The 115,996-nt window shown below is 45.2% G+C and overlaps 2 protein-coding genes, 1 non-coding gene and 2 pseudogenes across 3 annotated transcripts; 2 read left to right on the forward strand and 3 right to left on the reverse strand.

Annotated features, from left to right (window-relative positions):
- Positions 1-7,250: 7,250 nt before the first annotated feature.
- On the reverse strand, positions 7,251-35,771 carry LOC148826656 (scavenger receptor cysteine-rich type 1 protein M130-like; annotated as a pseudogene).
- A 16,366-nt stretch (positions 35,772-52,137) lies between these two features.
- trnaa-cgc (transfer RNA alanine (anticodon CGC)) lies at positions 52,138-52,209 on the reverse strand. The gene has a single exon. It is a non-coding gene; the product is annotated as a tRNA-Ala (tRNA).
- Positions 52,210-59,046: 6,837 nt separating this feature from the next.
- On the reverse strand, positions 59,047-62,052 carry LOC148826658 (uncharacterized). The gene is made up of 9 exons (XM_088926365.1): positions 61,975-62,052; positions 61,726-61,860; positions 61,411-61,476; positions 60,873-60,964; positions 60,625-60,751; positions 60,406-60,526; positions 59,820-59,878; positions 59,598-59,712; positions 59,047-59,063 (listed from the first exon to the last, which is right to left on the reverse strand). The coding sequence occupies exons 1-9, from the start codon at positions 62,050-62,052 to the stop codon at positions 59,047-59,049; spliced, it is 810 nt and encodes a 269-aa protein (XP_088782491.1).
- A 19,376-nt stretch (positions 62,053-81,428) lies between these two features.
- LOC148826659 (zona pellucida sperm-binding protein 3-like) lies at positions 81,429-83,655 on the forward strand. Its single transcript, XM_088926273.1, has 8 exons — positions 81,429-81,986; positions 82,088-82,203; positions 82,269-82,375; positions 82,453-82,627; positions 82,705-82,822; positions 83,021-83,121; positions 83,199-83,272; positions 83,444-83,655. Exons 1-8 carry the CDS (start codon positions 81,429-81,431, stop codon positions 83,653-83,655), a joined length of 1,461 nt encoding a protein of 486 aa, XP_088782399.1.
- A 21,327-nt stretch (positions 83,656-104,982) lies between these two features.
- On the forward strand, positions 104,983-105,101 carry LOC148826660 (5S ribosomal RNA; annotated as a pseudogene).
- The last annotated feature ends 10,895 nt before the right edge of the window (positions 105,102-115,996 follow it).

The raw sequence follows: 115,996 nt of genomic DNA on the forward strand, positions 1-115,996 counted from the left end.
GGGGTATAGAGCGTGTAAAATTTACTAAATTTGACATTTCGAAAAGGCCTCACACAATCTTTTTTCCAACTACAACAAACTGCATCTGAAAGGGAAACAGGAAGCTTCGGGGTTTTCAGAGTGGTGTACAGATGTCGGGAAACAACAAAGATATATCAGCGAATATTATGAAAAAGAGGGTGTCTGGCTGGACCCCGGCAACATTAAAAAGAATCCGGCCAAAAGACAGCTTTCAAAAATTGCCTTGAACAGTTTGTGGGGCAAGTATGGGCAAAGAGACAATTTACCACAGACCACCATTGTGAGAAAGCCCGATGAATTATTCAGGTACTTATTTACGCCATATCATGAGGTGTCAGCCTGTGAGTTTATCGATGAAAACACAGCCTGTGTTACGTGGAAACACACTAAACACCACTATACAGGCCATTCAAACACTAACATTTTCATCGCTAGCTTTAAAACCGCCTATGCCCGCTTGGAGTTATACAATCTGCTAAATGCTTTGCAAGGCTGCTGTCTGTACCACGACACAGATTCCGTTATCTTTGTGAGCCGGGAGGGTGAGTGGAATCCGGGGCTGGGTGACTACTTGGGTGAGCTGACCAGCGAAATCGCTGCTGGACAACACATCACCGAGTTTGTATCAACAGGACCCAAGTCGTACGGGTACAAACTGTCTGGAGGGAAAGCCTGTTTAAAGGTAAAAGGCATTACGCTCAATGTGAACATCTGTGAAAAAGTTAACATTGAGAGTCTGCGGGACTTGGTTTTTGACTATGGCGTTAACCCTTATGCAGAGTGCCGGGAATTTAAACACATTTCTATTCAACAGCCGATGATCGTGCGTGTTAAAAAGGATTGGCGCATTGAGACCCGAACATTAAAGAAAACCCAGAAGGTGGTGTACGACAAGCGGGTGCTGCAAGAAAATTTGACATCGTTGCCCTACGGATATTAACACGATGGATGTCAGGTTAAAACACCCTTTTTCATGCATTTTGTCCGGACCCTCGAATTGCGGTAAAAGTTATTTTATAAAACAGCTCTTGGAGAACGGTGATACCGTTATGACTCGTAAACCCGAAAACATAGTCTGGTGTTACAGCTGCTGGCAACCTCTATACGACGAGTTGCTTGTGAAATTTCCATACATTCAGTTTATAGAAGGACTACCGACGTCGTTTTCCGACGACCAGCTACTGCCGCCGGGTAGAGTAAATTTGATTATAGTTGATGATTTGATGGAGTCTGCGTGTGAAAATAATGAGATAGAAAAAGCTTTTACCAAATACGTACACCACCGAAACCTCAGCATCATGTATATCGTCCAAAATGTGTTTTGTCAAGGCCGGAAAAGTAGAACCATCGCGTTAAATACAAAGTACATGGTGCTGTTTAAAAACCCTAGAGATAAACTACAGATTACAACCCTGTCCCGGCAGATGTACCCCGGTAAAGCCAAATTTTTTTTGGAAGCGTTCGATGATGCTACTAAAAAAACTTTCGGTTACTTGTTGGTGGATTTAAATGCAGACACACCAGATGACTATCGCTTGCGAACAGGTCTTTTCCCCCCAGATGTACCCACGGCTTATGTATTTAAAAAATCTAAAAGTCGGTGATCTCACAACCGCAGACTCAGTCGAATAACACGTTCGGGGCGTCGTCATGTCTTCACGCGTTCGGAGAAACCTGACTCTCTTAAATTTTCTGGTAAAAGCCGCCCCCAAGCAGCGGAAAGCTATTCTCTGCGGAGCTACAAATGATCTTGTACAGGCCATAGCTGAAATCGCCTTGAATACCTTGAAAGGGAACATACCGTTATCTGCTAAGCAGTTTGGGACCCTGAAGAGAAAGCGTAAGCTTATAAAGACTTTGAGTCGAAAGGGTCTTTCTCTTAAAAGAAAGAGACTCTTGGTGAACCAGTCTGGTGGTTTTATCGGGACCCTGTTGAGTATTGCAGTACCACTGATTACGGGGCTTCTACAACGTCAATAATGGAGCACGCTGAAAAAATGTACCTGGTACCTCAGAAACAGCTCGATCGACTCCGAGAGCGGTCTGGGTTCGAAAGCGATGTAAGAAAAATAACAGCCCGTCGGTTGGATGATGAAATGCGTGACATTCTGCAGAACGCGCATCTGGCCGAATATGAAAAAGTGAAATTGTGCAACCAGGTGTTACAAAGGTATTTGGCATTAGTACGCCAGGAGACTTCCGAAAAGGGGACTTTAACAGTTGTGCTACCGGAAAATGCACACACTGAACTATCACACACGTTAGCACAACCGCCGTCATCGAGCGTGGCTGACTTTGGTTATATTTTGGACAGCGTGTCTCAGCGGTTCCGGAGAAATGCTGAGATATTGTTAAAGACCATGGCCCGCAATGAACCATTAATAGCCTGGAATGAAAAAGGGGAATTTGTGTACAAGGGGGCACCCGTTGAGGGCTCTCACATGATTGATCTTGTCAGAGCTCTCACGCAGCAGCAAGCAGTTGCGGTCGGTAAGAAGCCAAAAGGCTGGGATGTGTTCATGGAGGCTATGGCAGAAATCAACGTGCCGGGCACCCTGCTAGCCAACGCTGGTAACCGAGAGCTACTTGAAAAACTCAAGGCTGCCCCGCCGGGGTGTGCAGCGTCGGTCAAAACTTTAAAACAACCGGTAGAGTTGTCGACGGTCGACCCGGTCTCTAAGATAACCGCTGAAAGGAGACGCTCGCTAATACCTAGACCCACATGGTTGTCTTTGTAACATTTTTTCTCTGGGTATGTGTGTTTGTGTTAAATGACTTGAAATGTATATTAAAAAGGTGCGCAATATGTTTAAAAATGGTTTGTCTGTAACATGTATTAAAAAAAGCTTGAGCGCTATAACAGCGAATGTATAATAAAAATATTGTGTTGATTTTCAATCATGTTTTGTGTTCTTTTTAAATAATAACCACACAGACGTCGAAATGGTTCGATTTCATTTTTATTTTAGACGATCGATTAACATTTATGACATGTTTTAAATTGTCGTAAACACCCGCATAATTGAACATTCGTATTTTCAAAGGGCTTGAAAGGGTACAGGGGTCTCCGTCTCACACGACGTCGGTTTTTCAGAAACATTTCCACCATGCGGTCATTCTGGATTGCATTCGTAGAATAAAGTTCTAAAATGTTTCTAAAAGATAAACCTTTACATCTATGGTATAGAAAAAAGACGCAATGTAGACCGCAGGTCACTGCAAAAGAATCTTGCAATTGTCTGTTGTTGTAAAATATGGAGTTAGCATTTCTGTTTAAGAAATCAATAATGTTCTTGGGAAAGAAAAAGGCTTCGGGTGAAAATCCGTAGGAGTCGAAAAATTCTGCGCCCTCGTCGTCGGGTAAGTAAATAGCCAGCCAGTGTTCACCGGGGCGGTCGTGTGGGTGAGTATTAACTATTAAACACAACGGTCGCCGCGCCAGTCTCTCGCGTGGTAGGGCATCACTGGGGAACACGCCTAGAAAACTGTCTCGGGTGTAGCGGTCTCGGGTTAGAATGTCTTCCAGCTGTTTGGTGTTCATCTTTATGTGCAGGTTGTGTGGCCACCCGTGCTTTTTAGCTGAAGTCGTAAATGACTTGAAGTCTCATATCCAGCTCTATCACGTTGTCGAACAACGCGTACACAACCATGTTAACTGTAGTGGGTAGCGGTAGCGCGAAGCGTATTTCAGCTCTCAGATTACCCGTTTTGATAAGTGAATAATGTCCTGTGCACTCGTCGTCGGGGCTGAGGTTGAAAGCGAACAATGTGTAACCGCGCGCGTACTCCTCGCGGTCCACCAGAAGTGGTTTGTCTTTCAGACGCTTCCCGGCTGTTTCCACCAGATTAAAATATTCATGGACGCAATGTCCATTTTGGAAGTCTGGTTGAAGCGGTTTAGTGGGGATTTGTTCACCGTCCGCGTAGAGAGCCAGAAAGTTAACGTTGTAGTGTTTAAAATTGAAGGGGTTTTGGGTAAAACTGCCGCTGAATGCCGCGTTGTCCACAAACCCCAAAATGACCACTTTGGGTAACTGTCCGAGAAAGAGGTTTTCTTGGTTACACACACGGCTTCCTGCAGGCAGGCTGAAGACTTTCATCTGTACGCGGTCTATGGGGTATTTAGCGTTGGCCGTCAGGAGTGCTTCGGCGTGTCCCAGTCTGACCCCTGGTGACACTCTGACTCTTTTCACAAACAAAGATGCAGAGAGTACGCTCAGTTTGTGTTCTCCGGCGTTGTTCATTAAGCAGAAAGCATCTCTGTTTCGCGTGAGTTTTATTTTCAGGTCTACGCCATTCAGTAGTAGTTTGTCCTGAAAAAACAGGTCGGCGTGAATGTGACCCAGAAGCTCCAGTTTTCGGCTTTGCGTCGTGTATGATGCTCTTTTTCGGAACCCCTGATTGGGACCATCCAAAATTGTGGACTCGTGTTCCCCGGCTGTGTCTTTGTAAAAGAGCCCTGTTGAATACTGCGTCTTCAGCGTCTCTTCACTGTAGTTCAGGACCGACTCTATAAAGGCTCTGTAAGGATAGCAGTTGTTGCTCTGGCTGATCAATCGGTCTCCTACTGTGATGTCAACCTGGCTGAAGATGGCTGCGATGGGGTAGTTCACCAGGCTCACACGGGCTGCCGCATCAATGTCCCGACCGTCTGGTTCCGTTATTTTACAGGTCAAATAGAGCAGGGTGTTGTTTAAATCTAAATAATCTTCTCCGTTGCCTGCGACGTAGAACTCCAGAGGTGCGTTTTCCGTTAGGGCCGTGAGGGGTGGAACTTCTATGTAAAAACTTTTCTCGACGCTTGTTTGGGTAGGTGCTAATTGAAATATGTCCAGCTCCGACTTGGCGCATTCTGCAGACCCGCCGTGAACAAAAGCCATGTTTAAAATATGTCTCGTTTCGTGTCTCGATGATTGCTGTGTGTCACGCTCTTCTTGGTCGACCTGAAGCTTTTATGAGTTGCCTGTCTGCGCTTTGCCGTTCTTTTATCAGGTTTCGGCGGCCCCCGACGGTACGATGATGACGTCTGTCTTTTTCTCTTGACACCCCTGCGGATGTATGCTAGACCCGAACCTTCCTGCTGATGTGCAGCCACCTTTGACATGACCGCGCTTGTAACGTTGCCGACCACGTCTTTGGCGATGTTTTTAGCTGCCGATGCCATGTGTGGCTTAGCTATTTCAAACCCGCGTTTCAGAAAAGGCACGGCTTTTCTAAATAGCGCTCTGAAAATACCCCCGATACCAGCGCCGTACTGAACCGGCAGCCCTGAAAATCCTGGTAACCCATAACCAGCCTGTTGTTTGTAGTAGTGCGTATACAAAGAAGGATCCCCGTAGCTCTTGATGACCGTCATCCTTTTAGATGTTTGTCGCTTTCACGGGTCTGAAATGCAGCTTGACGATGACCTTTCCAAAAGCAAATGACACGTGTTCGTTTTGATCCGTCTTTATTTCAATAGCGATGTTGTTAAAATGGTCGATGCTCACCGGCACGTAATGGGGTTTGTCGTACAATACTGTGACGAATTCACCATCCACGCCTCTGAAGGGCACACAACGCAAAAGCGGTGCGTAGACGTCGCCTATTAACTGGTGTTCTATGATATCGGTGTATCGGTGTATCGGTGTTAAATCCGCCAGTCATATCGACGGGGTGCGGTGATTTTACACCCGCGACACCCGAATTGAAACCCAACATCCGCGCTAGGCGATTACCCACCTGCATAACAAACCGTTTATCACTAACAATCCTTACCGACCGGCTAATGGGGTTGTATTTAAGACTTACAGCCGTTAACTTGGATTTTTCAGCAGCCCGTTTCATTTCATGCAAGAGCTGCTCGATGTTGCCGTAGTACCCTCTCGGTAAGGTACAGGTCCAGATAGTCTTGAGCTCCTCGCTGATGAACAGAAAAACTTCGTCTTCATCAAACGTGTTTAGCGTATGCGGATAGTGCAGCTCGACCAGGCCCACTTCCCAGCTCCCGTCCAGGTCAATCGCCTTTGCCAGATGCTCTGTGAAGCACGCGTTAGTGTTCTTTGGAAACATCTTTGAGGATGAATTACTAGCCAGCGTCACATAGAAGCCATTGGGGTTCATTTTTCACGACCTCTATATGTCTCTGACCTCAGAAGCCTTCACCCAACTATTGAATTTATCGCTCCAGCCGCGCCACTTTACCAAAAGCTGTTTGTTTTTGCCACGACCCCTGGCTGCTAAAATCTTTTGGATGCGGTAGACGTTCTCAACATCTGGGTTTATCTTCTGTAGCTCTTCTGCATAGAAGGAGCCCTTAATGTCGTCGCCTGCGTAGTCCTGCAGTTTGTAATAGGGTCTCAGAGCCGCGGACCGCTCTTTGACAATGAAAATTTCATCTGTGAAGGTCTGTTCATATCCCTTCTCAAACACACCCTTTATTTTGGACACCCGCACGCGATCACCCACATTAAATGAAAACTTTGACGGTTTTCTCTTAAAGTGCTCGTCATAGACCGTTCTCCACACCTCAAGGGCGTTGTCGGACGTAACAGAAGCCGGGGTTCGTTTAATAGTCGTGTGGTAACTATGGTTATAAGCGTAAATAAGATCTGAAAGGACGTCGATATAACGAAAGGTGTTTTTGTGTGTCAGGTACCTCCACATTTTTGTTTTAATAGTTCTGTTAAACCTCTCGACCACACTAGCCTTCACATCACTGGCCGTAACGAAATGTTCAATATTCTCACGTTTGAGAAAATTTTGGAAGGTCCTGTTAAGAAATTCTTTACCCTCGTCCGTTTGTAGCTTTTTAGGAGCACGCCCCTCTTGCAGTATATTTCGGAAGGCGCCTGTCACGGCCCCACCAGTCTTGGTTTTCAACGGCACGGCCCACGTGTATTTAGACAGTATGTCTATACACATTAAGATGTAACAGAAACCGTCGTTGAACTCGCGGTGTTCTCTCATGTCCACCAAGTCGGCCTGCCACTGCCAGTCCATTTCGGACACCAGCGTCCTGTTTCTCTTAAAACGTACGCGCGCCGGCTTGTGCAGCGTATAAGCAGCCTGGCCGGACAACCACTCGACCACCCGGCCGCGGCTGACGCCGCTCACACCCCGGGATCTCGCGGCCCGCACCAGACTCTCCGCGCCGCCGTAACTGCCCGATTTCCCAGGGTTATAATAGAGCGCACTCAACCCCGCGGCAGACATGGTCCCCTTCCAAACCAATACACACGTGCACACACCTAAAGCGTGGCATGCGCCGTCTGGTGGCTTTGGGACCCTGTGGCGTCGGGCCGACCGCCCGGGGGCGGGGAGTTCCGATCCACAACATTGGCTCCTGAGGGGGCGGGACAGCCAACCACCGCGGACGACCATTGGCCTGAAAAGGGGGCGTGGTACCTGTCAAAAGTTTGACGAAAGGTGTCGCTTTATACTACTTATGTCTATGTACATGGTTGGCCAATAAAATCGTGAACTAGGTCGTATGTATGTTTTATTTTGTCCCAGGTGTCCGGCCCATGGAATAGTGTGTGCCAGGTGCATTACCGATGGTCTACAACTAGTTGGTACCACAAGACACTTGTTCCCAGCTTTCCCATTATACAAAATGTCATTTTCAATAGAAAAAACATCTTTGTACTCATACTTGGTATCCGTTTTTTCTTTGTCAACCATGACCCTATCAAATAAAGGCTTTAACGATGGATCATTCCTTTGCAACCTAGCAATATCATCAGGGACCTTCCATTCATGTAGAACCAGTTCAGAATGATCAACTTTGGGTTCTGGTGTACCTATATATTTAGCCAAACGACGTTGTTGACGCGTTTTCCTAGGCCCTTTTGTCCCACCTTCACACAGACTATCGTCTAGGTCTGGCAAGGGTTGCAGACCAGCTTTTGCTTGGACCCTAGTGACCACTGGACATGATAGGTGTACATTAGCCATTATGGAAGCATTTACATTTTTCAGCAAATCAATCAAAAACGGTAAATCCCTTCCCAAAATAACATCTGCAGGTGAGTACTGAACGACTCCTACAATTAATCAATAAAATTGCCCCTCTACTTCTATAGTTATCTCTGTCATTGGGTATTTTCGTTTATCTCCATGTACAAACTGAACCATAATTTGCGTTTCATAGTCTATTCTACTAATCTGAGACTAATGAATGTTTCACTAGAGACACTGAACTGCCTGTATCCAGTAAAGCTTGCACAGATTGACCATTGAAAATTACTGGCCAACATGAACAGTTTTCTTTATCTCCATTTCTTTCCTTAAATATGTCCCCTTCTCTAGGTACATAACAAAACCCTGTCAATTTTGGTTTACGCACTGGACACACTGCGGCTTTATGTCCTGCCTGTTGACAATAAAAGCAAACCAGTTCTTTGACAAAAGTCCTCCTTATAGGTGCTTTATCCTCCACTTACGGTCTTTGCATATCTATTGCGTTACCTCTGAAGTCCTGACCAGTCCGGATACCTCTGGAAACTACCGATGGATACTTCCTTTGTTCCCCTTGACGAGCATGCACGTACTGTAGTGCCAATTTTGCCACCGTTAATCCATCTGGTGGGTCAAGTTCCTTTACCCAAGTCCTGGTTTCAGATGGAAGTACATTCAGTAGTTGCTCCAAAATGATAGTCTCTCCAATTTGTTCCTTGGTACTCTGTTCTGGACGAATCCATCTCTTATATAGTCCCTTTAGGCGGTTATATGTCTCCGTTGGTATCTCTCCTAGTGGAAGTCTCGGATCTCTGAAGCCCTGTCGGTAAGTCTCTGGAGAGATGTCGAACTTCACCAGTATCGCCTCCTTCAGGTCTCTGTAGGTGTTGGACCAGTCCTCGTCCATAGTACTATAGGCTTCCAAAGCTTTGCCTGTTAGTAATGGCACCAGTCTGACTGCCCATTCTTCCTCTGGCCATTCCCACATCCGGGCCATGCGCTCAAAGCGCAGCAGGTAATTTTCAATGTCCTCTCCCTGCTGATATGAGGGCATTTTGGGCTCCTTCCTCTGGAGGGGTTTGTTTGATAATGCCTGAGGAGCTGCCTTGGGGGCTTGTCGTACTGCTGGTGTAGGAAGAGCCAATCGTGGGCTTCCTGGTGGAGACGAGGCTTCTGTCAGTGCCGTTCGCAATTCAGGCGTACCCTGGTTTATGACATTCTGTGCCACATTCAGTTTCTTTAATTCTGTCAAAAGAATCTCCTCTCTTTTTTGTTGCATATTCAAAAACTCTTGAAGCAAAGCCACCACTGCCACTTCAGATCCTGTCCCTTGTGCAGTGTCCGTCTGCACAACTTGATGTGAAGACTTTCTAGGCTTGGTTCCCAAGTCTTCATATTCCTCCTCTTCCGTAGAAGTCACTGTGTTCCAGGGTTCTTCTGTCTTTGGGGTTGAGGATGAGGCATTTTTCTGCGAATGCAGGCCTCTCCTTCTCCTCACAGGATGCACTGTCTTACGGCTGGCCATCCCACTGCTGCCACCAAAATGTCACACAATGGCCTGAGCAAGGCCAGAGTAGGTCCATTTTATCTCAGACTGGCTCCGCTGCAAAAGCACCCAAGCAAACAAATGCAGTCTATTTACAGTTCCCCCAGTCCCCCACACCAGAAAACAAAACACCCAAAAAAAGAAACAAAACTAATTATTCAAATAAAGGTAAATCCTCCTTATCTACCTCTCTCTCTCAATCTCTCTCAATTCAATTCAATTCAAGGTGCTTTGTTAGCATGACCGATGGGTACAATCAGTGTTGCCAAAGCAAATAAAATAATGAAATTCACATGAAACAACACAAAAAATAAAAGTAAAATAAAATCAACAGACATATTACAGACATTTATAACAAAGACATATTATAAAATATTTACATTTCATGTAGACAGAAGGAGCATTATTGGGAGACAGACTCACTGTTCCCCTGGCTGTGACAGGAGATCACATACTGGGCTGCCAGTTCCACTGAGTTCCCTCCTTCCTCTCCCATTAGGATTGGGACCTGTTGTGATTCTGGCAGGTGTGGGACCTCTGGGATTAGATTTCTGAATTTAGGGAAGAATGTTTCTCTAATCCCAGAGTATCTGTCACAGTGCAGTGGGAAGTTTACCTCTGTCTCTATTTCTCCCCGCTGGCAGTGGGAGCACAGCCTGTCCTCTCTGGGCAGCCAGGTCTGCCTGTGTCGCCCAGTTTCTATGGCCAGGCTGTGGTCACTGAGCCTGTACTTCGTCAGGGTCTGTTTCTTTTTGGTGTTTCTTATCTTGGTCAGATATTCAGCTAGTGTGTATTGTCTGTTTAGGGTTCTGTAGAATTCCAGTTTATGTTGTGTTTGTGTGTGTGTGTCCCAGTGTGTGAGATATTGCTGTTTGATCTGTGCTGTGATGTGGTTGAGTCTGAGTTGTGGGCTAGCTGGCTCAGGGGGCTCTGTTTTAGGCTCAGCAGGGCTTTGTGGTGGTAGGAATTTTTGTTGCTGTTTTTTAAGTGTAGCCAATACTTTAATACTCTCTTCTGTAAGCTTATCAATAGTGGGTACTGGCCTAATTTGGCCCTGCACCCGTTGTTAGGTGTTTTTCTCTGCTCAAGGAGGATGTTTCTACATCAGAGAGTTTCTGTGGGGTGTTTGTCCCATTGAGTGTGTAGTGTTTCATAGCCGTTCAGGGACGCCAAATATGTAATCATAGTGGCTCTCTGAAGGCACCAGTTCTGTAGGGTTTGGGCATTTACTGAGACAATTATTAATTGTAGCAGTAAATCACAAAGTTGATTCTTTTGATGGCTTTAGAATCCAACCATGCGATATAACTCAAACAACGCACACACACAGGTACTAATACACGAGGATACATTTATTAATACATAGAATATGCATGTAAACCTAACAGATCTTATCGAGAGGGTTATCAGAATACAAAAGGTATATATTCAATCAGTTATGAAGTGTTACACATCAAGAGGACATACGTTCAGTATATCATTCATTAAGACCGTTTCGTAAAGTGAACTTGGTTACAACTTCTACATTAGATACTCAAAACAAGTACATAACTCTTAGGAATTAAATTGATATCAACTGGTTGGGATAACAATTGAATTCTCGAGCTGTAATGCATTGAAGTTGAATACTCATCCAATTTCTGGGGGTTCAGATCTCCTGCAGGCACAAACAATCAGCTGCAGGCTTGTTGCTATCCAATCCGCGCTCTCTGGCTCCGTGCCAGGCTGTGCTGTGCGGCTTGCGACGGTGCGCTGCTGATGCTCACTGACCGGCTAGTTAGTGTTGGCTTTAACTAGCAAAGTTTGTGCACAGGAGAAAAGATGACTGTGGATCCCAGCAAGTCAGGAAGAGGACCGGTTCGTTCCTGATGAAGAGCTAGTTCTGAATAGTGATTCAGCTGTCCACAGTTCTGACCTGTCCACGAGGCCTGCTGCTGGTTACTCTCTGGCAACCTCCACTCTAGACTCTTAGAACAAAGGAAAGTTCTGGCACTCGGACACACTGGCCGTTCCGTGGTTGTCCGGGCTGAGTCTCGGGATGGTCAGGAGGCGCGCTGCGAGAATGTCCTGCCCTTGGGAGCCTTCTGCTCCTGGGCCGTCCTGCCCTGGAATTCTCCTTTGAATTCCCTTTAGAACAGTCCACAGAATCCTCTCCAGAATCTTACTGAATCTCCCGAATCTGAATCTTGTTGAATCTCAATCTCCAGGCCTGTGTTGCCTGTTTTTACCTGGAGGAACTTCAGCTTGTTGATTGGCTGAAAGTTCCATGGGCATCAGAGTCCCACGTGGGTTACTCAGCCCTACCAGTCCCTGATTGGTTGATCAAGGTGAGATATGAGTCACTTAGTCCTGACACTTAGTAATGCAGTCCAGATGTCCATCCGGCACTCCCTAGACTGATAGGCGCCAGTGGATGACCATTGATCATGATAGCCAGACTTAGCTAAGTGCATCCCCCTTTGGGAGCTGTCCTAGGAAACCTTAAATCATCTTGCATGAATAGTTTCTCTGTGGCTGCACCACAGAGATGAACAGAGAAATGGGGCCTCATTTGGGAAGCTCAGAAACACTTAATTCTGCCTTATTATTAAGCCTCGCCGCTACAAGTGTAATCCTGGTCTGTGAGGGGACCCCACACTTCACTGCCATATAGGGCAATGGGTTGGATTACACTTTCAAATATTTGGAGCCAGATTCTTGTTGGTGGATTGATGTTGAAGAGCCTCCTTCTTATTTGTACCTGTTTCCCTGAGGTCTGGCTTTCTTCTGGAAAACCATAACTCTGGTCCAGATTGACTGTCATCACCCAGGTCTGACAGTACTGCTCCAGCAGTGCCAGGTTCTGCTGCAGCCCCTGTTCTGTGGGCGACAGCAGGACCAGGTCATCTGCATAGAGCAGAAACATGATTTCTGTGTCGTGTAGAGAGAGACTGTCTGAGCTGCAGACTGTTCCAACATTCCTGCTAATTTGTTGATATAGATATTGAACAGTGTTGGGCTCAAGCTGCAGCCCTGTCTCACCCCACGGCCTTGGGTGAAGAATTTGGTCCTTTTGTTTCCAATTTTCACTGCACATTTGCTCTCTGAATACATTGATTTAATTATGTCATACACTTTGCCCCCTATGCCACTTTGGAGTAGATTGTAAAACAATCTTTCATGCCAAATCGAGTCAAATGCTTTTTTGAAATCGACAAAGCAGGCAAAAACATTTCCTTTGTGTTTTTGGTGGACGTGTTTGTCTATCAATGTGTGTAGGGTGTAAATGTGATCAGATGTGCGGTGATCTGGTAAGAATCCAGTATGACTTTTACTCATGATATTGTGTTCGGTAAGGAAGGCCAATATTCGTGTATTTAGGATACTGCAGAATACCTTCCCCAGGTTACTGTTCACACAGATGCCCCGGTAGTTGTTGGGATCAAGTCTATCTCCACTCTTATAGATGGGCGTGATCAGTCCTTGGTTCCAGGCCTCAGGGAAACATCCGGCTGTCATGATGAGATTGAAGAGTTTGAGCAGGGCTTGTTGCAACTTTGGGCTGCTGTTTCTCAGCATCTCATTTATGACTCCTTCTTGGCCACAAGCTTTGCATGGTCTGAGGGCCTGGAGTTTGTACAGTAGCTCCTGCTCAGTGATTGGGGAATCTAAGGGGTTTTGGTTGTCTTTGATAGCCAATTCCAAAATTTCGAGTTTTTCATAAATGGTGTTTTGGTCTGATTGATTTGTATTTGGGAGCTTTTGATAGAGATGTTCAAAGTATGTTTGCCAGATTATTCCATTTTGGATGGCCAATTCTTCTGGTTTTGATTTATTTAAATTATTCCACTTTTCCCAGAAACAGTTCTGATTTAGTGACTCCTCAATTTCTGCAATTTGTTTGTTTATCCATATGTTTCTTTTCTTTTTCAGCGTGTGTTCATAAAGTTTTACCGTGTCACAGTAGCTGAGGCACAGATCTGTGTTGTGTGGTTTTCTGTGTTTTTCATTTGAGACTTTTCGTAGTGCATTTCTAATGTTTTTGCACTCCGTATCAAACCACTTTTCTTTTGCTTTTGTTTTTTGGTACTTTTTTGATTTAGTTGTTTTTAGCTTAGATTTTGATGCTAGTTTGTGGAATAGGTGATTTAGTTTTTGTGTGGCCAAGTTTATGCCTAATTTGTTGGTTTGATACAGAGTGTTTAGAAATGTGTCCAACAGTGTCTGAATTTCATCATCGCCCAGTGCAGTTTGGTATCTGTCTAGGGTGTCTGTGTCCCATCTGTATGCCTGGTTGAGGTCGTACAGCAGGCTGGGGTGTGTCATTGTGTCTCTGCGCTCGTGTGCTCTCTTCATGTTGAGTGTGATCTGGCTGTGGTCGGAGAGAGGAGTTTGTGGCCTGACAGTGAAGGCACTGATACAGGAGGGGTCCAGGTCGGTGATGGCGTAGTCCACCACACTGCTGCCCAGAGCTGAGCTGTAGGTGAACCTGCCTAGAGAGTCCCCTCTAGTCCTGCCATTGACGATGTACAGGCCCAGCCCTTGAAAGAGTTGGAGCAGCTCTCTCTCTCTCTCTCTGTTGATATAACACCACCTAACAACCACCAACCACTTAGCCTGAGGAGCCAGCTTAAATAGCATGTAAACCCTCCCCCTCTGGAACAAACCATTTCTAAAATTCAAAGTTGTTTTTCACATTTCCTTAAATAACCCTTGAGAAGTGGGGTTAGGTTTGGCCTTCTTAGGCCACCATAGGCTGACTCACCCTGGAAGTACCGACACGAAACAAACAGTGAGTAACATCCGTTATGAGAGCACTCTCCATTCAAACCACAATACTCACTCATACCTGTGTTTAAGAATTTGAATGTATATAAAATTAGGTATGTTTGTGTACGTGAATGTATATGAAATTAAGTAAGAGCAGTTTCTAGTCAAGCCCTGAGTGTGCATCCTCAGCAACGTATCTAGCAACAGCTCAATGGAAGGTGTATGAATGTTGTATTTTCCGTACTATCAGTACCTCGTGACAGGCTCCTCTGTCACAAGGTATCAAATTACAGCACGTAACAACTGAGTACTGTACCTGAGACAATATCATCGGCATTTCCAATAATGACCAACATCATCAACTTCAAGTAAAATAAGATTCACACATGGAGTTTTATCTTGGAATGGAGGGCGAGATAATTCATTTATGCTTCCGTTGCATCTTGAGCTAAACTATTTTAAAAATATGATGCAAATTTGTTCAAGGCACTTGTAATCACCTTAAAGAGAGTTTTCATGAAGACATACGTTGGCTAGCTCTCCACTGTTAATTGACAGGACTTTTGAAGAAACTGTTTTCATACAACCAACATACAAACTGCACATCTTAATAAACATGAATGGAAATCCATGTTGTGAATAACATAAACCTTCAATACACATGATTGAGTTCTTGAGGCTGGCACCTAAGACCACTCAGCCATCCTGACAAGCAGTGGAGGCTTGTGTGTTGAATGTCCCCTTTACTTTGTCGAAGGATTATTAACTACTACCGATAGTTCTTTTCTTCTTATTACAGAGATTTCTACATTGCAAGACAATTGATGAAATAGATAAAGTAAAGACTTGGTAAATGAAACAGGGACGGACGGGGTTGGAACCCCCGATCTTCGATTTACGAGACTGACACCTAACCGATTTATGACATTCACAATAGATTTAAGGAAAGCACAATTGCCGGGACAGGGACTTGAACCCTGGACCCTCAAATTAAAAGTCTGATGTTTTACCAACTGAGCCATTCAGGCTCTAGAAACAAACAGACCTTGTCAGGATCCTTGCAAGTCACATGTCTCTTCTTGTGCCGAAGCGCAGTCACTCCTGACCCATCTGGAATGACCACTGACAGACTTTATCCAGAAGCACCGGCACCACTCCCAGTAGAATGAGAGAGAAATACAGAACGACACGAGGAGTCAAGGGGTTGCAACTGTGCTGAAATTTAACCATTCACATTCCAGATCACGTACAAAGGTTATTTGCCTTCGCCAGACATCAAGTGTATTGATTCTGATTAGTCCTAATTTATATCAGCTGATCTCATATAACCAACCGATCTGGAAGAATGAACGTTCAAACTGCACAGCGGAACATGAAGAGAAATCCGTCTGCTGATTGTCACCAAAGAATGTCGTTACAAATTATCCGCCGAGATGTTTTACCTATTCGTCCACCTCTTTCCTTCCTACTTTGCAGTGAGCACAATTCTTTCAGTTTCTTCTCTTGTATTTTCCTGGCTATTTTACTGTCCCTTTCCCCCATGTGGAGATGGATCCACAACCGAAACCCTGTTTCACCCTGTGTTTGTGCAACGTCAGTCTGTGAAGGGAAAGCAAATTTTACAGCTCCAGTGGAGCAATCGGTCAGCGCGCGGTAATTCCGCGGTAAGGTCACTACTTAAATTCCCACCAGCTGTGGACCCCCTGCTGATCTGTACACAGATACTGTATATGTGTGAGGCCTACTGGGACTAAGGGAGCACGATGAAGACTTGAAACAGCTCTCGCATTAGATTCTGTGTTTTTGTTGTTCCTCAGATTTGTTTTTAATGTTCTTTTTTATTTTCTGTAGTCGTTAGACTACTGCTTTTCCTAGGTTCCTGGAAGACTTCTGGCTTTGTGGTTGTTGTGTTTTCGGGTTACAAGTATTTTTTTCTATTGATAGGACCCCACGCATTACTGTGGGACTACTTAACTTAAGTTATTACATTGTACCTGAAATTACCGCATAAACTGTTTTTCTTTTTTTTTAATAAAGGCACAAATTATTTTTTTTTCTTGCGGCTGATTGGTATCTACAAGGGGTCATTGCAACGATCTTGGCTGCTGAAATTTGCCAGCAGCGCTGTACTAAACCTGTTCTCAATTGCAACAAACCTAAAATAACATCTGCTGCCCATTAGATGTTACTGATGTAGGAGACTAACTTAAACCTCCTCTTCACAGGGTTTAAGTAGCTCAGTAGTGGAACAGGTGATCGCATTTGAACTGTTCTGAATGTAGTGGAAATAATATAGTCACAATAACGAACATATGCACCACTCCCTTGAAATATTTAGCTAAAATTGTTTTCTAGGCACCACAACTATTCACAATGAATTGTATCAATACATGTCTTTATTAATAAAAGTGTAATTTATTAATAATTCAGATTAATGTATATCTTTTTTTGTAGCTGTATTACCGGTAATGCATGTACAGCCCTTAATATGCAATAGTGGATTTTCAGGTATCCTGGGGAGGGAAGAAAATGGAAATGAAGGAAATACATATTTAAAGGGGGTGTAAGTCTTACATGTGTTTTGTCACATCTGGGTGTTAGCTGAATAGATTTTTGTATTACTTATTGTGATTTGATATATACTTGTATTTCTCAGGAGACAGCAGAAAAATTGGGGAATTTGCGCATACAGAAAATAACTTGAACTGAATAGGCAAATGTAAGGTTATGTTAAATTTTTAAAAAAAAAACTTTGTCACCTTTTTCAACGTGATTATTTAAGACAGTTGCTCGGAAAAGTATCTCTTCTCGTATCTATGGCTGTTGTCCTACAATAATGGTGGTGAAATAGGAGGAATGTGCAGAAAGAATCGGAGATGGAACAGAAGACTCACCCAGTCGATAGAAAGGTTGTGTAGGACCGCGCACACTACAGTGACAGCACTGAGAATCGTGAGCTTCATTACTACACCTACATCCTAACCATCCAGAAAATCCTCAATTACAACCTACAGTTAAATCTCTCTCTTTGTGAACCCAATTGCTACAAAATGAATGGGAGCCTATCTCCCTGTTCTAAAGATGCTCCCACTAGCCAGGAGAGGCACTTTTTAACCAAGGGATTCTCTAAACAAGAAATTAAAGTTTCTAAAAACAACAGAAGGGCAAGCTCTCTTTATGAGGGTCAAAGACTAAACTCCAATCTGGTCTTTCCAGTTGATCTGGACAAGCAGTAGAAGCAAGAAATAGCTCTGTCATTCCAGGACGGTTGACTGACAATCATTTACCCAGAACATAACTAAACTTTATGGTTGCTTTGATCACTGAATCTCACACCTCAACATTTAAGCAAACATCTCCTTGCTTTGCAGCCCCTAGTCATGTACTGGAACTGGAATTGGAATTGATGACATTACCCAGGTGTACCTAGATTTTTTAAAACACTTACATAGTCACAATAGTGCAGTGAATGGGGATTTTAATTTTCTGTAACAATCAGAAATTATAGCAGTATATTTTGAGAGTACTTGTAGACTTCTAGGAACTAATCAAACATAATAATCTATAGTTTCACACATGTATTATAACCAAACAATATACAATTTATTGATATAATTATAATTTGCATAACAAAAAATAAGCATAATAGAACATATCTGAGAAGTAATCTGCTTTGATATCAATGGCTATTAGTGGACTAACAGTTATAGTATACAGAATAGATGTTACAATATTGTAGTCAAAAGTGTTTAATAGGATTTTTTAAATTAAATTGTATCTTTTTGGAAGACTTGATGATTCAGTGTAGAATTCACTTATACTTATGGAGTATCAATGTTCTTAAACCACAGTGAGGAAGACCTAGTAATTTCTGAGTCTAGTAATTCTCTCTGCAGTCAGAGAACAGAATTCCTGGTCTTGGGAAATCTAAAGCTTTGCTCTGTCCAGACCTTACTCCCTCCTCATTGATCAGCTGCTGATCAGTTTAAATCAATTTGGCTATCTGATTGGCTAGGTGTGTCAGGGTTTCAATGACACTCTGATCTTTGTGATCTAACTTTGAACAATTCAGGTCTATCAGCCTTTATTGGCTGTTATTGATCCTTGTAGGACATGACAGAGTGAAGCTACCGCTACTGCAAAATGCCTGATTCCCCCCTGTCATGGATGACAGTGCAACAGAGATGGATTACTGGAGGTTATCTCTCTCATCCCTGAACTACCTAACCCACACTGAGCCCCCTGGCTGTAGCCCCTTTTACCTGAAGTGGGATCTCCCTCACCTTTGCCCACATCACTGTATCCAGAGGGTGTCTCATCAGAGAGGAGTCTCCCTGTGAACAGAAGAGCAGGTCAGTAATGTCTCTGTCATTCTGACACAAACTGGCCTCTTCATTTCCAGTTAGTGTTTATTTGCAGATATGAAATTAGGTTGAGATTTATTTCTGACAAAGGCTACTGTGGGCTGGTACAGGGGGTACTCCTTAGTCTTATTTAATTTAACTCACCTGACACAGCGTCTGGACTCTGGGGCACAGTGATGGCATCATTATAGTACTCAGGGGCCTCTTCTTTCACAGAGGACATCATCTCTCCTAAAGCACACAGAGCACAACTTCACTGTCACACATCAGAACACTGAGTTACCTAGAGCACAGGACTGCTGGAGCTCATCAGAACACACTGATTAACTCAACATCACACAGGAACTAAAACTCCAGGCTCTAAGTACAGGAGATCAGGGGGAACCTGATTTCCAGTCCTATTCACAACTGTGATAAATGTAAAACAATTCCTAGATTTTCAAATAAGATGTTGAAGGTCAACAGGGCAGAGAAAGTTTGGCTGTATTTGGACAGAGAGGGTGATGATGTGAACCCTATGAGATACTGAAGAGGAGCTGGACACTGGCAGCAGTGACCCAGACTGAGTGTGCAGGGCTGAGATCACAGAGAGAGAGTCAGATTCATGTAACTGGTGCAGAATAGTACAGACTCCGTATTCAGAGGCTGAGAGAGAAGAGTGAGAGGAGAGAGAGTAGAGAGATTCAGACTCAGTGGGACTGGTGCAGAGATTCCCCATGTGACTGGACTGAAATAACCCACCTGACAAGGCATCTGGACTCTGAGGTACAGTTACTGCATCATCATAGTACTCTGGGATCTCTTCTTTCACAGAGGCTATTGAGTCTCCTGAACCACACAGAGAGACAGAGAATGTACACTTCAGGACTCAGACTTAGTTTGACCATAGAGCTGCAAAGTAATTGTAAAGTGTGATCTTAAATGTTTTGTGGTGTATAGTTAAACAAAAACTCTAGGGTCGCTGATTAATCTGATCTGAAAGGCAGTTTTTACAGCATGCTCTTCCGCAGTCTCCTTTTCTATCAAAACCAATTAAAGAAGCACCCTGTTTACCACCCCAGTATTGACCAGATCTAGTTTTGCTCAGCATCTGTGATTTGCTGAGATAAGGCTAGTGTGAGGCAACACTGAAGAGCAGACTCCCCTCACCTGGTATTGGGTCTCCCTCACTGTCCTCCACATCATCATATCCAGAGGGCAGCTCGTCAGAGAGGAATCTCCCTGTGAACAGGAGGACAGATCAGTCGTACCCACAGTCAGACAGCAGCCTCACTGTCCTCTACTGGAAGAGAAGCCAGGGTGTGAGTTTGTGTTTATAAGGCAGATCCAGAATCGTGCTGTGTTGATTTTCTTCACTTAGTTTGACACCAGTTGAGAAAGAAAACTCTACTGGTTTAAAACTAAAAAATACTTTTTTCATAAGGTAGCCCAGGGACAGTGATGTGATCATTTTCTTTACCTACCTTAACACACCTCTTGAGAAAGAAAATTTCTTTCAGAAACTAGTATGGTGAGATTCTCCACTCACCTCTCCTGGGGGCGCTGTAAGTTCCCTCTCTGGCCAGTTTGTACACTATTTCCTCATAGACAGCATCATGATAGGGGGCGAGTGCTCCCTTAGATAGGGCTGTGTGAGGAAACAGACACTCAGGGTTAATATGCAGGGAGAGGAGTACAAGATAAAAAATTCACTGCTAAACCTACTTTGGACATTTGAGCACATAAATGTTATGATTCTGGATTTGCAAATTTCCTGATATCTCCATCTGTAATTGTTGCTAATCTTTTTCAAATAATCTTTCTTAAACTTCAAATGGATTTCTCTACCCTATTAAAATTGCTCAAATCCAGCACACCTTTAAATTAGACAGGTTTTACCTCAATTGTTTTACCTCAGGCAATTGTGATTTTAAAGCAGGTTTATTCCTCGTTAATTATAGGAATATTAGTTCCATGTGAGTGACAGAAATGACCAGTAGAGGTCATTATGTGGATGGTGAGTTCCCTCCCTACCTTTCCTCAGATTCCTGTTCTGGATCAGCTGCCCCACTAACAGGGCTAGCACCACGAAGAGCAGAGACCCCAGCAGCAGGAGGACCAGGGGCGAGGCAGATAGACCTCCCAGTGGCTGTGTCTGGGGTGTTGTCCTGGTTCTGCCTGAGAGAGGGGGAGACAATGGATGAACAGGGATCAGGAGAGGTGCTCTTGGGCTCATATACACTTCAACACATGTCCTGTTCTCCTCCTGTTCCCATATGTTGCTCTCATGGCTTCAGGGTGAAGATCAACGCAGAATAGTTAAGGATTCCCAAACTAACCTATCAGGACTGTCAGTAAATCAGTGAGGAAAGAGAGTACACTAGCACTAGATCTACACTGGGAAACTGAAAACACTGATCTTCACCCTGAGGGAGGAGAGGAGACACTACAGCAACACTGGGAATCTAAAGAGACATTGATCTTCACAATGAGGGAGGAGAGGAGAAGCTACAGCTACACTGGGAATCTGAAGAGACAGAAAGACAGGAGTTATCAATGACAAGGAGGATTTCTGTTCACCTGTAGCTGTTGCTGGACTGGCTGTTGTCTTTGACAAACCTGTAAAAGAGATAGGAGAACTGTTATTATTTTGCCTTTGGTTTTATAGCAAGTTGAATCCAGAGTGGTCTTAATAAAAAGAAAATCTTTACATTTGTTCCTTGAGGTCAAATGTAGGATTGCAAGATGAAAGGTGTCTTGTTCTGAATTAAAGACTTGTGTTGTTCACATACACAGGGCTACAAAACATCCCAATCTTGTGACTGATGATCTTAGCTGGTTCAGTTAGATATTAAGCACTGATATAATATGTGTAACAGTGTATCTTCTCCATCGATATGCTACTTTGTTCATCTACAGTTCTAAGACTCTCCTCACCTGTACAGGTAACCCCTGCATCTTCCTTGTGTCGACAGTCACTCTGATTCAGTCCAGAGTGACAGCAGTCCCACAGGTGAAGTTCACTGCCTGTGCAGTTCACCTCGTCCAGCCAGATGGCGCCATTTCCTGGTCCGAATGAGGCCTCTATCTCTGCTCTCACTGCGTCTCCACAGCCCAGCTGTCTGCAGACCACCTGGGCATCCTGCAGGTCCCAGGAGTCGTCACAGACTGTCCCCCAGGAGCCCTCATACTGCAGCTCCACCCGGCCAGAGCAGTTAGTGCCTCCAGCCAGGCGCAGAGCCAGTGGGACTGAAAGTCAACAGAAAGGTTACCGAGTGTCATTAGATCTGTGACTGTAGACGAGAGCAGAGAGGTTACTGAGTGTCTTCAGCTCAGTGACTGTAGTAGAGGTTAGTGAGGTATTGAGTGGCTCTAGAAGAGAGCTGTATGGTTAGTGTTCCTCAGCTCACGACAGCAGTGTCTCTGACTGTTTTACACACTGAACTCACCTGGGCAGTACAGCTGAGGCTGCTCTTCCTGAGGGGCTGGAGTGCTTCTGTCAGCTTCTTTCCTAGGACCTTCAAAGATTAATAATAATTATTTCATTTTATACATGTTTGGATATAAATTAATAAGAATTCAGTTTAAAGCTTTTGTCTGTTCTAAATATGGCAAAACACTAATTCACAGAGCATTACTCTTCCCTCTGTACCTGAGCAGGTGATCTCAGCCACTTCCCGATCTTTGCAGTCATTCTGACCCCAGGGGGAGGAGGGACACTGCCACAGGGTGGAGTCGTGTTTGCAACAGGAGACAAAGTCCAGCCATTTGGGATCAGGGCTCAGCCTGGAGTTTGTCTCTCTGACGGTGCCCTTGTCTCCACAGCCCAGCTGTTTACAGATCACTGCAACTGTGATGTCTGTCATGCTGTTGGCACAGATGCTGCCCCCGGTGCCATTGTAGTAAACCTCTGCCTGTCCTGAACAGCCTGCAGACAGTCTCAGGAGAGTGTGATCTGTCAAGACAGCAGGGAAAGTCAAAGGCAACAAACCCTGACAAGACAGCCCAACGTTTCATTCTGAACTGATAAGAAAAAAAACAACAAACAATGTGAACAGCAATCAGTCTCATTTCCTGTACTCATCCAGTTATAACTGACTCACATAATGAAACAAGGACAGCTGTACAATAACACAGTTGACATGAAGGTGACAGGAGTGTGTGGTTCTGTTCATTCAGAATCTAGACAGTGCATCACACAGAGCTTTAAAATCCCATTAGAAGATCAGGTTCTGATCCAAAACGTCATTCTGATCAGCTTGGCTATTCAGCAGCAGCACAACTAAGGAACTGAGTATGAAAGTAGAACGCGTGGCTCAGGGTGAGTGGTGCTGCGCTGTGAAAGGAGAACGTGCTGCTTGGGGTGACATTTAACACCGTGTGGTTCATCAGGATCTGGCCAGAAGCCATTCTTGGAAGAAATTAAAATGAAACATTTGAGGCAGAAAATCAGGAAAGGCAATTGATGTGAAACGTTTGAAGATTGGATTCTAGATCTTGCTGGAGCACTGAGATGAATATATCCCCATTCACTAGTGGAGGGGAATTCACGTTCAGTGCCAGAGTTTCTTTCTTTATTTATTTATTTTCATTTTTGCTGGGATGTGAATATGTGCATTCCCAGCTGTATCATAACTATATCTTAGTCTCTTTTTACAAAGCTTTGCATGATCTTGGCCCAAAATATTTGAGTGATCTTTTAGTCCCTTATAATCCCTCTCGTACACTTCACAATCACAAGGAGCAGGTTACCTAGTTGTTCCTGGAATTAAAAAAGTCACAGCTGGCAACAGAGCATTTTCTTATAGAGCTCCCCAATTCTGGAATAGCCTCCCCGCAGATCTGTGGAATTAAGACGCACTCCCAGTGTTCAAATCTGGGTTAAAAACATATTTGTTCAGTCTAGCCTTCGGATAAATATTTAGGAAAAGCAAGCCACGCAACCTACCAATTTCTGTTTTCGTTGTCATTCACTAATACTTTATTTCTTGTCTATTCTGAGGTGGACTGTTAGGAAGCCAGGCCCAGAATCCAGCTCCTTCTACCTGTCGAACTCAACTTCCCAGAGAAATTTCAACCAAAGGAAACTACTGAACATTCCAGACACTGCTGGACCTCACTACACATTACTGAAATAAAAATACTATCTTTTTCACCATGTCTGTTCATTTTAATTAACAGAGGAGGATAGGCTCCCCCTTTCGAGCCTTGGTTCAGGCCTGGAAATCTGTAAAGCTGCTTTGTGACAATGTCCATTGAAAAAATACAAATAAAACTAAACTGTATTGAATTGAATTTTCCTCAATAGGATATATTTAAGCACTCCAAATGCAAACCATATCCACGTTGTGGAATTCGAGAATATGGATGATTTTTGTTTTTCGTTCATTTACCTGAACACAGGATTCTCACATCCTCCTTGTGTCCACAGTCATGCTGTCCCCACCCTGGTGAAGGACACTCCCACAGAGACGACTCGTTACCCATACAGCCCACCTCGTCCAGCCAGATGCGTCCAGTTCCCTGGCTGAAGGAGGCTGGCACTGGGGCACTGAGGGCCGTCCCACACTGGAGCTGCCTGCACACCACCTGAGAGCCTGCCAGGTCCCAGGAGTCATCGCAGACTGTCCCCCAGGAGCCATTGTGATAAACCTCCAGCCTCCCAGCACAATCGCCTCCTGCTCCAACCAGCCTTAAGGAGCACTGGGCTAGGAGAGAGGCAGGACCAAATGATAAAGACACATTCCTATAAACATAGTAGTTCAGGTGGGTAGCTGTGTCAGCATGCGTAGGCTGCAAAGGAACAAGTAATAGGTTTATTCCATGCTGAAAAAAAGAAGAAAGAAAACACAACGTTTCGGCCGTGGAGCCTTCTTCAGGTGTGAATTTCTATAAACATTGCTGATACAATTACCTCCTACCTCATCTAGCCTGAGGGAGTGCTGGGCTAGGAAAGAGACATATATATCATTATGGCTGGAGTGGTGTCATTCAAGCTAACATTGACTCTTAAAAAAAAGTTAGGAGTCTCAAAAATATTAGTTTACATATCTGCAGAACTGGTAAGCACAGAGGAACAAAGTGAATCTTTTGGTTTACTCGAATTACCTCCTTATTAGAGTTGTCATCAGACTAAATTCACAGGATAAAATATAAACAAAGAGAAAGAAGAGAGAGGTAACTGAAGGAAGGAAGAGAGAGGAGGCATGTCAGACAAGAAGAAGTGGAGATAAAATTCTAGTTAAATAATGTGAACCTTGTTTAAGAGACCTTGCAGTCTTGTAATTTAAGAACATTAAAACATTTTCAGGTTTCCTTTATTGTGCAATCCTCAGGGTAAAGGCATTCTCTCCTAGTTGGAGGTTTAGAATAGAAAGTAGATTTTCATTCACTTTTCGGCATTATATTAGTGAGAACATATTCTGTTCATTTAGGATGCAGGGTAATTCTCTGGTTAGCCTGTTTATGCATCATAGAGGATTTCAGATTATAGAGTTATAAGGGAAAAATGTTTTATATAACAAGGGGTAAACTATGGATTTTTACCCTGTCTTCAAACTAAGTGTCTGTAGAAAACCAGAATAGAAATAGCTATAAGTCAATGAATTCTGACCATTCGGAGGCTTAGAGAGATATCATTGCTGTTTGGGGCAATGCTGAGCAAAAAACAAGTTTTTGTTTAATCTTCATTGCCTGCATGTCAGTCAAGTGCAGATCAATCAGATTCTAGCAATCAGTTTGTAAGAAGTCTTCTTTTTTACTGCATAAATCCTATATATAGCCTCTCTAGCACTGCCTATGTCACTAAGACATATGAGAAATGTGATGATTCAGGTTTAATATCCAAGGGTTTAGCTTCAATTCAAGCCCTGGTCCAGGCCTCTACTGTCTATACTTCACAAGATATTGCACCCCAAGATGTTTAAGGGCACTTTCTTCCAGGCGGAAATTTCCCCTGGATTCTGTGACAACCTGAGACTCCATCTCCAATGGATTTGTTAAGATTATGTCACGAACACGGACTGAAATCCGTGTCAGATCTTGTAGAAGACCCTATGCGATGCGGTAAGAGCTGGAGAAAACAGGAGGCGTGGTAAATGGAAAACAGAGGGGTTTAATAGTGCACAAAATAATAGTGACAGTCCGTGAGACAGTGTACGAGGAAGACAAAACGGCATCCAAATCCAAACGGGTCCAAGGGCAGGTCAAAGCACACTCCGAAAGTCCATCAACTGGAAATCCATCTAGGCGGGCCTTGCGACATCTTACCCTAATGATGAGCCCCGAGGACTGGAAGAGCTGGTCTTAAATAATAACACTAAAAGGGTACGCCTGGAGAGCTTAATCACACGAACAATAATGGGAGCAGTGAAGCGCCCTCTAGGGAGGGATGTCGGGCGTGACAGATTCTGAATGTTTTAATGTTTATTTTCTTGTTATATCAATGGAAATCCAGCCTATTCAAGATAAAACATTATATATCATTAATACAACTAAAAGATTGTTTTTATGGACCTAATAAACCAGTACTTTTCAATGCTTATGATGTAGTAAGTGCATCTACATCCATACGTTCTGGTAATGCCCACCAATCATTCTTTCAAAAAAATAAATAGATAAAATGTTTGTTTCCTTAGGCTGTATAGTTTCATTGTTCTTTATTAATGTATTGACTTGTCATGCAAATATTCTCAGTTTTCATCTCTGTTGCTCACAACTGCAAGAAAGGAGATCTTAATGAATTAGAAGCACAGGGCTCACATCTGTGGTCAGCAGTGCATTAACCTGATGACGAAACACTGCATCTCTACAGAAAGGGATGATTGGATCGAACAATATACAGAGCTTCTTCTACAGACATGCTCAAGTTTCAGGAAACATTTATCCCAGCTCTATTACCAGTCTATATTAATGGACAAAAGACTTAAAATAGGAACAAATATCACTTCATACAATATTTTAACTCTTAACAGGTTGTTAACAGCTGTTATATTTTGTGACAAATCTTTTAGGGTTTGTCTTTTATGTCCTACATATCAATCTGCATATGATAACAGTCAAAAATACTTTGAATGGCTCCTACCTGAGCAGAGCTGGGCAACATCCTGTCCAGTGTTGCAGCTGACTGTATGTGGAGAACTGCAGTTCACCAGGTGAGACTCGTCCCCGGAGCACTGAATACCTGTCAGACACACAGCACTGTCACTGTCCCATACAGAGAGGAGTTATAGACTTGTACTACAGGGCACTGAATACCTGTCAGACACACAGCATTGTCACTGTCCCATACAGAGAGGAGTTATAGACTTGTCCTACAGAGCACTGAATACCTGTCAGACACACAGTACTGTCACTGTCCCATACAGAGAGGAGTTATAGACTTGTACTACAGAGCACTGAATACCTGTTAGACACACAGCACTGTCGCCTGTCTCATACAGAGAGGAGTTGTATATTTGCACCACTGAGCCACAGCCCAGCTGTCTGCAGACCACAGAGGCCTCTCTGTAGCCCCAGGAGTGCTGGAGGAGTGTCCCCCAGGTGCTGCTGTAGTGAACCTCCACCCGGCCATCACAGTGACTCCTCCTGACAGCCGGACTCCACCATCTAGAGCTGACAAGGATGAATCTAAAAAATAAATGAACATCACGTTTTATTGTCAGTCAGATATCAGTACCATAAAACCAGCCCACGGAGATGGAGAATTTGTTTTGTCCAGGTGAAAGGATGGAAAATTTGTTCATACCTGACTGATTTCATCGTTATCTTTTGGTAAAATTAACATGACACATCCATGTGTTCAACCTCAAGAAGCATTGTTTTTAAATAATAATAATATCACTTTATTAACCCTAAACAATTCCTTGCATTAGGAATGATCTTTTCACATATCCCAGCTTGCTCTCCATGAGACACACACAGACAGGGAGAGAGCATGGGGTCAGAGCACAGGGTGCCATTGTACAGCACCCCTGGAGCAGTTGGGGTTACAGGCCTTGCTCAGGAGCCCAACAGAGTAGGATTCCTCTGCCAGTCACAGGATTTGAACCAGCAACCTTTCAGCCTTAGCCACAGAGCCACCATTCCACCCGATGTTAATTATTAACAGTTTTTCAAAATGTTTGGACATCATGTTTCATTTATTGGATGGCATTGTGTTGCAGTAGTTAACATTGCTGCCTCACAGCACTAATGACCTGCATGTTCTTCCCATGTTCACGTGGATTTCCTACCACAGTCCAGAAACATTCTGACAGGTTATTTAGATTTTGGGATAACTGCCCCAGGTATCGTTGTGTGTTTGTGTCTGTGTGTGCACTGTGACGGACTGGTATCTGGGGCACTGAGGGCCGTCCCACACTGGAGCTGCCCGCACACCACCTGAGAGTCTGCCAGGTCCCAGGAGTCATCGCAGACTGTCCCCCAGGAGCCACTGTGATATACCTCCAGCCTCCCAGCACAGTCACTACCTGCCCCAACCAGCCTGAGGGAGCGCTGGGCTAGGAGAGACAATACCCAGTGATATAGAGACATATATCATTATAGTTGGTGTGGTAATTCTCTGGTTAGCCTGTTTACGCATCATAGAGGATTTCAGATTATAGAGTTATAAGGGAAAAATGTTTTATATAACAAGGGGTAAACTATGGATTTTTAGCCTGTCTTCAAACTAACTGTCTGTAGAAAATCCTAATAGAAATAGCTATAAGTCAATGAATTCTGACCATTCGGAGGTTTAGAGAGATATCATTGCTGTTTGGGGCAATGCTGAGCAAAAACCAAGTTTTTGTTTAATCTTCATTGCCTGCATGTCAATTTAATCAGATTATTATTTGCTAGCAATCAGTTAGTAAGACGTCTTCTTTTTTACTGCTTAAATCCTATATATAGCCACTTTAGCACTGCCTAATTCAGTGCTTTTGATATTTTTTTATTTGTTGGTGAAGATGAAAAAACATTCCATATTTCTTTTGAGTGAGTGCACACAGTAAGACATACGAGAAATTTGATGATTCAGGTTGAATATCCGAGGATTTAGCTTCAATTCAAGCCCTTGTCCAGGCCTCTACTGTCTATACTTCACAAGATATTGCACCCCAAAATGTTTAAGGGCACATCCTTCCAGGCGGAAATTCTGTGACAACCTGAGACTCCATCTCCAATGGATTTGTTAAGATTCTGAATGTTTTAATGTTTATTTTCTTGTTATATCAATGGAAATCCAGCTCATTCATTATAAAACATATATATCATATATATATAATTATATATCATATTACATATCATTATATATTATATATAATTAATACAACTAAAAAGATTATTTTTATGGACCTAATAAGCCAGTACTTTCAATGCTTATGATGTAGTAAGTGCATCTACATCCATACTTTCCGGTAATGCCCACCAATCATTCTTTTCAAAAAAGAAATAGATAAAATGTTTCTTTCCTTAGGCTGTAGGCTTTCATCGTTCCCAGCTGTCTTAATTAATCTATTGACTTATCATGCAAATATTCTCATTTTTTTATCTCTGTTGCTTACAACTGCAACAAAGGAGATCTTCATTAATTAGAAGCACAGGCCTCACATCTGTGATCTGCAGTGGATTAACCTGATGACTAAACACTGCATCTCTACAGAATGGGATGACTGGATTGAACAATATATGGAATCTCTTCTACAATCATACTCAAATTTCAAACATTTATCCCTGGTTTATTGCCAGTCCATATTAATGGACTTAAAATAAAAACAAATATCACTTCATACAATATATTAGCTGCTGCTGACAGGTCCAGTTGTTATATTTTGTGAAAAATATTTTAGGGTTTGTGTTTTATGTCCTACATATCAATGTGCATATAAATAAAAAAATACTTTGAATGGCTCCTACCTGAGCAGAGCAGTGCAGCATCCTGTCCAGTGTTGCAGCTAACTGTCTGTGGAGAACTGCAGTTCACCAGGTGAGACGCATCCCCGGAGCACTGAATACCTGTCAGACACACAGCACTGTCACTGTCCCATACAGAGAGGAGTTATAGACTTGTACTGCAGAGCACTGAATACCTGTCAGACACACAGCACTGTCGCCTGTCTCATACACAGAGGAGTTATAGACTTGTACTGCAGAGCACTGAATACCTGTCAGACACACAGCACTGTCACTGTCCCATACAGAGAGGAGTTATAGACTTGTACTACAGAGCCCTGAATACCTGTCAGACACACAGCACTGTCGCCTGTCTCATACAGAGAGGAGTTGTATATTTGTACCACTGAGCCACAGCCCAGCTGTCTGCAGACCACAGAGGCCTCTCTGTAGCCCCAGGAGTGCTGGAGGAGTCTCCCCCAGGTGCTGTTGTAGTGAACCTCCACTTGGCCATCACAGTGACTCTCTCCTCCTGACAGCCGGACTCCACCGTCTAGAGCTGACAGGGAGGAACCTGTAAAAATCAATAATCATCAGGTTTCATCATCACACATCAACTCTGTAATCCAAGCTCACAGAGGCATTGCCTCCTGACCGGCATTTAGAATGGGAGGCTTCATCCTCTCCAGGTTACAGTAACATCTGACTGATTTCACTTGTTTTATTTGTCTGTCAAATGCACAATCACAAACTTTGGGTAAATTTCACATGAACTATCCCTGTTTTCTCTATCAGAAACTATTGTTTTTAAATATCCATTATCTCATGTACAACCAAATGTTGTTGGTACATCATGTTATTATTTAGGTGTGTGTTTATTACATTGATTGACTACTGTTACGTCCCAGTGTCTGTTCTGTGTGTGATTTTTCTGTTATGTCCACACTGCTGACCCTTGATTGTTCTCCCTTCCCCATTGGCCAACCATCACACCACTGTTTCAATATGATTTCATCATCAATCAGCCCTCAGCCAATCAGAACTCATTTTATTCACTATATAACATGGAGGCTTTCAGGAAGAAAAGGCCTTTCGTTTGACTTCGGTCCCGTTTGGTTTTGGTTATCGCTTCGCTTCGCTTCGCTTCTGGTTATTGCTTCGGCTTCGTTTGTTGGTTTGTTTTGCCTTGTGTGTGTGTGTATTTTTGTATAGCTTCTGCTTTGTTGTTTTGTTGGGTTTACGTTAGTTTCTTTGTACTTTCGTTTGTTTGTGTGTTCATCCTTGTTTTGTCATTACCTTGCCCCAGTGTTACATGTTCAACTTTTGTGTTCTTTTGTACCTTCTCCTGTTGATTACTCTTGTTTTCCCTTATTTGTATTCCTGGTTCACTTGTGTTTTTGTGTGAACTTTTGTATATAAGGTTAGTTTAGGTTGTTGGGTACACTTTACACACTTAGTTGATTTTGTATTAGTACACTAGTTTTGTACGGGTGAGTGCCATTTGTCTTGTATGGTTTTGTGTAGTCAGTGCAGGTTAGCTAGGGTGTTGAAGACACCGAAGACCGTGTGTTTCTGGTTTTCTTTTGTAGTCAGATTAGCTTTCCCTCACTGTCCTAGCCAGCTCAATTTTGTTTGTTATTTTCTTTCCTTTGGCAACACTCTAGTTCCTTACCCTTGTTATCACGCTTCCTAGTCCCTCACCAAACCCACCTGCTTTCAAAAGAATTATCCTAAATGCTACACCCCTTTACCCCTAGACCCTTGGGGTCGTAACAACTACCTTCATGGAAAACTGTGTGTTACCCATCATCACAGACTAATTTTCAATGATAGTCCTGCACACTTGAACATCATAGGTCAACTGAAGGAAAATGGATACAGCTAGTTACTCCAATCAATGTATTTTACTCACGAAAAGTCTGGGTGAAGTCAGCGATTAAGACCAGTCAACCATGTGTGAATGGTTTTAAACATTTTTTTTATAACCCCTTCCAAATTTCATTTAATTCAAAAATACAAATTCATAATTTGAAGGATTTCCCTTCAACCAGCAGATATATTGCCCTGCAACTCACAACTGGTAACCCATTACAGCTAGCAGGTGTGAGCCTGGTCAGTACCTGGATGGGAGACCTCCTGGGAAAAACTAAGCTTGCTGCTGGAAGAGGTGTTAGAGGTGCCAGCAGGGGATGCACACCCTTCGGCCTGTATGGGTTCTTATGTGCCAGTATAGCAATGGGGACACTATACTGTAAAACGGCGCCGTCGTTCGGATGAGATATAAAACTGAGGTCCTGACTCTCTGGGGTCATTAAATATCCCAGGGTGTTTCTTGAAAAGAGTAGAGGTGTCACCCTGGTGTCCTGGCCAAATTTCCCTCCCTGGCCAATCATGGCCTCCGAATAATCCCCATCTATGAATTGTTCTCCTCTCCACTGAGAGCTTTTGTATGGTGAGTGAACTGGCGTACTCTAGCTGCCGTCACATCATCCAAGTGGGGCTGCACATTGGTGGAAGTGGAAGGGAGTCACCACTACCTGTAAAGCACTTTCAGATGAGTGTCCAGAAAAGTGCTATATAAGTGTAAGAAGTTAATTCATGAGTTAGGAGACAACCGACTGACTCAAGGTGATTGCACATAAAACATCTAAAGTGTGTCAAGATTGTCTCTCATTTTGCACGTAATGAAGGCATGCAAAACTATCTCATGTCTGCCAATCATTGCTTCATCATAACTACAATGTTTAATATTCAAGATGTAAACGTGTGTCGGTTCTCACCAGAGCAGATGACTCCTGCGTCCTGTCCATGAAAGCACCCTGCTCTGCCCCATGAAGAGGCACTCAAACACATCAGCCCATACTGGTCCACTGCCCTGTCCAAACCAGGCCTGTCCTGGCACTGCTACAGCCTCCCCGCAGCCCAGCTGCTGGCAGAGAACACTGGCATCTCTCGGGTCCCAGTACTGGTCACATACTGTCCCCCATTTACTGTTGTACTGCAGCTCCACTCGGCCAGAGCAGGAGTCCGAGCCGTTCGCCAGCCTGAACCCTGTGTATCCTGCACACAGGACAGGGATTATAGTTAGGAATTGTGCAGTACTTACACACACTCTTCACACTTACACAAACCAATAGTGTCCTACAAGTACCTGAACGTGTTACTGTTCAGTCCAATTGAATTTGAATGCTTTATTCATCAGCAAAGGTGACAATTTAAAGTTTAATTAATTTACTGTTAATAAGAAGATTAGTGTAGTGAATCTTCATGGTTAAACACCAATCCCCAGTGCTAACACAGTTATTGTAGCAATCATCAGTTTCTCTTTTAAACTTCAGTTTTGAGCTCCATTAAAGACAAAATGAAATAAATTATCCTCCTCTTACCAAAACACTACAGTCCCACATCGTTCTCATGGGTGCAGCTCTGTGTCTTTGTGGAGGACTTTGGACAGAAGGACAGGTGAGATTCACTTCCCTGACACTGGAGCTCCTCTGTCCAGACCTGTCCCTCCCCCTTCCCGAAATGAGCCCCCTTCAGCACCTGTGAGGGAACCCCACAGTCCAGCTCTCGACAGACAACTTCTGCATCCTGCCAGTCAAAGTCAGAGTCACACACTGAGCCCCAGGTCTCTCCGTGCTGCACTTCCAGTCTCCCAGAGCAGAGATCACTGCCTCCAACCACTCTGACCCCTCGATGAGCTGGAATTTCAGAACAATAACAGAGATCACTGTCCCTGACCTTTCTGACAACTCAATGAGGTGGAATATCAGAATAATAACAGAGATTATTGCCCCTGACCAGTCTGACCCTTTGATGAGCTGGAATATCAGAACAATAACAGAGATCACAGTCCCTGACCAGTCGGACCCCTCAATGAGCTGGAATATCAGAACAATAACAGAGATCACTGTCCCTGACCACTCGATATGCTTGAATATAAGAAAAGATAGGAAGAGAGAGCAGTAATAGAGAGTGAGTATTCATTATTTGAACAAAATTGTGAGGAATTCTAAAAAAATACTAAAACTATACACTGTTTTGGAATTTTGGGAAATTGCTCAGCCAAAAATTAATCTGTAAATTATCAAGCACACATTCACTGCAGATCAAGTCACTGTCACAGAAACACTGAGAGATCAATGAAAAATAATTAAAATGACCAGAACCTCTGGACACCCCACTGTGTCATAGGAGCTGACATCCTAGAACTCTGGGCTTCAAAGTGGGAATCTGGTTGTGAAACACAAGTAATTGACCTGCAGATATTTGAGACCCTGAACCAAGATGAAGAACACATTCTACCCCAAAGCTTCCTGATAAACCTGGAGAAAACCTGGGAACTAAACAATGTCCTTCAATATAAAGCAGAAATGAACACTTACATATAAAAAATAAAGTTGTTTTAGACGTCACGTCCAAAGTGGTGCAGAGGTTATAGAAAACCAAGCCTATCACACCCAGTCCAGCTACTGTTGCAGCTGGACTGCCTGACCTGCCCCCTGACAAAAACTGTGAACAGGACTGTCACAACCTGGCACTTCTGGGGCAGGACTGTCTGACCTGGGCACTGGCACACACTCTGGACAAGACCAGGACTGTCACAGCCTGGCACTGCTGGAGCAGGACTGTCTGACCTGGGCACTGGCACACACTCTGGACAAGACCAGGACTGTCACAGCCTGGCACTGCTGGAGCAGGACTGTCTGACCTGGGCACTGACAGACACTCTGGACAAGACCAGGACTGTCACAGCCTGGCACTGCTGGAGCAGGACTGTCTGACCTGGGCACTGACAGACAGTCTGGACAAGACCAGGACTGTCACAGCCTGGCACTGCTGGAGCAGGACTGTCTGACCTGGGCACTGACAGACAGTCTGGACAAGACCAGGACTGTCACAGCCTGGCACTGCTGGAGCAGGACTGTCAGACCTGGGCACTGACAGACACTCTGGACAAGACCAGGACTGTCACAGCCTGGCACTGCTGGAGCAGGACTGTCTGACCTGGGCACTGACAGACAGTCTGGACAAGACCAGGACTGTCACAGCCTGGCACTGCTGGAGCAGGACTATCTGACCTGGGCGCTGACACACACTCTGGACAAGACCAGGACTGTCACAGCCTGGCACTGCTGGAGCAGGACTATCTGACCTGGGCGCTGACACACACTCTGGACAAGACCAGGACTGTCACAGCCTAGCACTGCTGGAGCAGGACTGTCTGACCTGGGCACTGACAGTCACTCTGGACAAGACCAGGACTGTCACAGCCTGGCACTGCTGGAACAGGACTGTCTGACCTGGGCACTGACAGACAGTCTGGACAAGAACAGGACTGTCACAGACTGGCACTGCTGGAGCAGGACTGTCTGACCTGGGCACTGACACACACTCTGGACAAGACTAGGACTTTCACAGCCTGGCACTGCTGGAGCAGGACTGTCTGACCTGGGCACTGACACACACTCTGGACAAGACCAGGACTGTCACAGCCTGGCACTGCTGGAGCAGGACTGTCTGACCTGGGCACTGACAGACAGTCTGGACAAGACCAGGACTGTCACAGCCTGGCACTGCTGGAGCAGGACTGTCTGACCTGGGCACTGACAGACGCTCTGGACAAGACCAGGACTGTCACAGACTGGCACTGCTGGAGCAGGACTGTCTGACCTGGGCACTGACACACACTCTGGACAAGACCAGGACTTTCACAGCCTGGCACTGCTGGAGCAGGACTGTCTGACCTGGGCACTGACACACACTCTGGACAAGACCAGGACCGTCACAGCCTGGCACTGCTGGAGCAGGACTATCTGACCTGGGCACTGACAGACAGTCTGGACAAGACCAGGACTGTCACAGCCTGGCACTGCTGGAGCAGGACTGTCTGACCTGGGCACTGACAGACGCTCTGGACACATCCAGGGTTGTGCTTCTCCACATGAAAACAGATCTCAGAGAATGACACACTCTCATGGAGTTCAGCTCCACGTACACACAGCTGGGTCTAGCAGTCAGCTCCTGGCTATGTTAGGGATTCAGTAAGAGAAACCGAAACCAGTGAATGAACCCACTTGCAGGAGCTGATAAAGCCTAGCCGTGATCTGAAGAAAGCCGTAGTCGAAGAAACGAACCGAGAGTCCAGGGGAAGCCAGAGATCCAAACAGGGAACGAGTTAGCGAAGCCAAACCGTGATCCGAAATGGTAGACAATAGAGCAATCCGGGAGTCCAGGGGAAGCCAGAGATTCAAAACAGAGCGTGAGTACCGAAGCCAAGCCGTGATCCGAAAAACCGTCATCAAAGGGGGAAAAACCGTAATCCGAAAACCAAGAAAGACACAAAGCAGAAGAAGGAGTAGCGCAACTAGGAAGCTCGAACGGAAAACCAATACTGAGCCAGGAGGTAGGAAAAGACAGGTGTTTAAGTACAGGATGAGACGGGGGTGTGGTGGTGAATAAGTAAACTGATAGGTAGACTGATGAAGTAAGGCTACGCCTTCTTCTGCCTCCTCCGTTGCCGGGAGGCAGGGATCGTAACAGGCTACAGTGCATCACAAGAAAATACATGACCATCAGTGCCTTAAAGAAGTCAAAATATGGCAGAGCAGTTTAGATGTTAGTGGTCTAGTCTGAAATATCAAACCTGAAATCATTAATTTACATAAATGAGCCAACAGAACTGTTTCTTCTCTATTTATATCCAAAGCTGCATTGTTTTCTTGAATTTTTAAATTCTGGGCTCATCAGAATCAGACCGACAGTCACTCCACCACCAAGGATCAGCCCTTTGGACAGCTGGTAGTGCAGCTGAACTCCACTACAGCACTGAGCCCCACAAGACCATTATAAGACACCTGAGACTGTCCAGATCCACTGACACTGACACCAACATACCATTTAAATACACCTGAAACTGACCAGATCCACTGACACTGACACCAACATACCATTTAAACACACCTGAGACTGACCAGATCCACTGACACTGACACCAAAATACCATTAAAACACACCTGAGACTGACCAGATCCACTGACACTGACACCAACATACCATTTAATCACACCTGAGACTGACCAGATCCACTGACACTGGCACCAACATACCATTAAAACACACCTGAGACTGACCAGATCCACTGACACTGACACCAAAATACCATTTAAATACACCTGAAACTGACCAGATCCACTGACACTGACACCAACATACCATTTAATCACACCTGAGACTGACCAGATCCACTGACACTGGCACCAACATACCATTAAAACACACTTGAGACTGACCAGATCCACTGACACTGACACCAAAATACCATTTAAATACACCTGAAACTGACAAGATCCACTGACACTGACACCAACATACCATTTAAACACACCTGAGACTGACCAGATCCACTGACACTGACACCAAAATACCATTAAAACACACCTGAGACTGACCAGATCCACTGACACTGACACCAACATACAATTTAATCACACCTGAAACTGACCAGATCCACTGACACTGACACCAACATACCATTTAATCACACCTGAGACTGACCAGATCCACTGACACTGGCACCAACATACCATTAAAACACACTTGAGACTGACCAGATCCACTGACACTGACACCAAAATACCATTTAAATACACCTGAAACTGACCAGATCCACTGACACTGACACCAACATACCATTTAAACACACCTGAGACTGACCAGATCCACTGACACTGACACCAAAATACCATTAAAACACACTTGAGACTGACCAGATCCACTGACACTGACACCAACATACCATTTAAACACACCTGAGACTGACCAGATCCACTGACACTGACACCAAAATACCATTAAAACACACTTGAGACTGACCAGATCCACTGACACTGGCACCAACATACCATTATAAGACACCTGAGACTGACCAGATCCACTGACACGGACACCAACATACCATTAAAACACACTTGAGACTGACCAGATCCACTGACACTGACACCAACATACCATTTAAACACACCTGAGACTGACCAGAACCACTGACACTGACACCAACATACCATTTAAACACACCTGAGACTGACCAGATCCACTGACACTGACACCAAAATACCATTAAAACACACCTGAGACTGACCAGATCCACTGACACTGACACCAACATACCATTTAATCACACCTGAAACTGACCAGATCCACTGACACTGACACCAACATACCATTTAATCACACCTGAGACTGACCAGATCCACTGACACTGGCACCAACATACCATTAAAACACACTTGAGACTGACCAGATCCACTGACACTGACACCAACATACCATTAAAACACACCTGAGACTGACCAGATCCACTGACACTGGCACCAACATACCATTAAAACACACCTGAGACTGACCAGATCCACTGACACTGGCACCAACATACCATTAAAAGACACCTGAGACTGACCAGATCCACTGACACTGACACCAACATACCATTAAAACACACTTGAGACTGACCAGATCCACTGACACTGACACCAACATACCATTTAAACACACCTGAGACTGACCAGATCCACTGACACTGACACCAACATACCATTTAAACACACCTGAGACTGACCAGATCCACTGACACTGACACCAACATACCATTAAAACACACCTGAGACTGACCAGATCCACTGACACTGACACCAACATACCATTAAAACACACTTGAGACTGACCAGATCCACTGACACTGACACCAAAATACCATTAAAACACACTTGAGACTGACCAGATCCACTGACACTGACACCAACATACCATTAAAACACACCTGAGACTGACCAGATCCACTGACACTGGCACCAACATACCATTAAAACACACCTGAGACTGACCAGATCCACTGACACTGACACCAACATACCATTAAAACACACCTGAAACTGACCAGATCCACTGACACTGACATCAAAATACCATTTAAACACACCTGAGACTGACCGGATCCACTGACACTGACACAAACATACCATTAAAACACACCTGAGACTGACCAGATCCACTGACAATGACACCAACAAACACACCTGGAAATGAAAAGGCATTTCACCCAACAGCACAGTGGAACCACAGTAGATTGTCACTTCACCAGTGCTAAAACAGTAAAGGCGCAGTGAAGTAGATACAGACTCACTGAGCACAGCCTGCCTGTTTAAACTGAACAACACTGAAGTGCCTGGATAGAGAGGATGAGCTACAGGCTCAGTGAGACTGCATAAACACAGAGGAAACACAGAAACAAGACACACTAATCAAATTAAATATATTATGTTTATAACATATTGCTTTGAATTATTATTATCATCATATTATCAATACTAGATTTGAATTCATTTAATTTTAATTAAATGGATCATGATGATGGACTCTAGATCAGTGGAGGAGTTTTCATTGTCCTCAGTGCTGGAGTCTGGAGACAATCTGTGTCTCTTACCTGAACACCTCACTCCAGCATCATAGTCATGAGGAACGCTATACTGTTTCATTTCTTGTTTTTCACAGTCCCTCAGTGCAGACTCTGACCCACTGCACTTGACCCCACCCAGCAGGACTGATCCAGACCCTGGTCCGAAGTGAGAGCTCTTTGGTGCTGAAACAGCAGATCCACAGCCCAGCTGTCTGCACACCACTGTAGCATCATTGAGATCCCAGCCACTGTGATAAACTGTCCCCCACTCTCCTTTATACTGGATCTCCAGTGTCCCTTCACAGGGACTGGCACCATTCACCAGCCTCACATCAACACTGCCTGTAAAGAGAGAGGAACAAAACTTATCGTCATGTCTACTGGATATTTTATTTTAAGACATTTTAGAAACACACCAGCTTTTTTTATTTTGTTTTACCTGTTTGATTGGATTGCTAGTCTCTCCCATGGGGAACAAGAGACAGTGGAGTGACAGGAAGTCCACCAGCACCCATCTCACCTCTCCCTCCACACACCTGTGTCCAGATCCTGTAATATATCTCTCTGTCCATATCACTGTGTGACTGTAGAGGGCTGTTCCACTGTGGTCAGTACAGAGGACAGTGGCTGTAAAGACTGTGTTCCTGTGTTTCTGGGAGCTGTGGGCAGTATAGTGGTCAGTGGCTGTAATGACTGTGTTCCTGTGTTTCTGGGAGCTGTGGTCAGTACAGTGAACAGTGGCTGTAATGACGGTGTTCCTGTGTTTGTAGAAGCTGTGGTCAGTACAGTGAACAGTGGCTGTAATGACTGTGTTCCTGTGTTTCTGGAAGCTGTGGGCAGTATAGTGGTCAGTGGCTGTAATGACTGTGTTCCTGTGTTTCTGGGAGCTGTGGTCAGTACAGTGAACAGTGGCTGTAATGACTGTGTTCCTGTGTTTCTAGAAGCTGTGGGCAGTACAGTGGACAGTGGCTGTAATGACTGTGCTCCTGTGTTTCTGGGAGCTGTGGTCAGTACAGTGGACAGTGACTGTAATGACTGTGCTCCTGTGTTTCTGGGAGCTGTGGTCAGTACAGTGGACAGTGACTGTAATGACTGTGCTCCTGTGTTTCTAGAAGCTGTGGGCAGTATAGTGGACAGTGGCTGTAATGACTGTGTTCCTGTGTTTCTGGAAGCTGTGGGCAGTACAGTGGACAGTGGCTGTAATGACTGTGCTCCTGTGTTTCTGGGAGCTGTGGTCAGTACAGTGGACAGTGACTGTAATGACTGTGCTCCTGTGTTTCTGGGAGCTGTGGTCAGTACAGTGGACAGTGACTGTAATGACTGTGCTCCTGTGTTTCTAGAAGCTGTGGGCAGTATAGTGGACAGTGGCTGTAATGACTGTGTTCCTGTGTTTCTGGAAGCTGTGGGCAGTATAGTGGACAGTGGCTGTAATGACTGTGTTCCTGTGTTTCTGGGAGCTGTGGTCAGTACAGTGAATAGTGGCTATAATGACTGTGTTCCTGTGTTTCTGGGAGCTGTGGTCAGTACAGTGGACAGTGGCTGTAATGACGGTGTTCCTGTGTTTGTAGAAGCTGTGGTCAGTACAGTGGACAGTGGCTGTAATGACTGTGCTCCTGTGTTTCTGGAAGCTGTGGGCAGTATAGTGGACAGTGGCTGTAATGACTGTGTTCCTGTGTTTCTGGGAGCTGTGGTCAGTACAGTGGACAGTGGCTGTAATGACGGTGTTCCTGTGTTTGCAGAAGCTGTGGTCAGTACAGTGGACAGTGGCTGTAATGACTGTGTTCCTGTGTTTCTGGAAGCTGTGGGCAGTATAGTGGTCAGTGGCTGTAATGACTGTGTTCCTGTGTTTCTAGAAGCTGTGGTCAGTATAGTGGTCAGTGGCTGTAATGACTGTGTTCCTGTGTTTCTGGAAGCTGTGGTCAGTACAGTGGACCGTAGCTGTAATGACTGTGTTCCTGTGTTTCTGGGAGCTGTGGGCAGTATAGTGGTCAGTGGCTGTAATGACTGTGTTCCTGTGTTTCTAGAAGCTGTGGTCAGTACAGTGGTCAGTGGCTGTAATGACTGTGTTCCTGTGTTTCTGGAAGCTGTGGTCAGTACAGTGGACCGTAGCTGTAATGACTGTGTTCCTGTGTTTCTGGAAGCTGTGGTCAGTATAGTGGTCAGTGGCTGTAATGACTGTGTTCCTGTGTTTCTGGGAGCTGTGGTCAGTATAGTGGTCAGTGGCTGTAATGACTGTGTTCCTGTGTTTCTAGAAGCTGTGGTCAGTATAGTGGTCAGTGGCTGTAATGACTGTAATGCACACCTGAAGAAGGCTCCACGGCCGAAACGTTGTGTTCTCTTTCTTCTTTTTTTCAGCATGGAATAAACCTATTACTTGTTCCTTTGCAGCCTACGCATGCTGACGCAGCTACCCACCTGTAATGACTGTGTTCCTGTGTTTCTGGAAGCTGTGGTCAGTACAGTGGACAGTAGCTGTAATGATCGTGTTCCTGTGTTTGTCAGAAGGCTGAATCACTGAAACCAGGTTTGGTGTATCTGGGTCTCAGACCCCACATGTACTTAACAGTGCACACTGACTGCATGTCTGTATCAATTAAGAGATTTTAACACTAATAAGTCTTTTCAACATTCTACTTTGAAAATAAGTTATAAAATCCAGAACAGAATCAATAAAAATATTTTCTTAATAGATGGGTGCTTCACAAGCTGAAATATGTGAAGTGTAATGCTGCAGAAAGATGGAAAATCTGCAGCAGGAGATATAATTGAAATCCAGGCGCAGGACTTTGAGCTCTTTCAGAGTTTGTATGATCAGGGAGTAACAGATCGAATTATTATGCTGGCTGCTGGTCTGAATGAAAAAGGTGAGCAGAAAGAAAAAATAAAGAGGGACACCCGTCTCCCAGCTGAAATAAAGAAAAGAAAGGCTGGAGAGTCAGCGAGGAAAAGGAAAGAATTAAAACAGAGAAAATATTTCAGGATCGAAGAGCAGGAGTAGTGAGAAATTAAAATAACCGAGTGATAAACTTGACTATGAGAGGAATGCGATCGCTAGGTTCACAAGGTTTAGCTCTAATGATGGAGATTCGGTGTTCTGAACAGTTTCAAATAAAGAGGTGATTAGTGTGACTGGGAGCCTGAATGAAAGACTGAAGGTTTAATTGAAAGACGTCCTGACCCAGTCTGAATGACAGGGTGAGCGCTCGAGGGAATGTTGCTGTTGATGCGAGTCAGTCCCAGCCCAGACTGTACGTGAAGTGTGTATACTTACTGTCCAGGGCACATTTACAGTAACTAGATTTGTTCTTTTTGATTTTCAATCACCTTCAGTTTGGAGTGTGAAATATTTTTTTCCATTACACACTATATGCTACAATTCATTTAAGTACTACTTTTTATTCATATATTTTTTTGCTATGCTTACATGATAAATATGTGAACAATGTGTTTTAGCTTTTACCTCTCAAGATCGTAGTACATAATTCACAGATTGAATTATAGTTGCACTTAATAATATATTCTAGAATCACAGTGCACAGGTTGTTTTTATTAATCTTTTTTTTTAATTCCATAATGTTAGAAAAATGATCCCTATCATTAGTTATCTAAGACTTACAAACAACAATTCATTTAGCTGTGAAATATCAGTCAAATGCAGAATAAACATGGAACAAGAATTAAACCTTTATCTCTTCAAAATGAAGGACTTCCAGGTCAAATACATATTTCTTCCAACATAATAGATCCATTTCTCAAATAAAACTCCAGTCTGAACAGATCCCAAACTTTTGTTTAAAGTTGAAAAAACTACAAGATTTGCCTCAGGACTCCTGTGTTGTTACTGAAACTGGACACTGTTGTCTAAAAGCACCCAGTATGGATTCAGGTCAGAAAACTACAACACACTGCATTACAAATACCTACCACCTGAATGTGACTGTTATAACAAATAAACACAACTATATGTCTTGTCCTCAATCATGCTACAATGTTAGATATAATTACCATAGTATCTAAAACTACTGTAATCATTCTCAAAAATAACCATGGATCAAAAATATTTTAATACATTTACCTTCAGTACTCTTATTTGTATTAGCACATTCACCTGCAATAGTTACTAATATTATTTGTTAATCGGAAACGTGCCTTAAATATACTTTTATCTCTGATCACCTGTCTGTAATAGTTCTTTGCACTAAAATTGTCACCTTCTCTCAAAATACTCTATTTTTTAATAACATTTCCATAATGTTATAATGTTATTATTATTAATGTTACTTTAATAATACAGTAAATACAAAATGTGTCAATAGTAATAATACTGGAGTCTCAATAAGACTCTAGTATTTAATAACACACTTATCTCAGTTAAAATATTAGTCTAAAAATACTCCAGTGTTTAATAACACATCAGTTAATTACCTTAATAAAACATATTAATTCATCAGTGTGTAACATAAAATATCAGTCCAATCAATACAATAGTGTTTAAAAACACACTGATCTCTGTTAATACACTAGTCTGTTATTATACCTGTTAGAGAGGGCAGAATTGAGCACAATGAAATAAACAACCCCTGGTAAATATTTTGAAGACGTTGTATTATTGTTAAAACATTTGTATTCCTTTTTGTTTGCAAATGGGAACATTTCCACAAGTCCTAGCACATGACCCAAATTACAACCAAATTTTGTATTTTATTATTACGGTAATAGATAAGGGATTGTCAAGTTGTACAACATTTTTGATAAGGTTGCTAAATATCTACAATATTAATAGTTATAATAATTATATGTTAGTACTTAAAAAACATTATCCTTAGTCTGTGTTGTGTGTAATAGTGTATAACTGCATATAAAACTATTAATACAACATTAATAGAAAATAGTTTAAAAAACATATAAGCTGAATTTATATTATGATTCATTGTAGAGGTGAAATTCTTGTTAATACTGCAAAATGTTTATTATTTTTCCTTATTTATAGCACCAGAATAAAATCAATTATAATTTTAAGGAATATCCATAAAGCTGAGTTTTAAATTAAACAGAAAAGCACTTCTGCATGCTCTGGTCACTACAGTGGGCAGTGGCTGTAATGACTGGAGACCCTCAGATGGCTGGTCCTGGGTTCCAGGAGACTGTGGTCACTGTACTGGACACTGTACTAACTCTGTGGATTCCAAGTCCTGGGACCAGTGTTTCTGTGTTAGTGGGACCTGTGGTCACAACAGTGGTCAGAGGCTGACAGGTACTTCACATGTTGTACTGAAATGTGTGTGAGGTGTATATTCCCATTGTCTGTATGTGAATTGTTGACAATGATTTTCTAGTCTTTACCTGCCAACATCTAAACTTAACACATGATCATCAGATTAAATTATATTAAAGAACAACATTTTTCAAATATACCAGACAGGTTTAACATATAGGCACAGATACATTTATTGTGATGTTGTCCTGACCAACTGCTCAAAAATCTAAACTTGAGTCCTGTGATTATGAATTAATTTTTAAATATTGCATTTGTATGATAACATGTAATTCAATATTTAATTTGTATTACTCATACTTATATAATTGCATTTGATAATAATTTCAGATTTCGAATGTAGTCAAAAACAATAAAGCATTCTTATTAAAACTTCACAATTCACAAAAAAACCCCGTCATTAGATAACTAACCTAAAAACACAAATTAAATTATTTAGCTGTTAAATAATAGACAAATCCTGTATAAACACAAAACACAACTACCATTTTTCAATTCTTCCTGTAATGCCACAATGTCTTGTAGTTGTTAAATTATTAATGTTACACCTCAGTTTCTGATGAGACCCCAGTTAATAATAATACACCTACAATACTAAGAATTTCCACAATTTTGTTAATATTTTTCATTTTATAGCTTATAAACCAATAATGAATGTAACTTTTATCAGCCTGTGCTTTTCAATGTGAAAACAAGCAAACCTGGTCTTTATGAACCAGGTTATACATACAGTATACACATTTTATTTTCACACTATAAAAATACAAGAGCTAATTGTCCTATGACTGAAAATGTTTTACATTTTCAAAATGTAATTGTACGTCTTTAAAATGAAGAATTCACATTCATAACTTCCTATCATATTGGAACACATATTCTTATAACACCTAGAGGAACTACTTGTTTTCACAGCAGCTGAATATCACACAGCCTAACGACAGAAACCTGGACTGTCTGAATACACCAAAGATATAATGGCAGCATTAAAACTCCAGTCTTAATTCTCTAGCATAAACACTTTAGATGGTAATAACACATTTACTGTATATCTATTAATACATCAGTCTGTAATAATTTAATATCAGTCTCAATAATAATTCACTATTTAAAAACACATGTATCTCTATTAATGCACCAGTCTGTAATAAGACAATACAGAGGAATCAGAATTGAACACAATAAAACAATAAACAACCCAGGGTATTTCTGAATCATCCTGTATAATATGATATTATTCTAGAAACATTTTTTATTGCTCACACTTTTTTTGTTTTTGAGTAAATGAAGACTTTTTCACATGTCACAGCATATCACTCAAATTATCACTTATATATAAAGTTTATTATTACAGTAACGAGTAAGTTAAATAACTTTTTAAAGATTTTATACACTCCATGTTTTCACAAATTATCAATAGAGGGTGATAATGGTCAGCTTCTGCTCTATCCATCTATAACATTATTATTATATAATGTTTAGAAATCTTAAGAATATTTAAAAAAAATGGTCATGGTCAAGGGCAGTGTGAGGAGAGCCTGTGCTCAAGGTGGCAGTGAGGTCATTCAGGTCAGCACCGGAATACAGAGACAAGGTGGACTGAATAAGAACTGGCTGTCCTGTGACTGTGATCAATAATTTAAATGAAAAAGAAAGAAAAGCTCAGCACTGATTGTCCCCTCTGTACTGAGCCTGGTGGATAGCAGCTCTTCCAGTTGAGTCCCTCAGACCCTGAGTCTGTCTCTGCGCAGCTCCAGTCCACACAGATGTTCCAACCCCTCCAGCTGTGGCCCCAGTGTCTCTCTGTGTGGAGCCGACTGCATGACTGAGACTCTCTAACAGCACATTGGAGCTGAAGTGATACTGATACACTGATACACCTCCAGTCTGAACAGTGTGAGGGCACAGCTCACATCCTCTTCCTTATTATTATAGGTATAAGGAGCAGCAGTAGGAGCAGCAGTAAAATATTAGTAGTAGCAGTAGTATCGGTGGCAGCAGCAGTTGTGGTAGCAGTAGTAGTATTAGCAGTTATGCTGTATTTAAACTTTCCTGTTCAATATAGCAGAGTTCTTGTGTTACAGATTCACCATAATAGCTGCAACAGCAGGAGCCACAGAGCAGGAGTCAGTTTCAAATTTGAAAAAGCAACAAAATAATGAAAAAAAAAGTTCAGTCCTTGTTAATACAGTGGTGATTTAAGGCAGAGCTTTATTGGACCCACAGGTCAGACTCTGCAGTGAGTCTGTGGTTTTTGCTCCTCCGAGCTCTTCCAGCACAGGAAGCCAGGCTGAACTGTGAGGCTGTGGGTGTCAGTGTGATGAGGCAGCTGAGAGCTGAGCTGTACAGGGAGACACACAGGGAGCCCAATATTCAGAGCTCCAGTGCTGCACAGGGAGACACAGGAGAGTCCAGTGTTCAGAGCTCTACAGGGTGACAGGTCCTCTCCCCACACAGCTCTCTCAGTGTGTCTCTCAGGGCTGAACAGGAGGGGCTGTTCCTGTCTGAATGGAGGCTGACTCTCAGAGCTCCAGTGTCAGAATGAGGAGAAGCTCTCAGACCTGACTGCTGCCAGAGCCTCTAAGCCTGAGTGGCCATGAGCACTGAGCTCCTCAGCAGCTGAGAAAAGCCTCCTGTCTCCTGTGCTCACAGTGTGGTTGAACACCTGCACTGTCTTCCTGCTCTTTCTCCTCTCTCTCCCCCTTTCTGTCTCTCTCGCAGTGTGTGCTCTTATCTGTCCATCTCTCTCTCTCCTCTCCTATCACTCTGACAGTCTGTGCAGAGTATCTGAAGGGGATGGAACATTGCTTGGCAAAGGAAAAGACTTCTCAGAGGCAGAATAAAAAAAAGTATCTCCTCTCAGTCAGATTCACAGCTCAGACTCACACACAGAGCTCTGGGTCCCTCAGTACTTTACCCAAACTCCTCCCTCCTGAACAGACAGAAGCTCATCTCCATCCTTCTCTTTTTCCCGACTATTCAGAACCAGAGAACATTGAGACAATCAGTGCTGCTACATGAATAATATCAGACAGAACAGCCTGGACTCAGGTCACATCTCCCCCTTTTCTCCTTCCTCACAGCCTCTTAGAGACAGAAGTGTTTTACTGAAAAATAAGCAATATGTGTTTATCTCTTATTATTATTTTTACTGATTTAATGAACAGCAGTATTGCTACTCTTATAAGTGTAATATGATTATCATCAGCAGCAGACCGATTGTCTTGTCTACAATAGTGCCCAGTTGACCAGTCTGTTAATATTAGTGTGAGTACAATCGGTAGTTTTAACATAAATGTTAGTGTTCATGTGAGTATTAATGATTATAGTGCTACTGATTGTTTTAATGCTAGTATTCCTGTTAACATTAGTGATAATTATAGAGATAAGGTTAGATTATTTACACTAGTAGTCATGTTAGTTTTAGTGATAGCATTACTGTTATTATTAGTATTATAAGTGTAGTAGTATTTTGTGTCAGTGTTAGTGATGATGATAGTGTAAGTCTTAGTGATAGTGTTACTGTTGTGATATAATTGTTATTTGTATTAGTGTTATTTATAGTGTATTTGTAGTTATGAGCGTATGTGTTTGTGAGTGTGTGGTGTTTGTGAGGAGTGTGTGGTGTCTGTCACTGTGTGAATTTGTGTTTGTGAGTGTGTGGATGTGTGTCTATAAGTATTCGTTGTGTCTATGTGTGTGTCTGTGAGTCTGTGTAGTGTCTGTGTGTGATTGTTTGGATGTGTGTCTGTCAGTGTGTGATAATGTGTGTGAGTGTGTGGGTGTATATCTGTCAGTGTGTGTGAGTGTGTGTTTAGGTGGGCTTGGGCTCCACTGGTGTGTCTTACAGAAGTGACCCATCAACAGGTGTTGAGGTCCAGAGCTATTTGTGAATGGAATCACTTTCTAGAGTCCAGACCCACATCCACAGATCTGTGAGTGCCCTGTTTTTATCACTATTACTAGTAATGACAGCAGTAGTAGTAGCAGGAGTATTAGTATCAGAATTAGTATAAGAATCTGAAGTCATGGTGGTAGTAGTAGTAGTAACAGTAGTAGTATTAGCAACAGAAGCAGTAACAACAGTGGCAGTTGGATTATCCAAGCAGTTACTTCAGAAACTACGGTTTTACACATTTATACTCTACTTTTCTATGCATGTTTTGTAAAGTGCCTTGATGCTCTGGATTAATTAAATTAAATTAAATTTATTTTTATATAGCGCCTTTCACAATAACTAGGTTGCCCCATGGCGCTTAACAAAGGAAGTGACTGTACAGTGGATATAAAAAGTCTACACACCTTTATTGAAATTGCAGGTTTTTGTGATGTTAACCCAGAAATCAAGATAAATCATGTCAGATGTCTTTCCATCCTTAATGTGACCTTGCAACCAACAAAATTCAAGAGAAAAATTTTGGAAAAATAATTGAAACTAATAAACCTACAACACCCTGGTTGCGTAAGTGTGAACCCCCCCCCAGCTAATACTTTGTGGAAGATCCTTTTGCATTTATTACAGCAGTAGAGTTTGTGAATAAGTCTCCATGAGCTTTGCACACCTGGACTTTGCAATTTACTCTGTAGACAAGCAAATCTGTTCAAGGAAGAAACTCAGTTTAGTGAACTACTGGTGAATTCAGCACAGCTTTTGTCATTGGTTGGCTGAGTGGTCTAAGGTGTCAGACTTGAGAACTGATGTCTTTCATCTTGGTTGGGTGTTCTGGTCTCCGAATGGAAACATGGGATTAAATCCCACTTCTGACAGCTACTTTTTTTTATTTTTTGTGCATTATTCCTGTCTTATTGTGCTGACAATGACAATAGGAGGAAAACAGAGAAACCGCTTTTCAAGAACATGATGGGCAGGAAAATGCTTCGTCAATACTTAAATGTGATTAGCAGAAAGGAACTTTTAGATGGGCTCCGATTTCTGCCTTAAGAACTTTTTGAGCTGTCTGTAAGTGAAGAAAGATTTCCGGTAAGGTATGCATTCAAAAGTCAAAGACCGAAATATAAAAGCAGCAACACTGCGATTTGTGAGTGTTCTGTACTGTTAAAATCCACGGGTTTCCATGCTTCTTAGATTTCTTAGCCCAAGAAGTGATTCCTGTTTCATTTTCTATTCACCAGCTTGATTTGCTTTATGCTCCTCAAACCTCAAAACCGAATAACAAACGCTAATCAAAGTTGCACAAGGCCTACACTACTTTGCCCCATCTAAATACCATTATGTGAAATTAAGAAACAGTAGTATTTTGACAAAGTGCGGTCTTCAAACAGCAAACACTCAAGTGATTATATTTACTTGTGAGCAGACCAACCTTGATTTAGGAAAGCCTTTGCCCGCCCCTTGCTTTAACAACGATATCTGAATCGAGCCCCAAAGTGGTAAGAAAGCTGAATTACACAAAGCACATAAGACATTGGGTTGTCACTGTACGCTATCACGTCTTGCTTGCACTGTCCTACTAAAAGATTAGAGGGATCAGAAAGGACACAGATGACCCTTGAATCCACAATTCTGAACTTAAGGGTCACCACCTCTCTTGCTCCTCTACTACAACAGTAATATTACTAGCGTTGGTTGATAGTAGGCTGATAGCTGAAACACATGGCTCACAAGCAGTGACAGTACCATTATCATATATCACTGCAGCATATTGGTTTGGGAGCAAGAGTAAATATCCCATGGAAACATGTATGCCTCCATAAACATCGTATAGTAGGTGGACTTTTGGGCTATGAGGGTTCAAACCCTGTCTGTGCTTCTTCATTCTGCACCACGTTTCTTTATCTATGGCTTCAAATTACTTGGCAAAACATTGGTTCTTGTTACTCTTTCTCTTAAGCGGAAGATTGGTAGTTCAAGCCCACCTAGAGGAGCACATCTTGTGATTCCCATGTAAGCATAATATCTGCTCAAACTCGATTATTGTTCTCAGTGACACCTAAAACATCTTGATATTTGCAAGAAATGCAAATATTGTGCACGTTTAAAGCTACAAAAAGTAATCAATTTAGTACTTAAGTGAATATGATCTGGAATGCTCAATAATGACCAACATCAGCAGCTTCCAAGAAATTAATTTGAATTTCATACTCACCTTGCATTCTCAGCTATAATACTTCAAAATTACAGTGCAGATTTGCTGGAGAACTTCACAAGCATTATTAGGATTGGACTGTACAATTGTATTTTAATATCTCGGTATATGTACCTTCATTTTAATATACATGTAACCATAAATGCTGTTTAGTATATTGTACTTTTGTTGTACTTTTTAAAACATTTTACCTGAGGACGCAAGGGGACTTGTTATATCTTGTGATACATGCAAGACATCTGTAAAAGAAGGTGAAATTTTAATAAAATTGGTGATTAAAAGAAAACCACAACTTGTATGATATTATCCCCCAATATCGAAGATCAATTGAAGAATTTGAAGAAACTATCAAAGAAACAACAGCAATACCAGATGATTTGGGTTTTGAACCAATGATTACATGTCAATAATCAATTCGTCCTCAAAAAAAGAAGAGACAGGCTTGTTTTGAGCCTCATAATGATCCTCTTCTGGATCCACAAGAAACATGTTTTGGATGTACTTATAACTTCCATCGAAGAGAGATCTCATCAGTTGCATGCAATTGAAACTTGACTTTTTGGATGGTATTGAAAATATTTTTAAAAAATAAAATAAACAATTTTCCAACGAAGATCTCATGAAGTATTGCCAGGATCTATTCTTAGCGTTTAGTAGTGATAACACTGCTGATATTGATGGAGTAGAAATGTACGATGCGTTGACAGGATTTCTGAAGCGAGAAGTCCTAGAATGCCGCCTATAAATGAGCTAGGATTCATACCAAAAAATACTTTTTGTTTTCCACCCAGAAGGCTGCTATTGCATTACACATCTTGTGAACATTACCAGTTTTGGTAGCTTCTGGGCGCGATTTTCCAAAACCGAAACTAATAACAAAATTATTTAAGATGCACCATGTCCAAAAATTGTAAATCGAGACTAGTATTACTACAGAAGAAAATATTTAACTGAAATATTAATAAGACTATGTAAGTATAAAAAATAGAACAATTCAATTTATATAACTTATTTTTTATTCTTATTAGAAATGGGCTCACACACCGGAAGACACTAACGTTTATCTTCGTTAGAGTGTGTGAATAACAGTTTAACCCAAAATGTTTGTAATTGTGATTTTGTTAAAATGCAATAAATCGTCTATCAGCAGTAAGAAATTATTAAGAAAGTAAGAAATTGTTTTATTTCACAAACTGTAAGACGTGAAGAGAATTTACAGTTCGTTTCCTTCGCTTTGTCTTAACTTAAGCGTTCAGGATCCAAGCCCGTGTGCGGACGGTTGTGTTTCTTGAATCTCTTGTAATCATCAAAAGTCGATATGTAGTCCTTCAGTACTTTCTCGAGTTGTACCATGGATATTTTATACGATTAATACTATTCATGCTCTTTTGCCTTTTCCTTCACATACGGAAAAAGTTCAAAGTGTCCTTATGGCTGTGCTCCACATCTACACGAGAGCACCTGTAACAGTACAAGACACGCAGTGAGGAATTCGCGCAGCTTTCAATTTAGTGCGGAGTCCAGAGGGAGGACTCGCTCGCTGAATGATTTCTCAAGAAATCCCAGGTGAGATTTAACAGGTGATTTCTTCAACAGCCATGACAAGTGTGGAGACGTTCTCTGGATTTCCTGAATATGACGTTAAATTAGTTCAAATCATTTGTTGTAGTTAACAGAACTAAATGCTTTGGAGGTACATTTAAAACAGCAGAGCAACACTGTAGCACTTCGTGTGTGACTGAACTTAATTGTGTAAACCTGGCTCTCTATGAACACCGACAAAGAGTTCTCACTCAACAGAAGATTGCGATGTGAGCACAACAATATAAAGCACGTGGAGATACCAGGGATTGAACCCGGGACCTCCTACATGCGAAGCATGCACTCTACCACTGAGCTACATCCCCAGTGCTGTAAGCTTATGGAGAATGCCTGCAATTTCCCACTTTCGCGTTTCCTGTACGACAGAGTAAATTCATGGGAATGAAGAAATAAGGAAGGAAAAATAATCGCATTGAAGCTTCCAGAGACTGGGCAAAAACGAATCAGTTATTTTTATATCCAGTCACACGGGCGACGGTGGTTAATTCCTCGACGGGGGAGTGCTTTTTTACCTCCTTACTCTACTGTCTTTCAATTCTGTTTTCTTTGAAAGCTTTTTGCATCTTTTAAGTGCTATCGGTTAAACTACGCATAGAACAACAACAGTACTGATGATTTTCATGGACCGATTCACACTTCTTCTGTACAACTCCAGTGATAAAGCCCTGTCTGTAAATATTGAAGAAGAACGAAAAAGGGCGAAACAACGTTCCAACCACAGGAATGGTAACCAGAAGGATCGTGTTCTTATTTAATATGTCATTTTGAGATGCCTTGTCAACGCAGACAGGCATTAGAGCTGAACAAATAATTTATAGTGGTGGTTGTAAACATGGAACATGTTATTTCTATACTAGGAAGAAAGGAGCAGACTCTTAAACTCTTTAACTCTTAAGTTAAAAGAGACAAAAACGACACCTAATCACAGCTAACATTAATTAAAATGACATCACAACAAAAGAGCGGAGCCTTGAGTGAATCAAATTCGTTTTCATTGAATGTCTGTGTCTTCATCACTTTGACCGGGGTAAAGTTAGCTTGAAGTTCATAAACGATTTTGGCACGCCTGTAGCGTTTTTATGAAATAATTGCTTTGTATATACAATTGCTCTGTGTATAAAGTACATTGTGAATGTTCGCACAGCCTTCAGTTTGTCTTTTTATTCCACGCACGAATATTCTTGTGTCCATATCACATATCATATAGCACAGAACGCCTTCAAACCAAATGCATTTTAAAGACCACGACTTTGAAAAATTTCACAACCCCTCCATAAACATATCAGTGAGCTAATTATTCTTTTCTGACACTCGGGGGTTTTGATTGATGCGCAATTACGCACCATCTGGAACACTGGGGGATACATACATACGTTCACAACGCAGAAATACTGCTCAATAAAGTTTCATGCGAAAAACCCATATATGACCATAGAAAGCAGAACAGCAGTTTACAATTACCCAGACTGTCAGCATGGGAATAAAGCTTTGTTTTATTTCTGAAACCCTTTCTTTATTTCCTGTTTTCATTCTGCAGGACAATTCCTATTCTTTACTCAACAGCTTTTTAAAAACAGCACCCATGATGTTCAAATCATGATGTCCATGATTGTGTACACAGAAGACTGGCAGAGCTTTGGGTTGTGAATCTCTTTTTCTCATGGTTTAATTGAATGTGGCACTGTGCACTAGGATAGGGGGATGCTGTTTACAAGCCAATAGCATTTAAACCACAGCACCCACAATGCTGCAGGTAAGTGTTTTACACACTAAGCAGGTCCTCTGACCTTTCCCAGCCTTGCTTTGGGTTGTGAAACCTCTTTCAGTTTTTTTTATGATTTTTTCAATACGGCACCGATTAGACATGCAATACACTGGGATAGGGAGGTCCTCTTCATGACTCAATAGCATTTGAAGCACAACATTCACAATGCTACAACCAAGTGTTTTACACACCAGACAGCCCCCCTCACCTTATACAACCTTGTGTTGGGTTGTGAAAGTGTTCTTTCTTTTTTATGATTTTTTTAATATGGGGGTCTTCTTAATACATGGGGTACATGCGGATAGAGCCTTAAAAGGTGGCTTCTCAAAGCTCTTTACAGAATGACAACAACAATAAATAAAAATACACAAGATAAAACACAATTACAATATATAGAGGAGACCGTGGATGGTGGTACTAAGAAAAGCAGAGGGGTGAAGAATGGAACCAGTTCAGTAAAGGCTTTTCTGAAGAAGAGGGTTTTGAGTCTGGATTTGAAGGAGTTTAGAGAAGGTGACTCTGTGATATCCTTGGGGAGAGAGTTCTAGGGCTTGGGGGCATAACAGGAGAAGGCCCTGTCACCCACAGAATGTAGATGGGCTTGGGGAACAGTTAGGAGAGCAGAATTAGAAGAGAGAAGGTTGCGAGGTGGGGAGGTGGGCGATAATAGTTCAGACAGGTACTGAGGTGCCAAGCCATGCAGAGCCTTATAGGTGAGCATGAGAAATTTCATGTGCATTTTTTCCCCTCTGTAACAAGAAACATGTGCACTCTGAATTGAGTAGGTGTCAAATTTGTAAACCTGGAATTATTTTTTGTTCATATAGTCATTAAGATCCAAAAGACTTGGACAGAGATTCAACGAGCCCAGGCATAGAGACTGAGTGTCGAGCGAGCAGGAGCGGTGAGGAAGGAGACTGCTAGAGCATAGATATAGATACTTTACACAAAGTACAGACAGTGCATCAAGACAATATACTGTACAAACAAGTAAACAATGCAGACATGTAAACAGTGACTGCAGATGTGCGGAATAAATAAGAAATTAAGGTAGATGGTTCTATTAAATTAACGGTATTCGAAATGTTGCAAAAAGAAAAGAGATTTGTTTTGTAAAAACATGAGAGATGATTTTTACTTTATACAGGAAAGGCATGTGCGTCAAGTTGATCTTTTTGGATTGCACCATTTGAAAATATAAATTGGAAGTTAGTTTGGACAACTCCTGTTGGATATTGTATTACAAATAAAGTTAAAAAGATATCATTTAAAATTGTTCGTAGGTTTTATCCAGTTAAATAAGTACTCTCTAAAGTACTTATTTAAGCATGAGCAGGATGATTTGTGCATTTTTTGTCGGGCTGAAAGGGAACCTTTGGTACATTTAGTTGTAAGGTGTGTGTTTGTGAAGTTGTTTTGGACGGACTTGCAGAATTTTGTTTGTAGGCATTTAAAGGTGTTTTTTTAGGTTTAAGGACTTTGATATTGTACTGTGTAAGATAACTTTTTTAAAAAAGCATTTATTTATAGCAAATTTATAAGTCATTCTTAGTAAATTTCACATTTATAAAATCAAAATGGTCCAATAATACTCCCCTTTTTAGTACTTTTCAGATGGAGTTGAAATATTTAAATTCTATAAAAATCAATCAAATAAAGCAAGGAAAACATTTGATATATGTAAAAAATATAATTTACTTCGTTACCTCTGGCAGTTAATTTCTTTTTCTGTTCGTGTTTTTTTTTTCTTGTATCCATTTCTGCTCCTGTAGTTGTATTTGAAAATTATTTACACATTTAATAAAAATAAAATAAAAATGTCGGTCGTATACGTTACACTATAATATAACGCAAACATCTATTCTGGACTATTTTTTTCAGATTATTATTATTAGACTAATATTTTTGTGGTTTATAGCAACGGTCACTAAGGAAGTTCATTTGATAACCCGGAAGTCCTCGTTTCGCTTTTTGTGTTCAAACCCACGTGTTTACAACCACTGCAGCTGCAGGAATAGTTTGTGTTTTTCAGATCGACTCTGAAAAAAATGGAGAATCTATTGCTTAATCTGGAAACTGGGGCGCACTCTTTCATGGAGATTGTTCTTAAATCAATCGTGCATGAAGTTTCAGAAGTTTTCCGAAACCGGAGAGATGATTCCGAGAAGTCGATTGAAGAAAAACTCCGCCGTATCTCCCAGGTTCTGGCGAGACGGGTCTTGATTAAAATCATGTCTGTCGACAATGTTTTCGGTGCCGAAATCGCGCAAATGAAGCAGGAAAACGAGCTTCACTGTTTCATGGAGGTTTTGCTCAAATCGTTCGTGTCTGAAGTTTCAGAAGTTTTCCAAAACACGATGTCTGACTCCCAGGACTCGTTTCAAGACAAACTCCACAGCGTCTCCCAGATCCTGGTGAGTCGGGCCGTGATTAATATCACACAGTGTGTGGAGGACAGTTTCGGGACAGAAATAACGCGAATGAAGGAAAACTAGACCTTTAAAGTGTGATTGCAGCTGTGGGAGTCGGGAGCAGGAGATCAGGGAGGGACAGATCATGTTGGACCACCGGGGTAAAGTTAGCTTGAAGTTCGAAAACGATTTTGGCATGCCTGTAGCGCATTCACGAAATCTCTTAGAGTTACAAAAACACTTGCTTTGTGTATAAAATACATTGTGGATGATTTCTCAGCCTTTACTTTTTCGTTTTTATGACATTTATTTGACCAAGCACAAATATTCTTTTGTCCATATCTCCGCAATGGAAGCACAGAACGCCTTCAAACCAAAAGCATTTTAAAGACCACGACTTGTGGATATTTCCACAGCCTTTACATCAAACTCTCGGTGAGCTAATTATCTTTTTTTAAACCTCCGGTTTTTCATCGATGCGTAATTACGCATGAACTGGAACCCGGGGGACCGCTGTGTGCACACGTTCACAACCCGAGAAATACTGTTCAATATGGCTTCGTGCGAAAAACCCATATATGACCATAGGAAGCAGAACAGCGCAGTCTCCAATTACCCAGACTGTAAGCACGGGAAAAAAAGCTTTGTTTGATTTCTGAAACCCTTCCTTTACATCCTGTTTTCATTCAGGTAAGGGTCAACTATATTCACAATACTACTGACAGCAGGAAGATTAAAATATTCTTTTCTCAGCAGCTTACTAAAAACAGCTCCCATGATGTTCAAACCGACTTTTTACACAGAACACTGACACAGCTTTGTGTTCTGAATCTCTTTTTCTCGTGCTTTTATTTAATGTGGCACAATGCACTGGGATAGGGGTATTCTGTTCACAAACCAATAGCATTTAAACCACAGCACCCACAATGCTGCAGGTAAGTGTTTTGCACACTAAGCAGGTCCTCTGACTTTTCCCAGCTTTGTTTTGGGTTGTGGAACCTTTCTTTATATTTTTTTAGGATTTTCTGAAGATAACACTACAGGTAATACACTGGGATAGGTGGGTCTTCTTCATGGCTCAATAGCATTTCAAATACAGCAGCCATACTGCTGAAACCAAGTGTTTTACACACCACACAGGCCCCCGAACCTCATACAACCTTGCTGTGGCTGTGGCCCCTTTCTTTATTTTTTTATGATTTTTTGAAGGTAACACTACAGGTAATACACTGGGACAGGTGGGTCGTCTTCATGGCTCAATAGCATTTCAAATACAGCACCCACACTGCTGAAACCAAGTGTTTTACACACCAAACAGGCCCCCGAACCTCATACAACCTTGCTGTGGCTGTGGCCCCTTTCTTTATTTTTTTATGATTTTCTGAAGATTTCACTACAGGTAATACACTGGGATAGGGGGTGCTATTCATGAGTCAAAAGCTTCATCACAACATCTGAAAATTTTAGATTTTACATTCTTTTTATTTCCCTTGTTTTGTTTTAGTTTTTTCCTAATTTCACATTTTAAATAAGCTATATCTGTAATCACAATGAAGGTGTGGTATGCAGTCTTGATGATGTGACTGTGTAACCATCAGGCACGAAGGAGAGAAAAACAAAAAACTCCAAAGGAGAAAAATAATCTCTGGGGGTCCAAGGCCTGATGGTTGACCTCCCCTCCAGTTCCTGGCTGTGTATGACAAGTAGTTACTAGAAACAGTTCACATGCACAACCATGCAGATTGACACGGTGAATTCTATTTCATATATTATGTGAGACTAGATGTTAATGTTGAGTGTGTCCCATCCACTGGGTTGAGCAGTACAGGATCTTGAGTTTTGTAGGCTGGGTTCCTTGCTTCAGTAATCCAGGAGGATCCCTTGTCATGGGGGACGGAGCTCAATATCAACCAAAGGCACCGAAGAGAGAACAGTGGCAGGCATGGTGTGGAGAAAAAAAAAATGGGTTAGACACAGAAAAAACAATTGCAACGTGGTTGTCTACTTACCCACTTGATATCTATGTTTCTGCACCTCCTAAAGAATTAGATCACTCGGGATAAAGAAGACTACAGAGACGATGTAGAAGACTACAGCATTGTTAAATATACTTGTAGGTATGGGGCATCCTTAAAAAGGTCTGACATATATTTCCACAATTTAGGGGCTGTGTGCCTAAATGCTCAATATGACCATAGGAAGCAGAACAGCTAGCTCTGCTACCTGCTTGCTATTGTTAACGTAATCTGTTCATCGATCTAGACAGAATCCTACAACTACCTTAACGTTACTGTAAGAAAAGTCACTTTGGTATCACTTTGGTGTCTAGGCTGTTCTTTTTGATGAGTCTCCACTCCTGGAGATGTACATGGTACGATATTGAAAGCCGGTGGGGTTCGGACTTCGATGATGCGATTGTGTTTTATTGTTCCGGTTAGAATCCTTTTAGCACTGTGCCCTGTCTGAAGGTAGATAGGGTACTGTTTTGGAAACCTAATAATAAGAAATCACCCTAGATACACTTCTATTTGATAGAGGCCAGTTTTCTTTTATCTTTCTCACAACGGAGTGGAATTTCTTGATTAATCTATCTTTCTAGGATGGATACAATTTTATCTGGAAATCATTTCATGTTGACATACTGTCGATTTACATTTCTTTGCACTACTACAGTGATGTTAACAGTGTGTTAACATGATTAACTTTTTTACTGTTTTCATACAGACTTTGTTTGGTTTCTGGCAATAGATAACAAATGGTTTCTAGTGATTTTGTGTTCTAGTGTTTTTCATTATTTTTTGGCAAAGTGTACGAAAGTTTACTCTTACCCAAGATAAATTTTGGGGGGATATTGAAACTTGTACTTACGTGTCTTTTGGAGGTGAATTCTGCTGAGAACACGTTGACAGTCTTGTTGAGTTTCCAACATGTCTATTATGTAATTCTTGGGAGTAGGGGGTGGATGCTCACTCATCAACAGTGCCTGAAATATAAAACCGTAAGAAGGGTTATGAACTGCAAAGGATCCAAGGAGTATAAATGGGTCACAGATCAAGATCTAGGTATTTGCACAATTTGCCAGATCTCTCAAACTCCTTTTTTCTTACTTTGTGTTTTTACAGCAAGACATTATATTGTTTCTGTGCTAAATGGCAAGCTCTTTTAGGTGTTCATGGTCGTGTCTTTGTTTCTATACTATTGGAAAGAAACCTAGTAAGTGATTTGATGCATCCATGTCTAATCATTAATCTGACACAGTAATTCTATCTTTGAGATGCCTGTGTCATGTAATAAATTGCACAGATTATCAGTAATCTTTTATGTGTGCCTTCTTTGGTGTGTTTTTTTAAAAGTTATCTCTAATTTATAGAACCATTAATGCCAGAAGACAAGCCTGCAATCCAAACTTATAACATCCACTGAAATATGTCATCCTATGTTTCTGCTGAATCTAAAACTACATGTCCTGCTTAAAAAACCCTTTCATAGTGATAGTTTGCATGCAGAGCATACTCACCAAACTGGGGTTGGCAAAATGTACATATCCATGATACTTCATTCTTTGCGCTTTCATACTCTTCTTTTGAGATGCACAATTCATGGAACCAGTTTTCACAACTGTCACACTGAATCTACACGGACAGTAAACCTTATATCAGTTCAGCTATCACATTTCACTGGCATGTTTTGTTAGTATGTGTGTACATTACACATACAGATAGAGATGATGTTCACTTACCCAGATTGTCTGCCGCACCGGTGTTTCTCCACACATCAGGCACATGTCCTGGAGAGGAGCTATAATAAACATGCCAAATAGACTGATGTTTCCAATGTTATCTACAGATCATTGTTGCATAATTGAAGACAGTTTGATAGAGACCTTTTCGTATGCACTTTCCTGATTAGGTGTTCTACTGCTTCTTAAACCGCACATTGTCATGTCTCAGAATACTCCTGTCAACACCTGTTACCCTTTTTTGCGTCAGCGTGTGTTGCTATGATTTTAAGGGGGCACATGATAACACAGCTATGTTCAACCAGCTTGCTGCCTTATGGGCAATTTAGACCCACACTTTTCCCAGACAATGGTTGTGTCAACCACGACGAAGGCCAAAGTGTCATTGAATTTTAACTGTGTGAAATGTGATTTAATTAACTTTTCATCTCTGTGTTATATAGTACAAAAAGAACACCCAAATGAGTTCTGCATATAAATAAATTGAGAATCTTTTTCTTTCAGACTTGTTACAGAGACAGAACATGCTTCAGGAAAACAACATACTCCAATAAACGTAGGCAATGATGATCAAATGGTACAATACCTGAAGCTTCAAGAATTCTGATTGACAGGTCTTTCCGCAACTTTCTTATTTCTTTGGCGCTGCTGTTTATTTCGATGTATGTTGGAATATCCGGGAAATTGTTCATGATGTCTGCGCCCATCTAACAGACAAAAGTTTGTCACAATTATTTCCCTAAAAATCTCTCATACAATAGTTTTGAGACAGTCCAAAATTTCAGCGTGGAAAGGTTATGCTGACCTGCAGCACAAAGACCCCACAGCTTGAGGCATCTGCTTGCCTGGTGTGACCAATCACGCTTGGGTGCAAGTTGATATTCAACCAGTCTTCTTTTTCCAAGACGTTCTTTCTCAGCTTGAAAAAGTCCATGTGAATCCAAACAATAGGTTATTGATAAATGAGGAAATATTTGTCATGCTGAATTTGAACCTGAAATGTGTGTGTGCCCATGCAGAGTTTCACCACGAAACCAATGCTTGATTTCTTACCTGAACCTTTTTGTCGCTGCAGTGGAGTCTGCCATCTTGTCACTCCCCATAGGGTCGACCACAAAGACTTTCTGGGATGGAGCATACAGATACTGCAAGAAACAAATGGCCCGTCATCAGACATGAAGTTGCATTTAATGTGGGGCAAGACACACAGGCAGTTTCAGGAATTTCATGTTGTGAAAACAAAAGTTTTTTATATATATATAATATTTATATATTATTTTACATTTAATATTTTGCAAACCTCGGCAAAGACAGTCAGAAAATGACCTAACAGTACTTTTTTTTCCTACATGACACTTTGACCTGCTTGGTTGTCTGTTCATTGCACAGCAGTTTTCACAATAATAATTTAGGAAAAGTGCACTGTCACCATTGCCTTACACTCACTATCCATGTCCACCTTTTTTAACAGGAGAGGAACACATACATTGTGACTGTAATTGTTTTAGATGCAACAGGGATAATCACTTGAACTGTGTAATGGTTCCAAGTTTAATTATATGCTGTTTTGGATTACCTGCACCACACTTACCAACAATTTCCAATGGACACCAGTGTTAAAAAAGCTAATAATGGCTTCGTAGTGTTCAGAGTTGACCTGTAATGAAAAGAATGACAAGATTAGCACAACAGGTTGCCTCACATGGATGATGTGCTACCTTTGAATTTTGATTTCTGACTATAAAGGTAGTTTTTTTAGGCATCAACATGGACACAGTTGTGTCCTGTTCTGATTGCTTGTAGCTCTCCTTGTTTCTCTATTGATAAAACAATTATTAGTTAGTAGAAAAACCATGTTTGCCCCTCACCAATGTAATCCATCAAAATTTGTGTTTGATGTCTTTACCTTGAACAAACGTTGTCTAGCCATGAGCTCTCTATTCCCACTCATGATTACCCCAGTTGTGTAGTGGTTCATTAGGAAAGCCTTCTTCCCCAAGTCCATGGATTCTTTCACTACTTGAAAGTAACACTCAATGGTCTTATGGAAAAAGCAAACACAATTGAAGATGTGATTTCACGCACCCACACACATTTGATTGGACAAAGCTCAGAAACCTTAACAAGTGCATGCAATCAAACACTTTCATCTTACCTCGCCTATGAGCCACTCATCTGGTTTCAGAGACACAAACTCCGAGTGTCTGAGAATATATGTGTCTGCACTGTGCATGGATGGCAAAACTGCAACCACTAATTCACTCGGATTGATGTTCCAAAGGACGTGAACCTAAAAAAAGATTTACCAAGCCAAAAGCATACACAAAAGATCACTGGAGCTAACAATGAAAATTGAGATAACGCACCAATGTCAACAAGTATAACAAGTTTGAGAGAAATGACAAAGAACACCTATATTAGTAGAAGAGGAAATTCATAAGCTCTGGAAAAGAAGTAAATGTCCACACAGAGAAATATTTGAAATACAAATCCTACCTTCTTTCTGAAATCTGTTTTCTCTTTTATAAGTTTTGAGATGGGGCGTGCATCACAGTGTGGTGTGATCACTTCAGTCATGCCCATGGCAGCTTGCTTGGGTGACACTTTCCCTTCTTCTTTGTGCTGCCATTCTTTACATTCTGTGGTTCCTGCTTTCCCCTGCTGTACTTGCAGGCCGTTGCTGTCATCTGGCGATTTTTCACTTGTTTCAATATTTCTATTGCTAACTTTTTTTTTCCTGTTTTCTCATTTTTGGGGGGATTGGAATTTTCTGTGGTGCGCTGTAGAATTTATTTTTTGTTTCTTTGCCTACACCTGGTGCTCTCTTTGCCCATTGTTCCTGTGCATGTTCATGACGTGTCTTAGTGGTGATCAATGGTGCCATCAAAACCTTTTTGGGGAGATCATTTTGGATTATATGTTCTCTGTACCACCCTAGAGGGATTTTCTCATTATCGTAATAAACTCAGTTTCCTCCTGTGCTGAAGTATTGATTGCTTGACAATGCCAAACCAGGTCTCAACATGACAGTTAGTGGCTCTTGTTTGTGCTACCTCTGACATTGATATGTCTTTTTTGCTGTCTGAAGCATATCTTGTCAGGTCACCCAACAAAATTCCACTCCACAGTGGAAATAATGCCATGTATCTTTGCAACAGAAATCTAATTATGTCTTCACAGAGATAGGGGTTCACATTGTGTTGTGTCCCATAGTCATCATGTCCTTGAACTGATATGCTGTCTTCATAAATACCTTTGAACTCCACAGCAAAAGGAGAGCAGCCCAGGCTGCCTCTCATTTTTGGGTGTAGTACCTCATCTGTGTCTTTGACTTCTGCTTCCTTTTCCATCTGGTCTAGTGTGGTTGTTTGAGAAATGTAAGCGTTAAGGAGGCAGACACTAGATTGGACTTCAGTTGTGAACCTCCTGCTTGAGAGTACAATACACATGTGTTTGAAAACATTTCTGGAGACACTCAAAGTTGTGCTGTTTTGCAGGATGGCAAAGGAAAATGTTGCAAAGTCTCGCAGTCCTTTGTCTGTTGTTTTTTTACTAATTGCTTGAGAGACAGCCTTTATGACATGGGCAGAGCAAAGGTGCAGAACAGTGAACATCTGAAGTTCTGTGTACTTAAGTTTGCCTTGGCAGACTTTCATTGCACGATTTAAGTATGCATGGATGGTGTCCCCATTGAAGGCAAAAAAAACACTATGAATCAGGGCCCAGCTGTAGTCAGTTTCTACATGCTGCACTCTCTTGGTAGTACATGTTGAGATGTCAAACATGAATTTACGTAGCCAACGTTCAATACTGACAATGGTGTGGTCAGTTGTCAACATTTCAGACACTGGTAATGGAGGCTTTCTTTTCCACCTCCAGGTAACGTAAGACTGTATTACAAAATTATTTTGTTCTCCGATGGAATTTTTCTGACTACCCCTCCTGTCGCATCCAGGTAAAGGCTGACTTTCTCCTTCATCTTTAGATGGGCAATAAGAATTCACATACTCTGTTCTGTGTAAAGATAGGCAGCAAATGTGTCTAACTGCAAAATCTGTATATATCCTGAAAAATGGACAGTGTTGAAGTCGCATGCTTTCATATATTTTTGTGCCATATGTAATTCAATCACTGGATCATAGTGAATGCGTTTACTGTTCCTGAACTCTGATGAAATGACTTTCAGGACATTCTGTGTTAGTGGTTTAGATAAATTGCCTGCTGCAATTTCAGCAAGCGGAGTTCTGCTCAGGTTCCTGTAGTATACATTGCTGATTCTTTTTGTGAGGGCACTGGCAATCTTTCTATGATAAGGCTGACGTGCTTGTTGAAATTGTTTCCCTTTTACTGTGCTGTATTTGCCCTACTTGTACAACATCAATTGTGATGTCATCATTGCCCATTGGTTTGTGTCTTGTTGTATTTTACATTGCAGGACCTGAAGGTACAGACTGCTTTTATCATTTTTTTTTGCTGTTCTCTTTCCTGATGTATTAGTATTTGAAGGCTATTGGGCAGCAAGGATTTATCTTCCTGAACTCGCTATATAAGATCTGGGTCCATGGTCATCTTAGTTTAGATGTACCTTTTAGAGGTGCTATTTTTCTCCATTGTTCAGCCTTTAGACATACTTTGAAAGTTTTAGGCACAGACATAATCTTTCTTAATCCCCTTTTATCCTGAGGTGACGTCCCAGACGAGCTTGCCCCCTGGGAATATTCACTGTGCTCTTCAGGCTTTTTTTCTGATTCTACTCAGATTTTTTTTTCTCCCTCTAACATGTCACCACTGTCTGTGTTGCCGTGTGCTGCCCATGCATGTTTTGTATCTTCTGATGAACTTCTGAGCTCTGTGTTGCCTTCCAAACTATGTCCCTCACTTTGACTTGAAATACTGACTATAGATTGTGTACTGTCATCTGGTTTGGAATCCCTACCAATACTCTCCTCTTTCTGCACCCTAAGCACTTGGGTTCTTACTTTTTTTCTATCTTCATGCCAAATCACTGATAACCATTTCTTGTTGCTGGGGCAATCCTCTCCAAGGACTCTGTTTGACAGTGTTGACCACATATTGTCATTCCAACTAATTTTTTTTTCGAGTTTAGAAAACTTCAGAAATTCGTTGATCATATTCCCTACTCCACCAGCCCTTGACCTTGGTCTGAGGGGTGCGTAGTGTGGTACAGGTTCTTGTCCCATCCTGCTCTTGGTCCAAGTTGGAGGGTTGCACCAATTCTGAGTCTTGTTAGCTGGTATGGATTGGTTTGGGGGTGTTGATACCAGAGTGGTCCAGGAGGGGGGTGCAGGTGTCTCGGGGGCATTCTTGATTTTCTATGACTTCAGGTTGGTTCTGAGTGTCTTGGTTATATACACTTGTGTATATAGATGAAAAAGCTATTGAAGAGCACCCCATTAATCTCCGTGGAAGTTGGAAGTTTTGATGTTCAAAAAATCCTAAAAAGAGAATTAAAGTTTCACACAACAAAGCATGACTGTGAAAGGTCAGGAGGTCTGCCTTGTGTGCACAACACTTGATTACAGTCAAAAAATCATGAAGCCATGAAGAAGACCCACCTGTCCCAGTGTGTTACTTTTAGTGTTATCTTTGGAAAATCATAAAAAAATAAAGGGGCCACAACCCAAAACAAAGCTGGGAAAAGTCAGAGGACCTGCTTAGTGTGCAAAACACTTACATGCAGCATTGTGGGTGCTGTGATTTAAATGCTATTGGTTTGTGAACAGAATACCCCTATCCCAGTGCATTGTGCCACATTAAATAAAAGCACGAGAAAAAGATTCAGAACACAAAGCTGTGTCAGTGTTCTGTGTAAGTCGGTTGGAACATCATGGGAGCTGTTTTTAATAAGCCGCTGAGTAAAGAATATTTTAATCTTCCTGCTGTCAGTAGTATTGTCAATATAGTTGACCCTTACCTGAATTAAAACAGGGCGTAAAGGAAGGGTTTCAGAAATCAAACAAAGCTTTATTCCCGTGCTTACAGTCTGGGTAATTGGAGACTGCGCTGTTCTGCTTCCTATGGTCATATTGAACAGTATTTCTCGCGTTGTGAATGTGTGCACACAGCGGTCCCCGGGTTCCAGTTCGTGCGTAATCACGCATCGATGAAAAACCAGAGGTTTAAAAAAAGATAATTAGCACACTGATAGTTTGGTGTAGAGGCTGTGGAAATATCCACAAGTCGTGGTCTTTAAAATGCATTTGGTTTGAAGGCGTTCTATGCTTCCATTGCGAAAATATGGACAAAAGAATATTCGAGTGTGGTCAAAAAAACGTCATAAAGACGACAAAGTGAAGGCTGAGAAAGCATTCACACTGTATTTTATACACAAAGCATGTGTTTTTGTAATTCTAAGAGATTTCGCGAAAGCCCTACAGGCGTGCCAAAATCATTCTCTAACTTCAAGCTAACTTTACCCTGGTCACGTTTTGCACGTTCGAGTGGTTTTAATGCGGCTCCTTCGTACACGGTGCTGATCTTTTGGAAAGCAGGAGGCAAAACCGACACGTTCTCATACCGGGAGTCGAGCCTGGGTAAAAATCAGGAATCCTAACCCCTAGACCATATGGCAGCTAACAACCACGCTGTTCCCGGCATCATGCAAGCAAACTACATAAATATGAGACTTTTCCGAATTACGTGTGTATCGGTAACTTGCCGTAATCGTATAGTGGTCAGTACTTTGCGTTGTGGCCGCAACAACCCCGGTTCGAATCCGGGTCACGGCAGAATAGGGGCGTCTGCTTTTACTACTTGCACGAATGAAGGCAAAAAAAAGCCAATCGATGTGAACGAACGGCGCTTTGCAGAGGAGTACTGCCTGACTGGATCGCTGATGAACGACAGAGGCCACTCCGACCTCTTCTCGGTTTTCTTCAATGACTTACTAAGGATCTTCTTCACATTCGCCCATGCAGGGGAAGCCAGTTACACCAAAGTAAACGCAGGAAAGTGCATTTCAAGCAGAGACCAGGAGGGACTTGTTTACACCGAGAGTGGTCAGAGAATGGAACAATGCGCCCAGCCCTGTTGCTGGAGCTGATTCTTGATGAGATCTTGGGCTCACTAAGAAGCCCCCGGTGGATGCTAATTTTTCTGTTGTTCTTGCAGGTCCTGCGCTGCTTTTGAGCCGACAGAGCTCGTCCTGGTCTGTCGGCACAGCCCAATTGCAAATGATCGGCTCCGCGTACAGAAGGAACATGCGTTTGGTACAAGAGTGCACGAAGGCACCGGAAATACATTGGGAACAAATGACCGGTCGCTCAAGACCTCTGTGAAGTACAGGAGTGTGCACAACGAGGCTGTTTCCACCCGGTCTCGAACCGGGGACCTTTCGCGTGTTAGGCGAATGTGATAGCCGCTACACTACGGAAACCTGCAGGGACCGCTGCTGGTGTCTCGCTTGCGTTTCGGGCTGAGAAAGGGACGCGTCACTTTAGGCAGGGGGCGCTGGAGAGAGGAACAAAGGGCGCGATGAAACAAAATGCCGAAACCCGCGATCGAACCAGGGACCTTTAGATCTTCAGTCTAACACTCTCCCAACTGAGCTATTTCGGCGGTGCGCAGAACCCACAGCCACCTGCTCCAGCCTTCCTGTGTTGCGGCATGAGCGCACCAAGAAGAGCGGGAGAGTGTTGCAGGAACGTCACTCAGAAGGAAAGCCACCCAGGTGCGCCCTCTGAGCTCTGTCCAGCGCATCTTCCTCGCATGGACTCCTGCCTGCGACGGGCAGGAAACAATTAGCAAGAACAGAACGACACCCCATGGGTGTCTCATGACCACACCTTAGGTTGTGACACGTGCAGGTGTGAGGGGTTGCCGGGCTACTCTGGAGCAGAGCTTGGGCGGAGGGGGGGCGGGAAAGCAGACAAAGAGGTGACACCTCAAGGTCTGCACGATCACAGCTCTCTGCCGCCCCAGGCTTCCGCTCGATAAGCTACTGGACACACCTGCCCCTCCTCACACAGACCGTGGAAAAGCCCCCGAGTGGGAGGGCTCTCTCTTCCTCCCAGGAGCTCTTGGACACGACGCACAGACAGGGCGCGGGGAGCCGCCGCCTGCAAACACGGCTCCAGGCAGGACTCCACTCCGCAGGAGCCGCAGAGCAGAGGAGATGGGGGCAGCTTAGCTCCTGTGCAGAGACCTGAGCTGTTGTTGCTGCGGACGCTGGCTTTTCTGCACTCGGGGTAGGAGTGAATGTTGAGTTGCCCTTAGAAATGAAGCAGAGCACTTCAACGGCACGGGTGTGTGTGTGATTCTGGGAGACAGATCGAACCTGGGCTAAAAGAGAGGGGGCTTAGCCCTCTTCCATTTGCTAGTTCAAAGTTGTACAACTCATTTGTATCTGCTAGGCGGCGAAGTCGTCGTGCACAAAGAACGCTTTGAAAAGCGTCAAAGGCAAGTCATTCCGAGTTGGTCGTTTGTGTTTTCCGTTCAGACGCAATATGCTGAAATGATCTCTCGGCTCCTCGGTTGTCATCCCTGACATCCCACCCCCACCACTCTCTGTGTAAAGCAGTCGTATAGCCCTGGCACCCACCCCTCCACTCATTGAATAAAGCAGTGTCGTCAAGTCCTGACATCCCACCCCCGCCACTCTCTACGTAAAGAAGTGTCGTAAGGCCCTGACATCCCACCCCCACCACTAACTGTGTAAAGTAGTATCGTCAGGCCCTGACATCACACCCCCACCACTGTCTACGTCAAGCACTGTTGTATAGCCCTGACACCCACCCCTCCACTCTCTGCGTTAAGCTGTGTTGTCAGGCCCTGACATTCCACCTCCGCCATTCTCTGTGTAAACAGTGTCATATGGCCCTGACATCCCAACCCCGCCACTCTCTGTGTAAAGCAGTGTCATATGGCCCTGACATCCCACCCCCACCACTCTCTGTGTAAAGCAGTGTCATATGGCCCTGACATCCCACCCCCACCACTCTCTGCGGAAAGCACTGTCATATAGCCTTGACACCCACCCCTCCATTCTTTGCATAAAGCAGTGTCGTCAAGCCCTGACATCCCACCCCCGCCACTGTCTACGTAAAGAAGTGTCGTATGGCCCTGATATTCCACCCCCACCACTAACTGCGTACAGTAGTATCTTCAGGCCCTGACTTCCCAATCCCGCCACTCTCTGTGTAAAGAAGTATCGTATGGACCTGACACCCACCCGTCCACTCTGTGCTTAAAGCAGTGAAGTCAAGCCCTGACATTCCACCCCCTCCACTCCCTGCGTAAAGCACTGTCATATGGCCCTGCCATCCAACCACTGCCACTATCTGCGTAAAGCAGTATCGTCAGGCCCTGACATCACACCTCTGCCACTCCCTGCGTAAAGCACTGTCGTATGGCCCTGACATCACCCCCCACCACTCTCTGCGTAAAGCACTGTCGTATAGCCCTGACACCCACCCCTCCACTCTCTGTGTATACCAGTGTCATACGGCCCTGACATCCCAACCCCGCCACTCTCTGTGTAAAGCAGTATCGCCGGGCCCTGACATCCCACCCCTGTCACTCTCTGCGTAAAGCAGTATCGTCAGGCCCTGACATCCCACCCCTGCCACTCCCTGCGTAAATCACTGTCGTATTGCCCTGACATCCAACCCCTTCCACTCTCTACGTAAAGAAGTGTCGTATGGCCCTGATACCAACCCCTCCACTCTCTGCGTTAAGCAGTGCTGTCAGGCTCTGACATCCCAACCCCGCCACTCTCTGCGTTAACCCCTGTCGTATGGCCCTGACACCCAAACCTCCATTCTCTACATAAAGCAGTGTCTTCATGCCCTGACATCCCACCCCCGCCACTCTCTGCGTAAAGCAGTATCGTCATTCCCTGACATCCCACACTCGCCACTCTCTGCGTAAAGAAATGTCGTATGGCCCTAACATCTAACCCCCGCCACTCTCTACGTGAGCAGTATCGTCAGGCCCTGACATCCCACCCCTGTCACTCTCTGCGTAAAGAAGTGTCGTATGGCCCTGACACCCACCCCTCAACTCTCTGCATAAATCAGTCTCGTGAGGCCCTGACATCCCAACCCTGCCACTCTCTGTGTAAAGCAGTATTGTCAGGCCCTGACATCCCACCCCCTCCACTCTCTGCGTTAACCCCTGTCGTATGGCCCTGACACCCACCCTTCCACTCTCTGCGTAAAGCAGTATCGTCAGGCCCTGACATCCCACCCCTGCCACTCTCTGCGTAAAGAAGTGTCTTATGGCTCTGACAATCACCCCTCCACTATCTGCATAAAGTAGTGTCTTATGGACATGACACCCACCACTCCACTCTCTGCGTTAAGCAGTGTTGTCAGGCCCTGACATCCCGCCCCCTCCACTCTGCGTAAAACACTGTCGTATAGCCCTGACATCCCAGCCTCGCCACTCACTGCGTTAAGCACTGTCGTATGGGCCTGACACCCACCCCCGCCACTATCTGCGTAAAGCAGTATGATCAGGCCCTGACATCCCACCCCAGCCACTCTCTGCCTAAAGATGTGTCGTATGGCCCTGAGACCCACCCCTCCACTCCCTGTGTAAAGAAGTGTCGTATGGCCCTGACATCCTACCCCCGCTACTCTCTGCATAAATCAGTGTCAAGTAATAGGTTTATTCCATGCTGAAAAAAAGAAGAAAGAGAACACAACGTTTCGGCCGTGGAGCCTTCTTCAGGTGTGAGAGAGACAGGCAGTAGGCAAAGGTAAAGTAGTGGGAGAACAAAGGTTGGGAGGGAGGAGGAGTGAGAGGTGGGAGCAGGGGACAGAAAGAGAGGCCAATCAAGAGGTTTGAAGTCAGAATGGGTGCAGAGAGGTGTGAAATGAAACTTCCAATGAATGGAGAAAATTTAAAAGAACAGTAGTCTGTCGTTAAGGGAAGGGAGAATGTGTGATCCTAGCTGCAGAATAATTTTAGTTTCGGTGGTCTTTCTGATGTATGAGTTCGGAAAACCGTCTTTGAGAACACAGACGGAGAGATTAGAGTGGTCGTGGCCGTCAGAGGTGAAATGAGAAACAATGGGCTTGGAGAGATCTTTAATCTTCACAGCCCTGACGTGTTCTCTGAAGCGGTCTCCGAGTCTCCTTCCTGTTTCTCCAATGTAGATGGCTGGGCATTTACTGCAAGAGATACAGTAAATAAGGCTGCTGGAGGTACAAGATGCTGTCTGGGTGATCCGGAATTGTCCTGAGGGGCCTTGAATGAGTGTGGTGGTGGCTGTGTACTTGCAGGTGATACAGCGAGCTCTGTTGCAAGGGAAAGTGCCTGGTGTAGATGGTTGTTGAGGGCGGTCAAGGGAGCTGTGAACAAGGAGGTTACGCAGATTAGGTGGTCGGCGATATGAGATGATAGGGCGATCAGAAAAGAGGGCCCCAATGGAGGGATCATCCTGTAGGATGGAAAAGTTCTGGTTAATGGTCCTGGGGATAGGAAGTGTGTTAGGGTGGTAAGGAAGCACCAAAGGAATGCGGTTGTTACGGCGGGAGTTCCTGATCGGGTTGATGGTCCGGGGGGTGTTTTTGGCTCGGGCAAGGGCCCTGTCAATCACACTGCTGGGGTATCCTCTGTTGATGAAAAATTAATGTTGTTAATTACATCAATAACTGGATTGTTATCAGCTGCCTGTGAAGAGAAATCGTCGGCAAAATGTGCTCTGAGACGGATCCTGCGGTAAAAGCGGTTAAGGTCGACATTGGTCTGGGGGATGTCCAGCTTCCTGGGAACTGGTACAAAACTGAGCCCTTTGCTGAGGAGGGATCGCTCATCCTGTGAAAGGGAAAGGTCAGAAGGTATGGTGACAACAAGGTTAGGGTTGGTGAGGGTGTTCGTGGTGTTGATGGTTTTCTTCTGTAGAAGATGACTGAGTTTCTTGTCCTTCTCTGTAGTGAGAAACTGGTAGAGTTTAGAGTTGAGAGATCTAATGAGGTTAGTTATGAAGGGAAGATGATGTGGAGCTGTCAGCCGTAGAAATTCCTTAGCCTCTTTGATGTTGTTGTCGGAAAGGATAATCTGTTTTTTGAGGGAGAAAATGGTAGAGAGCATTAGTTTCCTAGAAAATTGTTTTAGAAGTCTCTGAGTGTTACTCTGGGTGGTATCAGAGTCAAAAGAAAAGGTATTAAATTTAAGGCGAAATCCTTTAGGGATGATATTATGTCGACGACATCTGTAAAGGAATAGAAGGTGGTTAGAAAGCCTGGTCTTGGAACAGATAGCTGTAAAGAGACGGAATGCTGGTTTAGTGAGAGAAGCGGGCAAGTGGCCCAGGGAGGAAGAGAAGGTATGACGAAGAGATCTAGAAAAAGATTTGTAGGAAGGCATAGTGGGTCGCATATTTTCGTTTTTCTCTTTTTTACATAACACGCTTTCGAGAAATAGACTGTCTTGTAATGAAAGCTGCATTAGAAAATGTGTATCTAAATTAAAATCGGGAATATGTCTTTTGCGTTATTCAGCTTTCTTAGCGCTTGGGTCTCGATTCAGATATTGCAATGAAAGCAACAGGGGAGTAAATTTTCCTTTTCTAAATCAAAGGTGATCTGCTCACAAGGAAGTATAAAAACTTCAGCGTTTACTTTTTGAAGACCGCAAATGGTCGAAACACTGTTGCTTCATAAGCTAATAAGTAACATTTCTGACCACGCATTGTATTACTAATGCTATTATTAATTAAAAAAAGCTTAAATTCACATAATGGAATTTGGACGGCTCAAAGTAGTCTATTCCTTGTACAACTTTACTTGCCCGCTGAGTAGAGTTTTAACCAACGGCAGCAGATGTAGCAGTAATAGCAACACCGGGGAGTGTCACAATACACTCTGTGAAAGAATTGCGGCTTCAGATCGTTTTGTTCTGTTGAAGCTACCCACAGGCTCTAAATTGTTGACATTGGCTGTGATCTTTTTTCAGGTTTCATGAAATTCTTCACATATTTGAAATATTTCATTCGGGTTCGCCTAATACACGGTGCAACCCGTACCTGCAGCAGAATGCTGTGGCACATGAAGCCGTTTTGTTTATCGGTTGTAAGGATTGAGGAGCGTACTACAAATCGAGCAAGCGAAAAGAAAATTAAACAGGAGTCACTTTTTGGATTGCTAATCCATTGTGCTCTGCTCGTCTAGGTTCAAATCCCATCCTTGTCATGGTTAAGGCCTGAGACGTGTGTTTTTTCTAAACGGTGTTTGCATTTGTTTCCTCTTTTACTACTGTACTAGAGCAGTAATATTTCTAGCGGTGGAAGAACATGGTATCACAGGCTGACAGCAGGAACACGTGGCCACAAGCTGCAGTACATTGGTTTGGGAACAGCAATAACTTTCCTGTGGAGACAGGTGCGCCGGTATTAATACAGCGCTTTCGAGCGGAAAGAGTTACAAGAACTGACTTAAACTTACCAGTTATGTTCAATAGCTAAAAACACAAAACCAACCTCTTCAGTGGTTGAATCTAAATAACAGAAGCCAATGCTGCCATCAAGGAAAAAAAAAATCCTGAGTTATGTAGTTTTGAGACTAAATATCTGACTTTCAGTTTGAAGCGGTACAATGCATTCTAGGTCACATTCGTTATTGATTCAGGATATATATGAGTGTGCGAATGGTTAAAACTGTGTTTACATGAGCTACAAACGGTAACATTTTCATTGCGAGAAGAAAGTCAGTCCGTGCGCATTTCTCAGCATGCACATTGTCAGGAAAACTAAACCCACAGTGCCAGCAAACCTTTCGATAGCCTGTAGGTACTGCCATTGCAAATGTAACAGGCTGTTCATACACACATATGATATGGTTGCTATCTCGTAATTAGGAGATAATTTGGTATTTATTAATTAAGATTTTTTTCCTGGGTGGCAACAATGCGCTTCCGCAATAAATCATAGACTCTGCTTTCAAAATAGCTGCACCAGGCACTTGGACACAGATAAACACAGGGATTTAAAATTCAGGAATATGAATGGTCAATTGCTTACAGTTGGGTTTTTACGTTTTCCTATTTAGCGATTTGTGTATCAATCTTTTAACAATTCATTAAAATGCTAACAATATTTAAAATAAAAACAACAGCACCGTTAAATGAAGGGGAGACAGGTAGTTTTTTTTTTTACAATCAGATTCCAATCTCTAATGCTGTGTGTGAGAGCTTAGGTAACTTTCCTTTTCTCACATTTTCTGACGACTATTCCAAAGGGGCACCCTGTCAACTCCTAATACTTTTCAAAAGTCTGCCTGCATGTTTGATTATTGTCGTTTTATTTAGAAAAAGTTCAATATTGATCATAACTTAAGAAAATTATGATCACGAATAAAAAAAAGGGCTGAAGATGCGAGTCGCTCTTGAATCAGAGCTGGGCGACACGGGCTTCTGTTCTGATATGATTGTACGAGAAGCAGGGGGAATCTCTTCTCTCCTATGGAGCATGAGCTGAATCAGGAGGGAGACATTTCGTATGCTCGTGTATATGTTAACGCATGACCTACATCGTAAAACTAAATTAAAAGCTAACATTAAGTTGTCAAAGACATTCATTTATATACAAACAAGAGACAGACATAGTAATGATTCTAAATTAACTTGTCCTGCACTGATCAGACTAATTGAAATGTATGAAAGCCCGTTTCCGCCAGGGAGTTACAAAAAAACGTGCTATGGTATCGCAGAATTGCGACTAAGTAACTCACAACTCCGACTTTATATCTCACATTTGCAACTTTAAAATAGCCCATATTTAATTGTCTGTCATTTCGTTATTGTGACGGATTCGGGTTCTAGGATCTGTACCCTCGCTGCTCCCACCCTAGTTCGTGCCTTACTGCATTGGCTCGAACCCAGGTCTTGCCAGCTGAGCTAAAGAACACTTTCTTTAGTCCCGGCGGCCAGCATCCCTGTTATGCGCTTCTCGGCCTTTTGGCTAAGATCAAGTTCAAGTGGCATGCCCGCAGTTCTTGTCTTTCCAAAGGCCTAGAAGGCGATCGAAGATCCTGAAGAGTGCTTGAGCTGGTATCGCTCTAGGTTGAGCCTAGGGGGTTAAGGCCAAGCAGCAGCTGAGCTGGGTGGGATCCGGCAGCAACGTTCTCTCTCTCTGCTCTCTCCTCTCCTCTCCCCTCCCCCTTTCTCTTGCTCCGCCTCCTTGGCCTCTTGGCTGGGAGTAGGTACACGTGGCCTGCCCGCGGTGCCTGCTTTCTTCCTTGAGACTCGGAAGCGCTATCCGCTCCCTCTCTCTCTCGCTCTCTCTCTCTGCCTCCTTGGCCTCTTGGCTGGGAGTAGGTACACGTGGCCTGCCCGCGGTGCCTGCTTTCTTCCTTGAGACTCGGAAGTGCTATCCGCTCCCTCTCTCTCTCGCTCTCTCTCTCTGCCTCCTTGGCCTCTTGGCTGGGAGCAGGTACACGTGGCCTGCCCGCGGTGCTTGCTTGCTTCAACATCGGAGCCGACAGGGGGTACCTTTACTACCCCAGGATGCCGGATTTCTGCAGCAAGTGCAGACAGTCCGGCCACAAAGCCAACACATGTGACATCGTCAGATGTCACAACTGTAACGAGGACGGGCACCCGGCAAAAACCTGCCGGGCAGCCAAAAAGTGTGACGGATGCGGCGCCGAGGGACACCTCCTTCGCCAATGCAAGGTAAGCAAACCTTCGTTTGCGCAGGTGGTGGAAGCCAGCAGGCAGAAACCGGTCTCCAAACAAAGGGAGAGGGGTGAGAACAAAGAACCCGCACCTCCCCCGCTGAGGACCGAAACTGCCGAGGCCACACCCCCAGCCGCATCGGTGCCACAAGATGGCCGCCAGGAAGAAGGACAAAATGGCCGACCGGAGGAAGAGCCCTGGATAACTCCCAGCAAAAAGGGAAAGCGGAAGCGGGAGAAGAGACCCAGGGCGGACCCACCTTCGGAAGGACAAAAGAAAAGAGTGGTAAGGGAGAACCGTTTCCTCGCCCTAGAGGAAACGGAACTTTCTTCCCTCGAGGCCCAGGAACAACCGGAGGAGGCAGCCCAGGACATGGAAACCCTCCCCCACGAGGCCCAAGGACGACAGGAAGTGACGACGGAACCCCCCTCCCCCGAGTCCCACGGACAACAGGAGGAGGCAGCCCAGGAAGAGGTAACCCCCTCCCCCGAGGCCCAGGGGCAACAGGAAGAGGCAGCAGAGGAAGTCGGAACCCCCTCCCCCGAGGCCCAGGAACAACAACAGGAAGAGGAAGCCCAGGAATTGGAGCCCCCCTCCCCCGAGGCCCAGGAGAAACCGGAGGTTCCCGAAACCCCCAGAAAAAGGGAAGAAAGGAGTCTTCCCGAAGCGGTGGCGGAGAGTATCCTCGAGGAAGACGAGGATTACTTCGAGGCCGCCCTGGAGCCCGGACTGATGGTAGGGCTGGACCTGTCCAGCATGTTTACTTTTAAGTCCCCAGCGAGACCTGGAGGGAGCCCAGCATATTCCCCCCAGGACCCGAACGAGAGGAGTTACATCTAGGCTAAACAGTGCCCAGATGTAGACTCCCAGGTTTCAACTGTAAGTACAGAGAGGAGGTTTAACTTTCACTAGTTTAATCATGACTGTGAAACTAACCTTCCTTACAACTAACGTGAGAGGGCTGAGAGACCCAGTGAAAAGACGGGGAGTCTTTAATGATCTGGCCTCAAAGGCTTTCTCAGTTTGTTTCTTACAGGAGGTCCACCTGAAGGATGAAAGCGACAAGCTGACATTCTCCAGGGAATGGACGAAGGGAGAATCATGCTGGAGCGTAGGAGGGGTCCACTCTTCCGGAGTGGGAATCCTCCTCGGAAACCCAGAGATGGCGCTGGTCTCCTCCTTCTCGGTGGTGCAGGGCCGGATCCTGGTCGCAGACATCGACTGGAGGGGGCAGAAGTTGAGAGCGATTAACGTCTACGCTCCGACGGAACCCTCTACCCGGAAGGAAGTGTTTGCTGACCTGGCCAGCTGCTGCACCACCAACAGACAGGTGGTGCTCGGCGGGGACTTCAACGTCGACCGGGAGAAGGGGAGCGACGCTAGCTCGGCAGAGCTGGAGTCGCTACTCAAGCAGTTCTCCCTGGTGGACGGCTTCAGACGGTGCCGCCCTAACGACGCCGGAACGACCTGGAAGAACTCCCGGGGAGTGTGCAGCCGCCTGGACTACATCTTCCTGCACACCACCTGCTCCCTGGAGTCGGCGACGGTGTCCCCGGCGTGGTATTCCGACCACGAGCGCTTGACGGTGGTGGCTAACACCAGCCTGCCGGCATTCGGTCGTGGGTACTGGAAGCTGAACCGGGATATACTGGAGGAAGACGACTTCAGGGCACTGTTCCGGAAGGACTACGCGAGCTGGGCCGACCTGAGGGACGGCTACAGCTCCGTGGTGGAATGGTGGGAGTCGGTGAAGGACAGGACCCGAACCCTGGCGCAGACGTACTGCAGACGGAAGGCGGCCAGGGAGAGGAAGGAAGCTGCATGACTCCAGAGGCAACTCGAGGAGGAGTACAGCTCGGCTAACGGGGGAGGAGCCTTCAATTCAGCCCGGGCACGGGACCTGAAGGAGAGGCTCCGCAAACTGCACACCGAGAAAGCCAAGGCTTTCCTGGTCAAGGCACAAAGGGAGCATTATGAAAATAATGAAACCTGTTCCTCCTATTTCTTCAATCAGGTCCGAGGAGCCCAGAAAAAGAGGGTGATCCACAGCCTGAGACGGGGAGATGGAGAGGAAGTGCTGGACGAGAGCGACAAAGTAGAAGCGGCCACCGCTTTCTACAAGGAGCTCTTTTCAGAAAAGCAGACGGAGGCGGAGGCAGGCGATGCTTTTCTGGAGGGGCTCACGGCACGAGTACCGGAGGAGGTGAGGGAGGACTTGGAGGGTCCGATCACGGCCGAGGAGCTGAAGGCGGCGCTCTTGTCCATGGAGAATGGCAAGGTGCCGGGGCCGGACGGACTCCCCAAGGAATTCTACACCTGCTTCTGGGACACCCTGGCGGCAGATCTGGTGGAAGTGGCGCAGGAGATCTTCCGCCGGGGGAAACTCGGAGACACCATGAGGGAGGGCGTCATCTCCCTGCTCTTCAAGGGAGGAGACGCCGCCGACCTCAAAAACTGGAGGCCGATCACGATGCTCTGCGTGGACGTAAAGATCCTGTCCAAGCTCCTGACCGGCAGACTGAGAACCGCCCTCCCCCACATCATCCACAGCGACCAGACGTGCGGGGTGGAGGGGCGATCCGTCAGCTGGAACCTCCAGCTGACCAGAGACGCCATCGCCTGGGCCGAGGACCGGAACGTGCCCATGATGGTGGTCAGCCTGGACCAGGAGAAAGCCTTCGACAGAGTGAACCACAGCTATCTGTTCAGGGTGCTGGAACGCTTCGGCTTCGGAGAGAGTTTCAGCCGCTGGATTCAGATTCTGTACTCTGACGTGGGCAGCAGAGTGAACGTGAACGGAAACCTGGGGGATTTCATTCCCCAGGAATCCGGAGTACGACAGGGCTGCCCCCTTTCACCCCTTCTCTATGTTCTCTTCACAGAGCCCTTAGCAGAGGCGGTGAGACGGGACCCTGTCATCGACGGCCTGGAGATACCGGGAGGCGCGGGGGAAACCCTGAAGATCTCCCAGTACGCCGACGACACGATGCTGTTCCTGAGGTCGGACAGGGGGTTGAGGAGGGCCCTGCAGGTCATGGAGCAATACTCCAGAGCCTCGGGGTCGAAGCTCAACCGCCGAAAGAGCAAACTGAAGTTCTTCGGGCCCTGGAAGCACAGGACGATGGCGCCGGAGGGTCTTGAGCTCTGCACGGAGCCCCTCAGAATACTGGGGGTTTCCTTCCAGAGCCAGGACAACGAGACCAACAACTGGACCGAGAGGATCGCCAAGGTGAACGCGAAGCTGGGTCTGTGGAAAACGCGGTCGCTGTCCTACACAGGGAAAGTGATGGTGCTGAAAGCAGACGTCCTGCCGGCTTTGGTTTACCTGGCGGTGGTGTACCCGCTGCCGGCCAGACTCAGACGAGCGCTGCAAGGGATGATCTTCGGCTTCGTCTGGGGCGGCAAGTACGAGTACATCACCAGAAACCGGATGTGTCAACCGGTCGAGGAAGGGGGTCGAGATGTCCCACATTTCCCCCTGAAACTCGACTGCATCTTTTTCTGCAACCTCTGTCGGGCGCTGCGGGAGCCCATCGGCCACAAGTACCAGTCCTTTGTCAGGCTGTGGCTCTCCATCCTGATGAGGCACTTGGTCCAGTGGTCAAACACTGGGCCCAAGGCAGAGAGGCGACCGAAGTTCTACACCCACGCTGTCAAGTGGAGCAAGAGGTACGAGGCCACGAGACAGCCGGAGCTCTGCACCAACCACAGAGCTCTGTACAAAGAGGTGAGGGGGCATCTGGTCGCCGACGAAAGGCTGCAAGTTCCCAGACAAGTCTGGGAAAGGACGCAGCCGAAAGAACTGGACAATCAACTGAAGGACCTCAACTGGATGGCCGTACACAAGAGACTGGCCACCAGAGAGGTTCTCTACAGACACTCGCTCACCAGGAATCCGCATTGCCCCCGGGACACGTGTTTCGCCGAGGAGACTCAGGAGCACGTGTTCTGGAGCTGCCCCTTCGCCAAGGCGGTGTGGGGCAGAATGGACAACACCATGCAACTCCTGGAGACGGGTGCGGTGCTCAGTTACCAGTACATTCTGCTGGGGATGGCACCTACCGGAGTGGACAAGGGGACGCAGTTCCTGATGTGGCTGCTGCTGTCCCTCACAAAGAAAGGCCTGTGGGACGCGAGGAACAATCTCATCCGGCACAACATCGAGTGGGGAGCGAGGGAGCTGGAGGAGAGGATCCTGGCGGACCTCAGGAGGAGGATGAAGCGCGACGTTGCCAAATGGGGTTTCCCTACGGCAAAGGAGCGCTGGAAAGGACTATGGACCCTGTACAGGGACTAAGGATTAACAGCAAGTGGTAGGGTTTGGAGGGACTCTCACAATAGCGCAAATCCGCCCACCCTTGCAACGATTGAAAACGGACAATCACCGCCGTTCCGCCGTCGTTTTTCGGAGAGTTACTGTGTGAGATGTATACTTTTGCGATGTTTTTTTTCTGATTAAAGTATATTTTATAAGAAAAAAAAAATGCGCAGGGGAGAGCGGTGCCGTCATCACTGCAACCAGATCGTACAAATTGTATGTCGCAAAGGAACAAGTAATAGGTTTATTCCATGCTAAAAAAAAGAAGAAAGAAAACATGTTTCGGCTGAAACGTTGTGTTTTCTTTCTTCTTTTTTTCAGCATGGAATAAACCTATTACGTGTTCATTTGCAGCCTACGCATGCTGATGCAGCTACCCACCTGAACTACAAATTGTATGTCGGCCGTTCAGTTACACTATATTGATTAATCGTACAAGATCATAGGATCTATAGGCCTGATGACTTGTCTTGTACAGTTCCCTGATAAAAATCAAATTAATTACATTATTTTTTATGGAATCCCATTTCCGCCAGTGAGGCTTCCATAGTACCCGGATGGAATAGTGGACGGTGGGCTTTTTTTAAAAAAAATATTGAAACACCAGAAATACAAAAACGGAGACAGAATATGAAATAAGATACAGAAATAGACACTTCACATCCAGAGGAATTCACAATTATAAAATCTGAAACTTATACTTTTTACATATTTCCATTGTATGTCCTTTTTTACTTAAAAAATAAACTCTTCTTTAGCTCGGCTAGCAAGGCCTGGGTTCAAGCCAATACAGTGAGGCACGAAGTAGGGTGGGAGCGGAGAGGGCACAAGAATCCGTTACAATAACAAAAGGACAGACTATGAAATATGGGCTATTTCGAAGTCGCAAATGTGAGATATAAAGTCAAAATTCTGAGTTTTTAGGTCGCAATTCTGATATTCTAAGTCACAATTCTGAGATACCATAGTGCGTTTTTTTTACTCCCTGGCGGAAACGGGCTTCCATTGGTTCTCAGTGCTGCGAAGCAAAAGCAATCTCTGGAAAATCAGACAAATTATTATCAGATCATGTCAAATGCTGATCCGTATTTCTTTACTGGGAAGCAAAGAAATGCTTGTATTACACATTTTAATATGACATGCAATTACACATGAAAAATAGTAAAATTATTTTCATTGCGGTACATGTTGATAGAACAGCCCCCTCGATAAAGGAAAGTGTGGACGGACGTGTCACATGTTCCGTACTCTGTCTGGCAGCGAGTTTAACACACTGTCCTCGGAAATTAGAATCTAATTGAACAATAAATTAATCTGAGCAAATTTTACACGTGTGGGTGATTTAATTCTGTCTAAATTGCGTGGAACTCCTCCGCTGAGCTCAGATACACACGGGAAAGTGTTCAGGCGGCTTCACGGAGTCCCGCCTCAGACTGGAAGCAGGTTCTAATTAGACGCTGATAACAATCCGGGTCTCTGTGTGTAATTGATTGTGTTGATTGAGCGGTAGTGTGACCATGTGTGTGGTAGCAGGTCCTGCCAGTATAAAAACCTAGTCACCGCATTCACACTTTATGCTCTCTTGCTTCAACACAGTTTGGTGGTTTACTTGTCTTATTTCTGTAGCAGTTTAGCGGGACGTCAATTTGGCAATGCGCTCGTTTCTCTTTGTGCTGTGCCTGTGCGCAGGGGCCGGGCTCCCCGCACTGATCTCTGCCGGGCCGGCTGGCTGGGACTCTCGGGAATTAGCGCTCCAGGCCGACTTCCCGGCTCCCGATGACGCACCCCAGTCGGAGGACTTGAGCCTGGCAGATGCGCCCTCTGAAGACCTGTCTGCAAGCGAGAACGACTCGCAGTCCTTGGCTCCCGACTTTCGCCGCCTTCCCATGTCCAGAGACGCGTACTCGCCCTACTTCGACAAGGAGAAGATGAAGCCCGAAGCTGGCAGCCGCCCCTTACCCGCCTACATCAAGAGCGTCCTGTTTCCTCCCCAGCTAGGGCGGCAGCCGGCTTGCCCGGCCATCGGGGGCACCCGAGGAGTGGCTGTGTGGTGCGACTCCAGCAGGATGTACGTGAGGGTCAGTCGGCTCCTGTTCGGCTTCAGCTGTCGGCCATCGGAGGTGACCTTGGGCAACTGCAGCGTCAGCCGAACCACACGCAGTTACTTCTACTTCATCTACGGGCTTCACGAGTGCGGCACTGAGCGATCGGTAAGCGGGTTTTCATCTACAGGCAGTGTATCGATGTGAGCTGTAGGGCTAGTGTCGGGGTTGCCTTGCCTGGGAATATCCCTTTCTCTGTGACCCTGCAGGTTGTCCAGGGCCGCCTGGTGTACTCCAACACTCTCCGCTATGCCCCACCCTCCTCCAGTGCACCTGTGCATCGCTTCATTCCCTTCTCTGTGCCGGTCAAGTGCTCCTACAACAGGTAGGTAGGGCTCTGCTGCTGCTGGGGAAAGTGTCCAGAAGCCCCTCATCCCCTCTGTCCTGCAGGTTCCACTACTCCTACAAGGTTGGCTATGTCCCCACGTGGGCCAGGAGAAGGACCTTCTTCAAGGACCTGAAGAACAAGCACAGCTTTGTCCTGCTCACCACCAACTGTAAGCTCCTTGAGCAAGTGGCTCCTCCTGCTTGCAGGGGGCACTGTGTGCAGGTGTAATGCTGCCTCTCTCTCCAGCCCACTGGGTCCGGCTCTCTCCTAAGGATGAGTACTTCCTGGGTCAGCCCATGTACTTCCAGGCCACTGCCTACTTTGCCACAGCGGAGCAGAGGCTGTACATCCACTCATGTTACGTAACAGAGAAACCAGACCAGAACTCTCAGCCCCGTTTCCCCGTGATCGACAACTTGGGGTACAGCCCCTTCTGGGAGGAGAGGTGGGCAGGAGCCCTGAGAGCCTGCAGGGGTTCATCCTTGTCCTTGTCCCCAGGTGCATGGTGGACAGCAAGGCAGATGGCTGCCTGTCCAGGTTTGTCCCCTCCAAGCAGAAGGATGTGCTTCGCTTCACAATTGATGCCTTCCTCTTCCAGAAGAAGCTGTCCAGGAAGGTACTGCTCTCAAAGGCCGCTCAGCCTTCCTGCTCTACTGATCCATTGTCTGCTTTTCCATCCATGATCTAGATGTGAACCAGACTGTGGCAGCTGTAGTGCCTAGAGCTGCCAGCTTGACTTCACTGATGGCAGAAGGTCCTTCTCTGTCCCTCTATTGGCCTTGATCCCTTAATGCTGTGACTTTCCCTCTTGCAGCATGGAGTGACTGAGCTGTACATGCACTGTGTCATGGCTGTGGCTCCTGCTAAAGCAACACCAGGGACCAAGTCCTGTACCTACAACAGGGAGGCTAAGAGGTACTTCTGCAAGGAGCCTGCTGAGGGTGCTCTGGGACATGCCAGGTGGAGGCCTCACCTGTCCTCCTCTCCTCCAGGTGGGAGGAGCTGTATGGTGACCATGAGGTCTGTGCCTGCTGTGAGTCCAGGTGTGCTGGCAGCCGGAATGAAGGTGGGTCTGGTTCTCTATCCCTTGTGGATGCATCTCTGCCCAAGAGACAACCATGCTTGGACAACTGAGGAATGATCCCATGCTGGACAAAGGGACTGTTTAGATGAGTAGCATCACTGTGGGACTTGGGGTATAGCGGATCCCTCACTCCTGGGTGCTGCTTGTCCACAGGTACCAGGAGCCTGGTGACCAGCAGTCGGGTGGCTGTGGCACCAGTAGAGGGTCCTCTGGATGTGGGAGCTGACTGGACTGAGGATGAGGAGGGAGACCCTCAGAGGTCCAGTGAAGATGCTGAGAGCACCAGTGAGGATGTGGAGGGAGCAGAGGACTTTGGAGATGTTGGCCAGTGGACAGGTAGGGTCTGGCAGGAGGAGCTCCTGTAGGGGTGGGTGTCCTGCAGTTCAGCTGGATTGTTCTCCTTCTTCCTCCCCAGGTGCCTGAATGAAGGCTCCAGCCTGGCTCTTGTGACTCTCCTGCCTCCACTCGCCTTGTAATGGCAACATCTCAATAAAGCTGTGAAAGACCCTTCTGCCTGCCCTTGTTTCTTTATGGTTTATAGGTTTGAATGGGGTGGAGGAATTCAAGGGAAGTGAGACCCATTAATAAATGGAAGTATTTGTGGGGGTTCCTCTTTCAAGAATGCTTCCTGTCTTGCTGCCAATGAGGACTGAAAATGGCTGGAGTAATAAAGCATTGTACTGGGGGAAGATGGCCGCACTATTCCTTGGGCAGGGCATTGTGACTTTTTTTTACTGTGGGAGAGACAGAGGTGTTCAATATACTGGAAATCCTCCCATTTCTGAGAGGGGTAGTGCTTATGGAGTGTGAGTTGCTACTGTAGTGCCCAGTAAGAGTGAGATCTGGTGTCCTATTCTAGGCTGCACAAACTGTCTAAAAGAAACACAAGGAAGGAATTGTCAACAGGGGCTTGGTGTAAAGTAGGCCTTCCCTTCCTTAGCAGAGGAACAATACTGGTGCGTGAACATCCATGAATAATGGTGCAGTTAGAATCTCAGAGGTCTTGTCTTATGGGTGTTGGTTTCACAGCAGTGGTAGTGGGCAGTCATGAGAAGTATTAAGACTTCTCATGACTCCAGTATAAGACTGGAGATCCCAGTATTTGACTGGGAAGTCAGGTATTCACAACCACCTCTACCAGCAGCACAGACTGTGTAGATTGAGACTGAACGCTTACTACACAAAGCCTCTTCACTGTTTCAGTGTCCCATGTCATGGATTTCAAGTGAATCCTAGTCTTCCTTTGTGACTACCTATAATTTGCACAAATCATGATGGCCCACTAACACTGTCAATTTTTAGCCTTACTGCAGTGCCCTATTAAAGCTTCAAGGATTTAGGATAAACTATTTTATATAATGGTTCCAAAGGTGGCTTCTCAAAGCACTTGACAGAATTACAATAAGAATACACAGGTTAAAACAATTCCAATAAACAGAGGAGACCATGGATATATATATCACAGTGATCTGCACACACATCTTTGACTGAATATGGGCTGCCAAACCTCTCCACCAAACTTATGTATCACGGTAGGTACACAAGAAGTTTCTTTGTAATAACAGGGTTGGTGCCAGTAGTCAGATTGGGTCAATTGCAAGCTAAGAACAGCATCGCATTAACTGGAGATGATCCAGAGATTAGCATGCAGCTCTGTACGCCAGATTAATACCGATTTGCAACGCGCTCGTCTGCTGACTTTAGTCCACTGCTCAGTAATCACCATGTTCCCAATTGCAATGAGCCCAAGGAACCAGCTGCTGCCCTCTAGAGGACACTGCAGGACAGGACTAAGTACAATTCCTACAATAGACTAAGCAGTTTAGTGCCAAACTAATGGAACACTGAATCCTATGGGACAGTTCCGAATGTAGTAACAGCTTACTGAAATAATATAAACACCTTGTGATCTTAAGAATCTGTCGCTGTTAAAAAGTATTGTAATAATAAGCTAAAACTGTACTGCAGCCACAACACAGTAGACCTGCAGCTCCTGTCCTGATCATACAGAAAGATGTCATCACTATGTAGTGTGCTCTCTGAAGGCACCAGTTCTGTAGGGTTTGGGCATTTACTGGGACAATTATTAATTATTAATTATTAATTAATATTCTTTTAATGGCTTTAGAATCCAACCATGCGATATAACTCAAACAATGCACACACACAGGTACTAATACACGAGGATACATTTATTAATACATAGAATATGCATATAAACCTAACAGATCTTATCAGAATACAAAGGGTATATATTCAGTCAGTTACCAAGAGTTACATATATCAAGAGGACATACGTTCAGTATATCATTCATTTAGACCATTTCGTAATTGAACTTGGTTACAACTTCTACATTAGATACTCAAAACAAGTACATAACTCTTAGGAATTAAATTGATATCAACTGGTTGGGATAGCAATTGAATTCTCGAGCTGTAATGCATTGAAGTTGAATACTCATCCAATCTCTGGGAATTCAGATCTCCTGCGGCCTCTCTGGCTCCGTGCCAGGCTGTGCTGTGCTGCTTGCGACGGTGCGCTGCTGATGCTCACTGACCGGCTAGTTATTGTTGGCTTTAACTAGCAAAGTTTGTGCACAGGAGAAAAGATGACTGTGGGTCCCAGCAGGTCAGGAAGAAACCGGTTCGTTCCTGATGAAGTGCTAGTTCTGAATAGTGATTCAGCTGTCCACAGTTCCAACCTGTTCACGAGGCCTGCTGCTGATGCTAACCTCGGGTGGATCCTCTGGTTACTCGTGGCAACCTCCGCTCTAGACTCTTAGAACAGAGGAAAGTTCTGGCACTCGGACACACTGGCCGTTCCGTGGTGGTCCGGGCTGAGTCTCAGGATGGTCAGGAGGCATGCTGCGAGAATGTCCTGCCCTTGGGAGCCTTTCTGCTCCTGGGCCGTCCTGCCCTGGAATTCTTCAGAATTCTCTTTTTCAGAAAAGTCCACTACAGGCTCTCTGTGTTGCCTGTTTTTACCTGGAGGAACTTCAGGCTGAAAGTTCCATGGGCATCAGAGTCCCACGTGGGTTACTCGGCCCTACCAGTCCCTGATTGGTTGATCAAGGTGAGATATGAGCCACTTACTCCTGACACCTAGGAATGCAGTCCTGATGTCCATCTGGCACTCCCTAGACAGATAGGCGCCAATGGATGACCATTGATCATGATAGCCATGATCTTAGCTAAGTGCATCCCCCTTTGGGAGCTGTCCTAGGACCTTAAATCACCCTGCACTAATGGTCTCTCTGTGGCTGCACCACAGAGATGAACAGAGAAATGGGGCCTCATTTGGGAAGCTCAGAAACACTTAATTCTGCCTTATTATTAAACCTCGCCGCTACAAGACTCAACTCTATGATTAACCCTTCGAGGCCATCTATCCAAACTCTCATCAAACACTGTATTAAAATCTCCACCCAAAATTATTTTAACTTCCAAATATCTATTTAAAACCTGTTTTATACTATCTTCTAGTTCCTGAAAAAGAAGTCTATTTTGTATTTTATTATTAGTGGCATATACATTAACAAGTATAAACTTTTTCCCCCCAATGTCAACTGTTAAAATTATCCATCTCCCAGAATGATGCATACTACTGTGAAGAATTTTCCCCTTAAAGCTTCCTTTCAAAACAGCAACACCTGCTGAGTGATTAGTACCATTGGAAAGCCAAATATCATCCCCCCATTGATTCCTCCAAAACTGTAAATCCGATTGACATGCATGCGTTTCCTGTATAAAATAAAAATCAGCACTCACTTTTTTACATACCAAAAAATCTGCTTTTCTTTTTACATCATTTCGAATACCTCTGGCATTAATAGAGAAAATAGAAAAGATATACACAAAAGCAAATAACTAACTCTAAGATTGTCTAAATTATTGAGTTTTTCAAGAACCAGAACTATAACAGTCTTTAATACATAACTACAACATTCCAAACTAACACTAAACAAACACTAGTATATACTGCTATAACAAATAAAACCAAACACAATCATTAACTGAGCAGTCACTGGGAGCGAATCTCCTTCCTGTCCACAGAGGCCCTCACTCCCACAAAGCAGGCTCTCCTCCCCTCTCTTCTTGCAGCTTCAACCTGGGGCCACAGCTGGCTCCTGGTGCTCCTGTCTGTGGAGGACAGGTCCTTTAAGATCAAACCTCAGTTTGTTCTCATTCGAATACACATTCCCCCTTGCTGCTCGCCACAGTATGTCCCTTGCTGTCCTCTTGGTGAACTGTATTTTAATCGATCTGGGGCGCACTTGCCCAGACATGTTCGCTCTCCCAATCCTGTGAACAAAGTCAATGGATGATATCACGTCCTCCTGGTCCGGCAGGGTCCTTCTACAGATACCCTTCACTGTTGCAACAATGTCCTCATCGTGTTCCTCCTTAACTCCAGTAATTTTAAATTCCATCGTCGACGGTATCTTTCTGCATCGTTCACTTTCAATTCAAGTTCTTTAATATGTTTTTCTTGCCAAATATTCACTCGTTTAAGAGCTTTCACTTCACTCTTTAAGTCTTCAACCTCTTGGAATACAAAGTCCATGGACTTTTTAAGACCTTCAATTCCGACTGTATTAAATCTAATCGTTTCCTTCAGCTCAGCCAGGCTCCGTGCCATCATGTTGAAGATGTTGGTCTGGAGCTCCTCCAGCGTCAGCTCGCCCCTTCCTCTCTTGGCCACCGGGGTTTTCACAGGTGTGCTGGGCAGGGACTCCAGCTCTTCCTCCGGCAGCTGAGTCTCACTCGCGTACGAGCGCATCTCCAGTACTCTTTCCATGTCCCCTCCAGCTGCTTCACTTTTCTCTTTAGTTGCCATCGATTTTTTGTATATATACCATATATATACAATTGAGGTATCTTAGATTCTTCCTTCGAAGACCCAGCACTCTCTTTTCTGTTCCCATTTGGGAGCTGTCCCTTATCAAAAGAAAACATCTTTAAATCAGAATAGTTTCTCTATGGCTGCACCACAGAGATGAAGAGAGAGATGGGGCCTCATTTGGGAAAGCACAGCAACACTTAATTCTGTCTTATTAATAAGCCTCACCGCTACAATAAAGACATGTATTGATCAAATTCATTGTGAATAGTTGTGGTGTCTAGAAAACAATTTTAGCTAAATATTTCAAGCGAGTGGTGCATACTGTATGTTCGTTACTTTGTGACCATATTATTTCCGCTACATTCAGAACAGTTCAAATGCGATCGACTGTTCCTCTACTGAGCTACTTAAACCCTGAGAAGAGGTGGTTTAAGTTAGTCTCCTACATCAGTAACATCTAATGGGCAGCAGATGTTATTTTAGGTTTGTTGCAATTGAGAACAGGTTTAGTACGGAGCTGCTGACAAATTTCAGCAGCCACGTTCGTTGCATTGACCCGTTGTAGGGTCATTGCCAATCAGCCGCAAGAATAAAAACATAATTTGTACCTTTATTAAGAAAAAGAAAAACAGTAGTAGTTTATGTGGTAATTTCAGGTACAATGTAAGAACTTAAGTTAACTAGTCCCACAGTAATGCGTGGGGTCCTATCAATAGAAAAAAAATACTTGTAACTCGAAAACACAACAACCACAATGCAAGAAGCCTTCCGGGAACCTAGGTAAATCACTGTAGTAGTCTAACTACTACAGAAAACAAAATGTAAAAAATTACTTAACGGAACAACTTCCCAACAAATGAATATTAAAAACAAATCTGGGGAACAACAAAAACACAGAAAAGTCTTTGGTACCCCATCGTGCTCCCTTAGTCCCAGTAGACCTCTCGTCTAAGAAGATATCTCTCAACTATCTGTGTACAGATCAGCAGGGGGTCCACAGCTGATGGGAATTTAAGTAGTGACCTGCTTCAGCATGCATGGGCTGCAAAGGAAAAAGTATAGGTTTATTCCATGCTGAAAAGAGAAGAAAACACGACGTGGACCCTTCTTTGGGTGTGACGTGGAATAAACCCTTTACCTGTTCCTTTTATGTTAATTTAGACTGGATCTCCAGCAAATACCTAACAGACTACAATCCCACTACATAAGGTGTTAAGGACAACCTATACGTAGCAGCATCTAAACTGGTTGCTTTCAGAAGCTAAAGACCTGCGCAGGCTGACGTTGCACAAACACAGGGTGAAACAGGGTTTTGGCATGTTTTCCGTCTCCGCCAGGGGGAGAAGGGACAGTAAAATAGCAAGGAAAATACAAGGGAAGAAAATGAAAAAACAGTGCTAGCTGCAAAACAAAATGAAAAAGAACATTAAAAACATATCTAGGGAACAACAAAAACACAGAATCTAACTGTGAGAGCTTTTTCAAGTTTTCAGTACTCCATTGTGCTCCTCTCGTCTAAGAAGATATCTCTCATCTACCTGTGTACAGGCCAGCTGAGGGTCCACAGCTGATGGTAATTTAAGTAAGTAGCTGTGTCAGCATGCATGGGCTGCAAAGGAACGAGTAAAGGTTTATTCCATGCTGAACAATGTTTCGGCAATGGAACCTTCTTTGGGTGTGGTACAGAGTAAAGCTTTACTTGTTTCATTCATGTTAATTTAGACCTGATCTCCAGCAAATACCTAAGAGCACCTAAACTCAAGAGTTGCTTTCAGCAGCTTAAGACACAGGCTACACTGCTCCAGGTAAAGCTCAAACTCACAACCTCAGCATAACTCCGCTGGGCGCTGCTGTATAAGCACCACGCACTGACTGATTGCGCCACTGCAACTGCATGATTTATTTTCCATGCACAGACTGACGTTGCACAAACACAGGGTGAAACAGGGTTTCGGCATGTTTTCCGTCTCTGCGTGGGGGGAAAAGAGTAAAAAAGGAGTAAAAGAGCAAGGAAAATACAAGGGAAGAAAATGAAAAAAAATAGAGCTCACTGCAAAGAGCCACCGGTCATTTGTTCCCAATGTATTTCCGGTGCCTTCGTGCACTCTTGTACCAAACGCACGTTCCTTCTGTACGCGGAGCCGATCATTTGCAATTGGGCTGTGCCGACAGACCAGGACGAGCTCTGTCGGCTCAAAAGCAGCGCAGGACCTGCAAGAACAACAGAAAGATTAGCATCCAGCGGGGGCCTCTTAGTGAGCCCAAGATCTCATCAAGAATTGGCTCCAGCAACATGGCTGGGCGCATTGTTCCATTCTCCGACCACTCTCGGTGTAAACAAGTCCCTCCTGGTCTCTGCTTGAAATGCACTTTCCTGTGTTTGCTTTGGTGTAACTGGCTTCCCCTGCATGGGCGAATGTGAAGAAGGGTGGGATGTCAGGGCTAGACGACACTGCTTTATTCAAAGAGTGGAGGGGTGGGTGTCAGGGCTATACGACAGTGCTTTACACAGAGAGTGGCGGGGGTGGGATGTCAGGGCCATATGACACTGCTTTACACAGAGAGTGGCGGGGGTGGGATGTCAGGGCCTGACAACACAGCTTAACGCAGAGAGTGGAGGGGTGGGTGTCAGGGCCATACGACACTTCTTTACGTAGAGAGTGGCAGTGGTGGGATGTCAGGGCTAGACGACACTGCTTTATGCAGAGAGTGGAGGGGTGGGTGTCAGGGCTATACGACACTGCTTTCCGCAGAGAGTGGCGGGGGTGGGATGTCAGGGCCTGACAACACAGCTTAACGCAGAGGGTGGAGGGGTGGGTGTCAGGGCCATACGACACTTCTTTACGTATAGAGTGGCAGGGGTGGGATGTCAGGGCTAGACGACACTGCTTTATGCAGAGAGTGGAGGGGTGGGTGTCAGGGCTATACGACACTGCTTTCCGCAGAGAGTGGTGGGGGTGTGATGTCAGGGCCATATGACACTGCTTTACACAGAGAGTGGCGGGGGTGGGATGTCAGGGCCTGACAACACAGCTTAACGCAGAGAGTAAAGGGGTGGGTGTCAGGGCCATACGACACTTCTTTACATAGAGTGTGGCGGGGGTGGGATGTCAGAGCCATACGACACTTCTTTACGTAGAGAGTGGCAGGGGTGGGATGTCAGGGCTTGACGACACTGCTTTATTCAAAGAGTGGAGGGGTGGGTGTCAGGGCTATACAACAGTGCTTTACGCAGATAGTGGTGGGGGTTGGATGTCAGGGCCATATGACACTGCTTTACACAGAGAGTGGCGGGGGTGGGATGTCAGGGCCTGACAACACAGCTTAACGCAGAGAGTGGAGGGGTGGGTGTCAGGGCCATACGACACTTCTTTACGTAGACAGTGGCGGGGGTGGGATGTCAGGGCCATACGACACTTCTTTACATAGAGAGTGGCGGGGGTGGGATGTCAGGGCTAGACGACACTGCTTTATTCAAAGAGTGGAGGGGTGGGTGTCAGGGCCATACGACAGTGCTCCACTCAGGCCTCTGCTTGAATTTGTACTCCTCCTCTCTCTCCCTACCTCTACCTCTCCCTCTCTCTACCTCTCTCCTTACCTCTCCCTTTTCCCCTCCCTACCTCTCTCCCTACCTCTACCTCTCCCTCTCTGTGGGGCCAGCAGGGGGTGCTCACCCTGCGGTCTGTGTGGGTCCTAATGCCCCAGTATAGTGACGGGGGACACGATCTGGCCCACCAGCGACGATCAGGTTACCAGATCTAGACAAGGGGGGCAACTCTTAGTCGTATGAGCTTAGTCACACATCGCAGCGATTAAAAAAACAAAACAAACATATTATGTCTGTTACTAACGACTTTTTTTTCCTACATTGAAAGTCTCTTTCCCGGGTGATTTTCTAGCGCAACTGGGGCTCTTCATTTCTCCTCAGTGTCTCATCGCGGGCGGATTTGAAACAGACCACAGAACCTGCCGCTGCAGTGCTCTCGGTTAGGGGCTCTTATCCTGCATCACCAATCTTCCACAGGAGGGACGGAGCTGGATTTCTGTCTGGAAAATAAACTCCAGAGAGAGAGAGAGAGCAGAGAGGGGTAGGGAGAGGTAGAGAGAGGTAGAGCGGTAGAGAGGTAGAGAGAGGGAGAGAGGTGGAGGGCGAGGGAGAGGGAGAGAGGGGAGAGAGAGGGGGTTAGGGAGAGAGGGAGAGGTAGAGAGAAGGAGAGGTAGAGGTAGGGAGAGAGAGGGAGGAGGAGTACAAATTCAAGAAGGAGAAAATCCACAACACAACACAGGCGTCGGCATGCGTGGGCTACAAAAGGAACAAGTAAAATGTTTCTTCCGGGCTAAAAAGAGAAGGAAGGAAAACACACCGTTGCGGCGCTACGACATGAAGACGCCGAGGCAGTTGAGCACAGCAAACCCAACCTGTTCTCACAAGTTGCTTGCGCTTCAGGCGAAATATTATTATTTCATATAATAATATTATTATTATTATTATTATTAGTTATTATTGAGAGACAGGCTCACTGTCTGTTCCTCAGGCTGGGACAGGAGAACACACACTGTATTATTATTATCGAGAGACAGGCTCACTGTCTGTTCCTCAAGCTGGGACAGGAGATCACACACTGTATTATTATTATTGAGAGACAGGCTCACTGTTCCTCAGGCTGGGACAGGAGATCACACACTGTATTATTATTATTATTATTATTGAGAGACAGACTCACTGTCTGTTTCTCAGGCTGGAACAGGAGAACACACACTGTATTATTATTATCGAGAGACAGGCTCACTGTCTGTTCCTCAAGCTGGGACAGGAGATCACACACTGTATTATTATTATTGAGAGACAGGCTCACTGTTCCTCAGGCTGGGACAGGAGATCACACACTGTATTATTATTATTATTATTATTGAGAGACAGACTCACTGTCTGTTCCTCAGGCTGGGACAGGAGATCCCACAATGTATTATAATTATTGAGAAACAGGCTCACTGTGTCTTCGTTTGGGCTGGGACAGAAGATCACACACTGTATTATTATTGAGAGACAGGCTCACTGTCTGTTCCTCAGGCTGGGACAGGAGATCACACAATGTATTATTATTGAGAGACAAACTCACTGTCTGTTCCTCAGGCTGGGACAGTAGATCACACTGTATTATTGTTATTGAGAGTCTGGCTCACTGTTCCAGAGGCTGGGACAGGAGATCACACACTGTATTATTATTATTGAGAGACAGGCTCACTGTTCCTCAGGCTGGGACAGGAGATCACACACTGTATTATTATTGTTGAGAGACAGGCTCACTGTCTTTTCCTCAGTCTGGGACAGGAGGTCACACACTGTATTATAATTACTGAGAGACAGGCTCACTGTCTGTACCTCAGGCTGGGACAGTAGATCACACTGTATTATTATTATTAATATTATTGAGAGTCTGGCTCACTGTTCCCCAGGCTGGGACAGGAGATCCCATACTGTATTATTATTATTTCGAGACAGGCTCACTGTTTGTTCCTCAGGCTGGGACAGGAGATCCCACACTGAATTATTATTATTGAGAGACAGCCTTACTCTCTGTTCCTCAAGCTGAGACAGGACATCACACTGTATTATTATTGATTGACAGGCTCACTGTTCCTCAGGCTGGGACAGGAGATCACACACTCTATTATTATTATTGGGAGACAAGCTCACTGTCTGTTCCTCAGGCTGGGACAGAGGATCACACACTGTATTATTATTATTTAGAGACAGGCTCACTGTCTGTTCCTCAGAGTTGGACAGGAGATCCCACACTGAATTATTATTATAGAGAGACAGGCTCACTGTATGTTCCCCAGGCTGGGTCAGGAGCTCACACAGTATTATTATTATAGAGAGACAGGCTCACTGTATGTTCCCCAGGCTGGGACAGTAGATCACACTGTATTATTATTATTGAGAGTCTGGCTCACTGTTCCCCAGGCTGGGACTGGAGGTCACACACTGTATTATTATTATTGAGAGACAGGCTTATTGTCTTTTCCTCAGGCTGGGACAGGAAGTCACACTGTATTATTATTATTGAGAGACAGGCTTATTGTCTGTTTCTCAGGCTGGGACAGGAGAACACACACTGTATTATTATTATCGAGAGACAGGCTCACTGTCTGTTCCTCAAGCTGGGACAGGAGATCACACACTGTATTATTATTATTGAGAGACAGGCTCACTGTCTGTTCCTCATGGTGGGACAGGAAGTCACACACTGTATTATTAATATTGAGAGACAGGCTCACTGTCTGTTCCTCAGGCTGGGACAGGAGATCACGCAGTTTATTAATATTATTGTTGAGAGACATGCTCACTGTCTGTTCCTCTGGCTGGGACTGGAGATCACACACTGTTCTATTATTATTGAGAGACATGCTCACGGTTTGTTCCTCAGACTGGGACAGGACATTCCACACTAGGTTATTATTATTGAGAGACAGGCTCACTGTTCCTCAGGCTGGGACAGGAGATCACACTGTATTAATATTGAGAGACAAGCTCACTTTTCCTCAGGCTGGGACAGGAGATGACACACTGTACTATAATTATTGAGAGACAGGCTCACTGTTCCTCAGGCTGGGACAGGAGATCACACTGTATTAGTATTATTGACAGATAAACTCACTCTTCCTCAGGCTGGAACAGTAGATCACACTGTATTATTATTGCTTAGAGTCTGGCGTACTGTTCCCCAAGCTGGGACAGGAGGTCACACACTGTATTATTATTATTGAGAGACAGGCTCGCTGTCTGTTCCTCAGGCTGGGGCAGTAGATCACGCACTGTATTATTATTATTATTGAGATACAGGCTCACTGTCTGTTCCTCAGGCTGGGACAGTAGATCACAATGTATTATTATTGAGAGTCTGGCTCACTGTTCCCCAGGCTGGGACAGGAACTCACAAACTGTATTATTATTATTGAGATACAGGCTCACTGTCTGTTCCTCAGGTTAGTACAGGAGATCACGCACTGTATTATTATTATTGAGATACAGGCTCACTGTCTGTTCCTCAGGCTGGGACAGTAGATCACACTGTATTATAATTATTGAGAGTCTGACTCACTGTTTCCCAGGCTGGGACAGGAGATCACACACTGTATTATTATTATTGAGTATCTGGCTCACTGTTCCCCAGGCTGGGACAGGAAATCACACACTGTATTATTATTATTGAGAGACAGGCTCATTGTTCCTCAGGCTGGGACAGGAGGTCACACACTGTATTATAATTATTATTGAGAGACAGGTTCACTGTCTGTTCCTCAGGCTGGGACAGGAGATCATACTGTATTATTATTATTGAGAGTCTGGTTCACTGTTCCCCAAGCTGGGACAGGAGGTCACACACTGTATTATTATTACTGAGAGACAGGCTCGCTGTCTGTTCCTCAGGCTAGTACAGGAGATCACGCACTGTATTATTATTATTGAGATACAGGCTCACTGTGTGTTCCTCAGACTGGGACAGTAGACCACACTGTATTATAATTATTGAGAGGCTGACTCACTGTTTCCCAGGCTGGGACAGGAGATCACACACTGTATTATTATTATTAAGAGACAGGCTCATTGTCTGTTCCTCTGGCTGGGGCAGGGAATTACACACTGTATTATTAGTATTATTGAGAGACAGGCTCGCTGTCTGCTCCTCAGGCTGGGACAGGAGATCACACACTGTTGTAGTGTGCTCTCACGAGGCACCAGTTCTGTAGGGGTTTGAGCATTTACTGGGACAATTATTTTTGTGGCAGTAAATCACAAAATTGATTCTTTTAATGGTCTTAGAATCCAACCATGCAATATAACTCAAACAACGCACACACAGGTACTAATACACGAGGATACATTTATTAATATATAGAATATGCATGTAAACCTAACAGATCTTATCGTAAGGGTTATCAGAATACAAAACATATAAATTCATTCAGTTACAAAGAGTTACACATATCAAGAGGACATAAGTTCGGTATATCATTCATTTAGACCGTTTCATAATTGAACTTGTTTACAACTTCTACATTAGATACTCAAAACAAGTACATAACCCTTAGGAATTAAATTGATATCAACTGGTTGGGAGCAGTAATACAATGAAGTTGAATACTCACTGCCGCTGGGCCTGTATTCTCACGGTTTCTGTAGTGTAGCGGTTATCACGTTTGCTTTACACGCAAAAAATCCCTGTTTCAAAACCTGACGGAAACAGCCTCCTTTTGCACGCTCCTGTACTTCACAGAGGTCTTGAGCGACTGGTCATTTGTTCCCAATGTATTTCCGGTGCCTTCGTGCACTCTTGTACCAAACGCACGTTCCTTCTGTACGCGGAGCCGATCATTTGCAATTGGGCTGTGCCGACAGACCAGGACGAGCTCTGTCGGCTCAAAAGCAGCGCAGGACCTGCAAGAACAACAGAAAGATTAGCATCCAGCGGGGGCCTCTTAGTAAGCCCAAGATCTCATCAAGAATTGGCTCCAGCAACATGGCTGGGCGCATTGTTCCATTCTCCGACCACTCTCGGTGTAAACAAGTCCCTCCTGGTCTCTGCTTGAAATGCACTTTCCTGTGTTTGCTTTGGTGTAACTGGCTTCCCCTGCATGGGCGAATGTGAAGAAGATCCTTAGTAAGTCATTGAAGAGAACCGAGAAGAGGTCGGAGTGGCCTCTGTCGTTCATCAACGATCCAGTCAGGCAGTACTCCTCTGTTAAGCGCCGTTTGTTCACGTGTTTGTTTTTTTGCCTTCATTCGTGCAAGTAGTAAAAGCTGACACCCCTATTCTGCCATGACCCGGATTCAAACCGGGGTTGTTGTGGCTACAACGCAAAGTACTGACCACTATACGATCACGGCGAGTTACCAATACACACGTGGCAGGGCGGAAAAGGCTGTGCTCTCTTCGTGTGACATAATTTGGAAAAGTCCTGACGTTGCATTTCAACTGAGCCCCAGTATACATCGACCCTTCGACACTCTGAGTGACAACTCTCTTGCGTGTTTTCTCATATTTATGTAGTTTGCTTGCATGATGCCCTGAAAAGGGGGTTGGGGTTGTGCGCTCCCATATGGTCTAGCGGTTAGGATTCCTGGTTTTCACCCAAGCGGCCCGGGTTGAAAACTCCATACTCCTGGTATGGGGACGTGTCAGTTTTGCCTCCTGCTTTCCAAAAGATCAGCACCGTGTACGAAGGATCTGCATTAAAACTACTCGAACGTGCAAAACGTGCGAGAAGAGGGGACGCTTGTTTCCAGCCGAAACTTCTCGCGTGTGAGACTAGCTGATCATCGCTGCAGGAGGTGGGAGGGTTACTCTGGTAGAGAGGGCTGACCTTCGGCAATAGGATTTATACTCTCCAAGATGATATTTGCACTTTCTGGAGAGGCGATTTTCTCCACTTCAGTATCCCGATTTCGTCGATTGCGTGGAGAGGGCTGTAGAATGTGGCGCCGCCTTTCCTGCTCCGTCCATGACAGGCGTGCTGGTCTCTGGAGAGAGAGCACGGTCCATCAGCGCACTCCAATAAAGGCACTGGAAGCAGCTGAATCGCATTGGCGAAGCTCAGCACTGGGCCGCTGGGCCTGTCTTACCACCGTTTCCGTAGTGTAGTGGTTATCACGTTCGCCTCACACGCGAAAGGTCCCCGGTTCGAAACCAGGCGGAAAGAGACTTCTTTCGTCACCACGCACAAAAGGGGATTGGAGATTCGCCTAGCGCTGTGATCGAACAGACCCACTCACCTCTTAGTGTGGCGGGATCTGCACAGTGCATATCGCAGCGCATCCTGCTTTCACTTCAATGCGCGTCCTGATGTACCCAGGTCTCCCGCGTGACAGGTGGGGACAGGTGACAGGTCCTATACTAACGAGGAAGACATCGCTCTCTCAGACCCCCGGCATCGTGTCCCGACCCACCGTGCTGGAAGGCGACGCGTGCTGTGATTCCTTTACGGAGCAGAGATGACAACCGAGGAGCCGAGAGATCATTTCAGCATTTCGCGTCTGAACGGAAAACACAAACGACCAACTCGGAATGACTTGCTTTTGACGCTTTTCAAAGCGTTCTTTGTGCACGACGACTGCGCCGCCTAGCAGATACAAATGGGTTGTACAACTTTGAAGTAGCAAATGGAAGAGGGCTAAGCCTCCTCTCTTTTAGCCCAGGTTCGATCTGTCTCCCAGAATCACCAGGGCGCACACACACACACCCGTGCCGTTGAAGTGCTCTGCTTCATTTCTAAGGGCAACTCAACATTCACTCCTACCCCGAGTGCAGAAAAGACAGCGTCCGCAGCAACAACAGCTCAGGTCTCTGCACAGGAGCTAAGCTGCCCCCATCTCCTCTGCTCTGCGGCTCCTGCAGAGTGGAGTCCTGCCTGGAGCCGTGTTTGCAGGCGGCGGCTCCCCCCGCTCTGTCTGTGCGTCGTGTCCAAGAGCTCCTGGGAGGAAGAGAGAGCCCTCCCACTCGGGGGCTTTTCCACGGTCTGTGTGAGGAGGGGCGGGTGTGTCCAGTAGCTTATTGAGCGGAAGCCTGGGGCGGCGGAGAGCTGTGATCGTGCAGACCTTGAGGTGTCACCTCTTTGTCTGCTTTCCCGCCCCCCCTCCGCCCAAGCTCTGCTCCAAAGTAGCCCGGTAACACCTCACACCTGCACGTGTCACAACCTAAGGTGTGGTCATGAGACACCCATGGGGTGTTGTTCTGTTCTTGCTAATTGTTTCCTGCCCGTCGCAGGCAGGAGTCCATGCGAGGAAGATGCGCTGGACAGAGCTCAGAGGGCGCACCTGGGTGGCTTTCCTTCTGAGTGACGTTCCTGCAACACTCTCCCGCTACTCTTGGTGCGCTCATGCCGCAACACAGGAAGGCTGGAGCAGGTGGCTGTGGGCTCTGCACACTGCTGAAATAGCTCAGTTGGGAGAGCATTAGACCGAAGATCTAAAAGTCCCTGGTTCGATCCCGGGTTTTGGCATTTTGTTTCATCGCACCCTTTGTTCCTCTCTCCAGCGCCCCCTGCCTAAAGTGACGCTTCCCTTTCTCAGCCCGAAACGCAAGCGAGACACCAGCAGCGGTCCCTGCAGGTTTCCGTAGTGTAGCGGCTATCACGTTCGCCTAACACACGAAAGGTCCCCGGTTCGAGACCGGGCGGAAACAGCCTCGTTGTGCACACTCCTGTACTTCACAGAAGTATTGAGCGACCGGTCATTTGTTCCCAATGTATTTCCGGTGCCTTCATGCACTCTTGTACCAAACGCACGTTCCTTCTGTACGCGGAGCCGATCATTTGCAATTGGGCTGTGCTGACAAACCAGGACGAGCACTGTCGGCTCAAAAGCAGCGCAGGACCTGCAAGAACAACAGAAAGATTAGCATCCAGCGGGGGCTTCTTAGTGAGCCCAAGATCTCATCAAGAATCGGCTCCAGCAACAGGGCTGGGCGCATTGTTCCATTCTCCGACCACTCTCGGTGTAAACAAGTCCCTCCTGGTCTCTGCTTGAAATGCACTTTCCTGCGTTTGCTTTGGTGTAACTGGCTTCCCCTGCATGGGCAAATGTGAAGAAGATCCTTAGTAAGTCATTGAAGAAAACCGAGAAGAGGTCGGAGTGGCCTCTGTCGTTCATCAACGATCCAGTCAGGCAGTACTCCTCTGTAAAGCACCGTTCGTTCACATCGATTGGCTTTTTTTTGCCTTCATTCATGCAAGTAGTAAAAGCAGACGCCCCTTTAGGGAGCCTGTCAGCACCCGGAGTTCTCCCCTTCTGTAAGCTCTCCATAGCCTCTCAGCTCTTCTACTGTCAAATCCCCCTCAAGTACTTCCCTATCTTCTTCACTCAAGACGTTTTCTAGGTTTGAGGTAAAAAAATGAATTTCTTCATCCTTTACCTCTGTAGAGCTGTACAGTCTTGAGTAGAAGTGTCACGCCCTCTGCAGCCAGAGGGCGGTCCTTCTCTGTCCTGTCCCGAGTTTCTGGTCTGCTGTCCTTCCTGTCCCTCTCTTTCCCTTGGGCTATATATTTCCGGGTCTTGCACTCTGTCCTGGCTCAGCATTGACGTTTGGATGTCCTGAGACCCGCCTAGCACCAGGGCGCCCCACGTCCGCTCCCTGAGGGCACAGGTTTCTATACGACATTCCTGAACTCTTTGCACTAATGAGCCCGGGCCTTTTTCCCGTCTCGCCGCTACGCATATGGGTCTTTTTCCGCTCTCCTGTTCCCCACGGTTAGGCCCTTTGGATGTCCGTGACAAGAAGGCCTCGATGCAGGAGAGGATAGCACTCAGCTCTGTACTCTCTCTTCCCTCCTCATCAACTACACTTTCCATGACAGACTTGGAGCCTACCACTTTCCTGAAAAAGAAGCGAGTACACTTCTCATTTTCTTCCAAGAACTGCACTCAGCTTCTTAACAGCACTCCTCGACTACTTTCTTCTGCCATGCTCCGGATGTCCTTTTTTAAAAGGGTGATATCCTCGAGCACATCGAAGCCACTGTGCAGCATCGTGTAGAGACGCTGCAGCTGCCTCTGTTTCCTGGCTAGCACTCCTCTCCGTCTGGCAGCAGCCTTCCTTCCCTCAGCCATGAAAAAGGCCCTTGTCCTCACCTTCACCTCCTCCCACCACTCTCCTACTGACCCGTACAGACACTGCAAGGACAGCCACTGTGATAGTTTCTCCTTGTAGCGGGATACTACCCCCTCGTTCTCTAGCAGCTTTGTGTTGAGTTTCCAGAGGCCTGGGCCAAAGACAGTCCCGCCCTGGAGTTCCACTCTACACCCTAAAGCCTGATGATCTGAGAAGAAGACAGGCTGAAGAGTGACCCCAACAACTTTCACTCTCTCTGAGACAAAGCAATAGTCAATTCTGGAGCTGCTATTCCTCCCTGACCATGTATATCCTGCTGTTGTGGGATATATACATCTATATGTGTCTGAGAGTTTAAAGTCTTGAACTAAGTTTTGCAGGGCCAGTGAGCTGGAATCCAATTTTATCGGAGAGCTAGACTGCCTGTGTGTGTGCTCTAAGATACAATTAAAATCCCCTCCCACTATCACGTCTGTGCTACATAACAATAGGAGGGAGAGTGCCTTGAGTAGCTCCACCCTTCCTCCCACGTCAGTAGGGCAATACACATTGATTAGCCACAGGTTAACGGTCCCCCATTCCACATCCACACACAGCAACCTGCCATCTATGACCCTCTGAATACTTTTCAATTTGAATGCCCATCCTTTGAAAAGAATGGCCACGCCAGAGGCTCTGTTGTTATTGTCCCCTGACCAAACAGAAGGCCCTTTATCCCACCTATCTTCAAAGCTTTTATACCTCTCTTGATAGGCTAAAGCACACTCCTGCAACATCAACACATCTCCCTCTCTCTGCTGGAGGTAATCAAAGACAGACTAGCATTTAACTCTGTCATTGATACCTCTGGTGTTAAGAGAAATTATGTTTAGAGCCATATTACATAAGAAAGTGGAACCAGTCTTTACAAAACACATTTCTCTTCTGTCTCACCTGTTACCTTCTTCTTTTTCTTTTTCTTCTTACCAATTTCCTGCCAGCCATCCTCTGAATGAGCCTTCATCAGGGTGGCAGCAGTAAAAGCGTTCACGGAGTCCATTTCAAGGAAGGGGGGTGGAGGGGTTCCAGCTGTCCCCATCACCATGCTCTCCTTCCTCCTCGCTCAGGGAGGAAACAGAGTCATTTTTCCTTTTCCTCAAGTCCAGCTCCTGGGAGCACTGAGGAGAAAGGGGTGCAGCCGATGCACCAGTCTCCTTTTCCCCCTCACCCACCAGCTGCTGCAGATCCTCCGTGATGGACTGGATGGAGGAGAGGAGGACATCTGTAGCACTTGCAGAGTCTGAGAAAAGCAGCTCCGCTGAATCCTGGGTATCCTCGCTGGACCCGCTCCACCGGAGGGCCCCACACTGGCCCTCGTTCTGAGGAGCAGGAGTGGGGGAGGGGTCCTCGCTGTTCTCGGGGGTTTTCAAACCCTCGTGCTTGTCTGGTGCAGTCTGCGGTTGTGGGGGCGTAGTGGATCTTTCTTCCACCGGCCCCGGAGCCACAGCAGGACTGATCCAACAAGGGTTCTTTGTTTGACTTGTTGTTTGCTTTGGCTTTTCGGGCCGGTTTGGCTGAAACAAGCACTGCCTCATCCTTTCTCATTTTGAGTTTATTGGCGTAGGCGTGAGGGCAGTTCTTAAAAACGTGTCCTTCCGAGCCACATAAATTGCACTTTGGCAGCATTGAACAGTCAGAGGCTAAATGTCCCTGTTTGCCACAGGTCTTGCAGCATTTCACAGTGCAGGACGATGCCAGGTGTCCCACAGCACCACAGCGCCGACACACCTTTGGTTGTCCCACATAAAAAACATAGTCATTGCAGGCGCCCAGCCGGATTGTAGAGGGTAGGTGCCTTAAGCCTCCATTTACATTGTCCGTTAGCAAGCAAACCTCGAATTTCCTTGCTCCTGTTTTTATACCGTCAACATCTCTAACCTCAGTTCCATGGTGGACGGTGCAGTACTGGTTAAGCCAGGTGTGAATGTCCTCTGTCTTTGCCAGTTCCGAGAACATAACAACATGCACCGTTTTCCTCTCTCTCTGTGTCAGAGGCTGCAAGTTGATCTTCTCAAGGGCAGGAACTTTCCCTCTTTTTGCCTCAAACACATCCACACATTGTTCAAACAGAGAATAGGTAGCAAAAACAACCTCAAATGCTTTCTGACCTGGGAGAGTGAAGATGAAATCCAAGTGCCGAGGTTCAAAGCCAAGTTCCTTCTGCAGCACTTTTCTGCTGAACTGCATGCGATCCATGAAGAGGTCATCCAAAAGCTCAAAACGCACAGCATTCTTGCGGGATCCAAAAGTTGCCATTTTGCGAACTGCAAAACAAACACTTCTTCCACAAAACAAGAAAACAATCCAACTACTCCACCTACAGGCTGATCAAGGTATCTCCCCTGCCAGGTAAGTATGAGTTGTACAAGCCCCTGCAAGCGGCCCGCACCCACAGCACAAATCGCGCAGCCTAGGCCAGCTCCTCGCCCCGCACACCACCGCCTCCTGCTGGGCCCACTCTTTCGCACACTCACACGCCACACTAACACTCAAAATGGTGGGCAAAACGAGAGAACGAGCACGCCGTTTCCTACACATCTGCAGTCGCCAATGCGCATTCGCAGCATGTCCCGGGACGCAATTCGGCCTCGTTTGCATAACACCAGACCGGCAGATCGCTACGCAAGCTCGTGTCGTGCGCCTGCCACACACCGAACAAACACCGGAGCCTTTTCAGCAATTTCCAAAAAACGGGCCTGCTCGCCTGCCCACAAGGCTCCGTCTCTTACCCGCTCTCCAGAACCTGCTGCCTTCTGTGCTGTTCTCTCGGCACCGCTGCAGCGCACACAACTCCTGCAGCGCGGGGAGAAAGTTTCCACGCTCTGCCGCAGGGAAGGCTTGCTCCGTGCGCACATGTCCTTTCAATGCCAGTTCAACAAGTGCTCCGCATTAGCGCCGTCGGGGCTCCGGCGTGTCGCACCTCACCTCACCTCGCACAGCCCCCTCCTTGAATGTCTGGCGCTGGACATGCCCCGTTCTCCTCCACCTTATCTTATCGCGTGTGACCGCCGACAATGGCCACAATGCCGGGGAATGGCACCTGTAAAGTGTTAATTGGGGCACAGGAACAGCCCGTCTCGTCTCGGGGGCTGGCTTCAAAGACAATACAGCAAACACAGGGGGGCGGGGGAAGTAGACGACACGACACATGCAGGTACATTCAGCTCCGGCATGAACAAGTCATTTGTCGGTCTTTTCAAGTGCTGGGAGCCGAGTAATCCTTCGCTTGTATCGTTTCTCCCCGGTGACTAGATCTCACCCTGCGACTCTCGACTGGGCTCACCCACGGCAGCCCAGCAGGTGTGAGCCTAGCCGGCACCCAGATGGGAGATTCCCCCCGGAAAAGCTCAGGTTGCTGCTGCTCCTGCAAGAGGTGGGACTGGTACCAGTAGGGAGCGCTCACCCTGCGGCCTGTGGTTTTCTTATGCCCCAGCATCCTGATGGCGACACTCTGCTGCACAAACAGGCGGCGTCCTTCGGGGGAGGCGTAAAACCGAGGTCCAGACCCTCCTTGGCCATTAAGAAATCCCAGGGCGTCTCTCAAAAAGAGACGCCGGGGGTGTCACTCTGGTGTCGGTGTTCCCCTTTACCAATCAGTCGGGGTCTCCTCCTAATCCCCGTCTCATATGTAACAATCAATGACGAGGCCCCCCTGTCCCGCGATATTGTACTTGTCTCCTGGCCGCTGGCTGGCGCCGTGAGATTTAGTACTTGAGCAAGAGACCGGGGGTAGAGCGCGAACGCGGTCCCCCGCCCCCCACAAAGTGTGCGCTCCAGGTTCCCTCTCGGGGCTCTGCAACACAGTGGAAAGGCAGCGAGAAGGAGCCTCTTGCTCTGACGCCGCAAGGCCACAAGAGGGCAGAGGCGCCGCTCGCCCGGCCGATATGTTGGACTGGTGCGCTTTATGTGCTGAAATAAACATGCGACAGCCCAGAAATGTTTTCAGAGTGCTGTGCACTGGAGGTTTTTGTCTTGTGAAGACTTGCCTTGTGCTCCTCCGAGCAGTTTGTTTGTTCTCCTCCAGTGCGGGACAAGCCAACACAAGGGAGCACATTCGCCAACATCCAGGTATGCAATGCGATTTGGAAAGCAGCTCCTTTCCAAAGAGTTGCACACGAACGATCCTTCAGTCCCCCTCGGGGGGCGCGGAGCCCCAGCCACACACAGCTTCAAGTAGCGAGTCATGTGCCATGGCTTTTGCTTGCGGCCACACCACCCTGAACGGGCCTGATCCTCTCTCATCTTGGAAGCTAAGCAGGGTCGGGCCTGGGTAGTACTTGCATGGGAGACTGCCTGGGAATACCAGGTGCTGCAAGCTGTTGCTCTCTCGGCCAGCAGGGGTCGCCGTTGGTGCCGTAGGCTTTGGGAGGAAAACCTGGAGGATGGAAAGATGATCTATAGCCTCATCTCTAGAGATGTTTTGTTGCTATGGCATGTGTGTGACCCATATAAAAAAAAAAAAACATTTGTAAAACGAATATCGAAGCTGCCTCTAAATCTGCAAATGAAGATGAGTCGATAAACCACTTGTTTTTCGTATAACTATACATATATTCATTTATGAACAAGTAATAGGTTTATTCCATGCTGAAAAAAAGAAGAAAGAGAACACAACGTTTCGGCCGTGGAGCCTTCTTCAGGTGTGAGGCGCCCACCTGAACATATATTCATTTATTACTGATTTCATTCATTGAGCACGGATACAATAGAGGTACAGCCATTCACTGTTTGACATGTCTGCACTGGTACAGAACCTAGCAATCAGAAAACGGGTGAAACTGTCTTTAGAATTAGCATACAGTACCGAGGCCCCCATGACCAAATAAAGGCTAACCTCGATAATCACAATATGCACATTTTATGTATTAATAAATGTATTGTCGTGTATTAGTATTCATGTGTGTGCTGTCACGATTGTAGTCCCTCCCCCTTAAGGGCGCTCCAGTTCTTTCACTTCGGACTTGATTTTGTGCACCTGCCCCCTGTTTCAGCTTCCTTCCAGACCCCCTTAAAAGCCAGATGCCCACTCAGTGCATTGATTCTCGCATCGTGCGAGCCCGGGACCTGGATGCACCTGGCTCCATTATGGTTTTAGTTTCTGTTCCCATTCCTGTTCCCCCTGCCGGTCCCGAACTGGTTCTGGATTTTAATCGTCTGTCTCAGATGGATCGCCTGGCCTTTCACTTTTTGCGCCATTTTTGGATTTCCCGTTTGACTCATCCCTGGATCGTTTGCCTCGGCCTCACCTCCCCCCACCACCAGCCTTCCATGGACACACCCTCCCTGTTCTCATCCCCATATCCTGCATGCTTTTCCCTGTACTTTACCCCGGATTGTGTCATCTGCATAGGGTCCGGAAAGAACTCTCCCTGACATTTCTGCTTCTTCGATCGGCTCATTTTGGCACAAGTTCCCTCACAGTATGATGGACCCACTTGAACTGGTGGATCAAATCAGTAAAGCAGGGATTGCCAAACTCTGTGGGTCGATGCATCCCTTGACCTGTCCAATTTTCCACATGCCACGGATCCGGCCCACAGGCCGTAATTTGCCTGCAGGTGGGCTGTGGGCTGCTCCCCCACAAGTCGGACAAGTCGACTTCACCTGGGTGTCCAGCAGGGGCAGGGTGTGTGGGCGGTGTCACTCTACGGGGGTGGCTGGCATGCCATCGTGACCCATCTGATAGGTGGAAGGTGGCGGCTCTGTAACCTGTGAAGGAAAAGACCAAAAAGACTGGAGCTTGTGCTCCTGATGATGTCATGGATGTCTGAAAAGGGAAGAACCGTGGAATAGCAGGAGAACAGAAAAAGCCCCTATGCGAGGGGGCGGAACGTTGAGTTAGCCTGGGCTCAGCAGTTCAGGAGTCGTATAGAACCCCATGCTCTCAGGCAGCGGATGTGGGGCAACCTGGTGCTAGGCGGGTCTCAGGACATCCGAATGTCATTGCTGAGCGAAGAGGAATGAGTGACCAGGAAGTATATAGCCCCAGAGGGAGAGACACCAGAAGGACAGCAAAGCACAGGAAACAAGGGACAGGACAGAGTAGGAGCGTCCTCTGGCTACAGAGGGCGTGACAGATGAGGTCGTCGTATCCGGACCCAATCCTGGACTGGTGGCTTCTCCCTGTGTGATCTGTCATACCACCTTTTCATGTGACTCTGGCGTTCGGCCACCCTGCTTTACGAGAGGTTGAAGTATACCCAGAGCCTGTCCAGGGGCATTTGTTGACTCACGACCGAGCATGAGGAAGGCTGTTGAGCTGCCAATTGAGGCGTGCTGTAGTGAAAAAGAGTGTGGAGGAGCACAGCTGAGGACAGCCCTGGGACAGGTGGGCTCTTATGCCATTTTTGAGGGTCCGGTTCAGTCGTTCCACACCCCCCTTCACCTTTGGATTGTAGAAAGCAGTGCGAATGTGTCAAATGCCTCTGTCTGCCAAGAAAGACACAAATTGCTGCCTGTTGTCGGTGGTGATGATGGTTGGTAACCCCTGCAGGCAAAGAGGGCTTCCAGGAATCCCGTGATTGCCTGAGTTATGATCGATCGCGTGGAGGCTACTTCTGGCCATTTTGAATGGAGGTCATAGGCCGCTATGAGGAAGTGCTGATGGGGCAGGACACCATGTAGCTCCCCACAGATGTCCAGCTGGAGGTGATACTAGGGCTTGGCCGGCCAGGGGGTGAAGAGGTGGCAGAGGAGGCCCTCCTGTTTCCCTGCTAAGGAGGCAGGCCTCGCAGTTTCTGACCATTGCTTCTATGTCTCAGTTGATTCCTGGGCACCACACCAGATCCCGGCACTGTTGCTTGATGTTAACAATGCCCAGGTGGCTTTCATGTGCAATCTGCAGGACACGTGCTTGGAGACTAGCTGGAACAACCGTACAAGTCCCCTGGGCAACATAGGAGTTGTTCCAGCAAGAGAGCTCATCTTTGACGAGATAGAAGGGGCCCAGTTCGGCAGGGGCCTTGGAGGGCCACCCCGAGCGTATAAAGGCGCGGATGTGGGAGAGCACTGGGTTCTGAGGCTTTCTGTAGCTCCTGGAGAGAGACTATGGCCTGAAGTGGAGTGTGGAGCATTAAGATGAGGTCGGGCTCGAGTGTGTCTGAATGAGGGCCTCCAGGCAGGTTAGGAAAGGAGCAGGACAGTAGATCTGCAACTACAGTATTTTATGTCCTGAAGTCCGCTTGAGTGTAAAATTGTATTGCTGGAGCCTCTCGGACCAGCGTTGGAGTCTGAGTGGTCGATGCCCTGTTCCTAAAGTGGCGAGCAGTGCGATGAGTGCCTGATGGGCCATCCGTAGCGTGAATGCATGAATGCATGAATAAATGACCATACAAATGCATGTGCCACCTGTCACATGCCCGGATGCAGGCCAGGGCCTCTTGTTCCCCCACAGAGTACTTCTGTATCATAGGACTGAGAGCCCGGGATGCAAAGGGTATAGGTTGCTCTGCCCTGTTGTGAAGTCAGGCCAGTACAGCTCCCACAGCAGTGCTGGAGGCATCGCAGGTGACGAAGATGGGGCTGGAGAGGTCAAAGTGTGCCAGGACAGGCGGTGAGGTAAGAAACTGAAGATAGTAGGCAGTCATCCCAAGGAAGGAGGTGACCTGCGCTGGTGTGGTAGGCTCTGGGATGAACTGAATGGCCTCGATGTTGAACTGCAGTGGGTGAGACCTGCAGCTGTAACGTGAAAAACCACAAACTTGCTGGCGTCAGCGGCAACACACGTTTCTCTCCCTTGAGGGTGAGGGGTGGTGGTGGTCAAGCACCTTGAACACCCTGTGTAGGCACTCATCATGGCTGGCAAGGGTTGGGCCATCAACCACAATCTTATTGAGGTAGATGAACAACCTAGGGATTCTGGTGAAGATAGTGGACATCACTTTCTAGAAACAGCTGGCGGCAGAGCTCAATCCAAAGGGCACCCTTGTGTAGCGCAAGACACTGATGTGTGTGACGACAAGCTGTCAAGTTCCGGCTGTCAGGGTGGAGAGGAAGTGGAGAGAAAGGGCGCTTTCAGAAGCTCCACGGTTTCAGCATATGTTGCAGCCGGGCCGAGAGTGTGTAAAATGCGCTGTCCCTTGGTCCCTAGGCAGCGTACGGGTATCGCTTTTTTCCAGGCATCCAGCATGTTTCTGAGGTCAAGTGCAGCCCATTAAGTCTCAAGAGAGTCCAGCCAGCGACTCAAGGGCACTGTAGGCTCACCAGGTTAAAGAGAGGAATGGGGAAGGTGGTGACAGTGAGCTCCATCCTTGTCACCAATGTTACACCGCGAAAGACCAGGGACTGAGGCGGACAGAGTTCAGGGATGTCTGCCCTTTATGGTGCATAACTCGTAACTAACACAGAATGGCAAAAACCCGCCAAGGCACGTGAGTACCGTTAAAAGGTAACTCCCAACCCAAAGCACGACATCGTCGTAAACCCCAAACTGACGCAGTGCGCGACACAACACACTCTTATTATCACAAAGCTTGAAATGAAAATCAAACATGATACGTGATGTAATTTGCCGGAGCAAGTGTGTTTTTCTATTGGCATTGTAATCTCTTCTGAATGTGTGCATTGATACTGTTGCTGGTTTATATATGACTGTAAAATGTCTTCTCTGTATTATTCTGTATTTATTTGTGAAAGAAGGCTTTAACAGGCAACTATGCGCTTCCACTTTGAAAAAGAGTAACAGTAACAGACGTTTTGCAAGGTACTTGAAGACCTAGATAAGGAACAGGACGATGAATGAAGAAAACACAGAGAGGGCTCAAACCCATGGTCTTCAGTTTACAAAACCAACGACTTCCCACTTGGCCAACACACGAACCAGGGACCTCTAGATCTTCAGTCTAACGCTCTCCCAGGTGATCTACTTCGGCTGTGCGCACAGTACACAGCCACCTGCTCCTGCCTTCCTGTGTTGCGGCATGAGCGCACCAAGAGGAGCGGGAGAGTGTTGCAGGAATGTCACTCAGAAGGAAAGCCACCCAGCTGCGCCCTTTGAGCTCTGTCCAGCGCATCTTCCTCGCATGGACTCCTGCCTGCGATGGGCAGGAAACAATTAGCAAGAACAGAACAACACCCCATGGGTGTCTCATGACCACACCTTAGGTTGTGACACGTGCAGGTGTGAGGGGTTGCCAGTCCGCTTTGGACCAGACCTTGGGCGGAGGGGGGGGCGGGAAAGCAGACAAAGAGGTGACACCTCAAGGTCTGCACGATCACAGCTCTCCGCCGCCCCAGGCTTCCGCTCGATATGCTACTGGACACACCTGCCCCTCCACACACAGACCGTGGAAAAGCCCCCGAGTGGGAGGGCTCTCTCTTCCTTCCAGGAGCTCTTGGACACAACGCACAGACAGAGTGAGGGGAGCAGCCACCTCCGACATGGCTCCAGGCAGGACTCCACTCCACAGGAGCCGCAGAGCAGAGGAGATGGGGGCAGCTTAGCTCCTGTGCAGAGCCTTGAGCTGTTGTTGCTGCGGATGCTGTCTTTTCTTTTTTCGGGGTAGGAGTGAATGTTGAGTTGCCTTTAGAAATGAAGCAGAGCACTTTAACCGTACTGGTGTGTGTATGCCCTGATGATTCTGGGAGACAGATCGAACATGGGCTAAAAGAGAGGGGGCTTAGCCCTCTTCCATTTGCTTGTTCAAAGTTGTACAACCCATTTGTATCTGCAAGCGGCACAGTCGTCGTGCACAAAGAAAGCTTTGAAAAGCGTCAAAAGCAAGTCATTCCGAGTTGGTCATTTGTGTTTTCCGTTCAGACGCGAAATGCTGAAATGATCTCTCGGCTCATTTCTGCTCCGTACAGGAATCACACACGCGTCGGCTTCCAGCGCGGTGGGTCAGGACACGATGCCGGGAGTCAGAGAGAGCGATGTCTTTCTTGTTAGTATAGTGGCGAGTATCCCCACCTGTCACACGGGACGCGCATTGAAGTGAAAGCAGGAAGCGCTGCGACATGCACTGTGCAGATCCCGTCACACTAAGAGGTGAGTGGGTCTGTTCAATCACAGCGCTAAGCGAATCCCCAAACAGTGTGCGTGGCGACAAAGAAGCTGGTCCGTTCCCACCCAGTTTTGAACTGGGGACTTTTCGCGTGTGAGGTGAACGTGATACCACTACACTACGGAAACAGTGGGAAACTGTGCCCAGCGGCCCAGTGCTGAATTTCGCCAATGCGATTCAGCTGCTTCCAGTGCCTTTATTGGAGTGCGCTGATGGACCGTCATGGACGGAGCAGGAAAGGCGGCACCACATTCTACAGCCCTCTCCACGCAATCGACAAAATTGGGCTACTGAAGTGGAGAAAATCTCCTCTCCAGAAAGTGCAAATATCATCTTGGAGAGTATAAAGCCTATTGCCGAAGGTCAGCGCTGTCTACCAGAGTACCCCTCCCGACTCCTGCAGGTTTCCGAGCTGCAGCGATGATCAGTTTGCCTCACACGCGAGAGGTCCTCGGTTGGAAACAAGCGCCCCCTCTTCTCGCACGTTTTGCACGTGTTCGAGTGGTTTTAATGCGGCTCCTATGTATATGGTGCTGATCTTTTGGAAAGCAGGAGGCAAAACTGAGACATTCCCATACCAAGACTCGAGCCTGGGCCACCTGGGTGAAAACCAGGAATCCTAACCGCTAGACCATATGGGAGCGCACAACCCCGCTGTTCTGGGCATCATGCAAGCAAACTATATAAATATGAGAAAACACGCAAGAGAGTTGTCACTCAGAGTGTCGAAGGGTCGATGTATACTGGGGCTCAGTTGAAATGCAACATCAGGACTTTTCCGAATTATGTCACACGAAGAGAGCACAGCTTTTTCCGCCTTGCCATGCGTGTCTCGGTAAATCGCCGTGATCATATAGTGGTCAGTACTTTGTGTTGTGGCCGCAACAACCCCGGTTCGAATCCGGGTCACGGCAGCATAGGGGCGTCAGCTTTTACTACTTGCACGAATGAAGGCAAAAAAAAGCCCATCGCTGTGAATGAACGGCGCTTTACAGAGGGGTACTGCCTGACTGAATCGTTGATGAACGACAGAGGCCACTCCGACCTCTTCTCGGTTTTCTTAAATGACTTACTAAGGATTTTCTTCACATCCGCCCATGCAGGGTATGCCAGTTACACCAAAGCAAATACAGAAAAGTGCATTTCAAGCAGAGACCAGGAGGGACCACAATTGTGGCCACAACAACCCCGGTTTTAATCCGGGTCATAGCAGAATAGGGACGTCTGCTTTCACTACTTCCACGAATGAAGGCAAAAAAACCTGGGACCTCCTCCCTCCTTTGCAGTGAGCACTATTTTTTTCATTTTCTTCCCTTGTATTTTCCTTGCTCTTTTACTGTCCTTTTCCCCCCACACGGAGACGGAAAACATGCCGAAACCACGTTTCACCCTGTGTTTGTGCAACTTGTACAATGTACAATGTACAGGAATGTAAACCATGCAGCTCTAGTGGTGCAATCGGTCAGCATGTGGTACTTATACAGCAGTGCACAGCGGAGTTATGCTGAGGTTGTGAATTTGAGCCTCACCTAGACCAGTGTGGCTGGTGTCTTTAGCTACTGAAAGCAACTCTTGAGTTTAGGTGCTCTTAGGTATTTGCTGGAGATCAGGTCTAAATTAACATAAATGAAACAAGTAAAGTTTTACTCTATACCACACCCAAAGAAGGCTCCACTGCCGAAACGTTATTCAGGATGGAATAAACCTTTACTCGTTCCTTTGCAGCCCACGCATGCTGACACAGCTACTTACTTAAATTACCATCAGCTGTGGACCCTCAGCTGACCTGTACACAGGTAGATGAGAGATATCTTCTTAGACGAGAGGAGCACGATGGAGTACCGAAAACTTGAAAAAGCTATAGCAGTTAGATTCTGTGTTTTTGTTGTTCCCCAGATATGCTTTTAATGTTCTTTTTGTTTTGCAGTGAGCACTGTTTTTTAACTTTCTTCCCTTGTATTTTCCTTGCTATTTTACTGTCCCTTCCCCCCCGGGCGTAGACGGAAAACATGCCGAAACCCTGTTTCACCCTGTGTTTGTGCAACGTCAGTCTGGGCAGGTCTTTAGCTACTGAAAGCAACTGTCCAGTTTAGATGCTGCTACGTATAGGTCATCCTAAACACCTTATCTAGTGGGATTGTAGTCTGTTAGGTATTGAGTGAAGCGTCTACACAGTGTACAATTTAAAGGTCAAAGCAAGACAATCAGATGTGAGGAGAATTCAGAACACGAGCCTCTGCTTTATAATTTATAAGTATATATTTATAATATGAGTGAAAGACAAATTCACTATTTTCACACTTTTATCACATGTTCTGCACTCACGACGATGTTTAACGGTGCTCTTTTCTACACTCCTGATTTGAGGATCCCCAGCTAAAATATTTTTTTAAATACAACAAAATTGCAATATATTTAAGATTTTTTATGTTTACATTTATATTCACTCGTGCCAAAAGCTTGTATTCTCTGCATATATCACGATGTGGAAGGAAGCCCACTCACATTTAGAGGAGATAGTATTTAGGTCAAAGCTAATTCGAAGTGTGTCTCTGGGTGTGTTTGAATTACCGACGTTGTGGTTGACTGAAGGACACGCTCACGGTGCCATAAAAACTGACACACGTCATCTTTTGTTCTACAATCACAGGTTTTAGACTAAAGACAAAAAAAAATCGTTGTCATTTTCTTGCCAGCTGGCACTAATTCTTCTGCACCGACAGGGAAGATTAGTATTTAATCTATCGCAATATATGTGTGGATTTTTTAAAAAAACAAGTTGTTCCAGAAATGAACACTTCCATTAAACTTAAGGCAGACACCTGTTGCTGTCCATAACGACAAACTCTGCATTTGCTAGACACACGCGTTAACACAGGGCCAGCAGAGCCCTATCTTTTTACAGCCGCTTGGACACACCACTCTGAGACACCTGCACTCTGTGTGTGCTGAGCCTGCTTGCTGAGCAAGTGATGAGATATTGCTTTTTTTTTCAAGCCACCAAGCCTGTGTTGCACTTCAGTGCCGGCTGTAGTGGACACCCTGTAGATCATGAAAAGCATATTGAGCACCTTGGTCATGAAATTGCCAGATAAAAGCCATTTCCCATCCTTCCTCAACTTGTTTGGCAAGCAGGCAGAATGAACACCGAATGCAGATGTATCAGAGCGGTGTGTCCAAGTGGCCGTAAAAAAACACTACTCTGGCGGTGCTGTGGCTCATTTGGTTAAAGTACCTACTGGGTAGACAGGAGATCCTGCCTTCAAATCCCAGTGGTGCCTGTTCTGCTGTATAGTTTATCTTTATAAATTTATAAATTCTTCTGCATTAAGTTTAATGGAGGTGTTCATTTCGTTTTTGGCACAACTTATTATTCAAGAAATCCATAAAAAGATAAAATGCAGAATTACTGACAGCTGGCAAGAAAATGATAATGATTTTTTTTGTCTTTAGCCAAAAACCTGTGAATGTAGAATGTAGAAAAAACACAATGTGTGTCACTTTCTCTGGCACAATCAGTCAGGGTGTCCTTCAGTCCTTTAGTGTATTACAGGTAATGCATGTACAGCCCTTAATATGGGATAGTGAATTTTCAGGTATCCTGGGGAGGGAAGAAAACGGAAATGAAGGAAATACATATTTAAAGGGGGTGTTAGTCTTACATGTGTTTTGTCACATCTGGGTGTTAGCTGAATAGATTTTTGTATTACTTATTGTGATTTGATATATACTTGTATTTCTCAGGAGACAGCAGAAAAATGGTGGAATTTGCGGGTACAGAAAATATCTTGAACTGAACAGGCAAATGTAAGGTTATGTTAAAGTAAAAAAAAACTTTGTCACCTTTTTCAACGTGATTATTTACGACAGTTTCTCGGAACCGTATCTCTTCTCGATTCTGTGGCTGTGGTCCAACAGTAATGGTGGTGAAACAAGAAGAAAGTGCGGAAAGAATTCGAGAAAGGTTGTGTAGGACCTCACACGCTATAGTGACAGTGTTGAGATGCGTGGTTTAAAAACTTTACGAGCCAGGTAGGAATACAACCTACAATCTTCCAAGCTGAAGTCAGACACATTATCCATAGTGCCACTGTCCCTGAAAGCATACTTCTTACGACACCACTGTAATAGTGCCGCTATTAGTAATACTGTACATTGCTCCGGTCCAAATTTTCTCAATTAGATTCTCGTGTTTCCTACTTGTATTTAGCTACTAGGTCTTTCATTTGGTCTGTTTTAAAAATAGCATCTCTTTAAAACAGACAAACGGTTTTATGTGTCGCTCTGAAATTCACACACGGGGGAAGTCACACGAAAGATAATCACAGATAAGATATCACGTTTAAAAAGAAATCTAGAGTGGCGATAGAAAACAAAGCCTTATACACGCGATGCAAGTGCTCTGCCACTGAACTGAACTCCTGACAGGCACTTTTGCCTGCGGCTCTTTAATTGTGTTAGGAAGAGTGACATGTCTACACAGTGTACAATTTAAATCAGATGCGAGGAGAATTCAGAACATGAGCCTCTGCTTTATCGTTTACTGAGCTTTCGATGAACGTCTAAGGGTTATCTTCTATATCATCTTTTCTTCTACATTCATAGGTTTAAGGCTAAAGACAAAAAAAAATCGTTTTTATTTTCTTGCCAGCTGGTAGTAATTCTGCACTGACAGGGGAGATTAGTATTTTATCTATTGCAATTTGTGTGGAGAAAACAAGTTGTTCCAGAAATGAACACTTACATTAAACTTAAGGCAGACGCCTGCTGCTGTCCATAATGATAAACTCTACACGACGAGAGAGAAAGAAAGGCACTGGCAGGATTTGAATTCAGGATCACCAGAATTACTAGACAGGTACTTTAACCAGTTAAGCTGTGGCCCTGGTGGAGGCCTGCCCTTTTACAGCCACTTGGACACACCACTCTGAGACACCTGCGTTCTGTTTGCGCTGAGCCTGCTCGCTGAGCAAGTGACGAGAAATGGCTTTTATCTGGTAATTTCATGTCCAAAGAACTCAATATGCTTTTTATGTTCAACAGGATGTCCACTACAGCCGGCACTGAAGCGCAGCACAGGCTCTGTGGTTTGACATCTTCCAAGGAAAATGTTGAAATCGTAGGTGGAAGATAAAAATTGTCCTTGAGTAGAGCTGAGTGGTTTCTCCCCATGTGTGCATTAGTTTCCTTCAGGTGGTCTAGTTTCTTGCCA

This window comes from Atractosteus spatula, chromosome 10, assembly GCF_055471065.1.
Source record: "Atractosteus spatula isolate fAtrSpa1 chromosome 10, fAtrSpa1.hap1, whole genome shotgun sequence".
Lineage (NCBI taxonomy): Eukaryota > Metazoa > Chordata > Actinopteri > Semionotiformes > Lepisosteidae > Atractosteus > Atractosteus spatula.

Excerpts from the sequence above, each read along its gene's own strand:
- LOC148826659 (XM_088926273.1), top strand. The coding sequence starts at position 81,429 with ATGCGCTCGTTTCTCTTTGTGCTGTGCCTGTGCGCAGGGGCCGGGCTC. Across the intron at positions 81,987-82,087 it reads AGTGCGGCACTGAGCGATCG|GTTGTCCAGGGCCGCCTGGT; the intron begins GTAAGCGGGTTT and ends GTGACCCTGCAG. Across the intron at positions 82,628-82,704 it reads CCCGTGATCGACAACTTGGG|GTGCATGGTGGACAGCAAGG; the intron begins GTACAGCCCCTT and ends CCTTGTCCCCAG.
- LOC148826658 (XM_088926365.1), bottom strand. The coding sequence starts at position 62,052 with ATGCACAGTGCAGACACATATATTCTCAGACACTCGGAGTTTGTGTCT. Across the intron at positions 60,752-60,872 it reads GCAGCGACAAAAAGGTTCAG|GGACTTTTTCAAGCTGAGAA; the intron begins GTAAGAAATCAA and ends TTGGATTCACAT. Across the intron at positions 59,879-60,405 it reads CAGAATTCTTGAAGCTTCAG|CTCCTCTCCAGGACATGTGC; the intron begins GTATTGTACCAT and ends TGTTTATTATAG.